The 144,179-nt window shown below is 42.5% G+C and overlaps 2 protein-coding genes across 3 annotated transcripts; both read right to left on the bottom strand.

The window, feature by feature from the left end:
* Nucleotides 1-11,181: 11,181 nt before the first annotated feature.
* LOC144679020 (biogenesis of lysosome-related organelles complex 1 subunit 4-like) lies at nucleotides 11,182-27,745 on the bottom strand. 2 transcript variants are annotated; one of them, XM_078539245.1, is made up of 5 exons: nucleotides 27,428-27,745; nucleotides 18,898-18,969; nucleotides 16,905-17,006; nucleotides 15,541-15,681; nucleotides 11,182-12,722 (listed from the first exon to the last, which is right to left on the bottom strand). In XM_078539245.1, the coding sequence occupies exons 1-5, from the start codon at nucleotides 27,665-27,667 to the stop codon at nucleotides 12,621-12,623; spliced, it is 657 nt and encodes a 218-aa protein (XP_078395371.1). In that variant the 5' UTR covers nucleotides 27,668-27,745; the 3' UTR covers nucleotides 11,182-12,620. The 2 variants fall into 2 exon arrangements, with proteins under 2 accessions (XP_078395371.1, XP_078395372.1); XM_078539246.1 differs by having other exon boundaries at nucleotides 15,541-15,675.
* A 10,928-nt stretch (nucleotides 27,746-38,673) lies between these two features.
* LOC144679018 (partitioning defective 6 homolog gamma-like) lies at nucleotides 38,674-131,129 on the bottom strand. The gene is made up of 3 exons (XM_078539239.1): nucleotides 130,828-131,129; nucleotides 116,767-116,989; nucleotides 38,674-43,330 (listed from the first exon to the last, which is right to left on the bottom strand). Exons 1-3 carry the CDS (start codon nucleotides 130,897-130,899, stop codon nucleotides 42,477-42,479), a joined length of 1,149 nt encoding a protein of 382 aa, XP_078395365.1. The 5' UTR covers nucleotides 130,900-131,129; the 3' UTR covers nucleotides 38,674-42,476.
* Nucleotides 131,130-144,179: the final 13,050 nt, after the last annotated feature.

Genomic DNA, 144,179 nt, shown 5'->3' with positions numbered 1-144,179 from the left:
GATCCATGGATTTTGGGGCTGAGAATTAAGGATAGCTTTAAGGGTAGTAACTAAATCCTGAAAAGGGGTTTGAGTTGGACTGAGTAAGTTTTGGGGCAGAAACATGGGGTTTTGCCTGTGGTTCTACTTTTCTTAAATGTGTTTGTGGTTTAGAGTGTTGTGCGGCATCATTGCACAGTTTAGAGCTCTTGTATTAGGGGCAGTGGAGGTGTTCAGTCAATAAGTAAGTTTGTGGTTGAGCCTAAACCCCTGTGTCCCTGTGAGTTTATCCTTTATAAAATCTGAAAGTCAAGAACCAATAGTAAGGGTAAATGAGCACTGATCGAACCTCTTACATACCTGTCAACCACGGCAGGACTTTAAGGTTAAGCACAAATTGTGGACGGGGCTAAGAGCAAGAAACCTTCAATGGAGCAGAGGATATCCGAGTATGAAGAAGGTAAATTGAACTTTTCTGCATCGTGGGTGCAGGAGTTGATGAATGCTGCCTGCCTGGGGGAGAGGGTAGCGGAGTGGGTGGGCAGTAGTTCACACAAGAAATCAAAAGAAAAAGCAGTTTGGCTGCTCTATGCAGAGACAAAACCAAATTCTAGCAGCGAAACTTAAGCAAGTGCAGGAGGAAAAGGAGGAGTGGGAGAACAGGGCAAACAATAGGGAGGCCGTGGTGGATCAACTGGCAGCAGAATTAAGAAGAGAAAGGCAGGAGAGGCAGGCGCAGGAGGAGGCTTCAAGGAGTACGGTGGAATATTTGCAATGCCAGGTTATGGAAAGTAAGAGGGAATGCCAGGCTTAACAGGAACAAAGTGCCAGGGATCTGGAGAGACCTGGCAAGGCTGAGGGGCTGCTGAACGATGTTAAGACAGCTTACAAGGTAGTGCAGAGTCAGGCACATGAAGAGGCTGGGATTTTGATTATATTGGAACTTGGTTAGGGCAGCCCGTTCGTGCAGGTTGAACAGACCCAGCAGCTAGTGGGGGAGGCACTGGACGCGTTTGCTGACAGGTTATGGCCTGTGTGCCTGAAGGCTACAGGAGGCAACCAGGGTCGGTTACAACTAGCAGGGGCTGCTAGAAACCATTGGCTGAGGACCCTGGTATCCCACGGATTAAAACGATGGCATAGTCATGCTTTGACCCTGAGGACCTGATGAGTACAGAGGCAGGGGTATTGATGAAGCTGATCCTAGCATTTAAAGCTGACCGGGGGGAAGACCTCAAGCAGAAGGGTAAAGTGCATGCGATGAAAGGAAGCCAAGGGGACAGAAGGGAATGGAAGCAGGAAGGGGCTAATATGGACAAAGCATGTTTTAATTGTGGGAAGACGGGACACTGGATCAAAGAGTATCGGTTTCTGAAAGGGGTAAACCAGGAAGACGGTGTTCCCCAGGGTCAAAGCCACAGGGAGCGGAGGCAGGGCCTCAGTGAAGGAAGCAGAGAGGGAGAAGGCAGACGACCCAGTAAAAAATCTTGGAACTGCATTACAGCAGGTCATAGGCATGGGACAGGGGAAACCAGACACCGCTATCTGCAGTGAGATGCCCAGCGCCCCCACCCCCTCTCAATGACTAAGCTGTGCCCAGCCTGGGCATCTGTGCCCATTCAGATACGATAAGTGGGGGAGGACCTGTGTAGAAATGAGGTGCAAGATATTAGGGGGGATACTGGAGCGTCCAGCACAGTCATGCTGGAGTTGGCGGAAATGGCGGAGGATGATCCTTTGAACGCAGAGGCTGGTAGGGTGATAGTGAGGACAAGGGGGACCCTATCATGGTTCTGGGAGGGAGAGGAAGATGCGAGGGCAGATGCGCGGGAGGTGGGCCGGACATGGTTGAGGGCCCTGTCAACAACCATGGGTGAAGAAGGAAGGCATGTCAGTGGAACTGTTTTGGAAAGTGGCATCATCAGAACCGATGCGACGGAGGCAAAGGAACTGAGAGAATGGGATGGAGTCCTTACAGGAAGCGGGGTGTGAGGAGCTGTAGTCGAGGTAGCTGTAGGAGTCGGTAGGCTTGTAATGGATATTGGTGGACAGTCTATTACCAGAAATTGAGACTGAGAGGTCAAGGAAGGGAAGGGAAATGTCAGAGATGGACCACATGAAAATGATGGAGGGGTGGAAATTGGAAGCAAAATTAATAAATTTTTCCAGATCCAGACGAGAGCATGAAGCAGCACCGAAGCAGTCGTCAATGTACCGGAGAAAGAGTTGTGGGAGGGGGCCGGAGTAGGACTGGAACAAGGAATGTTCCACATACCCCATAAAGAGACAGGCATAACTGGGGCCCATGTGGGTACCCATAGCCACACCTTTTATTTGGAGGAAGTGAGAGGAGTTTAAGGAGAAATTGTTCAGTGAGAGAACAAGTTCAGCTAGACGGAAGCGAGTAGTGGTGGATGGGGATTGTTTGGGCCTCTGTTCAAGGAAGAAGCAGAGAGCCCTCAGACTATCCCGGTGGGGGATGGAAGTGTAGAGGGATTGGACGTCCATGGTGAAGAGGAGGCGGTTGGGGCCAGGGAACTAGAAATTGTTGATATGATGTAGGGCGTGAGAGGAATCGCGGATGTAGTTGGGAAGAGACTGGACAAGGGGAGAGAGAATGGAGTCAAGATAGCAAGAAATGAGTTCCATGGGGCAGGAACAGGCTGACATGACCGGTCTGCCGGGACAGTCCTGTTTGTGGATTTTGGGTAGGAGGTAGAAACGGGCCGTCCGAGGTTGGGGGACTATGAGGTTGGAAGCTGTGGAGGAAGATCTCCAGAGGAGATGAGGTCAGTGACAGTCCTGGCTTGATGTTTAGTGGTGGGGTCATGGTCCAGGGGGAGGTAGGAGGAAGTGTCTGTGAGTTGACGCTCAGCCTCTGCGAGGTAGAGGTCAGTGCGCCAGACAACAACAGCACCACTATTATCCTTTAGATAATATCACCACTGTCATTACCCCTTTGTCCTTTTGTCTATGACATCTTTGGCAGTCTCTTCTTGGCCTCCACTTATCACTGGCCCCCTATCGAGCTCTCCTGTCCAACCCCCTTCTACCAGCTTATATTTAATCTCATTTCTATATGTCTTAGTTCTGATGAAGGGTCATACGGACTCGAAACGTCTCTGCAGATGCTGTCAGACCTGCTGAGTTTTTCCAGGTATTTTTGCCTTTGCTGATAGAGTTAGGACCCCTTGCCACAAAGTGGAAATGTGTCCTGATGAAATGGGAACAGGCAGGCGCAGGGGTCCTGGGGGATATCTTCATGCCCACCATGTCATTGTAGATGCAGTGCGACTGCCGAAACAGACAAAATGGCCGTTTATTAACCAGTGCAAGCTCTAGGATCCCGGGGGCGGGGTAGGAAAGTAAAACAAACCAGAGTTTCGTGGATAGCACATTTTTAGACGTGGTCACCCCACAACTTACAGAAGTGCACACAGAGAGGGAATGGGTGACCATCAGTCAGAAGAAAGGTGTCAGGCAGGTAATCAGGAAATCCCCAGGGTGCATCTCGCTCAAGAACCGTTTTTCTGTGTTGGAAAACGGTGAGAGTGATGGTTCCTCTGGGGAGTACAGTCTCGTCCATGGCACTGTGAGTAGCTCAGCTGCACAGAGCGGGGAGGAAAAAGAGGGGAAGAGCAATACTGGTAGGAGACTCGATAGTAAGGGAAACAGACAGGCGTTTCTGCGGCCATAGACGGGTCTTCAGGATGGTATGTTGCCTCCCTTGTGCCAGGGTCAAGGATGTCACTGAATGGCTGCAGGGCATTCTAAAGGGGGAGGGAAAACAGACAGAGATCCTGGTACATATTGGTACCAATGACATAGGTAGAAAGAGGGATGAGGTCCCGCAAGCAGAATTTAGGGAGCTGGAAAACAGATTAAAAAACAGGACCTCAAAGGTAATAATCTCTGGATTACTTCCGGTGCTATGCGCTAGTGAGTATATAAATAGGAGGTTAGTCCGGATGAATGCATGGCCAGAGAGATGGTGCAGGAGGGAGAGCTTTAGATTTCTGGGACATTGAGACCGTTTCTGGGGGCGCTGGGACCTGTACAAGGGTTGCACCTGAACTGGAATGGGACCAACATCCTTGCGGGGAGGTTTGCTAGTGCTGTTGGGGAGGGTTTAAACTAACTTGGTAGGGGAATGGGATCCTGGGAGGAGGTTCAGCAGGGGGAGATGCACAACCAAAATTAGAAGAGAGAGCAAGTAAGTCTGGAAGGCATAGAAATTATAGGCCAGTTAAGGCACAAGGGAGCTTGGCAAGGTTGGATGGTATTTATTTTAATGCAAGGAGTCTGACGAATAAGGCAGATGAGTTGAGGGCACAAAGTAACACATGGAAGTATGATGTTATTGCTGTCACAGAGACATGGTTGGGAGAGGGGCAGGATTGGCAGCTCAATATTCCAGGATATAGGGTCTTCAGGTGAGACAGGGAAGGAGGTAAATGAGGAGGAGGGGTATCGCAATGTTGATCAAGGAATCAATTACAGCAGTAAGGAGGGATGGCATCCTAGAAGGCTCCTCAAATGAAGCCATATGGGTAGGACTTAAGAACAAAAAAGGAGCAATCACATTGCTGGGAGTGTACTATAGGCTCCCAAACAATCAGAGAGAAATAGAAGAGCAGATACGTCAGCAAATTTCAGAGAAGTGTAAAAATAATAGGGTAGTAATAGTGGGGGAATTTCAACTTTCCCAACATTAACTGGGTTAGTCATAGTGTGATAGGTTTAGAGGGAATGCAATTTTAAAAATGCATCCAGGAGAGCTTTTTAAGCCAGTATGTAGAAGGTCCTACAAGAGAGGGGGTGGTCCTGGACTTAATTTTAGGGAATGAAGCCCGGGCAAGTGGTAGAGGTATCAGTGGGGGAACATTTTGCAGATAGTGATCATAACTCCGTTAGATTCAAGGTTGTTATGGAAAAGGACAAGGATGGGCCAGGAATCAGAGTTCTAAATTGGGGGAAGGCCGATTTTAATAAGATCAAATATGATTTGGCCAGAGTAGACTGGGAGCAGCTACTTTTAGGTAAATCTGCGTCAGAGCAATGGGACTCATTCAAGAAGGAAATAGGGAGAGCACAAGGCCAACATATTCCAGTAAAGATAAAGGGTGGGACCAACAAATCCAGGGAACCCTGGATGTTGAGGGATATACAGGATTGGATAGAGAAAAAGGGAGGCTTATGGCAGATACCGAGGGCTCAAAACAGCAGAAGGCCTAGAGGGGTAGAGAATGTGTAGGGGGGGAACTTAAAAAGGAAATTAGGAGAGCAAAAAGGGGGCATGAAAAATCATTGGCAGGTAAAATCCAAAGTTATTTTACAAGTACATTAAGAACAAGAGGATAACTAGGGAAAGAGTAGGGCCCATTAAAGACCATAGTGGTAATTTGTGTGTGGAGCTGGAAGACGTAGGTAGGGTTCTAAATGAATACTTTGTGTTGGTGTTCACAAGTGAGAGGGACGATGTGGGTATGGAAATCAGGCAGAAGGACTGTGATATAATTAAAGAAATTAGCATAGAAAGAGAGGAGGTTCTAAGTGGTTTGGCAGGCTTAAAAGCAGATAAATCTCCAGGCCCGGATGAAATGTATCCCAGGCTGTTGAGTGAGAAAAGGGAGGAGATAGCAGGGGCGCTGACAATAATTTTCCATACCTCTCTGGCCACAGGAGAGGTGCCAGAGAACTGGAGGGCAGCCAATGTGGTACCGTTATTCAAGAAGGGAGGAAGGGATAAACCAGGGAACTACAGGCCAGTCAGTCTAACCTCAGTGGTGGGGAAACTATTGGAAGCAATTCTGAGGGACAGAATTAACCTACACTTGGAGAGGCAGGGATTAATCAAGGACAGTCAGCATGCTTTTGTTAAGGGGAGGTCATGTCTGACCAATTTGATTGAATTTTTCGAAGACCAGGTGTGTAGGTGAGGGTAATGCATTTGAAGTAGTCTACTTGGACTTCAGTAAGGCTTGGGTCCCACAAGAGAGACTGATAACGAAGGTAAGAGCCCATGGGATTCAAGGCAATTTGGCAAATTGGATCCAGAATTGGCTGAGTGGCAGGAAGCAGAGGGTAATGGTCAAGGGGTGTTTTTGTGACTGGATCCACAGGGATCGGTGTCGGGTCCCTTGCTGTTTATGGTATATATAAACGATTTAGACTTGAATGTAGGAGGGTTGATCAGCAAGTTCGCGGATGACACAAAAATCGGTGGGGTGGTAAATAGTGAGGAGGATGGTCATACATTACAGGATATAGACGGGCTGGTCAGATGGGCTGATCAGTGGCAAATGGAATTGAATCCGGATAAGTGTGAGGTGATGCACTTGGGAAGAACAAACAAGGCATGGGGATACACGATGAATGGTAGGACCCTGGGAAGTACCAAAGATCAGAGGGACCTTGGTGTGCATGTCCATCGGTCCCTTAAGGTAGTGGGACAGGTAGATAAGGTGGTTAAGAAGGCATATGGGATACTTGTCTTTATTAGTCGAGGCATAGAATATAAGAGTAAGGAGGTTATGCTGGAACTGTATAAAACGCTGGTTAGGCCATATCTAGAGTATTGTGTGCAGTTCTGGAATCCGCATTATAGGAAGGATGTGATTTCACTAGAGAGAGTGCAGAGGAGATATACCAGGATGTTGCCTGGGCTGGAGAGTTTTAGTTGAGGAGAGATTGGATAGACTGGGGTTATTTTCCCTGGGGCAGAGGAGATTGAGGGGGGACATGACTGAGGTGTATAAAATTATGAGGGGCATAGATAGGGTAGACAGGAAGGAACTTTTCCCCTTGGTGGAGGGATCAATAACCAGGGGACATGGATTTAAGGTAAGGAGCAGGAGATTTAGAGGGGATGTAAGGAAGAATTTTTTCACCCAGAGGGTGGTGGGAATCTGAACTCACTGTCTGAAAGGGTGAAAGGAGGCAAATATCCTCATAACATTTAAGAAGCATTTGGAAGTGCACTTGCGGTGCCATGGCATACAAGGCTATGGGCCTAGTGCTGGAAAATGGGATTAGAATAATTAGGTACTTGTTTGACCGGTGCAGACTCGATGGGCCAAAGGGCCTTTTCTGTGCTGTAGACCTCTGTGACTCTAAACCAGGGCTCAAGAAATGATCATGAGCCCGGCGAACGTGAGTCATTTCTTCATGGCCTGGGGTGATGACAAGGACACAGACAGCAGGGCGGTAAGGAGGAGCAGCCAGACACCCCGACCCAGGGTGTCACGGATGTCTCCTCACACACCAACCCCAAGCCGCAAGAGACCTTACCCTGGAAGTCAGGGAAGGAGAATGTGGTAACGTGGACAACACCGTTTGTTTGCATAAGGTTGATATACAAGATAAACTTTGGGGCTATGGAAAATGGTGAGGGGAAGGTATAAGAGATTAAGTTGATATGCCCACGGTATAGTTAAAATGCTATGTGAATGGCAAAAGAAACCTAGTGTGTATGTGCGTGGATTCTGTTTCTGTCTGTGTGTTTGTTTTAATAGTGAATTTGTGTGTCTGTGCTCCAGTGTTCAGTGCTTGTCAATGAGTAGATATTGGAGGTATTATACCAATTGTGTTGTACGCTTGGGCTAAGTGAGAGTGGGTCTTTGTGATTTCTCTGTGTGTTTGCAAGTCAGTGTCTGAGTCACTTAAAAGTTGCTTAACTCCTTGTGGTCTGTTTTTGTATGTGGTTTTCAAACAGCTGGTTATTTAATGTGTTTCAAAAGCTGTAATATTGTGAGAGAATGTGTGTGTGACAAAGATTTTGTGTGGATGAGTATGTTTTAAAATTTCTCCTGAAACTGTGATATCTATTTTAAAAGGGAGGACGCCTCAGAGCAGTGCTATTTTCCTTTTTTTCTCTCTTTTCTGTAGAAACAAATCGGATCCAAGGGCACAAAATGGAATGCATCCTGTGGCTGAATGTGGTAACGATCCTGGTTGGAGCCAGACAGACGGAGCAAGGAGACACCGAGATATCCTTCACCTACGGGTGTATGGGGGGCTGGACCCATCGTAATACATGGGGGAAAACCATAGGATGGGATAAACATATATTCCACGAGGGAAAGTGGCCAGGTTGGTTGGGGTCAAATTTGACCAAATACTCCAATTCTATCGGCTAACAGCTCGGTGAGACATCACTGTCCTGCCCAAAGATTAAATATTACAGCTGGCAAGGTACGGGTGGAAGAGGGAAGGCCAGTGTGCCTGGAGAGTCAGGGAAACATCTCAGTGGGGTGGTGGTGGCTACGAAAGACAGATAGGAGTAAGGCTGATGTATCCAGGGTCTAGGAAACTACTCACTCAGACAAGTTACCGGGAAAAGTGGGGTACGAAATCGTGCTGGGGCAAATGGTGGGAGAAGGAGCAAGGGATATATACATATGGGGGGTATCTTAACACAAATGTCAGTAATGGGCCAGTCACAACAGCCGGTATAACGGGTGGAGAATATTGGGGTCATTAGGAATGGGGTACATGTGCAGCATCAAAAGACCCCTCAATATGTGTTCAAATGGGGGAGCTCTATGTCTGGCATGGACTTAAAAGGGTGTCAGGAAAGGGTGGGGGGTGGGGGGGGCACATGTGGTGTTATGCCCATATCACCTGAATGAATTTGATCGACCAGTGTGTGGGTTTGAATCAGAAAGTACACAATCCATCAAATGCACTATGGAGGTGATGGCCCAGGACCATGTTCCACCCCGAGTGGCGTATGAGGGCAACGGGACATACTCCATTACCACCAGGGCGAGTCAGTCTAGGATATGCAATAATATGTGGTAAAAACAAAAAGCTAAAAAGCTACTGCGGATGCTGGAAATCCAAAACAAAAACAAAAACAGAATTACCTGGAAAAACTCAGCAGGTCTGGCAGCATCGTTGGAGAAGAAAAGAGTTGACGTTTCGAGTCCACATGACCCTTCAACAGAACTGAATATGTGGTGCCTTATTCAGGACCCGGCTTTCTGTTTCAAACCCCAGCTGGAAATCGAGATTTCACAAGTAAGGATAATCCCTATCTGGGATCATGTTGCGATGAATCTTCCAGTAGACAGGGCCTTCCCAAACCTCCAAGATTACGTAGCTCATTTTGGATATGATTTTCCACCATTGCCCGAGCACCTCGTAAAATTAAAGGGGGTGGAATTGCCTCAAAAACACTATTACACTCTCGAACAGAGAAACAGAGACACAGGGAATGAAATCAGAGAAATAGCATCCCCACCTTGGATCTTGGTGGGATCTTGGTCTCAACATTGAAAAACGCTCTTGGGTCAGAATTGTTTCACATGTGTTAGCCATTGTACAGTTAATCATGATGTATATATCAGCTTTGTCTTGTAAGCTGAGGCGTAGAACTAAAAGGCAAAACCTGGGGAAGTGGTTAAGAAGGGACTCTAGGGTATAGGCAGTGGTCTGCTGAGGCTTGCAATTCCCAGAATGCAGGATAAGATTTGTCATTAGAAGTAATATCTTCAGTGTTTGAGATATTAAAGGGGGACTTTACTAAATATAAAAATCCCAAAGATCTCGCTTAATGGACATAAACACTGCAAAACAAAACTGGCCAAACCTCAACACAGAGGCAGGCTGTACCGCGAGGGGTTAATTTTCAAACATGTCAATACCGAAACCAAATCGATACTGTGTAAAGACACTGGGACATTATCATCTCAAAGACACAAAGCAGGTGCCATCAGACAATCCAATTGAAGAAACTGGGATAAAAACAAAAAGCTAAAAGCTACTGCGGATGCTGGAAATCCAAAACAAAAACAGAATTACCTGGAAAAACTCAGCAGGTCTGGCAGCATCGGTGGAGAAGAAATCAGTTAACGTTTCGAGTCTTCACGACCCTTCGGCAGAACTGAGTATAGTTAGGAGAAAGGTGAAATATAAGCTGGTCTAAGGTGGGGGGGGCGGGGGGAGAGAGAAGCTGAGGGTGTGGTGATTGTGGAGATAAGCAAGCAGTGATAGGAGCAGATAATCAAAAGATGTCACAGACAAAAGGATCAAAGAGGTGTTGAAGGTGGTGATATTGTCCGAGAAAAGAGCTAATTAAGAATGGAAGACAGGATACTCAAGGTACAGCTCTAGTGGGGGTGGGGTGGAAAGACTAACAAAGTTTTAGTTTTAGATTTAAAAATAATGGAAATAGGTGGGAAAAGAAGAATCTATATAAATTATTGAAAAAAAAGGGAGGGGGGAGAAACGGGGTGGGGATGGGGGGAGGGGAAGTTTAAGATCTAAAGTTGTTGAATTCAATATTCAGCCCGGAAGGCTGTAAAGTGCCTAGTCGAAAGATGAGGTGCTGTTCCTCCAGTTTGCGTTGGGCTTCACTGGAACAATGCAGCAAGCCAAGGACAGACATGTGGGCAAGAGAACAGGGCGGAGTGTTTCAGGCACTGGTAAAATGACAACTGCTGGACAGGAGTAGGATAGGAGGCAGAGGGGAATTGCAGTGGAGCATTCAGTCTGCCCTGAATGTGAAATCAAGTGAAGGTCTTAGAGAGGGTGCAGAAAAGATTTACAAGAGTGAAGTCCCTCTCCCTGGAACCAGTTACATAAATAGATTGGAGGAGTTAAGAGTTGTTCTTAGCGCAGAGAAAATTAAGAGGAAATTTGGCAGAGGTTTTCAAAATCACAAGGGACTGGCTAGACAGAATAGATAGAGAGGGAATGGTCGAAAACTAGAGGAAACTGATCTGAGGTGAATGGCAAAAGAGCCAATAGAGACATAAGGGAATAGTTTTATGCTGCAAATGGTTATGCTCTGGAATGCACTGCCTGCAAAGGTGTTAAGATTCAATCATGGCTTTCAAAAGGGAATTAAATAAATACATTTATAGAGCTATGGGGATAGGATGGAGGAGATAGTCTAGCTGGATTGCTCTTGCCGCAAGCCTACATGGATTTGATGGTCCAAATAGCCACCTTCTGTGTTGTCGTCCTGATTAGCCTACCTTCTGCACTAGGTGGAACAGCATTTGAAGTGACCAGCTTTTTAAAAAGGTCAACAGCACTGAAATCAAATCTAGAAGCAAGACACATTATCGAACAATGAATATCTGCCATAATAGAAGGGAGGCCTCTGCTGCATAATGGAAATTAGTGAATTGAGTGAGCTCCCGATCTTCTTTTAACAGGTATTTTAAAACTGAGTTTTAAAAGCAATTAAATCCCGTATTCTGGTTGTAATCATTGCTACAACACCATTTAATATCATATTGTTAGTTAATAATTTATGGTCAAAATAGCTAACTGGATTTCTATTACACCCCTCCACTTCACCTCTTGAACTCTTCCACCACTTGCCCCTACTCCACCAAACTTAAAACTCAGCTCTTTGACTTAACTTTTGTCATGCCTCCTAATACCTCATGTGGGTTATCACCTGAAAGCAGTTTGGTATATCTTTCCAGATAAATGTTTTCCTATATAAATGCAAATTGTTGCTGTTTTGTCTATGTTTGTATGATTCTATTGTCACTGGCTTTAAGTAGCTTTGGATGCGTAACAATGCAAAGGTGATACTAAATCAGGCTATTGAGCATGTCGCAGTCCTCAGGTGCGAGATCTCTTCCTGGAGCCCATGTTAGAGCTGCTCAAAGTTTCTAAGGCATGTACTACAAATCCAGCCTAAGACACGACTGCAAACAAAGAATATGTTCACAATACAGCTATTGTGTCTGGATAAATCAATTTCACTTTATATTGATGCTGCAGTTAAGTGTATAGGCAACCTAAATCCAGAGTCACTGTCCAAATTATGAAGCTTCTCTCCTGGAGGACAGGAAGGCTCATCCCACTTCAGAGTCTGTTTGGGCATCATTAAAAAACCCAATTTTAGCCAAATCTGCTTTGCACCAATGCAAAATTTATTATATATATGCACCTCAATATTGCCAGTGAAATATAGTCTGTCTTGTTTTCAATTCTCTTAAAATAAGATGATATTCTGCACCATTTTAACAATTAAAACAAATACACAGCATGCATTGTTAGGAGTTACAATACTGAACAGCAATTTAATATTTTCCAACCCGAAAAACCTTTTATAAAATCTGGTGTCTAAAGTAGTTATTTGTATCAAAAAAAAAAAAAATCGGATATTTTGTTTAATATAATTAATTAGGGATTTTTCTGCCCACTATATAAATTCTGCAGAATTTTTTTAAAAATTGGAAGCACATTGTGTTTTAAGGCAAAGGAAGTATTCAAAAAGAGTGCAAAAAACATGACTTGGGTATTAGAAGAGATACCACATATCACTATCAAAAAAACCCAAAGTTAGTCTCAAACAGAACTTGGGTTATCAAATCAGCACAAAAGCCCATCTTTGGCAACCATAAATCTGTAGATAAACATTAATACTGGTCTAACCTGATCTGGCAGCAGTATTTACTTTGTACATATATTTAAGCAGCAGCTTCATAACCGAAGTAATTTTTTGAAGATTTAAATGGAAGACAAGAGTGTTGGCCTTTTCCTCAAGGATTTGAATGTCAGCCTGTTTCATGAGGATTTGAACCTTGGTTCATTATTAACTGCAAGTTACTGATGCATCCAGTGGATTTAGGGAATTAGATTCCTTCTTTTGTGCTGCTATTCTTTCAGTGTCATCATTCACCTGGCTGAGAGTTCTGCACTGGGAAGTAATCTTCTGTCCGGAAGAGAGTTGGAGGCTCAAATATTTGCTGTTGTCTCTTTGGAAAGGATGATTTCTACAATGAGAAAAGCAGATCGATTAGGATCAGGGCTCCTACCATCTCAGTATATCATAACTTTGATCATTATTTTTTAACCCTTGATTTCAGCATCATTGGTCCTCCTATAAGCAAATGATATATTCTCTATAAGCTGAAGTGAATATTCCTCTAAGTAAATGACAGAGACGTTCAGAGATTACAAAGAATCCGTACTCGGTACACCGGCCATCACGATTCATGTCTGTTTGATACTAATCAAATGTACAATCCATTAGACCAAGATTCATTCTCCAAACAAATAAGTGAGCTTAAATATAGCAAGTAAATGTATAGTATCCAGTACTTCATCAGGGTACAGTAGTGTAATGGTTATGTTATAATCTGGGGTTGAGAGTTCAAATCCCATCATGGCAGTTTGTGAATGAGTTCAGTTTAAAATAAAATAAATCTTGAATAGCAAACAGATATCAGTCATACTGACTGTTAAGTTATTGGATTGTCAAAAAAACAAGCTGGTTTCCAAATGTCCTTTAGGGAAGGAAACCTTCTGTTTTTACCCAGCCTGGCCTATATGTGACTCCAATCCCACAGCAATGTGGTTGATGCGTAAGTGCCCCCTAGCAAGACATCCAATTACATTTAACCAGTACAAAGGAGTATGTTAAGAATAAATTTGCAGGGGCCAGACCTAGGCATTAGATTTGGACACAAACACACCCAGCCCAGTCCTACTTATTTGAGACTCCTCCATCACCATCCCTGGGTATTTCCTGTCCCAGTGACATCATGACTAGTGGTACTACCAGTGAACGGATTAACAGATCTAACAAATCAAAACTAGGCATCCCAGGAGATGCTGTGGGCTATCAGCAGCAGCTTAATTATATTTCCATCACAATCTGTAACCTCATTGCCCAGCATATCCCTCATTCTGCCATTACTATCAATCTGCATGGCCAAACCTGGTTCAGTGGGAAGATGGAAAGTGAGGTGCCAACCTGGTGAAGCTACAATACAGGATACTAACCACGTGGAAGCAGCATGCTACAAACAGAGCTAAGCAATCTCACAATCAACAGATCGAAGCGCTGCAGACCACATCCAGTCATGAATTGCAGTGGACAATTAAACTACAGTAAGTCCTCGGCGCCACTTTTAAGGAGGCTGTCTGTACTGTATTCAAAGCAACACTTCTTGAAAAAAACCCAGAGGCATCCAAAGTTGGAATTGTTTGCTTTCAAGCAAAAAAGTTGGATTTAAATTTGATTTAACTTTTGGAGTTTGAGTGCCTGCTGTGGGTGAGTCTTTTAAATTACTTTTAAACATGAGCCAGAAACACCCAGTAAGTGCTGGTCGAGTACCTGCAGCTGCAGCAGCGAAATTAGACATTTTTAAAACATCTGGAGGCTGGTGAGTGTTATCTAATTTGAAATTATACAGGATTTCTTTTATAATTAATGCGTTATTTTATTTTGCAAGTTATTTCAGCTAGGAATGCACAGTGCTGCACATATATGGTACAGTATTTCAACTTGTACATTGGACATTTCTTGCCTGGAAAACCAAAGGAACCTAACGCCAGCTTTAACACTGATTCCCATGGGAATCCGTGATTCACAAATTTGTTTCACTTAAAGTCGCGATTTCCAGGAACACAACCACAGCTTAAAACAAGAGCTTACTGTAATGGAAGTTGGAGGCTCCATGACCATCCCTATCATCAATGTTGGTCGAGTCCAGCACGTGAGTGCAAAAGACAAACATAAAGTGTTTGCAACCATTTTCAGCCAGGTGTGCTGAATTAACAATCCATTTTGGCCTCCTCCTTGAGGTCTCCACCATAGAGGTGTCAGCTGTGGCTCAGTTCATAGAACCCTCGCCTTTGAATCAGAGGATTGTGGGTTCATGTCCCACTCCCGGAAACCAAGAACTGTGACTGTACTCGAAAGAGTTGCAATCTGTGACTGTTGATAACTCGAAAGAATTTTTTTGAGGTCTCCACCATCACAGATGCTGGTCTTCAACCAATTCGATTCACTCCACATGATATCAAGGAACAATTGAGCATACTAGATACAGTAAAGACCATGGGCCCTGGCAACATCCTGGCTATAGTGCTGAAGACATATGCTCCAGAACCAGCCATACCTCAAGCTGTTCAAATATAGCCAGAACACTGGCATCTTCCTGACAAAGTAGAAATTTGTCTAGTATGTCTTGTCACATCAGCCATGTAACTGCAGGGAGCTAGTCCACAGACATTGATTTATGGTATAAAGACAGAAAGGTCATTGTACTGAAACATTAACTCTGTTCCTCTCTCCACAGATGCTGCTAGGCCTACTGAATGTTGTAGCATTTTCTGTCTTTTAGATTTCCAGCTCTCATTGATTTATGGCGATTCATACAGAAGACCCAAATATCAAAGCTCCTTTGCAGGCCTATACAACATGTAGTGCAATCAAACTTATTCCATTCATTCTCTCCCTTCCTTTCCCCTTTGTTTGTTCAGTTCCAAATAACTTGCTCGTCTTCCTATTGATATCTGACTATAATGATCTACACTCAAATTGTTAACATTTTCTGCTTTTAAAGACTTCTAGTGTTTGCTGCCCATTTCATTTTTGTTCTCAGTTGGTTTGGTATCAGTTTTTTTGCTCAGAATTTCATATTCTTAAGCATGGAGGTTAACTATATAGGGACACTTGCAGCTGCCAATGAGATTTCCACAAATATGTGTAGCAGCTGCTACAATGTCCAATGAACAGAAAAAGTTAATAGTTAAACTCAATATGCTATGAATTTTAAAGTAGCAAACAGCAAGAATACTCACATTAAGGAATGCTGGTGTACCGATTGAGTGCAAGATTTTTCTAAATGCGCTGGGAAAGGTTCCAAGTTCGGCTTCAGCTTTTGTCACTTGGTCATCCAGCACACATACATTCTGTCCAATCATCTTGGCAAAGGCCTGTAACTTACAGTAGCATGCAATTAGTTAAACATCCAACTGGCTGCATTTTATAGTATAGACAGCTTCCCTTGAAAGCACATCGAAACTGAATTTTTTTGAGAGGTAATCTTGCTTGTATCTAGCAGTTCTCTTTTAATGTGACATTGTGCAAAGCTTTGTACAAGTATTAAACATCTCAAATGTTTTTCCTTTCTCAAATCATCAATGCTTTGGCTGGGGTGCACAGACACATTTCTGCTACCACATCCAAGGAACCATTATTTGTGACCCTGAGAGCGAATGCTATTTCACTGTGGAAGTATGATAGGTGTAGGCTTGAGTGGGCCGCACTAACATGTACAAAGGCTCATTAGGGGTCGACAAGTAGTTATCAGGAGCAGATGGTTCAGCTGATTTTCTCATTCCTAATCTCAGGTTTAAGAGATATATTGCGTACCTTTACTGTCAAATCCAGTTATCAGTATAGAGTCTGAACCAGAGACCTTCCTGATCTGTACTCATTGAGTGAACTGATTGAGCCACTGGGCGGCATGCTCTTCTCTGCTTTCAGTGTAACTGCATCTTCCCTTTCATGCAAAATTGGATTAACCTCCACATTATTAAACAACGAGCCACAAAACTTCAAAGACATACAGAAACAAACATTTATTTGTTGTTCTTCTCAGATTAGATAACATTAAGGGGAAGTTTAGCGATGGCCAAAATTAAACAAGTTTTGATAGATTTAAATAGGGAGAAACTCTCCTGTTGGTGGCAGAGTCTATAACCAGAGGGGACAACTTGAAGAAAATTGGCAGAAGAACCTTACGGGATGAGGAACATTTTAATTTTATGAACACAGTAAGCTGTTATGATCTGGAATGCATTGCTTGGGAGAAAGCAGATTCAATTTAATTTTCCAAATGGAATTAGATATTATACCAGAAAAGGAAAAATTTGCAGGCCTATGGAGAAAAGGCAAGAGAGTGGAAATAATTGGATAGCTCTTTCAATGCCTGCATGATTCTATGAGTTGATAGCATTCAAAAAACAAAGTTTACATAGATGGTTTCCATTGTAAATTTGGACATTGGAACTTATAATGAAAAATAGCTGACAGGAAGACCACATAGAAGCAAGATTTTTATATGCTATAAATAACTACAAAATGGAAGCTTTCTATGTGGCTTTTTCCACTGTTATCACAAGATAAATGACTAACAAAAGTAAAAATACAAATAGCCCACCTCCAATTTATCAATCTTTTTGTACAATTGCTTCATTTCATCTGCTTTTGCATGGATTTCAGGGATATTTTCATTCATTATCTGAGATGAATCATTTCGAATCTACATCAGAAAATAGCATATTAATCTGTATATTGTACTGAAAAACTTGCATTTCAAAAGGGTTATTGAATTGTGAATGTTTCACACCTATTCAAAAAAGGACGTAACGATAAACCCAGAAACTATAGGTCAGTCAATTTAACTTGAGTGGTGGAAAAGCTTTTAGACATGATAATCCAGGATAAAATTAAGGCACTTAGACATGAGTGGATTAATTAGGGAAAGCTATTAATTTGTTAAAGGCAGATCATGTTTAACTAACTCAAATGAGATTTTTTTAAAAATGAGATTACAGAGATGGTTTGTGAGGGTAAGGTGGTTGATGTGGTGAATATAGATCTCCAAAAGGCACTTGATAAAGTGCCACATAATAGATTTGCCAGCAAAGTTGAAGTCCACGGATTAAAAGGGAAAGTGGCAGCATGGGTACGAAGTTGGCTGAGTGACAGGAAGTAGTGATAGCGAATGGTTTTTTGGACTGGAGAAAAGCATATAGTGGGGCTCCCCAAGGTATTAAGGGGCACTGCTTTTCTTGATCTACATTAATGACCTTGGGTGTGCAGGGCACAATTTCAAAGTTTGAAGATGATGCAAAACTTAGAAGCATTGTGAACTGTGAGGAGGATAATGATAGACTTCAAGACAACTGGTGGAATGGGCGGACATATGGCAGATGAAATCTAATGCAGAAAATTGTAATGCTTCACATTTTGGTAGGAAGAGCAAGGAAAGGTAACAAAGTAAAAGACCGAATTCTAAAGGGATGGTGGGGGGGGGGGGGGCGGGGGGGCAGGAGCAGAGAGACCTGGGGGTATGCGTGCACAAATTGTTGAAACTAGCAGAACAGGTTGAGAAAGTGGTTAAAAAGGGGATCCTGGCCTTTATTGAGGCCTAGCGTACAATAATATAAAGTAATGATGAACCTTTATGAAACTCTTCTTTGAGCTCAACTTGGAGGATTGTGTTCAATTCTGGGCAGCGCACTTTTAGGAAAGATGTGAAGGCTTTGGAGAAAACACAGAAAAGGCATTCAAGAATGGCTCTAGGGATATGGGGCTGCAGTTACATGGATAGATTGAAGAAGCTGTGGCTGTTCCCCTTAGAGAAGTTCGGTGGAAATTTGTTAGAGGTGTTCAAAATCATGTCAGAGTAGATAGAGAGAAACTGTTCCCATTGGCAGAATGGTCAAGAACCAGAGGACACTGATTTAAGGTGATTGGCAAAAGAACCAGTGGCAACATGAGAAAGAAAAACCTGTTTCTTTTCACATAGCAAGTGCGTCAGATCTAGAATGCACTGTCTGAGTGTGGTGGAGGCAAATATGGTTAGACTTTTCGAAAGGGAATTGGATAAACACGAACAGAAAATATTTCCAGGGCTATGGGGAAGGGAGACGAGTGGGACTAACCTGGTTGCTGAGAGCCGGTACAGACATGATGGGTCAAATGGCCTCCTCCTATGCTGTAACCATTCAATGATTCTAAGCTAGGGTGCACTTATGATTTAGCAACTTGGTACATTATTATGCAGCAGGGACCTATGAAAGTTAACTCCTGCTTTTGGACTTAAATACCAATTAAACTGCTTTAAGTCTTGGCAATGTCTGCCTTGAATCCATCTATCTCAATTGTGAGCTTAAATCAGTTTATATTTGGACAACTAGGTCAATGCTGCTAGGCTGTGAGGAATTCCCTCTTGAAGAATACAAACAGTCCGACTCAATCAACTTTAAAATCACACTGACTTCTCATGGAACAGCACCAACAAAGGCCACAGGGAAACATAGGAAATACTTCCACCCTCTTGACATGGTGCGCTCAACAGAGGTAAGCTCCTTACTAAAGGAGAATATAGAGAAGGCAAGAGTAAAAATGCTAAAACAACTACATACCATGTCCAACATCCCACAGAATTCATCCACTCTAGTAAGCATTTCTTCTAGACTTCGCTCCAAGTGTTGAATCTGTGACACAAACACAAATTGGTCAAGGCGGAGCTTTAAGGTCACTGAAAGGGTAGCAGCAAGCACCGCCCCCCCACTCCGCCAGGGATTGGGGCACCTGAGATGGGAGGGGAGGTTGTGGGGGCACCTGAGTAAGTGGAGGTTTCATTTATAGAATGCTTTTCACACCCAAGCAGAAGAAATAGGAGTAGGCCATTTGGCCCCTTGAGCCTGCTCCATCAGTCAATAAGGTCATGGCTGATTCCGAATGCAACCTCAACTCCACTTTCCTTCATAACCCCCGTAACACTTGACTCCCTTGTCAATCAAAAATCTGTCTAACCCAACCTTGAATATATTCAATGATCCAGCTTCTACTACTCGTCAGGGAAGAGAATTCCAAACAGCAACCACCCTCTGAGAAGAAATTCCACCTCATCTCCACCTTGAATGGGAGGCCCCTTATTTTGAAACTGTTCCCCCTAGTTCTAGATTCTTCCAAGAGAGAAAACAGCTGCTCAGCACCTGTTCAAGCCCCCTCGAAGTACTTTGAAGCATGGTTATTGTTGTAATTTAGGAAATGTGGGAGCCAACTTGTACTCAGCAAACCTATACAAACAGCATGTGATTATGAGTAGATAATTTGCTTTTTGTGATGTTGATTTAGGGATAAACATTATCCAGGACATCAGGGAGAACTCCCCTACTCTCTTTTGAAACAGTGTCATAGGATCTTGTACATCCACCTGTGCAGACAGATGGAGTCTTGCTTTAACATCTCATCCAAAAGATGAAGAATCCTGCTTCAGACACCATAAAATAGACTTCGTAATCTGAGTATATCAGCAGCTTCAAGGACTTGAAGCTGGGAGATGGGGTAGCGAGAATGTTGTTCATGTTAGCCCTGTAAAAGTCCTTGAAGTTAGAGGTTCAGGCAGTCTGGAGGCCTTATAATCCCCTTCCACATCTCATTCGCCATTCTGTTAGGGGAGTGGTAGGCTTTGGTTTTTGTTGGCTTGGTAGGTTGGACTGGCATTTGGGTATCATCTCTTCCCTTTCTTCCATTGCTTGATGTTAAACCACACCTGATTGGTCTGCCTGGTTTGGCAGTGCATGGCTGCTGTTATAGATTGTTTCAGTCCAGAGAAGGTTCACTAGGCTGATCCCGGGTATGGAAGGATTTTATGAGGAGAGGTTGAGTAGGTTGGGCCTGTACTCATTGGAGTTTAGAAGAATGAGAGGTGACCTTATTGAAACATATAAGATTCTTAGGGGGCTTGACAGGGTAGATGCTGAGAGGTTGTTTCTCCTTGTGGGAGAGTCTAGAGTCAGAGAGTATAATCTCAGAGTAAGGGGTCACCCATTTAAGACCGAGACGAGGAGGAATTTCTTCTCTCAGTGGGTGGTGAATCTGTGGAATTCTTTACTGCAGAGGGCTGTAGCGGCTGGGTCGTTAAGTATATTCAAGGCTGTGATAGACAGATTTTTAATCAGCAAGGGAATCGAGGGATATGGGGAAAAAGGCAGGAAAGTGGAGTTGAGGATCAGATCAGCCATGATTTCACTGAATGGCAGAACAGACTCGATGGGTCGAATGGCTTAATTTTTGCTCCTACGTCTTATGGTCTTATGGAGTGGAAAATGGTATTCATCTGCTTAGCGGTGCCTTTTCTTATTTTTCCGTTTGGGCCAGTGGGAAGCTCTCTGAGGCGGAGGAAGGCGATCCTGTGGCAAGATGATTGAGGAGCATCATGGTCACCTCCGTTTTGTTGTTGATGGTGCGAGGCTGCTACAAGGTTCCAGCATCCCTTGTGGTTCTGGCACTCTGGCTGCAAGTTGCCATGTGTACACAGTAGTTGGTATGTCTGCTGACTGTACCATCATCATCGTTGAAGGTAGAGGCTCCTCAGAATGTTCATCTTCTGGTACCACTTCTATTGGAGGTGCTATGGTAATCTCGTGTGGGGTAGGTTGGTCTGACTATTTGGGACTTTCCAGGACCTGGATGATGACGGAGAAATCTGCTCCGCAAAAAGAAAAGAGATTGCAGGTGAAATCAGAGTCTGAATACTCTTTGGGTTTGAGGACTCAGTCATGTGCTGTTTTGGCTGGCTAACAACAGTGGTGGTCTTGACATCTTTTACTACCTGGAGATCTAGGGCTACGCAGACATTCCTGTTCAGAAGAGAGAATGGATGATTCCGCACAATGTACATCAGCTCTAAGATCTGTTTGTTGCCATACCTCAGTGGTTCAAGGATCATGCTGATGACTGGGAGTCGGACTCCCCCTGCTCCATACAGCGGAGTGTCCATCGTTTCAATCCAAAGGCCTTAGAGCCATGACTCGTCTGACAGGACTGTTACGCTGGCACCTGAATCTAATGTAAAATTTGTTAGATGACCATTTACCAGGATGTCAGCATTCCAAAACGAAGAGCTGCATTCTCTGATCTCACTCAAGATGCATGGTTGCCTCCCTTCAGGGTTTTCAGTCTCAGCCTCTTGGATTATCTTTGGGATGGCTGTGTTTTGAATTGCAGAGTTTACCAAAGTGTCGCTGGTGGTTGCAGTGGAAGCTTTGGGCTGCACTCGCAGGGCACTGATCTTTCCTGTGAGGGCGCTTTGCACTGCAGCGCTGGCAAGGTCGCTCTGTTGGGCAGCTCAGGAATTACTTTCGTTGACTTGGATGGACCTGCGTTGCTGCAACCCGACATGGTGGACTGAGGGTTGGTTTCTGTCCCACGTAGCGTTCTCTCCCCATGTCTGAACTACATGAACATCCTGTCTTATTAGCTGAATTGCCTTGTCTAGGGTAAGGTCATCTATAGCTTGTAGGTCAGGAGTGAATCGTCTGCAACACCCACCACGGTTCTGTCTAGGATGAGCTCAGACTTTAAATCGCCATATTCACATCCTTCTGCCAGACAGCAGAGGTTATTTATGAAGGAATCAACAGGTTCCCTGGGCATTTGGATTCTTATTAAATTTGGCTCTCTCCAATATTTTATTGGATCTCAGGTTGAAAGTGAGCCTGAATTGATAATGGAAAACAATGAGATGGCAGATGAATTGAACAGGTATTTTGCATCAGTTTTCACTATAGAGAATACAAGTAACATCCCAGAAGCAGCTATAAATCAGGAAATGGAAGGGAGGGAGAAACTCAGGAAAATTACAGTCGCCAGAAAAGTGGTACTGAGTAAATTGATGCATTGGTTTTAATTTTCCAAAACTCCCTAGATTCAGGGAAGGTTCCATTAAGTTGGCAGATAGCACATATAACTCCATTATTCAAAAAGGGAGGGAGACAAAGTGGGAAACAACAGGCCAGTTAGCTTAACATCTTCACTTCTAACATTTTCCTTATGTTAAGTTATAGCAGGGCACTTGGATAAGCTCAGGGTCATCAGGCAGAGTCAACACGGTTTTGTGAAAGGGAAATTGTGTTTAACCAGTGTATTGGATTTCTTTGAGGAAGTAACATGTGTTGTAGATAATGGGGAACCATTGAATGTACTGTACTTAGATTTCCAGAAGGCATTTGGTAAAGTGTCACATTTAAGGTTACTGCGGAAAATAAAAGCTCATGGTATGGGGGGGGTAACATATTGGCATGGATAGAAAATTGGCTGGCTAACAGGAAGCAGAGAGTAGGCATAAATGGGTCTTTTTCACGTTGGTAAGATATAACGAGTAGTATGCCACAGGAATTAGTGCTGGGACCGCAACTGTTTACAATTTATATAAATGACTTCAATGAAGGGATGGATGAGATGATTGCCAAATTTGCTGATGACATAAAGGTAGGAAAATAAGTTGTGAGGAGGATATAAAGAGGCTACAAAGATGTAGATTGGTTAAATGAGTGGGAAAAGATCTGGCAGATGGAGTTTGTGGGAAAATGTGAAATTACCCATTTTGGCAGGAAGAATAAAAGAGAAGCATATTATCTAAATGGTGAGAGATTGCAGAGGGATCTGGGTGTCCTAATGCATGAATCACAAAAGGATAGTTTGCAGGGGCAGCAAGTAATTAGGAAAGCTAATAGAATGTTATCATTTATTGCAAGGGGAATTAAATACTGAAGTAGGGAGGTTATGCTTCAGTTGTACAGGGCGCCATTGAGACCACTTTTGGAGTACTATGTACAGTATTGTCACCTTATTTAAAGAAGGGTGCAAATGCGTTGGGAACAGTTCAGAGAAGGTTTACCAGACAAATACCTGGAATGGGTGGGTTGTCTTATGAAGAAAGGTTGGACAGGCTAGGCTTGTATCAGCTGGTGTTCAGAAGAGTAAGAGGCAACTTGATTGAAACATATGAGATCAAGAGGGGTCTTGACAGGGTGGATGTGGAGAGGATGTTTCCTCTTGTGGGAGAATCTAGAACTAGGAGTCACTATTTAAAAATATGGGGTCACCCATTTAAAACAGATGAGGCAAAATTTTTTCAGAGGGGCGTGAGTCTTTGGGACTCTGTTCCTGAAAAGAAGGTGGTGGAAGCAGAGTCTTTGACTATTTTATGGAAGAGGTGGATAGATTCTTGGTAAGCAAGGGGGTGATAAGTTATCAGGCGTAGGTGGGATGCATATTTCAGGTTACTATCAGATCAGCCATGATCTTATTAAATGGCATAGCAGGCTCGAGGGGCTGAATGGCCTACTCCTGCTCCTTGTTCGTAAGTTTGTCCTTATGTTCGAAGGATTTTAAAACATCCTCAAATTTGGCAGATGACTCATTGATAGCTTGTCGTACAATGTCGTCATCTGCAATTGGCCCAATCGAGTAAAGAAGTGTATTGACTTCTTAGTTTTTTTAAATTTAGGCCTGTAGCAATGCTGTATGTTAAAATCTTTTCCTCCAAAAACTCCAATTCCGTGACTGGTCTGGGTGAATCCCAGTGCAGCTCAAAGTGTGGGGTTATGATCCATTTTGAAGATTTTTAAAAGTGTGGGCACAGCTTTAAGAGATTACAGACTTCTAAGATGGCGTCACTGTTCACTGATGACCAATGGGTCTTCCTTTGCTGGTCAAATTTAGATGGACTTTCCAAAATGACTGCAACATACTTTTGCCTGAAGAAGACTCCCCAATCTGCAAGGGTCGGCCAGCTTTCGACTTAATTTAATCAGCGGTATAGCGTTGCGAGTTGGGATGCGTAGAAAAGAACTGCAGGCTTGATGATTAGGAAATCGGCTGGTCGTGAGGCAACCAAAATAGACAAAGTTAATTAATTTAATTTTCTTCTCTTTACCAAACTTGGAAGGCACGTGTTGAGATTCTGAGTCAGGGTGTCGAGATTGGCAACGGATTTCTTTCAAACAGCACTTCTGACTGACTGAATGAAAAGGGGATTCTCAGGACTGGCTGGCATGGAATTTTTTTAAAATCTCACCGTTACAGGCTGTGAGCTCCGCTTGCTGAAGCTGGACTTCCAAGGGAGTTTCCTTTTTCCTTCTGGTGAATTTTCTTCATATCTGTAGCTTCAGTTGGGAGTTTGTTTCAGTTCAGAATCCTTTGAAGGTGGCCTTTTTCTTAGGTTTTCTACATTCTTGTGAGGATAAGGGTTGTTGATCCGGATGGTGCCACCATGAAGAATCCTGCTTTGGACACCATGAAGTAGACTTTGCAGTCTCGAGTATATTAATTGCAAGTCTTTATTTACAGCTCAACTATATACATAAAAATAGATGGTACTGACGTGAGCTGACTCCATCCTAGGCCTTTACCCATCTCTGTCCATCTCTAGACTGACCATGGCTCTGGGTCATGTGCCTTCTTACATCACTGTGGACAGTACTGCACTCAGACCTACATTAACCCTGTACGTATCAGACCCTACTACTGCAGATGGCACCTCCAACAATACAATGCTCCCTCAGTACTGCACTGGAATGTCAACCTTGACTTTTGTGCTCAAGGCCTCAAGTGGGACTTGAACCCAGAACCTTGTGACAGAGGCAAGCAGTTACCAACTGAGCCACAGGAAACCCACAAAAGTATACACTATGTATGCAACCGTGCAATCGAAAATATAGGAAAAACTTCTAGGGTGACTAGAAAGGCCAAGAGGGAGTACAAGAGAAAAATTACTAAAAAGGGCAGTAAAGAGGCTTTCTATAAACAAATTATGATAAAGTAGGCGTAGGGCCACTAAATGAAGGAAATAAGCCTGTAATGGAAAAAGATAAGATGGAAAAGATGCTAGATAATTATTTTGCTGCAGTTTTCACAGAGGAAGTGGATATTGAGATTTTCGATGATCTACCAGATGAGAGCCTAAATGTTAATGGAGGTAATTAATCAAAGAGAAGTGACAACCAAATAAGTTAAGATATACAAATCTTGAATCTGATACAGGGTGGAATTCTCTACCATAAACCACTGGTAAAGCAGAGTCAATTATTTTAAAAGGAAATTAGATAATTGCTTGAAAAAGTAGAATATTTACAGAATGGGGAGTGGAAGAAAAGGATTGGCTGATGGAGAAAAACATTTAGTGGCCTGAATGACCTGTGTTGTAACAATGTTTTTATGAAAACAGTTTTATCCCAGTTCCTTCTGCATCATTCAGCAGTACAAATATACATTGCGAACAATTATTCTGTCACACACCCCTAAACTGAAATCCAAACATTTCAAGGGGGGTTGCCACACAGCAGGGCAAACTCATTAGAGCATTAGAACAACTATTTCCATGGTGAGAGCAGCTTGAAATATAGAAATTGCTGGGTTTTTTTTCTTCAGTTCAGTGAACTGTATCTGGATCAACTATCATGACAGACAGGATAGACAGGCTGACAGCTGTCAACATGTGTGGATTCCAAAATGGATTCAGGCTGAAGGCGAACAGGAACAGGACTGGGGGAAAAAATTACAGTCCAGGCCCACATAATTAAAATACAACAGTGAACAATAAATAGGACTGAACTGACAAGATCTGTAGGCCACATATTGGACACCTCTCCCATTCATCACAGTCACAGTGATTTTCAAACGTTGTGCTGGGGGCCCTGTAAACTTTGACACAACTCATGTTTATTTGTGCCTTTAATGCAATAAAACTTCCTAAGGTGCTTCACAGAAGGGTTACAGAGCAAATCTTGACATGGAGCTATATAAGGCTATATTAGGGCAGATGGCGAACAACTTGGTCAAAGTTGTAGCTTTTAAGAGTGTCTTAAAAGAGGAAAGTGAGGTACAGAGGCAGAGAGCTTTATGGAGGTAATTCGAGCACTTAAGGCCTAGGCAGCTGAAGGCAGGGCCACCAATGGTGCAGCAATTAAAAGTCGGGATGATCAAGAGGCCAGGATTAGATGAGTGCAGATCTTGGTTGGCTATGGGGCTGGCAAAATAGGGAGGGGCAAGGCCATGGCGGGATCACAAGGATGAGAATTTTTAAAATCGAGGTGTTGCTTAACCAAGGGCCAACCACCAGTAGTAATGCAATGAGATTTGCACTCTGACAACATTTTATAATGAGATTTTAATTTCTATATATCAGCCTGGCACACTTCTAGAATTCTCAATACCAGAAAATAATGGATTCAAATTCCATACAGGACTTCAGTGCAGCACTGAGGGAGTGCTGCATTGTCACAGCTGTTATCTTTAGAATGGAGGTCCCATTTGCAGGAACATGCAGAAGATCTTATGGTACTATTGAAAGAATAGCAGGCACTGGAAGGGAGGTCCCATTTGCAGGAACATGCAGAAGATCTTATGGTACTATTGAAAGAATAGCAGGCAGTTCTCAGTATACTGACCAACATTCCTCGCTCAGCCAACATCACCAAAGTAACTTTTAGTATATTCAGCAAAACAGCTGTGAGCAAGTCTTAAACAACAGTGTATATACAATATAGCCAAATGCCCAAGGTACTACATGGGATCATATTCAGACCAAGTCAAATGAGTCAATAGGGCAGTTGACAGAAAATTGTGCAAAAGAGACTTTTAAGGAACATCTTAAAAGGAAGAAAGGTTTAGGGGGAAAATTCTAGATGTTTAGGCCTAAACAATTCAAGGTATGGTTGCCAATGGCGGGCAAAGGACTGGAGTAAGTTAGAGAGGTCACCAAGTAATTTAAATAGAAGGGTGAGTTTTAAACCTGAGGAGTTGTTGGACCAGGTGCTTAATGGACATCAATAAACACAGGAGTGATGGGGAAACACGACTCGAGTTTGGAAACAGGCAGCAAGCTAAAAAAAATAAGCTCAAAATATCAACTTCTCTTCACATCAACTTCAATGACTTATATTGGAATCAGTGTTTTACGTTCCGATTTAAAAGCCTCTTCTCTTGAGCCGATTCTCTCCGCTTTGTACCGACACCGAGCATCTGAGGGGCGATACAAGCCACAGTTTCAACTTTCCTGCAGCTTTGTGGAAATGAATTCCGGCGCCGCCCAGTCAGCCCCGCCGCTCCGGGGATGAGCCCCAGGCCCAGCCTCTCACCTCCCCAGGCCCAGCCTCTCACCTCCCCTCCAGCACCAGCTGTTAAATAGCCCGAGTAACAGCTCGCCGTGCGCCACAGCAGCGCCTCCTGCTCGCTCTCCGCACCAGCCTCGCCCACAGCTTCCCCCACCGGGCAGCCTGGCCCGTCCTCCTCCTCTGTTTCTTCATCCTCCTCCTCTTGCCTGGTGACCAGGCCGCTCGGGCTCCCGCGAGAACCGGAACCCACAGCTTCTCTCGGAGCTCGGTGTCGCTCTTCCTCCATCACCCGGACTCAGCGGAACGCGCCCGCTCTCACGCAGAAGCAAGACAGCCCCATCCTGGCCCCGCCCCTCCATGCGGTCTCCGCCCCTCCATCCGGTCTCCGCTCGCTAACTTGGCCCCGCCCTTCCACTCTGGTTCAGTCCCCACCGCCTAGACATGGCCACGCCCCCCCGCGCCGGTCCCCGCCCCGCTCCCTTTACACGAGGCATGGCCCCGCCCCTTTTCGCCTGGGCCTGACTCCGCCCCTTCCCACACGGGAAAAGTTCCACTAGGTAACCAAGGAGAGAATTTTATACAAAGTTGCTGTTTGTATATTTGGACGAGCTCTCAGGTACGTAGCAATCTGTTTACGTACAAAAGCAAAATACTGCAGCTGCTGTAAATCTGAACTAAAAGCAGAAAATGCTGGAGATCCTCAGAAGCTCAAAAAGCATTGATGGAATAAAACAGAATTAATGAACCGAATCTTCTAAGGAGTGGCAGTCGCTGTTTAAATAGCTTTTCAGTACGTTGGTGAATGAGAGTGAGTGCAGTGAGGTGGACAGGGTGGAAGCTGGGCACAGTGGGTAGTGTGGCACATGGCAGGGCGGGTAAGCTAGCAGGCGGTAGAGTGGGCAGGGTGGCGTGGTCAGGTCAGTGGGGAGGCGGAGGGCTGAGGGAATCAGAGGGGCAGGGGAGTTGGAGGGGGGATGTTGGAGTGTCGGAGGAGGGTGGATGAGTCAGAGGGTCTGGGGGGGATGGAGGATCAGTTGCATAGTTCCCAGGAGTTATACTTGTTTTGTTTTTCAGACTAGCACTTCCTGGTTAAGTGAGCCGGATCTCTACACAGTCTCTAACTCAAAATAGGTGGGGAAGTAAGTTGCAATGAAGAAATAAGAAATTTACAAATGGATATGGACAGGTTAGGTGATTGGGCCAAAATTTGGCAGTTGGAGTTTAACATGGATAAGTGTGAGCTTATCCATTTTGGTTGGAAGAATAAAAAGATGACTTATTATTTAAATGTTAAGAAACTTCAGAATGCTTCAGTGCAGAGGGATCTGGGTGTCTTGGTGCATGAATCACTGAAAGCTAGCATGCAGGTACAGCAGGTAATAAGGAAGGCAAATGGAATTTTGGCATTTATTGCTAAAGGAATAGAGTAGAAAAATAGGGAAGTGTTGTTGTAACTGTAAAGGCATTGGTGAGATCGCACCTGGAATACTGTGCACAGTTTTGGTCCCCTTACTCGAGGAAGGATGTAGTTGCATTGGAGGCGGTTCAGAGGAGGTTCACTAGATTGATTCCAGAGATGCGGGGCTTGTCTTATGAGGAGAGATTGAGCAGTTTAGGCCTATACGCGCTAGAGTTTAGAAGGATGAGAGGAGACCTAATTGAGGTGTATAAGATGCTAAAGGGGATAGACAAAGTAGACGTGGAGCGGATGTTTCCCCTTGTGGGGCATCCTAGGACGATAGGCCATAGTTTTAGGCTAAAGAGTGGTAGATTTAAATCAGAGATGAGGAGGAATTACTTTTCTCAAAGTGTCGTGAATCTGTGGAATTCACTACCTCAGAGTGCAATGGATGCTGAATAAATTTGAGGAAGAGATAGATTTTTAATTAGCAATGGGTTGAAAGGTTATGGGGAGAGGGTGGGAAATTGGAGTTGAGGCCAAAATGAGATCAGCCATGATCGTGTTGAATGGCGGGGCAGGCTCGAGGGGCTGAATTGCCTACTCCTGCTCCTATGTTATGTTCTCAGAGTTGGAGACTCTTTTGGAGGGTCCTGACGAGCAGTGGCTGACACATGCAATTCAAATAAGAATCTTCACTTTCATATTTAAGGTCAAACATGGCCTCTTTAGATGTTAATCGAACTGCTGTGCACTTTCTGTTTTTATTTCTGATTGACCATATTTATGCACATCAAAAGATTCAGTTTTCAACACCGTGTCTGCATTAGGCACAATTGGGTTTAATGCTGCTTCACAGAACTAAGCTTTCTGTGTCTGTCCTTTTAAAGGATTTGTGAAACTTTCCATGTTCCAGTCCTACTTGGGCACCCTCTCTCAACTCTTTCTGGTACATTGATGACCGTAACGTGGTGTATCCTGCTCTCACCTTGGATTAGAAAACTTCAACAACTTTGTTTCCAAATTCCACCCTTCTCTCAGTTTCACATGACCCATCTCCAACTCTTCCCTGCCCTTGACTTCTCTGTCTCCACTTCTGATGATAGGCTGTCAACTTATATTCATTATAAGGTCCACTGACTCCCACAGCTACCTCAACTATACTTCCTGACAAATTATACCCTGTAAGGACTCCATTCCTGTAAGTTCCTCCATCTTCGCCACATCAATTCCGATGATACAACCTACCACAATCGCGTTTCTGAGAAATCTTTTTTCCTCTTTCGAGGATTCCCACCTAACCGTGGTTGACAGAGCCCTCGACCACGTCTGTCACATTTCCTGCACTTCTGCTCTCACCCCTTTTCCTCTCCCCCAGCACCACAATTGGGTTCCCCTTGTCCTCACCTTCCACTCTACAAGCCTCCATATTCAATGGATCATTTTCCACCATTTTCACCGCCTCCAGAGTGATGCAACCACCAAATACATCTTCCCCTCCCTTCCCCTTTCAGAATTCCAAAGGGATTGTTCCCTCCATGATACCCTGGTCCACTCAACTACCCCCAACACCCCACCCCCTTCCCACAGCACCTTTCCATGCAAATGCAGGAGATGTAACACCTGTCCTTTACTTCCTCTGTCCTCACCATCCAAGGCCCCAAACACCTTCCCCAACTATTTGCTCAACTCAGCTCTATACATATATCTAATAAATATATATAGAATTGGTTAAGATTCTGTCTGCTGGATAAACAGTGTGATTATATCATCTTTTTCAAAATGAAAGTTAGTTTTCAATGGAATTTTCCCAAATAGTCACTTTTTCATACCTTAAATTGATCAGATGGTTTATTTAACGGAGCAGGATTGCTCCTCTCACACATATTGCTGGTTTCCTGGTGACACTGGCTCATCTGCTGCCAAACTGACCTTTTCTGCAGTTTGGGCCCATGTTCACAAGGAACTTGGTTGAAATTTCTCAAACACTTATCTTCTGTCAAACAATGCACTGCCTGATTTGGGGCTGAATAGGGAAAGATCTGCAAGATGATGTAGCTAGCTGATGTGAATCCAACTGGAGCTGCTATAATTTTATTAATGTTGCAAGAAAATTGGCCAACAGACTGTTACTAAAAATGTACATGTGCGGATATTGGATCAGGGCAGTATTAGCCTCAATTGCAATGCTTCTAATGGTGCTTAGGTAGTTCTCTCAGCCTTGCCTCACAAATAGAATGAACATTTGTTTAAAGTACTGGAGGAGCTCTGGCTACTTAGCAGAAAAAAAGAGGCAGGATAGGAAATAGTCAATGTGACCCTCGATGACTTGAATTAGGGAGTTATTTACTATTAAATTAAGCTCTTTTGATACTTATCCATTGTTTATTGTTGCATTTACATAACATTCAGCCAATAAGTCATAAGTTGTCTCTGTGTAGCAGTCACTTGAATACTCTACAGGTGAATCAGATCTCTGCATAGAGAGCCAGTGAAAGCTGATGGCAGAGTTTAAGATGCCTAGCCAGTGATCCAAGAAAACTGGCATTAATCTACAGCAGCACTGGGTTTATAACACTTATTAGGCTGTAGGTTGTTTAAGTGCAGTCTCACACAACTATTGGCTACTGAGGGGCTGAAGCAACTTTTTTGAGGAAGCTGGAACAGTAGATGGGCAAATAGGATATAGAACACTTGAAAAATATTGTACCTGGATCATCACTGATTTAGTTGGTGCAGTCAATTTAGGACATGCTTCTATGCATGTAGTGCATTCACAGTTTACATAAAAATACACTCTGCTCTTGTACAATAAGCTCTATAACTCTTGACTGGATGGGGAAAATCCTATGGTTACTAAAGATAAGCTGGACTACTTGTCCAAATCTTACTTGCGCACTGGATTGGGACCTATTGGCAAGTGTATGTAAGTTGCTGTCCAGTTTGTGTGCAGAGACAAACATTTACTTGACTTTTAACCTGAAATCCAAAATGTGCGCGCATTTTGATCGGTGTGAGTGCATTCACCACAATCTCTGACAAATTCCCTTTCAGGCTATTATTAAAGTCAAATTGATTTTTTTTATAACATGTGGTGCAGGCTACATGTTTACAAATTCAAAGTTTAAGCTCCCGATTTGTTCTTTCTTGCTCCCAATCCAGCAATTCAAATTTTTCCACATAAGGACTCCTTTATGCAACATATTAGTGACAAACCCATACAAAATTTTGATGGATTCAGTACTGTTGTGTAATGTCTATTTTAAATCCTTAAATCACTGTCATTACCCCCACCCCCCTCACCTCGTCTCATGATTTACGTCTCTGTAATTTAATTATGTCCTTCACGTGGTTTGGTTTTTGAGTGAACATTTGTGTTGTCCTCAGGAAATTATATGTTTCACTGTAGTTTTAGACATTGATTTTGTGTTTTGGACATTCAGCATAATTGCTCAAATAGTAAAACTTTCATACTTGATAACCTGAATTCCAGATTTTCAATTTTCTTACTCTATATTTAGCCACGTTTGGATAGTATGTTTCTCCATCTGCCCTTGAATATTTGAGATTGACAATCTAAGACATCAGTTTCACATCCTGCATCAGCTCTTTTCAATGCTTAAATGTTAATATAATGCTCAGAGGTGAGATCCATTTCCCAATGCACAAGTTCTGCAAATTCACATTGAAATGGCACATAATCTCTCATCCTTATTCCAGATTGAATAAGATCCTTCAGAGACTATAACCTTATGGCTGGAATTCTCCTCTTCTGAATGGAATGCCTGTCCCAACCCCAACCCATTTTCCGGCAATGCTCCTCTTTGGTGATGCATAGTGGGATTCTTGCAATTACAAAGAGCATAATCTTGACAGTGCTGCTGAAGAACTGAGTACCTTAAAGAGACAAGAGCACCCCAACAATCAGACTGCCTATTTTACTGAAAGGTTTGTATGAAAGCAGGACTTTTTATCAAGCAAGTGTTGGGGCCCAGTCTGCAGGAAGAAAAAGCCGTTGTAGTTATGTTACAGAGCTCCATTGTGTAGAACACATGGTGGGATCTTCTGGTTCTGCCAGCAGTGGGAATCGTGATGGGCAGAGGCACTTAATTTGTTTGGAGGTAAAAATTCTGTTTCCCAACCGCAGGATAACCTGTTTGAATTTTGTTCTCCTGACTTTCAAGGCGGGTCAAACTTCCTGATGAACAATGTTAGGTACTCCATTTGCAAGTATTAGCATCTCATGTATGCCCATTTAAAGGCCACCTTGCCAGAATTAAGTTCACCCTCCAAATTAAGGTCCCCGCCATAAAGAATTTAGAAGGTTAATTTTTACAACTGTATATAAGGGGCGTTCATGTGGCAAGCTTCACCTCTTTCACAACTTTGAGGTTAGTAGATGTTGCTTTCGCCTTCTTGGGGACCTTATTTCATTCATAGCGAGTGCCAATAGCAACAGCTACGCCAAGGCTGGACATGGGAGACAGGCTAAGTGGAGAGTATGTCTAGAGAAGGGGTGGGGGAATGGGGGTGGTGGTGCAGAGTGTCTGGGAAACAGGAGGAGTGGGGAGGGGGGCATGGTGGAGGGAAGAGAGAGTGTCCTAGAGTGTGGGGTCAGTGGTGGGGTTCTAAGGGGTGAACTCAGGGTACTGGTTATAGGAGGGAACAGTCACAGTCAGAGGGGGGAGTGGGATGTGGTAGGGTGGCAGGTCCAGAGTGAGAGTTTGGTAGGTGAAGGTCTCATGGAGGGAGGTCACAGAGGGGGACTGGACATGTGGTGCAGATAGCGGGAGGGGGCAGGGGATGGAGATAATAATGGGTGTCGGCTCAGAGAGGGAAGGCATCTGTAGGTTAATCGTAATTAGTCTCAGGGTAACGGGGTGGGGGGGGCGGGAGCTTGAGAGGTTCGAGGATGACAGAAATAGGAGGAATGGTGATATTGGGTGGGTCAAGGGTGATGGGGTGGAAGTTGTTGGGTGATGGGGGAGGGTAGAAAGTGATGGAGTGAGGTCTGGAATGTGACGCACACCATTTTTCAAATCTGACCTTGACCATGCAGGTAGTCAGATCCCTCAAAGCTGGAGGAGGGTCCTTTTGGGTGGGTGGGGTCCAAAGTCCAGCACAAGTGGCCAACTAAAGAGACGCCCTGATAATTATGAAGCAACTGGATGTCAACCATACGCGGTTGTGTTCTCCTCTCTATGGCGAAGCCCACATGGTTTGTTTCAGACTCATGTGTCTCATAACATTGAGATCCCAGCCAGGTATGGAGTTGCTGTTCATTCTGTGTCATTTGTTGCTGTCAAAGGCAGGGAAGAAAGGAGGCAGGAAGGTGGATGCCTCCCAGGGGGCACGGCTGGTAGATGGCAGCCAGCTCACAACTCCAAACCTCCATCCTCCTGGGTGAATGGTCATAGCTGTCAAGGGCAGGTTAGTCTTTCTATGCTGCCAAGGCATTGGTCTCTCTATCGAATCTTGAGAGTATTGGAGGCAAGCAAAACAATCACAGGGAGATTTCTTGCACATGGCTCTCATCCAGATGAGGAGGGTGGCTCATCGTAAGTTGGCACGGTGCCAGGAGGAGCAAGGGCCTGAGCAGCAAGAGGCAGCAGGCCCTCAAGAAGGTCAAGATGTTGGCGAACAGAGTCCACTGCAACGACGAACATTGGCCCAACCACGGGTGTATCGCAGGTAGTGTTCTTATCTAGATATGTAGAAGACAATGCTGGAGGCGCCTTCATATGTCCTGGGATGTGGTTGCTCACATCTGTCAGCTTCTCCAGTACAAGCTGCAGACACAAGGACTCTGGAGGAATAATGAGGAGCTCCTGGCCTGCAGTAAGTGAATGACTTTCCAGGTGCTGTTTAAATATGGTGGCAGGACCATTGGTCCCCATGAGGTAATGGCACGGCGGGCGACTTCCTGCCCACGCCACCACGAGATCCTCAATGCTCCTTGCGGATGCGTAAGTAATGAATTGAACCGAAGATCACGAGTGTTCACTCGTCCCGCCACCGAGCAGGAATCATGCCAACTTTCCTGCCCGCCACTGGACTTCGAATCCAGAACGGAAGATTCCACCCATAGATGATAATTTCCAACATTTCCTTTTCTTTAACTGTAGAAAATGGTGACTAGTCACAATATATTGCCCGGGCAAGTAATTTCTTCACTATTATTAGCAAATAATGCTGGATTCTGCTATTCAAGATCTGATTCTTCTGACTTTACTGGCACAAAGGGACAATATTGATAAGCCTTCAGCATGGTCAGTTTTGCCAGTCAAATTTGATTACTGTTGGTGCACAGTTACAAAAGGAATTATATTACCAGATTCATCAAGACTGGAATTTGAAGCAACAAAAAAGATAGAAACATAAGAGCATTAGGAAAAGGAGGCTATACAGCCCCTCAAGTCTGCCATATCATTCAAATTAATCATGATTGATCTGCACCTCAACTACATTTACCCACTTTTGCACCACATCCCTTGATACCTCCAACAAAACATATTCCCTTTGTCCTGAAAATTCCAATTGTCCTAGTATCCATAACATTTTGGAAGAATGTTCCAGATTTCTATTATCCTTTGTGTGAAAAGTGCTTCCTGATTTCACTCCTGAAAAGCCTTTAATTTTATTATGCCCCGTTGTTCTCAAATCACACATCCCTACTCTGTATCTCCCCTATCAAATCCCTTCAACATTTTGAATGTCCCGATCAGATCACCTCGCAATCTTCTATACGAGGGAATAGCCAAGTTTATGTTATCTAGCCTCAATTTAACTCTCGAAGCCCCGGTATCATCCTATTGAATCTCTATTGCACCTTCTTTCTGGATATTTTATCCTTCCTGAAGTGCAGTCCTTAAAACAACTCAGAATTCCAGGTAGGATCAGATCAAGGCATCGTAAAACTGAGGCATAACTTCATCTCCATTACATTCCAGCTCCCATTAGCCTTTTTTTCCCATTTGCCATATTTTCTTACTAAGTTAATTTATGTTTGCAACTTCCTGCTCCCCTCTACACTACTTACTGCCCCTGCTATAGAACTCCCTTTCCTTCTTCCAAATAATTAATATAGTGACAATTACAAATTTGAGTCAAAATGTTTGGAATAGAAAGCAGTAAGCTTTAAGTGAATGAAAAAGTTGACAAAGCACCAGACCAACAGTGGAAAATATTTAAATGTAGATGATTTCCCCTGACCCCATCCCTTCTTCTAATTTCACCTCTTGTGATGTATTCACAATACCCTCTCACTTTCCCCTCTCTGATGCTGAATGATTTGTCCTTAGTAAAGGATTCACCTTTATCCCCTCAATGAATTTTGAGCTCAGCACGACAAGCTCTTCTTCTGTCGCCTATGCCTCTCTGTGCTGAATTCTTTAGCCAGGAATCCTACCCCCAACCTCCGGTCAGCAGACCCTTTCACCAGTTTCCAATATTCTCCCTCCTTCCTCTTATCTGATCTTGATCTTTTCATCGAGAACTGTTGCTGTGACATCGGTCATCTCAATTTTTCTGCTCCCCTCATTCACTTTAATTCGCATTTATTCAGTCTGCAAGCATAACCTTGAGCTTCCAGTGGCTTGCCATTTTAAATTACTACCTTGCTCTCATGCGGACATCTCTGTCCTCGACCTGCTGCACTATTCCAGTGAAGCTCAATGCAAGCTCAAGGAACAGCTCCACATCTTTTGATTGGGCACTTTACAGCCTTCTAGACTCAACACTGAGTTCAGCAATTTCAGAACGTAAACTTTGTCACCCCATTTTGTATGCTTTTATTTGCATGTACCAGTCTTAATCTTCTTTTTCATGCTTTTGCTTTTGGACATAGCTGTTCATTACTCTGCCATTCAACCCACTCTGGTCAAATCTTTTGTTTCTTTACTACAAGCATTACCACTCCCTTTGCCTTTTGTACCATCAAATCTTTTCTCAGTTAATCTCTCCTGCCCTCCACCCTGTCACAGACCTTCTGTTCTTCCTACCTTGGTCCACTTGTTCAATATCTATTATCTATTTTCCTTCAGTTCTAAAGGGTCCTTGACCAGGAATGTTAACTCTTTCTCTTTCTACACACACTGCCAGACCTGCTGAGTATTTCCAGAATTTTCTGTTTTTATTAAGTATAAATGGATATTGACAGATTAACAACATTTTCACCAGGAATAAAGGAGCAAAAAAAAAACTCTAAGGAGAAAATAGTAATACAAAATAAACATGGAGAAATACCCAAGCAGAGGAGAACATTGGGAACTTGATGGGTCAAGCAACTATGAAAAAAAACAGCAAAGAGTGATAACAAACACTTTTATAAGTATATCAAAAAACAGCAAAGGACAGCGGTAGTCACTTAGATGATAAAGAATTAGAGTTCTGGAGATACTTTAAAAGTATTTAGGCTCTATACTTACAATTATTATAAACAGTAGAATATCAAAAGAGGAAACAGTTGCAGAATGGGCTCATATCGGAGATATCTTTTAATACAGATAAATATAGTATTATGTACTTGGAGAGAAGCAAATCCAAGCAAGTACATATCCTTCAAGACTGAGTACTCAAGAAGCAAAGTAACAGAAGGACTTGGGTGTGATGGTGCATAAATCATTGAAAGTTCTTGACCAGTGGTGCTAGGCAATCACAAAAATAAATTCTAGTGCGGCAGGCACATAAATCTCCTTGAACATTGCTGATGTAGATTCTTGGAACCGGGTACAAAGAGTGCAGGATTTTATTTTTTAAAAGTAGGGAAAAAAAACGCTCTCATAAAAAGGTTGCCTCAAAGCTACTGAAAACTTCATTGGAAATTACGCAACTCTGTTTAAATTTGGTAATAAAAGGCACAGACTAACATATTATTGAAAACTCAAAATTTTTTGGTATGGAATGTAATGGCACTTTACCAAACAATTAATCAACCAAACATTGCACCTTCATTGATAGACTAATTTGAACCCATAACAAAGGGACAGATGCTGCAAACTCTTCCCAGAGACACAAGGAAAATGCAAATAGAGTTAAATATGAATGAAATATTAATCCAAAAATCACAATATAATTTTTTTTCCAGTACAGGACAAAGCATAACGTTGGTTTGCACATTCTGTATTTAGTGGGTAAAACAGGTGCACGGACAGCCACTGCAGATACAAAACAGACCTAAAATAAGAGTACACCCTACATACAAAATTGGTAATGTATACATTATAAATAGTATTCCATAAAGTACCATCCAGCCTAATTTAGAGGCTCAGATGCCAACTACAAATTGCTCAAGGTTTGCTTTTGCTAATTCAAATATTACCATGAGATTTTGATTTAGTGATGTTCCCCACCAAGGAATGAGCCGATTGGTGAGTAGCTAAGACTTTCTAGATAATAGTCTAGAATGTAAAGGTGTGGCAAGGAATCTTAGGCCTGTGGAATGCATATCCTGTGCCACATGGGAAATCCCATTTACTTCTCATGGCCTGGATGACAACATGTGCAGCAAGTGTCACCAGTTCAGAGCAGCTTGTGCTCCAGGTTTCAGAACTGTGTGGACCCACAAGGCTGAGAGCTACTTGGATATCACATTTCTGGAGGTGATCACCCTGCAGCTTAAAAACGTGCAGGTAGAGAACGAATGGGTGATTGCCAGAAAGACAAGGTGGACTGGGCAGGGATCTCATGAGTGCATCTCACTCTCCAACCGATATTCAGTTTTGAACACTGGTGAGAGTGATGGGTGATGGTTCCTCTGGGAAGTGCAGGCAGAGCCAAGGGCATAACGCCACAGGTGGTTTAGCTGCACTAGGGCAAGAAAAAAAAGTGGAAGAACAATAGTGGTAGGAAATTTGATAGGGGTGGTGTTGGGGGGGGGGGGGAAGAGAGAGAGATAAATATTCACTTTTACAGCTGAAGGCATGACTCTAGGATGGTATGTTGCATCCCTGGTGCCAGGGTCAAGGCTGTCACTGAGTGGCTGCAGGACATCAAGTGGGGAGGGTGAACAGCCATAGGTCATGGTCCAATTTCCAAGGACATATGCAGAAGAGGGCAGAGGTCTGAAGGAAGAGTTTAGGGAGCTGGAAAAGAAATTGAAAAATTGAGGCTCAAAAAAGTTGTATTCTCCAAATTGCTGAGAAGAGACATTTTTTGGCAAAGCTTTTCATCTTGCACCCTGAAATTAGTAAGCATGTTTGGAATGTCGAGTCAACAAAAGTTAGAAAATAGACAAGGAGGGAGACTGGCAATGTTAAATGGTATATACTTCAATGCAAAAAATCCAGGGAACAAAGCAGATGATCTGAGAACACAGATTGATATGTAGGAGTATGATGTTATAGCTATTACTGAGGCATAGTTGAAAGGGAGGCAGGAATGGTAGCTCAACATTTCTGGTCACAAAGTTTTCAAGATAGGTGAGGGGGGGGGAAATTAAAAAAAGCAGGGAGGGAAGTTGCAATATTGATTCAGGAAATAATTATAGCTGTGACGAGGATTACGGTAGAAGGATCATCAAATGAGGGTATTGGGTTGAACTGAACAAAAAATAAGGGGCAATCACACTATGGGAGGGAGATGGAACCACAAATATGTAGGCAAATCTCTGAAATGCAAAACCAATAGGGCAGTAATAGTGGAAGATTTCAATTACCCTATTAACTGGAATAGAATTAGTGTGACACAGAGCAGAACATTTAAAATGCATGCGGGAGAACCTTTGTTGGATAGTATGTAGCAAGTACAACAACAGAGGGGAAGATTCTAGAGTCAGTCTGAGGGAATGAAGACAGGTAGATGGAAAGGGTATCAGTTGGGAAGCAGAGTGGATCATAATTCAGTTAGATTTAGCATAGTTGAAAGACTACGGAAGACCAGGGATGAAAGTTCTGAATTGGGTTAGCTAAAGTAGACTAGAAACAACTACATGAAGGCAAATCAGTGCCAGATCAGTGGGAGGCATTCAAAGAGGAGATAGTGAGGGTTGAGAGCAAGTGTATTCTCAAAGGAGGAAGGTGGGACTAACAAATCCAGATCCCCCTTACATAAAGGAGCTTGGAGAGGATAAAGAAAAAAGGAAAGCTTGTGTCAGATACCGAGAGCTCATTACTGCAGAAAACCTAGAGGAGTATAAGAAGTGTAGAGGCAAAATTAAAAAGGAAATTAGGAAAGCAAAGAGAGAGCATAAAAAAATATTGGCAAGTAAAATCCCAAGTTTTTAATAGGAGCAAGAGGACGACAAAAGAAAGAATAGGGTCTATTAGGGACCATTAGGTGTCCCTATCTTTAGAAGGGGATGATATTGGTATGGTTCTTAATGAATATTTTGCATCTGTTTTAGCAAGAGAGGGACGATACAGGCATTGCAATCATGAATGAGGAGTGTGAAATATTAGATGAAATTAACATAATGAGAGAAGAAGTATTAAGGAGTTTAACAGGTTTAACAGATTTGAAAACAGATACATCCCCAGGCCAAGTGAAATGTATTGTAGGCAGTTAATAGAAGCAAGAGAAGAAATAGCGGAGGTACAGACCATCATTTTCCAATCCTTTCCTGAAAGGTCACTTGACTTGAAACATCAACTCTCTTTCTCTCCATAGATGCTGTGTCATGAAGACATTAATGTCTATAATATTATTGGAAATTGTTTTTTAAAAATAGAGTTTAGTGGTGTTTTTGTCTGTGTCTGTGTGTGTCTTAATTGGATTAAAACCAGCTAGCTGGCTGCTTTGATGTATAGAAAGAAGTAGGTTTGAAATGGTAATTAGATAAACATGAGGAAGTTTAGAAACAGGTGTCAAGGGGGAAATTTGCATTTTTAAATAAAGCTTTCAAAAGAACGGGTGAAATCTTGCACCTAGCTAAAAGACGCCAAGGATGTGTTTATTTTTTTCAGCTTAATAAAATTGGTGGAACCAAAGGATGTTATCGTTAGAAGAGGTAAAGTTAAAAACCTAGTAATACAATGAAAAATTTACATTCAAAGAGAAAGATATGTATAAAGAAGAAAGGAGATTGTGTGTAAGGGAGAAGCATCTTAAGATCCATCAAATGTGAGAAGCCTCCAGCCTGTTAAGCCTCAAGGACCCCGAGCTGAAACAAACTAATTTTGAATGCGACTGTCCAGGCAGGGTGTGCTCTGCCAGAGGTTTTTAAATCTATGAGTTTTACTGTTGCCTTAACAGGGGTGTAACTGAGAGTCAGATTAATTTGGTGATTTTTGTAGTTATTATAGTAGTAATTCTGTAGACATATGCGTGAGCTTATAATTTTTCTTATATTAACAAATGTTTAATTTAGTTTTATATAAAAAAAACCTGTTGAAACTCAGTGGTCTTATTACTACTGAATTCAAAGCCTGCATCTGGAAACATACAAATTGCAAAAGATTCTGACAGTTGTTTCAAATTTCCCGCTGAGATTTGAACAATTCAGCCTTTACCATCGGATCTGACATAATATCTCTCGGACTGGAGAATTTTAGTTATGGGAAAAAATGGATAGGCTCAGGTTGTTTTCTTTGGAACAGAGGAGGCTGAAAGAAGACCAAATTGATTTTTATAAAATGAGGAGGAGCCTAGACAGAGTTGATAGGAAGGCCCTATTCTCCCTTGGCTGAGGGGGTTTCATATCCAGGGGGCCTAGATTTATGCTAAGTAGGAGGTTTAGAGGGAATTCAAAGGGAAATGATTTCACCAAGAGGGTGGTGGGGATCTTAAACTCACCGCTTAAAGGGTGGTAGAGACAGAAAGCCGCATAACATTTAAAAAGTACTTGGATATGCAGTTGAATTGCCATAACCTTGCTGTAACTTACAAGGGTATGGACCAAGAACTGGACAGCGGGATTAGGCTGGATGCTACTTGTCGGCCAGCGTGGACACAATGGGCTGAATGGCCTCCCTCCATGCCATAAATTTCTATGATTCTGATTGCATTACCACCACTATGTACATCACTCTTAGGTTACCAATGCAACCTACCAAATGCCTCAGTCTCTAATTCACTGATAAGGCAATATTATTTTCAGCTCCAAAGGGTTTTTGTAAAGACATATTGTACAGAGTGAAAAATCCCAAACACATTCAACATTAAAACATACAAACATAAAACACTAGAGGTGTATATTGGATTGGGCATTGTTATGCTGGAAAATTCTAAACTACAGCAACTAATTCCAATTGTTAGCCTTTAGCATTACATTATCTAATAAAAATAATTTTAAACATAATCTAGAATTCATTGGTTATGCATAGATAAACAGCTGCAATGCCTAGGACCAGGCTTATGTTTGGAGAATCTAAGATAATTAAATTGGTCTTCCATAATTATTGCAACAAATACATCCAGCAAGTGGTTCTATACAATGCAATCATTTTTGCTCACAGGATATCTTCATGATTTTGCTTAAAAATAATTTGGTATTGTGCTTTTTGACATAGATTATTAAAGACTTTACTCTCATTTAAAATTATTTTATGGGTTTAATGTCCACATCTGTTTACTACTATATTTGAGTAATAATATTAGCCTTAATATTAAAGGCAATTGAAAGAACATCCTGTAAGATACTGAATTCCAGTAAACAAGGGAAATGTTCCCAAAAATATCTTTGAAATTAAAAAAGTAAAAATGAACACATCTAAGTTCATTGTTCTCTTTTGGCACCTAACATCAATCCAAACCAAACATTTCAAAGTGTAATCACTGTTCCATCCTCTTCAATGCCTCCTCTACTGAGAGCTAGGCTATGCCTTGCCTCAGCTTTGATTGCGCTTAATGTTTTAAGTATATTTCCATTATTTTTTCTAATGGATCCATTGAATGTCAGCTCCTTTTGCAGTCTCTGACTCAGATTACCAGCATTCATTCGTGAACTGGTGAAGGATGAAGATGGCAGTTTAACTGGAATACTCTGTGGTTCACTACAACCCTCAATAATAATGTCAGCTTCCTCATCACTGTCATCTTCAGGATTATAGTTCTGCACCACATGGGCCGAGGGTAGGCTATGATGGCTGGCTGTACTGTCATTGGAATGGCCAGAGCTACCAGACATACGGCTGCTGCGGTTGACATTGTTCCTCTGGTTCACGGGCTTCACTGTAATGATAAGATTGTGACTGTTGGCAATCATCATGTCTGTAGCTTGATCAAGTGTCTTACCCATCACTTCAATCCCATTCACCTCCAGGACCTCATCATTAACAGCAAGGAGGCCTGTACTTTCAGCTAAGCCTCCAGGCACGAGCCGCGAAATGAAGATACCTGGAACTTTTTCTAGTCCATGAGCAGTCACCCTCACACTTGTGCCATCTCGAATGTAGAATCCCAAGGGTTTTTCACATCCATGCTTGTATAATCGGACTCTCCGGTGAGTTTCAGGCAGAATATCCACATCAATGATGGAAGAGACAGGTCTGAAGTCTTGAGGAATACTAATGCTGAGGTGAATTCGTTTTCGGAGGGTATCATTACGGAGACCGCCCAAAGGTTTTTTCTTTCGTGTCAGTGAATCTGTGCCAAAGAGATTGTAGTCTACCTCTTCTGTAAAAGTTGGAAAAAAAAAATACTAAGAAATGTTTAGAAATCGAACATAATATACAGAAAAAAGACTGAAACATGTCCTTAACATTTAATTAGATTTTGGATAAGAATGTATTTTCAATGCAAAAGATGGTTTAAAACTTATTTAAATAAAATTTGAATATAAAAAGTCTACACCCTAAAGTCATAATATATTTTCATTTTTTTAAAATAGCAATTAGAATTCACAATACTACAAATTAGATAAGAAAAACATTATATCAACAAACTTATCTGCTTATCCATTCCAAACTAATTTTATGTTTCAGAAATAATACTACATAGTCCTATCTCATAATGCCAACTTTTAAGCAGTGAAAATTCTTTAGGTTTATCACTTAAGATTTATTGGAGAAAAGAAATGCCCTTACTAGGAATTCTACATTCAATCAATCCCCTTTTGTGATCTCATTACTATGAACCAGCCTGGGAGCAGATTAGGGTCACATTGTGCTACTGACAAAGTATGTGCCATACTCACCCAGTAGCACACTACCCTTTGGTCAGGTGGATTGTTCAGCTTTGGCCACAGCTGATTTAATGTTTCAAGCCTTGGGAGCCATCAGAAATGAAGCCAACTAAAATTGATGCATCTGAATACAATAGGTTTTTGTGTCCCCATCACCTGTTAGTACAGGTACTTGATCCAAAATTCTGCCGCTCTCTTAGGACACTAGCAGCACCCTGTAAGATCCCTAATTGTGTACACAAATATACAAAGGATTAGAAGTTGATTTAATCTCACATGATTGAAGTTTTTGTTTCCTTTTTATTTATATATGGCTTGTGGATTTGTATTGTAGTTAGAAACAATGAAAAGGTTAAGTTGTTTATTCCCATGATACCCATCAACTTCCTTTGAGGTGTAGGATGTGTGATTTGTGCCTGTTGACTTATTTTTGTTGCCACATTGCGAAACAAGATAACCAAGACAGTCTTGAAATAAGTACTGGGACAATTGGACAGAATGTTAAACATGTTGACATCCGGATAAAAGCAAAATATTGCAGATGCTGGAAATCTGAAATAAAAACACAAAATACTGGAAAAACTTAGCAGGTCTGACAGCATCTGTGGAGAGAGAAACAGAGTTAACATTTCGAGTCCGTATGACCCTTCTTCAGAGCTAAAGAGAAGTAGAAATGTGATGAAATTTTATCACATTTCTACTTCTCTTTAGCTCTGAAGTTTAGGGGGGGTGGAGCAGGTGAAGCTGGAAAGGAGGTCAGAGATAGCTGGGGGCTAAGGAGAGATTGATAAAGATGTCATAGTCAAAAAGACAAGGAGTGTTAATGGTAGTGGTAAGGGCTAAAGGAGGTGCTGATAGTGGCATAAAGGTAAGAAAGCAGAACGTGTCAATAACAGAACAAGGGTCAGCACTCTGTGAAAGAACAACATGGAACAAGTAACAGATGGCCCTTTTGGGGATGGGGTGGGGGGAGGGGACGGCGGTTGGGGAAAATGAATAGAAAAGGGGATTTAAAAAAGAGGATAAAACAATGAATAAATGAATAAAAATGGAAGTGGATAAAAAAATAAAAATATTTTTTTAAAAAGGGCATTAAAAAAGGGGTGAAGATAGAGGAGAGTTCATGCTCTGAAGTTGTTGAACTCAATGTTATGTCCGGAAGGCTGTAAAGTGCCGAACTGGAAGATGAGGTGCTGCTCCTCCAGTTTGCATTGGACTGTGTTGGAACATTGCAGCAGGCCAAGGACGGACATTTGGGCATGAGAGCAGAATGGTGTGTTGAAATGGCAAGCGACAGGAAGGTCTGGGTCATACTTGCGACAGAGCGAAGGTGATCCGCAAAGCAGTCGCTCAGTCTGCGTTTGGTCTCCCCAATTTAGAGGAGACCTCGTTGGGAGAAATAGACCAAATTGAAGGAGGTGCAAGTGAAGCATTGCTTCACCTGAAAGGAGTGTTTGGGCCCTTGGACAGTGAGGAGGGAGGAGGTAAAGGGGCAGGTATTGCACCTAAGGCAACTGCGTGGGAAGGGAATGAGGTGTTGGGAGTGATGGAGGAGTGGACCAGGATGCCCAGGAGGCAACGGTCTCTACGAAATGCTGACAAGGGGGTGAGAGGAAGATGTGTTTGGTGGTGGCATCGTGCTGAAGTTGGTTGAAATGGCGGAGGGTGATCTTTTGAATGCGGAGGCTGATGGGGTGAAAAGTAAGGACAAGGGGTCACTATCATGGTTCTGGGAGGGAGAGGAAGGTATGAGGGCAGAGGCGCGGGAGATGGGTTGGACACGGTTGAGGGCCCTGTCAACCACAGTGGTTCGGAAACCCCGGTAAAGGATGAAGGAAGACATGTCAGAAGCATCGTTTTGGAAAGTAGCATCATCAGAATAGATGTAACGGAGGCAAAGGAACTGAGAGAATGGGATGGAGTCCTTACAGGAAGCAGGGTGAGAGGAGCCATAGTCGAGGTAGCTTTTGGAGTCGGTGGGCTTGTAATGAATATTGGTGGGCTTGTAATGAATATTGGTGGACAGTCCATCACCAGAAATGGAGACAGAGAGATCAAGGAAGGGAAATGAAGTGTTCATGTGATTGTGGTGGAGGGGTGGAAATTGGAAGCAAAATTGATACATTTTTCCAGGTCCAGCCGAGAGCATGAAGCGGCACCGAAACAGTCGTTGATGTACTGAGAAAGAGAGTTTGTGGAAGGGGGCCTGAGTAGGACTGGAACAAGGAAATGTTCCACATACCCCATAAAGAGACAAGCATAACTGGGACCCATCTGGGTACCCATAGCCACACCTTTTCTTTGGAGGAAGTGAGACAAGCTTAAGGAGAAATTTTTCAGTGAGAGAACAAGTTCAGCCAGACGGAGGAGAGTGGTGGTGGACGGGCATTGTTCGGGCCTCTGTCCAAGGAAGAAGCGGACAGCCCTCGGACCATCCTGGTAAGGGATGGAGTTGTAGAGGGATTGGACGTCCATGGTGAAGAGGCGGTGGTTAGGGCCAGGAAACTGGAAATTATTGATATGACATAGGGCATGAGAGGAATTGTGGATTAGGTGGGAAGAGACTGGACAAGGGGAAAGAGAATGGAGTCAAGATAGGAAGAAATGGGTTCTGTGGGGCAGGAACAGGCTGATATGATCGGTCTACCAGGGCAGTCCTGTTTGTAGATTTTGGGAAAGAGGTAGAAATGGGTTGTCTGGGGTTGGGAACCTATAAGGTTGGAAGCTGTGAAGGGAAGATCTCCAGAGATGAGGTCAGTGACAGTCCTGGAAACAATGGCTTGATGTTCAATGGCAGGGTCATGGTCCAGGGAGAGGTAGGAAGAAGTGTCTGAGAGTTGGCACTCAGCCTCTGCAAGGTAGAGGTCAGTTTGCCAGACAACAACAGCACCACCCTTGTCGGCAGGTTTGATAAAGTCAGTTTGATAACAAACATCATTCCTTAGCTCCCAGCTATCGCGGGCTTTCTTTTCAGCTTCACCTGCTACACTCCCCTTAAACAGTATAAATTTCATCACATTTCTACTTCTCTTTAGCTCTGAAGAAGGATCACAAAAACTCAAAACGTTAACTCTGTTTCTCGCTCCACAGATGCTGTCAGACCTGCTGAGCTTTTCTAGCATTTTCTGTTTTTATTTAACATATCTGTTGTTTTCAAAGAACTCTCATTTCTAGGGTCTTTTTTACAACAACACTTTTCATGCCCTAATGATTCAGAGTGTTGGGAATGAAAAGATCGTTGGAGGTTTAATTTCTACCTAGGAACAAAGAGGGCAATTGTGTTTATTTCTCTGTATACCTACTGCTAAAAACTCTGCGTTGTGTCTGGACCAGGCCAAACACAATAAATGGAATATGTTGCAACCATAATTGGTTTGTCAGATTCAAATGTTCTTACACACCATAGTTAGTTAATTTCCAGCATCTGCAGTATTTTGCTTTTATTATAGTTAGTTAGTTGGCTGGAAGACCATATAAAATGACCAATCTGGTTGAGCAGCAGAACTTAATGTTTAAAAAAACAATCATATATATGTTCTTCAAAATGGACAATGCTTTTAACAGCTATTTTTCCAGGAGTTGGGAGTGGGATGTTGCGGGGGGGTCTGGAATCTGTTTTTAAGAATCCAAAAATTTTGAATTATTACCCTCCATCTATATTACGCAATTAGAACAATAGAAAAGTTACAGCACAGGAGGAGGCCATTCGGCCCATCTTGTCCATGCCAGCCTGAGGACATCCAGGTGCCCTTTCTAATCCCACCTTCCTGCAACCGGCCCATAGCCCTGCAGCTTACAGCACTTAAGGTGCAGATCCAGGTACTTTTTAAAAGAGTTTAGAGTTTCTGCCTCTTCCACCAACTTGAGCAGCAAACTGCAGATACCCACTACCCTTTGCGTAAAGAAGTTCCTCCTCATGTCCCCCCTACACCTTCTGCCACTTATCTTGAATCTATGTCCCCTGGTTCTAGAATTCTCCACCAAGGGAAACAATTTTATCCTGTCCACTCTATCTATTCCCCTCATAATTTTATACACCTCAATCAAGTTACCTTCTCTGCTCCAAGGAAAATAACCCCAACCTATCCAATCTCTCCTCGTAGCTACACTTTTCTAACCCTGGCAACATTCTTGTAAACCTCCTCTGCACTCTCTCCAGAGCTATTACGTCCTTCCTGTAATGTGGTGACCAGGACTGCACACAATGCTCCAGTTGTGGCCTCACCAGTGTTTTATACAATTCCAACATTATATCCTTACTTTTATATTCTATACCCCTGCCAATGAAGGAGACCATTCCATATGCCTTCTTTACAACCTTGTCTACTTGAACTGCTGCCTTCAGGGACCTGTGTACTTGTACGCCAAGATCTCTCACTTCATCTACCCCTCTTAGTATATTCCCATTTATTGTGTAATCCCTGTATCTGTTTGACTCCCATAAATGTAAGACCTCACACTTCTCTATGTTAAAATCCATCTGCCACTTTACCGCCCACTCCACCAACCCATCTATATCATTTTGGAGATTATGGCTATCCTCTACACTATCTACTACTCGGCCAATCCTTGTGTCATCTGCAAATTTCCCAATCGTGCCCCCACGTTCACGTCCAAATCGTTGATATATAACACAAACAGCAAGGGTCCCAACACCGAGCCCTGTGGAACACCACTTGAGACAACTTTCCATTTGCAAGGGCATCCATCGACCATTATCCTGTTTCCTGTTACAAAGCCAACCTTTTATCCAGTTTGCCACATTACCCTGAATCCCATGGGCTTTTACTTTCCTGACCAATCTGCCATGTGGGACCTTGTCAAATGCCTTGCTAAAATCCATGTGCACAACATCCACTGCACCACCTTCATCAACCCTTCTTGTCACTTCCTCAAAGAATTCAATCAAATTTGTGAGGCAAGATCTTCCTTTAACAAATCCATGCTGACCATCCCTGACTAGTCCATGCCTATGATCTATGTAGAATGATTAAGAATTAATTATTAAGCAGAAATAAAATTACTTCAACAGGTAAGATTAAACAAAGTGGAGACTACTTGCAAGCATTCACATAATTCAATTTCACTTTGCCGTCTACAATTCTGCCTGTTCACTCTATCCTGTAGGGATTGTGGACAATTAATTGACAGACTTGACAGTTCAACAATACAGTAGCTTTCACCTATGAGTGACCACTAACAAACAAAACCAGGGATTGACACCTGTAGAGGCAGAGACAGGAGAAATTATCATGGGGAAAGAGGAAACAGCAGAGACAATTAACAAATAAATATTTTGTGTCTGTCTTCACAGTAAAAGACGCAACTTATATACCAGAAATAGAAGGGCCAATAAGAAAATTATAGGTTAAGGAGACATCAACAGTGAAAAAGTATTAAGAGAAATTTAAGGGACTAAAATCCCAGGACCTGATTCTAGGGTTCTGAAAGAGATAGCTGCAGGATAGTGGATGCGCTGGTTAGGATTTTGCAAAATTTCATATGAACGTATAAAATAAGAGAAGTGGGCCATTCGGGCCCTTCAGCCTGCTACTCCATTCAATCAGATCATGGCTCATCTGTTTGTGTTTTGAGTTCTACATTCCCATCTAACCCCAATAACGTTTAACTCCCTTGCCTCCACTGCCTTCTAAGGCAGAGAGATCCAAAGTCGCACAACCCTCAGAAAAAATTTCTCATTGCTGTCCTATAAGTGGTCCCTAGTTCTGGATTCATCCAGAAGAGGAAATGTCCTTTCCACATCCACCTTGTCAAGACCATTCAGGATCTTATTTACTTCAATCAAGTCATCCCTCGCTCTATTCTAAACTCCAGTGGAAACAAGCCCAGCCTGTCCAACCTATCCTCATAAGACAACCCCCTCATTCCAGGTATCAATTTAGTAAACCTCTTCTGAGCTGCCTCCAGCACATTTACATCCATCCTTAAATAAGGAGACCAAAACTACACACAGCATTTGATATGCAATCTCACCAATGCCCTGTATAACTGAAGCATTACATCTTTATTTTTATGTTCAATTCCTCTCAAAATAAAGGATAGCATTCCATTAGCCTTCTTGATTACATGCTGTACCTGCATACTAACTTTTTGTGACTCATGCATGAGAACACCTAGATTCCTCTGCACCTCGGAATTCTGCAGTCGTTCTCAGTTTAAGTAATACTCTGCTTTTAATACTCCTGCCAAAGTGAACAACTTCACATTTTTCCAAATTATATTCCACCTGCCAGATTTTTGCCCACTCAGTCAAATTATCTACATCCAACTGCAAACTCCTTCTTCACAACATACTTATCTATCTGTCTTGTGTCGTCTGCAAATTTAGCTACCATACCTTCACTTCCCTCATCTAAGTCATTGATGTAAATTGTACAAAGTTGAGGCCCCAGCACAGCCCCCTGCAGGACTCCACTTGTCACATTCCTCCAATCAGACAAAGACCTGTTTACGCATACTCTGTTTTCTGCCAGCCAGCCAATCCTCTATCTAGTCTAATATGTTATCCCCTATACCATGAGCTTTTATTTTCCATAATAACCTTTGATGTGGCACCTTATCAAATGCTTTCTGGAAATCCAAGCACAGTACATTTACAGGCTCCCTTTATCCACAGCACAGGTTACTCCTTCATATAACCTCTTTAATGATCAACTCTTAACACCTTCCCAATGACAAATGTCAAACTAACTGGCCTATAGTTTACTGTTTTCTGCCTCCCTTCTTGAAGAGCGGTTATATTTGCTATTTTCCAGTCTGATGGAGCCTTCCCAGAATCTAGGGAATTTTGGAAAATTAATACCAATGCACCTATCATCTCATTAGCCCCCTCTTTTAAGACTTTAGGATGAAGTCCATCGGGACCCGGAGACTTGTCAGCCCACAGCTCCATCAGTTTGCTCAATACCGCTTCTCTAGTGATTATAATTTCACCAAGTTCCTCTCTCCCCTCCACCTCCTGATTTACAGCCATTACTGCACTGTTTTCTATATCCTCTGTAGTGAAGACAGAAGCGAAATATTTGTTCATTTCATCCGCCATTTCGTTGTTATCTATTATTAACTCCCCATTCTCACTCTCTAAAGGACCAACACGCACTTTACCTCCTCCTTTCCTGTTTAAATATCTGCAGAAACTCTTGCTATCTGTTTTTACATTTCTAGCTAACTTCCTCTATACTCAATTTATTTCTCCTGATCACCTTTTTAGTCATTCTCTGCCATTCTTTATATTCTGACCAATCATCTGACCTGCCACTCATCTTTGCGCAGTTATATGCTTTTTCCTTAAGTCTGATGCTTTCCCTAACTTCTTGCGTTAACCACAGATGGTGGGCCCTCCCTTTAGAATTTTTTTACAGTAGGAATATACTTATTTTGAGTAGTCTGAAAAATCCCCTTAAATGTCTGCCACTGCTTCTCCATTGAATTATCCCATAGCCTAGTATCCCAGTTAACTTCAGCGAGCTCACTTTCATGCCCACATAGTTGCCTTTATTTAAGTTTAAAATACTAGTCTTAGAACCACTCTTCTCCCTTTCAAACTGGATGTAAAATTCCATCATATTGTGGTCACTTGTACCGAGAAGTACTTTTACCCTGAAGTCATTAATTAATCCTGTCACATTACACAATACCAAGTCTATTATAACCTGTTCTCTGGTGGTTCCAGAACATGCTGCTATAAGAAACTCTCTCAAAAACATTCTATGAACTCCTTATCCAGGCTACTACTACCAATCTGATTTTTTCAGTTTATATGTAGAAAGTCACCCATGATTATTGCTGTCCCTTTGTCACAAGCACCCAATATTTATTTTGTATACTTTGTCCTACATGGTGGTTACTGCTAGGGACCTGTAGACAGCTCCCACTAGTGACTTATTTCCCCTACTATTCCTCATCTCCACCCAAACCGATTCTACATCCTGATCTCCTGAACCAAGGTCATCTCTAACTATTGCACAAATGCCATCCTTGATTAACAGTGTTACCCCTCCACCTTTACCTAGCTTCCTATTCTTCTTGAAGGTCATATACCCCTCAATATTCAGGACCCAATCCTTGTCATCCTGCGGTCACGTCTCCATAATAGCCTAGACTCAAGAGCAGTCCCAACAACACCGCTATTCAAAAAAGGAGGGAGAGAGAAAACAGGGAGCTACAGGCTAATTCGCCTGACATCAGTTGTCAGGAAAGTGTCGGAATCTGTTAAGGTTAATAAGCTTGGAAAATTATTGCATGATCAGGCAAAGTCAACATGGTTTAACAAAAGAGAAATTGTTTTTCTCAAATTTATTAGATTTTTTTTGAGAATGTAACCAGTAGGATAGATAAAACAGAACCGGTAAATGTTGTGCACTTGTATTTCCAAACAGCATTTGATAAGATGTCACACAAAGGTTAATACACAACTTAAGGGCTCATGAGGTGGGGTAATATATTAGCATGGATTGAGGATTAGTTAACGAAGAGGAGACACAGTAGGGGCATTTTCAAGATGGCAGATATGTAACCTGTGGTGTGCCACAAGGATCAGTGCTGAGGCCTCAGCTATTTCCAATATATATTAATGACTTAGATGAAGAGACAGAGAGTAATATGTCTAAGATTGCTGATGATACAAAGCTAGATGGGCAGACAAGCTGTGGGAACACAATGAGGTTGCAAAAAGATATAAACGGGTTAAGTGAGTGGGAAAAAAGGTGACAGATGGAGTATAATATGTGGAAGTGTGAGGGCATTCACTTTGATTGTAAGAATAGAAAAGCAATTTTTTTTAGAAGGTATGAAACTTGTACATAAACTTTTGATGTTCAGAGAGATGTGAGTGTACTCACACAAGGGACAGAAAGTTAAGATGCAGGTACAACAAGCAATTAAGGAAGGCAAATGGCATGTTGGCCTTTACTGCAAGGAAATTTGAGTATAACAATCAAGAAATATTGCTATTATTAAAAAGCTTTGGTGAGACCTGGAATATTGTGCACAGTTTTGGTCTCCATATTTAAGAAAGGACATACTTGCATTGAAGGCAAAACAATGAAGGTTCATTAAATTTGTCCCAGGGATGAAGAGCTGAGTAAAATGGGTCTTTATTCTCTGGGGTTTGGAAGGAGAGGTGATCTCATTAAAACATACAAGATTCTGAAGAGGCTTGACAGGGTAGACACAGTGGCTGTTTTCCCCTGGCTGGGAAATCTAGAATACGGGGGGGCATAGTCCCAAAATAAGGGGCTGTTCACTTAGGGCTTAGATGAGGAGAAATTTCTTCACTCAAAAGGTTGTTAATCTTTGGAATTCTCTACCCCAGAGGATTTTTGATGCTTCATCGTTGAATTTATTTAAGGCTGAGAAAGACAGTTGTGGTGTCACAGGGAATCAAGGGATATGGGGAAAGAGCAGGAAAATGGATTGAAGCCGAAGATCAGTCACGTTCATATTCAAGGACGGAGCAGGCTCCTAGTTTTATGGTCTTTTGTTTATTCAAGCAGATTTATCCAAGGAAAACTTAAAACTTTTATCCAAATTCTTCTATGGGATCTATCTTAAGAAGCAAGCTGATAAGTGACAAATAACATTCATGCCGTACAAGTCTCAGTCGACGATAATCTCCAATAACAGGGTCTAACCACCTCCCTCGACATTCAATGGCACTAAAAAGAAAGAACTAGCATTCATTTAATGTTTTTCACAACCTCAAGTTCCCTCATGGGAATGGTAGCATGGTGGAAATGTTAATGAACTAGTAATCCAGAGGCGTCTAGAGATATGAGCTCAAATACTACAATGGCAGTTAGGGGAATTTGAATTCAATTAATTATTAAATTTATACTAACAAGCCATAATGGAGACCATAAAATTAGCAGATTGTCGTAAAAACCCATCCGGTTCACTAATATCCTTTAGGGAAGGAAATCTGTTGTCCTTACATGGTCTGGCCAATCACAGTATTTTTACAGTACAGGAGGCGGCTATTCGTTCCATCAAGTCTGCAATGCCTCTCTGAAAGAGCATTCCACCTGTTCCCACTCCCGAATTATCCCTGTAACCTTGCACATTATCTCTATTCAGGTAGTAATCCAATTCCCTTTTGAATACCTCAATCAAACCTGCCTCCACCACCCTCTCAGGAAGTTTGTTCCAGACTCCAACCACCCCCTGGGTGAAAAAAATTTTCCTCATATCGCATTTACTCCTTTTGCCAATTATTTTGAATCTGTGCTCTCTAGTTCTTGAAGTTCCCTTCAGTGGGAACAGTTTCTCACTATTTACCCTGTCCATACCCCTCAGGATCTTGAATACCTCTATCAAGTCTCCTCTCAGCCTTCATTTCTCCAAGGAAAACAGTCCCAACTTCTCAAACCTATCCTCACAGCGACAGTTCTTCATCCCTGGAATCATTCTTGTGAATCTCTTCTGTACTCTCTCCAATGTCTTCGCATCCATCCTCAAGTATGGCACCCAGAACTGAATGCAGTACTCCAGATCACCTAACTAGTTTCTTATACAAGTTCAACATGGCCTCCTTACTCTTGTACTCAATGCCCCTATTAAAAAGTCTAATATACTATATGCTTTATTAACTGCTCTCTCAACATGCCTTGCCATCTTCAATGACCCATGTACATATACACCAAGCTCTCTCTGTTCTTGCACCTCCTTTCAAGGCTCTCCCTTTATTTTATGTGTCACCATATCTTTCCTGTCAAAATGAATCACCTCACACTTCTCTGCATTGAACTTCATCTGCCCAACCCACTAACATGTCTATGTCCTTTTGAAGTTCAAGACTAATGCCACCACAGTTGACAACATTTCCAATCTTCATATCTGCAAACTTTGAAATCATGCCCTACACGCCACAGTCTAGGTCATAAACATATATCAGGAAGAGCAAGGGTCCCAAAACTGATCCGAGGAACTCCACTACAAAGCTTTCTCCAATCTGAAAAACACCCATTTATCACTACTCTCGGGCTCCTGTCACTCAGCTAATTTCTTACCCAAGTGCCTACATTCCCTTTTATTCCATGACCTAGAATTTTGCTCAAGTCTGTTGTGTGGCACTGTATCAAATGCCTTTTGAAAATCCATATACACTACATCAACAGCGTTTCCTTTACCAACCTTTTCTGTTACCTCCTCAAAAAACTCCAGCAAGTTAAGCATGATTTTCCCTTGATGAACCCATGCTGGCTTTCCTTAATTATCCTGCACATCTAAGTGATTATTAATTCTATCCAGCACTATAGTTTCCAGTAGTTTCCCTACCACTGAGGTCAAACTGACTGGTCTGTAGTTGCCAGCTTTATCCTCGCACCCCATTTTGAACGAGGGTGTAACATTCACAAACAACAAAAACAAAAATACCTGGAAAAACTCAGCAGGTCTGACAGCATCTGCGGAGAGGAATACAGTTAACGTTTCGAGTCCGTATGGCTCTTCATCAGAGCTGAGGGAATATAGAAATGAGGTGAAATATAAGCTGGTTGAGGGACAGGTAGAGCTGGGTAGAGGGCCAGTGATAGGTGGAGGCAAAGGAGAGATTGCCAAAGATGTCATAGACAAAGGGACAAAGGGGTGTTAACGGTGGTGATATTAGCTAAGAAATGTGCTAATGGTGTCATTAAGGGTAGAAAGCAAGACGGGCAAGTAACAGATAGCCCTAGTGGGGATGGCGTGGCGGGGGGGAGGGATCGGAATAGGCTAAAAGGTGGAGATGAAACAATGGATGGAAATACATTTAAAAATAATAAAACACTTCCCTTCCCTTCCTTGACCCCTCTGTCGCAATTTCTGGTGATAGACTGACCACCAATATTCATTACAAGCCTACCGACTCCCACAGCTACCTCAACTACAGCTCCTCACACCCCACTTCCTGTAAGGACTCCATCCCATTCTCTCAGTTCCTTCACCTCCGTCGCATCTGTTGTGTTTTTGAAAGTGGCATCATCAGTTCCTCTGACATGTCTTGCTTCTTCCGTAACCAAGGTTTTCTACCCACTGTGGTTGACAGGGCCCTCAACCGTGTCCTGCTTATCTCCCACGCATCCGCCCTCACACCTTCTTCTCCTTCCCAGAACCATGATAGGGTCCCCCTTGTCCTCACTTAACACCCCCACCAGCCTCCGCATTCAAAGGATCATCCTCCGCCATTTCTGCCAACTCCAGCATGGTGCCACCACCAAACACATCTTCCCTTCACCACCCCCGGCGGCATTCCGCAGGGATCGTTCCCTCCGGGACACCCTGGGTCCACTCCTCCATCACCCCCTACACCTCAACCCCCTCCCATGGCACCTTCCCATGCAACCATAGAAGGTGCAACACCTGCCCCTTTACTTCCCCCCTCCTCACTCTCCAAGGGCCCAAACACTCCTTTCAAGTGAAGCAGTACTTCACTCGCATTTCCCTCAATTTAGTCTACTGCATTCGCTGCTCCCAATGCGGTCTGCTCTACATTGGAGAGACCAAACGCAGACTGGGTGACCGCTTTGTGGAACACCTTCGGTCTGTCCACAAGCATGACCCAGACCTCCCTGTCGCTTGCCATTTCAACACACCACCCTGCTCTCATGCCCACATGTCTGTCCTTGGCCTGCTGCAATGTTCCAGTGAAGCTCAACGCAAACTGGAGGAGCAGCACCTCATCTTCCGACTAGGCACTTTGCAGCCTTCTGGACTTAACATTGAGTTCAACAACTTCAGATCATGAACTCTCTCCTCCATCCCCACCCCCTTTCCAATCCCCCTTTTTCCAATAATTTATATTTTTAAAATATATTTTTCTTTTCCCACCTATTTCCATTATTTTTAAATGTATTTCCATCCATTGTTTCATCTCCACCTTTTAGCCTATTTCGATCCCTTCCCTCCACCCCACCCCCACTAGGGCTATCTGTTGCTTGCTCGTCCTACTTTCTACCCTTAATGTCACCATTAGCACATTTCTTAGCTAATATCACCACCGTTAACACCCCTTTGTCCCTTTGTCTATGACATCTTTGGCAATCTCTCCTTTGCCTCCACCTATCACTGGCGCTCTACCCAGCTCTACCTGTCCCTCAACCAGCTTATACTTCATCTCATTTCTATATTCCCTCAGTTCTGATGAAGAGTCATACGGTCTCAAAACGTTAACTGTATTCCTCTCCGCAGATGCTGTCAGGCCTGCAGAGTTTTTCCAGGTATTTGTGTTTTTGTTTCAGATTTCCAGCATCCGCAGTATTTTGCTTTTATCTTAATGTTACACTCACAGTTATCCAGTCCTCTGGCACCTCCCCTGTGTCCAAGGAAGACTGGAAGATATCACTAGTGCCTCTGCAATTCCCACTCACACTTCCCTCAGTACCCTTGGATGCATCGCATCCAGTCCTGGTACCTTATCTATTTTAAATAAAGATAGCCTTTCCAACACCTCCTTCCCCTTGATTGTAAGTTCTTCTAGTGTACCAGTTGCCTCGTCTCTAACCTGGGCCTGGGTAGCAAGTTCTTCCTGCGTAAAGGCAGATGCAAAGTACTCGTTCAACACCTCCACTATTTCTCCAGCCTCAACATGCAAGTCCCCTTTTTCGTTCCTAACCAGCCCTATTCTTTCTTTGACCACCTTTTATTATTTACATACTTATAGAAGACCTTGGTATTCCCTTTTATGTTAGCTGCCAGTCTCTTTTCATGCTCTTTCCTTGCTTTTCTGATTAGTTTCTTCACTTCCCCTATGGTCCTTTACATTCAGCCTGAAACTCCATTGTATTTTCTACCTGACATCTGTTGTACGCGCACTTCTTCCTTTTCATCTTTACCACCATCTCCCTCGTCATCCAGGGTACTCTGGATTTATTTGTCCTATCTTTCCCCTTCAAGGGCAAATACCTTGACATTGCCTGCAATAATTTTTCTTTGAAGGTGGCCCATTGTTCAGCCACTGTCTTTTCTGCCAACATTTGATCCCAACTCACTCGACTCAGATGCATTCTCATCCCATCGAAGTTGACTTTCCCACAATTAATTATCTCTGCTCTGGATTGTTCCTTGTCCTTTTCCATGGCTAACCTTATGGTACAATGGTCACTATCCCCTAAAGGCTCCCTCACTGATATCTGATCCACTTGGACCAACCCATTTCCCAGAACTAGGTCCAAATGTGCATGCCCTCTTGTTGGACTGGAAACTTACTGTAGAAAATTATTTTGAACACATTCCAGGGACTCTTGCCCTGCTTGTCCTTTTCTACTATTCCGATCCCAATCTATACTTGGATAATTGAAGTCCCCCATTATGATTACGCTAGAACTCTTGCACCTCTCTGTAATTTCTTTGCAAATTTGTTTCTCCACATCCCTTCCACTAGCTGGTGGTCTATATACTACACCAATCAATGTTATTGCACCTTTCCCATTCCTTACCCCCAGCCAGAGAGATTCTGTCCTTGACCCCTCTGGAACATCCTCTCTCTCCAATACTGTAATGCCATTTTTAACCAATATCGCTACTCCCACTCCCTATTCTTCTTTTCCTGTTTCTCCTAAACATCTCGTACCCAGGAATATTTAACATCCAGTTCTTTGAGCAAGGTCTCTGTTATAGCAATATCATAATCCCATTTGTCAGCCTGTGCCTGCAGTTCACCAGTCTTATTAATCACACTCCATGCATTCACTTTAGCCCTGATTTAGGCTTTTTTACTTTCCTACTTACTCTGACCCCATCTAAAGACTTACTGTTGCCTACTCTAATTCTATCAAATTCTCCAAGTATTCTATCTATCTTATTGCAACTCTCTAATATATCCTCATTATCAGTTGATACTTCATTATTTCCTGCTCCCAGTTTTTCTCCTCTGCACCCTGAATATCCCCCAGGTTCCCACTCCCCTACAAATCCAGTTTAAACTCTCCCCAACAGCACTAGCAACTTCCCTGCAAGAAGACTAGTCCCAGTTCTGTTAAGGTGTAACCCGTCCTTTTTGTACATGTCCCACCTGCCCCAGAGCTGATCCCAATGCTCCAGAAATCTAAAGCCCTCCCTCCTACTCCATTTCTCCAGCAATGAGTTGAACTGCTCAATCTTCCTATTCTTATGTTCACTAGCATGTGGCACTGGGAGTAACCCTGAGATTACTGCTCTTGAGGTCCAGCTTTTTAATTCCCTTCCTAACTCCCTAAAAGCTGCTTTCAGGACCTCATCCCTTTTCCTACCTATGTCATTGGTCCCAATGTGGACCATGACCTCTGGCTGTTCACCTTCCCCCAAAAGAATGTCCTGCAGCTACTCTGTGACATCCTTGACCCTGGCACCGGGGAGGCAACATACCATCCTGGAGACACATCTCCAGCTGCAGAAAGGCCTGGCTGCTCCCTGAACTATGGAATCCCCTACGACTATTGCACTCCCACTCCTGTCCTGTGCAGCTGAGCCATCTGTGGTGCCATAGACCTGGTTCTTGTTACAATCCTCTGAGGAACCACCTCGCTCACCAGTATCCAAAATGGAAAAGAGGTTAGAGAGCACGACAGCCTCAGGGGATTCCTGCACTACTTGCCTGTTTCTCTTCGATGCTCATTCCCTCTCTGCCTGTGTATTACTTAGCTGCGATGTGACCACCTCTCTAAACAGGCTATCCACATAATCCTCAGCCTGGTGGGTGCACCAGTGACTCCAGCCGCCACTCAAGCTCCGTAACTCGGTGCTCAAGTTTCTGCAGCTTGTGATATTTCCTGTAGATGTAGCCACTGAGGGCATTTTGTGCCTGCAGAACTTTCCACATCCTGCAAGATGCACATTCCACATGGCCAAGATGCACTGACATACCTATACTTTATATAAAGCGTTTACGACAGTGTTTACAATTTATATTAATTATCTTAATTCCTATGTATAGTACAATTTACTGTGTTTATCTACTTTTACATGTCTATGTGCTTTGGGTGAGCGACTTCAATGTCCATCACCAACAGTGGCTTGGCACCACCACTACTGACTAAGCTAGCCAAGTCCTGAAGGATATATCTGGCAGTCTGGGTGTGTGGCAGGAAGTGAGAACATCAACAAGAGGTAGGGCTTGTTTTCACCGATCTGTTAAAGATGCATATCTGTCCATGACAGCATTGGTAGGAGTGACCACAGCACAGTCCTTACGGAGGCAAAAGTTCCACCTTCACACTGAAGGGACAGATTCAGGATGAGTGTAGCAGCTCAAAGCTGGGCATCTATGAGCCACTGTGGGCCATCAGCAGCAGCAGAATTATATTCAACTGCAATCAGTAACTTCATGACTTGACGTATCCCTCATTCCATTACCATCAAGCCAGGAGACCAACTATAGTTCAATGAGGAGTGTAGGAGAACATGCCAGGAGTAGCACCAGGCATACTTAAAAAATGAGATGCCAACCTGGTGAAGATACAACACAGGACTACATGTATACTGAACAGGGGATGCAGCATGCTGTAGACAAAGCTAAATAATCCAACAACCAATGGATGAAAGCACTACAGTCCTGTCTCCAATTGTGAAAAGGTGACCCTGGCACCGGGGAGGCAACATACCATCCTGGAGACACATCTCCAGCTGCAGAAAGGCCTGGCTGCTCCCTGAACTATGGAATCCCCTACGACTATAGCACTCCCACTCCAGTCCTGTGCGGCTGAGCCATCTGTGGTGCCATAGACCTGGTTCCTGTTACAATCCTCTGAGGAACCAGCTCGCTCACCAGTATCCAAAATGGAAAAGAGGTTAGAGAGCACGATAGCCTCAGGGATTCCTGCACTACTTGCCTGTTTCTCTTAGATGTTCATTCCCTCTCTGCCTGTGTATTACTTAGCTGCGATGTGACCACCTCTCTAAATGGGCTATCCACGTAATCCTCAGCCTGGTGGGTGCACTTGTGACTCCAGCCGCCACTCAAGCTCAAGTTGGAGAATTAAACAAATAACCGGAGGTGGCAGCGATACAAATATCCCCATTCTCAATGGTGACAGAGGCCAATACGTCAGTGCAAAAGGCTGAAGCATTTACAAGCTGAACCATTTTCAGCCATAAGTACTGAATGGACTATCCACCTTGGCCTTGTCCTGAGGTCCCCTGCATCACAGATACCAGTTTTTAGTCAATGCAATTCACTCTATATGATTTCACAAAACTACTGATGGTACTGGATATAGCAAAGGCTGTGTGTGTCCTGACATCTTGGATATAGAACTGAAGACATGGTCCAGAATTAGCTGTGCTGCTAGTGGCAGTATTTGACTGAATGTGGCATCAAGGCACGAAGGCAGCATTTAACCAAGTATGGCACCAAGGAGCCTTAGCAAAATTTAAGTCAATGGAAATCAGGAGAAAAACTTCCCACTGTTTGGAGTAATACCTAGCGACACAGGAATATGGTTGTGGTTGTTGGAAGTCAATCATTTCAGCTCCAGAAAATTGCTGCATGAGTTCTTAGGACCAACCATCAACGAACTCCCCTCGATCATAACGTCAGAAGTGGGGATGTTCGCTGATGATTGCACAGTGATGATTCCTCAGATACTGAAGCAGTCCATGCCCACATGCAGCAAGACCCTGGACAACATTCAGATTTGGGCTGAAAAGTGGCAAGTAACATTCATTCAACACAAGTGCCGGGCAGTGACCATCTCCAACAAGACAGGGAAAAAAAAAGTTTAACTAAAGCAACTGTGATAGACCAAAAGTGGAGAACTTGGCGCCACAATTTTCCTTAGGGATGTTGATAATGAACTGACCAATATTTCTGTAAATCAAAGTCCATTACCATCCTCTATTCTCATTTGCCCCCCACACACAGAAGTATTAAAATATTCAAGACAACTTTAACCACTGCAATTCTTTTCCCTTTTGCCACCAGTAACAAGAGATTGGTCTGCCTGTAAGACAAGCAACTGATTTATATTTTTGACAGAAGGTCATCAACCTGAAACATTCAGTGTTTCTCTCTTCACAGATGCTGCCAGACCTGAGTTTCCAGCATTTTCTGTTTTTATTTTTTTTCTACCTGTCATGAGTTGCCAAATATTATAAAACTGTAGTTCTGACCTATTCAAAGGCACTGCAAATCTGAAAATTCCTACTGTGGTGGGAAGATTACTCATGAAGCAAAGATCAAACAAACTACCGGCTTCACTCCAACTTCTGTACAACTGGGGATATGAAGATTGGAAAATAGAATGGCTAGCAATTCGTAGCTACCCTACAACCAAGTTATACACTGGTTCTACCTGTTGACAGAATTAAGTGATTTTTTGGGAACAATGCTATCTTTTCAATGTACCTAAAGTAATAAATTTAAAAATAAAGTTTTGATTAACTGTGAAACAAAGCCTACCTTGGAACATTTTACATAATCAAATGGCCACTGTGTACAACATCACATAGTTTAAACAAATTACTCCACATTTCTCTTCAAATTAATTTCAACTCCAAAAAACGCCATTTATAAGACAGTATTACAACTGTCAGTATAAAATTAGAACACTGATGTTATACCTTAAAGAACATTACACGAAAAATTACTGCATTACAGGGATACTTTTGATTGAGGGCTGCAGATCTAAATAGTAACTGCTTCAGAGCATAAGGACACACTGATAGATAACCACATGTGCAAAAAAAAACACAAGAAATAGGCCAGATGGTAATGCTCCCCAAACTTTTGTCTGCTGTGACCCCCATCATGAAGACACGCTCTATGTCAAATAATGATTTTTAATCCACTGGCTGGAAACCTGAACTTGAGCTTTTAAAACACAGACTAAAAGTCACTTGAGATCACAGGCCAAGTTGGCTGCCCCAATTTGCTTTACTATATTTTCCAATTGATTGGAATAGAGACAGTCTGTTTGCAAAGCCCATGAAAATCAATGACTTCTGGGGAGTGTGAAGGATTCACATCTCTTGTCTTATTAACAAGGCATCTATGGCAATCACCTAAGGTATTTAACTGCTGGAGATGGACCATTAAGACTAATCACTTGGACAATGGGACCCTGGAAGATAGCTTTCCAGGCATGAGCTAAGCAAGTTACTCTTGAAATATATGGGCAATGATCTTATTTGGATTCCCCTGGCAGTTGGCTGAGGAAGGTCACATGACAAGTCAAACTTTTGTATGTTTTAAGGACATTTTCTCCCTCTCTACCCCTCCCCAGTTCAAAGTTTCTGCCACTCCCCATTCCCCTTGATATTGTTTTCTTCCTGTAAGAGACCAATGTTTACTTTAGCTACTTGTTTTATGCTTGTAAAATCAGTCTCTAAATTCCTGGCTATTTATTTATTCTATTTTTTCTCTCATCAACTTTTGGTTGCCTTTGCTGGTTTCTAAAACTCTCCCAATCCTCAGGCTGAGCACCATCCTTGACAAATCAGACATACTGCTATTCTTCGCAATGTTGTATGCCTCCTCTTTTAATCTAATACTATCCTTACCTTCCCTAGTAAGCCACGGATGGATCTTTTTCGGTGAGTTGTTTTTTAATGGAACATATTTTTGAGGAACGTTTAAATAATTCAAAATGTTCAACAATGTTTATTTGCCAGCATACGTTTTAATCTAATTTACCCAATCAACCTTTGCCACCTCTCCTCTCAAACCTATGTAATTAGTTTTGTTTAAGTTTCAGATTCGTGCTTTGGACTTGAGTATATCACTCTCAAACTTAATGAGGGGAGGGTGGGATATTTTATGGAGCCCACAAGAGCGGCAACCATGATGTGTGGGTGACTTTGTTAAATAGGGGGTGAAATTTTGATTTCCCAACAGTAGGGTGAGATACAGAGATAAGTCAGCAGAGTTTACGGTATGGTAGGCATTACGCAGGTCTCCGGTGGGTTGTTACTTATAATACATTTGCATGTCATGTATACTTATTAGCATGAAACAGTTTTTAATAAAGTCCTACCCTCGGGATAAAGTCAGCAGTGCATAAGAATCTAGTGGCACCTGGTACACGATTATTGAAAGGTGGCATGCGTCAGTTGACTTTGCGCAGTTTTGGTTTTTCTTGTTTAACTCCACAACACCAAGGGAGGGGAGCAGGAGAATAATAGCTTGCCTGGAGGCCTGGGTTGAGCAAGGATGAGTCAGTAGTCAAGGTTGGGGGTGGGGTTGTGCAGTGGGGTGAGGGGCATGGAGGGGTGTAAGTGGGTAAATGGGATCCAAAGGAGGTCAGAAGAGGGTGGGGTCGGGGGCATGGAGGAGTAAAATGGGAAGGACCAGGCATCCTGGGTGTGGCGCAGTTGTTGAGGGGAAGGGGGGAGATGAGGTTTCCAAAGGCAAATAAAAATGAAATAACTTAAATTTTTCATTAATAACATGTCCTTGCTCATGTGACAGAGTGAGGGGACATGCTTCATTACATTTTTATTTTTTAAATTATTTTTTCGGATATCTTCATCTCCCTGAGGCAGCACTTTGCCTCAGAGAGATTATGTAGCAAGCACTCACACCCACGCGCGAAGGTCACACTTGCCCGGCTCGCACGGCTCCCCCCACCCGTACAGGCGGCACTGAGTGCTGCCGCTCGCGTTTCACGCTGGACGGGCCTTAATTGGCCTGCCAGCATGAAATTGCCTTCCGGGCCCCATCGTGGACAGTGGTCGGCTTTGCGGGCACACGAGGGGTGTGCCCCTGCCGAGCCCGCAGGCCAAGGGCAAAATTCTGCCCAATGACTTCGAAAGCATAACTCATTAGGACTAATAACCCAATGGAAATAAGATATTGTACAAATTCACCATGACAATTAAAACTTTTTTTTGTAAGCCCACATTTAGGGTTGGGGGTGGTGGAAAAAAGTGAGGTATTGTTAGCTGCTCCCTTCAGAGAACAAAACTTGACCAAGAATTTATAAAGTGGAATTGCTTGCTGAGTGCATGGATTGTTAGCAGCTTGCATGCTGACGATGCATATTCAAAATAGTATTTGCATTAAACCTCTGACCAAAGAGCAGCAGTGCAACTGAATCTTAATGCAGGCAGAGAAAAAAAGTAAGACTTACATTGATATGTTGCTTTTCACGACCACTGGACATCTCAAAGCACTTTACAGACAACGGAGTACATTTTTTGAAGTGTAGTTACTGTTGTAAAGCAGAAAATGCGACAGCTAATTTGCACTCAGCAAACTCAGCAATATAATAATGACCAGATAATCTGTTTTTTGTGACGTTGATTGAGGACTAAATATTGGCCAGGACACTGGGAATAACTCAAAACAAAAACAAAAATACCTGGAAAAACTCAGCAGGTCTGGCAGCATCTGTGGAGAGGAGCACAGTTAACGTTTCGAGTCCGCATGATTCTTCAACAGAACAAACTCAAAACGTTAACTGTGCTCCTCTCCACAGATGCTGCCAGACCCGCTGAGTTTTTCCAGGTATTTTTGTTTTTGTTTTGGATTTCCAGCATCCGTAGTTTTTTGCTTTTATCACTGGGAATAACTCCCCTGCTCTTCTTCAGGACAGTACCATGGGTTCTTGTATATCCACCTGAGCAGGCAGATGGGGTCTTGGTATAACACCTCATCCAAAAGACTCCCTCAGTTCTGCACTGGAGTGTTAACTGTGATTTTTGTGCTCAAGCCCTGGAGTGAGACTTGAGCCCAGTGATTCACAGGCAATTGTGCTACCAACTAAGCCACAGACAGAAGGAATTTATGAAAGGAGAGCGAAATAAAGCACCACCCAAATTTATTTTGCCAAGATTATTTGGTGATGCTTAAGACATTTGTTAAAACAGAAACTAAGCAGCAGGGTTGTTCCAAAACTTTCATGAATGCATTAAGATGGGCATTGTCAGACATGGGTCACCAGCTGAATTTACTTCTCTACACGTAGTCAGTTGCATCACCCAAAGCTCATGTAAACAAACTGGTTTTGCAAAGCAAGGGAGATCTCTCTTCCTTGTTATATAAACAGCTTTAATGCAAATGCATTAGAATCAGTCACAGAAAGAAGTGGATCAGAAGATCAATGGAAACAAAGAAAATCCATTACAAAACATGCTCAAAATCTGTATGACAAATTTGGTGTTGAAATATCTTGCACTACTCTGGCACATATTCTCTCTCCGACAACAATTATATTGCAATAAAACAATACACGTATTCAGGACCATCTTTCCCCTACTCATCAAAAAAATCTATGCACCAGCATGACTGAAATGCAAAGTATTTTTAAAAGCAAGGAAATTTATTTCTGTTCCCTGCACAGGCAACATGAAGCTTCTTTGCAGGATAAATAGGGCAATCGACATCATAAAAGAAATTCAACATTGATGTCCTTGCCTCTCCTTCCAAAAGTATCCAAACGTATACCAGCAAAAAACAAGAATAAAACTGAAACCCACACGACATTTGCATACAAAGGAAATCACCTACAAAAGCCAACAAAAAAAAATATATGATCTATTTGACCATGACAGAAATTTTTTAAACATAACCTCTGTCTTTTTTGCCCGTTCTTGGGATGATATTGCCCATCCCCAATTGCCTTTATTGTGGTAGTGAGTCATATTCTTAAACCGCGGCATGTCCATGTAGTGTTGGAACACTAAGTGATGAGAGAGTTCCAGGATTTTGACCAAGCAACAGTGAAGAAACGGCAATAAAGTTCTAATTCAGGATGCCGTGTGGTTTGGAGGGGAACTTGCAGGTTCTGGTGTTTCCCTGCATCTGCTGCCCTTGTCCTTTTGGGTGGTAGAGGTCATGGGTTTGAAGGAGCCTGGTTGCTGCAGTACATCTTATAGATGGTACATACTGCTGCCACTGTGCTCCAGTGGTGAGGGAGTGAATATGCAAGGTGATGGATGGGATGCTGAACAAGCTGCTTTCTTCCTGGATGTTGTCAAGTTTCTTGAGTGCTTTTGGAGCTGCACTCATCCAGGCAAGTGGACAGTATTCCTGACTTGTGCCTTATAGATGGTGGACAGGCTTTGGGGAGTCATGTGGTGAGTTACTCGCCTCTGAATTCCCAGCCTCTAACTTTCTCTTGTAGCCACAGTATTTATATGGCTGATCCAGCTCGGTTTCCGGTCAATTGGTAACCCCAGGATGTTGATAGTGGAGCATTCAGCGATGGTAATGCCATTGAATATCAAAGGAGTTGGTTAGGTTGTCTCATGTTGGAGATAGTCATTGCCTGGCACTTGTGAGGCACAATTGTTACTTGCCACTTATCAGCCAAGCCTGAATGTTGTATAGATTTTGCTGCATATGGACACTGGCTGCTTCAGTATCTAAGGAGTCGCAAATGGTGAACATAGTACAATCATCAGCAAATGTCCCTAGTGCAACCATCAGCAAACATCCCTGCTTCTGACCTTATCATGGAGGGAAACTCATTGGTGAAGCAGTTGATGATGGTTGGGCTGAGGACTATACCTCAAGGAACTCCTGAAGAGATATCCTAGGACTGAAACGATTGACCAACAACCACAACCATCTTCCTCTATGCTAGATATATGACTCCAACCAGCATAGAGTTTTCCCCCTGATTCCCATTGACTCCAGGTTTGCTAGGGCTCCACGATGCCACTCTCGGTCAAATGCTGCCTTGATGTCAAGGGCAGTCAATCTCACTTCACTTCCTGAATTCAGTTCTTTCATCCATGCTTGGACCAAGGTTACAATGAGGCCAGTTACTGAGTGCGCTTGTGGAACTGACTGAGCAGTAGGCAGATTATTGCTGAGTAAGTGTTGCTTGATAGCACTGTCAATGATTCCTTCCATCACTTTGCTGATGTTCAAATGTAGAATGATGGGATGGTAATCAGCCAGGTTAAATCTGTCCTGCCTTTTAGGGTCAGATATGCCTTGGTGAGGGGCGTGACTAATTCTGGAGCACAAGTCTTCAGTACTATTCCCAGGATGTTGTCACAGCCCATAGCCTTTGCAGTATCTAGTAGCTTCAGCCATTTCCTGATATCACAAGTGAATTGAATTGGCTGAAAAGTGGCATCTGTGACGCTGGGAACCTCAGGAGGAGGCCGAGATGGATCACCCACTCTGGCTAAAGATGGTAACAAATGCTTCAGCCTTGTATTTTGCACTGACGTGCTGGGCTACGTCAGCATTGAGGATTGGGAGCCGCCGCCTCCTGGAAATGTTTAATTGTCCACTATCATTCATGACTAGATATGGCAGGGCTGCAGATCTGATCTGTAGGTTGTTGGATTACTCATCTGTCTATCTTCGCATGTTTGGGATGCAAGTAGTCCGTGTTGTAGCTTGATCAGGTTGACACATTTTTTAGGAATGCCTGGTGTTGCTCCTGGCATGCCCTCCTGCACTCTTCAGTGAACCAAGGTCGAACTCCAGCCTGACAATAATGGTGAAGTGGGGGTGGTGGTGGGCTGTACAGATTCTGGGAGAATACAATTCTGCTGCTGCTGATGACTCACACTGTCTCATGGATGCCCAGTTTTGAGTTTCTAGATCTGTTCAAAATCTATCCCATTTAGCACGGTGATAGTGCCATACAACATGCAGGAGAGTATCCTCAATGTGAAGACGAGACTTCATCTCCATAACAACTGCGAGGTGGCCACTCCTGCCATGGACAGATGCATCTCCAACAGGTTGATTGGTGAGGATGAGGTCAAGTAGGTCTTTCTCTCTTGTTCATTCCCTCACCATTTGCTGCATATCCAGCCTAGTAGCTATGTCCTTTAGGAATTGGCCAGCTTGGTCAGTAGTGGTGCTACCGAGCCACTCTTAGTGATGGACATTGAAGTCCCCCACCCTGAGTATTTGTGCCCTTGTCACCCTCAGTGCTTCGACGGTTCAGCATGGAGGAGTATGGATTCATCAGTTGGGGGTGGGGATGTGGGGGGAGAACAGCAGTAGGCGGCAATCAGCAGGAGCTGCCTTGAGTTGAGGACCCCCAGAGCAACTCCCTCCTGACTGTATACAACTATGCCACCATCTCTGGTGGGACAGGACATACCTAGGATGGCTATGGCTGCGGTGGAGTCTGGGACACAGTACGGTATGATTCAATGAGTACGACTATGTCAGGCTGTTGCTTGACCAGTCTGTGGGACAGCACTCCAAATTTTTGCACATGCTCCCAGATGTTAGTAAGGAGCACTTTGCAGGGTTGACCAGACTGGGTTTGACATTTCCAGTGCCTAGGTCAATGCCAGGTGGTCCGGTTTAATTCCTTTCAGACTAATAGCGGCTTGCGAGGCTATTTCGGAGGACATTTAAGAGTCCAACCATATGGATCTGGAGTCACATGTAGGCCAGACCAGGAGGATTTCCTTCCATAAAGGACATCAGTGAACCAAATGGGTTTTTACAACAATAGTTTCAGGGTTACTTTTTTTTTAAATTCCAGATTTATTAATTGAATTTAAATTCCACTAGCTGCCATTTTCAGCCAGTACCCTCAGAACCTTAGACTGGGCCTCTGGATTACTAGTCCAGTGACATTACCACTATGCCACTACCTCCCATTATTCTCCTTAGAGAGAAGGTTGAGAAAGAGAGAGCGCGAGCGAGAGAGATGGAAGGAGAGGGAGAGAGTGCACAAGAATGCAAGTGAGCAAGAGTGACTGAGTGTGTGTGTGTGCGTTTCAGACAGAATGTGAGCGAGCAAGTGCCAGAGCACGAGTGCACCAGAGAATGAGAGACAGCACGAAAGAGAGAATGCGTGTGAGAGAGGGAGGCATGTGTGTCTGGCTCACTCCTAGTCATAGGGTGCTCACTCACTCACCCTCAACCACTGTGTGAGGGTGTGTTGGGTCAGGGTGGGCGAGTGAGTGAGCACTGAGACTGGGAGTAAGCCAAATGCACACCCTCTCTCACTCTAATGGTCAGCTTTATCGATTACTAATTTAAAAAAATTACCAATTTATTACTTTGATTTTTTTTTGGCTCAGCAAGTTGTTTCTTTCCTTCATAGCTCAACCTTTTTTATTTGAAATTCGTGTTTAGTGTTATGCCTATCCTTATTTTTCAGAAATTTGCTCATCAGCCCCTTAAGTGAGAAAAGAATTGAAATGTGGCTCCTCATGCAAAAGCTTGGACAGGCCTGAGCAGAAGTAGAAGGCAGAAAATAGGCAAAACTAACACTCAAGCCTTAACCAGCAGCCTAAAAACAGCAAACCAATAGCTTACATGAATGGACGAGCCCTTAAAATAACACTGCTGAAAGTTCCTTGCTGCCTGTTGCAACAAGTTGCAATGTGAGTTTATCAAGTAGCAAATACTGGGGCAGACCAATTTCACAAAAGGCTTCGACAAATAGGACAGGACTCTTACTTAAATATGACCTGAGGGATTTAGAAGTCAATCAGTTTAGAATGAAGCGATCCAATGTGGCACTCAGCACATTCCTGGCACAGTATTTTTGTAAAAACAGAATACTGCAGATGTTGGAAATCTGAAACAAAAACAAAAATTGCTGGGGAAACTCAGCAGGTCTGACAGCATCTGTGGAGAGGAAGACAGAGTTAACGTTTCGAGTCCGAATGACCCTGTTCATTCCTCTCCTGTAAAACGCGTGGTGTTGTTATCGAATTTCTGGAGCTAGGCCATGGACAATGACCAGCATTTCAGGCAATTTCATATGACAAACACCCCTCTTTCTCCCTTCCCTTCCAAAAGCTACAGAAATTTGCATAAACAAGCGTTATTTGCAACACCTTGTGCGGGTCCAAGGAACTGTTTGATCACAATGGTATAGAATGCTCAATTGTCCTCCATAGTCTCCCCTTTTTTTATTAATTAATACCCCAAATTACTATGGCAAACATCTGAATAACATCTGGCTAAATTATTGACTCAAATGTTAAATTTAACATTACAAAACCATAAATTAACATTCAGTTCAGGCAATGCAGGTTAAAAGAGTGCTACAGGCAGTTAATGAAAAAAAAAGGCCAAATTAACAAGACTGTTGGAAAGAGGGATTGTTTAAGAGTTGGAATGCAGTACTGGGATACTCTGGCCTAGCTTTGTCACTATGCTTGGAGGAGTAGATCACAGATGTCAGCTACATTCAGGACCTGGGCTGACATCAAAAAATGTTTCAAGTAGTCTATGATTTGTATGAATCTTCATTCAAAAGAAATGGGAACCAAATTATGGTAAGAATTTTGAATGAGAGGACTGGTGTCCTAATCTAGAAACAGAAAGTGTTAAGAAATGAAATAAGGAAAGGTTTAAAGCTTGGTGTTATGTGGAAAAAGCCATGTAAATGCTATTTCAATATAAACTAAGGTCTTTGGGGGTAATTTTAACCACATAAAAAGGTGGGTTGGGATGTTAAAATTTTGGAAATCTCAAACCTGACCTCAATCTGCCCACTTTCAGTTTTAATGGAAGCAAGGTAATGCCTGATGCATTTCCAGGAAGCAGATTGGATATTTAAATAAAGCTGCACACCTCACATTTAACCTGCCTTCCAGGTTTAATTCTGGCTGGGTTTTACAGACTTTAAGGAAACACAGCAGAAGGGAGCTGCTTCATGAAAAAATTTAAGTGCCTTCATAGCACTGATCGCGGGTGAGGAGCAGCAGAAATGCTTACTTTATTTCTTTCAATCTTCAACCAAGTACACAAGTTAGCTGGATGTTATAAAAACAAAAAACTGCGGATGCTGGAAATCAAAAACAGAAATACCTGGAAAAACTCAGCAGGTCTGGCAGCATCGGCGGAGAAGAACAAAGTTGATGTTTCGAGTCCTCATGACCCTTCAACAGAACTAAGTAAAAAACTCTTCTAGTCTGTGCCAAAATATTATTCCGCTAGTCCCATTGACCTGCACCTAGTCCATAACCCTCCAGACCCCTCCCATCCATGTATCTATCTAATTTATTCTTAAAACTTGAGCCCGCATTTACCACATCTTTTGGCAATCTCCACCTATCACTGGCCCTCTATCCAGCTCTACTTGTCCCACCCCCCCTTAAACCAGCTTATATTTCACCTCTCTTCTATTTTCCTTAGTTCTGTTGAAGAGTCATACGGACTCAAAACGTTAACTGTATTCCTCTCCACAGATGCTGTCAGACCTGCTGAGTTTTTCCAGGTATTTTCATTTTTGTTTTTGTTTGTGATGTGACAGGTAGGTTCAGAATGTCTGATAGGATGGTGGAAACAGATTCAATAGTAGCTTTCGAAACATATTAGAGAAATACTTGAAGGAGATATAATCGCATGGATATGGGTAAAGAGCTGGGGAGTAGGACAAACTGGACTGCTCTTCAGAAGAGCTGGCTCAAACTAGGGCAAATGGCTTCCTTCTTAGCTCTTTTATTCTATGATTCTATTCTATTGAAGACTGCAAGGGATCCAGGTGTGAATGCTCTAATGGTTACAACACTGTTTCTTCTGAAAGCAGGGGCCCATTTAGTACAGCTTACTTATAAAAAGCTAGGTTTTCAGCAATGAGATAGATGAAAACAAAGTACCAAGCCAGGATGAACATTTATCATGACATGCACACAAGCTTGTCAAAGATGCCTCCAAGTCTTGACAGAATTGGTGCTCAGCACCAGCAACAAGAGTCACATTAAGCAAAACAAAAAAAGACACATGCACAACTAATTGTTATACAGAAAAAGGACTCATGTTACAGCTGGTACATAGAATTTTTGTAACAGTGGAAGCCTTGGACACAAAAAGGTTTAGAACCCCTGACCTGGAATACCTTGCAGGCCCCAGGAAGGGTGATGTTTTATTTTTCCACAGATTTACCTGCTGAGTATTTTCTGGTTTGTCTTTGGTTAATGAGTGGGCTCAAAATGAATGTTATCAGAATCCAAGGGGTGGCAGTATGTCATATCTATGGATATTGAAGTGTGATCCTACTACAATATTAGATGCTCAACAGTGAAGTAAACATTTGAGGGCTATGTTATATAGCTTAGTACTTTGTTTAAACATATAGTTGAAAATTAAAACTTGCATTTATATAATTGCTTTTACACAGTAAAATGTCCCAACCATCACCTATCTTTACGTCTGCCTCAGCCCATCTGCTGCTAAAACCCCAATACATGCCTTGTTATCCTCCAGACTCGACTATTCCTTCTTTTCTTGGCTGGCCTTCAATCTTACACCCTCTAACTTGAGCTCATTCAAACCTCTGCTGTTATGATCCCCTTTGCAGATCAACAAATAAAAAGAACCAAATGTATCGAACAACCTCAATGAGAAAACCAACAGACAAGAGTTCTCTTTTTATAACTTTTACTTTAACAATTCAACCAAAACCCAACAATTAAACATGAATTAACAGAAAAATCATGGTCAGTATAAACTTTAATTTACAGATTAAATAGCAGATACAACAAAGATAGTTCATACGGATTTACTGGACAGTCCACAGTTCAGCCACAAAGTCCTTCAAAGCTCTGATCTTCCTCGGGTAAAATTTCAGATCCTTTTCTTCAAGGATTTAGCCACCGATTCTCATCTGACAACCTGAGTTCCACGGGAATGGGCTTCACCAAAATGGTGTAAACCTCCTCAGCTCTGTTCACATCAGTCTTAATGGTGTGGATCCACCAGTACTACACTTATCCAAGCCTCAGTGGAAACCCTGTGCAGTATTTGGCTATTTCTGGTCAATTGCTTTAACTAACAGAGACAGCTGCAGCCACCTATTTTCCTATCGCCAGCTCCTGGATTCAGTCTTTGTTTTCTTCAGCCTTCCTGCGCTGTACACTGGGTGATCTGAGCTTGGATGGCTGTGTGTCGATTGGTGAAGCCGGAACCAAGTTACAGAGCTTTTCTTTAGAGTTTATTGACCTGTTCAGTCTTGCAGCTCTCCTCCCAGGTATCTCCTATTTATATGTGCTCGAAAACAATTAATACCCATTGTGTTTCTCTTAACTTTAACAATGTAATTGGCATGACATTATAACCAGATAAAATGCACATGGGATACAGGGTAATTTGATAAGGTGGATTCAAAATTGGCTTAGTTGTAGGAGACAGAGGGTGATGACAGAAGGATGCTTTAGTGACTGGAAGCCAGTGTCCAGTGGCGTACCACAGGGATCTGTGGTCGGTCCCCTGTTATTCGTCATTTATATAAACGACATAGATGACTATGTTGGGGGTAGGATTAGTAAGTTTGTGGATGACACAAAAATTGGCTGGGTGGTTAATAGTGAGGTTGAGTGTCTTGGGCTACAGGAAGATATAGACAGGATGGTCAAATGGGCAGATGGAATTTAACCCTGAAAAGTGTGAGGTGATACACTTTGGAAGGAGTAATTTGACAAGGAAGTATTCAATGAACTGCATGGCACTAGGAAGTTCTGAGGAACAAAGGAACCATGGCGTGTGTGTCCGTAGATCTCTGAAGGCGGAGGGGCATGTTAGTGGGGTGATGAAAAAGGCAAATGGGACACTTGCTTTTATCAATTGAGGCATAGATTACAAAAGTAGGGAGGTCATGTTGGAGTTGTATAGAACCTTGGTGAGGCCACAGCTGGAGTACTGTGTGCAGTTCTGGTCGCCACATTATAGGAAGGATGTGATTGCACTGAAGGGGGTGCAGAGGAGATTCACCAGGATGTTGCCTGGGATGAAACATTTAAGTTATGAAGAGAGGTTGGATAGATTTGGGTTGTTTTCGTTGGAGCAGAGAAGACTGAGGGGCGACCTGATCGAGGTGTACAAGATTATGAGGGGCATGGACAGGGTGGATAGGGAGCAGCTGTTCCCCATAGTTGAAGGGTCAGTCACAAGGGGGCATAAGTTCAAGGTGAGGGGCAGGAGATTTAGGAGGGATGTGAGGAAAAACTTTTTTACCCAGAGGGTGGTGACGGTCTGGAATGCACTGCCTGGGAGGGTGGTGGAGGCGGGTTGCCTCACATCCTTTAAGAAGTACCTGGATGAGCACTTGGCACGTCATAACATTCAAGGCTATGGGCCAAGTGCTGGTAAATGGGATTAGGTAGGTAGGTCAGGTGTTTCTCACGTGTCAGTGCAGACTTGATGAGCCGAAGGGCCTCTTCTACACTGTGAGATTCTGTGAAAAGACACTGTTAATCAGTTTCAAATTTCCCAGAACCCTGAAGTTTCAATTTCCCTTTCAGTTAGGGTTTTTAATGAATTGACTTTTTAATGAATGTTGTGGGTTGTTTTATTTAGAATGTTGTTGATTGTCTCAGCTACTGTGGTGAAATTTTGATCATAAGTTGTCAAGATATGAACAGAATTTTCAGAGCAGGTTGTTGAATGTGAATTGACCTGAAGCCTCCTCTAAGTTGAAGCTCTTAATAAAAATATTTCTTTTCTTAGATTTGTAGTTATAGAGCCTCAAGAAAAAGCTGAGTAATTATAATAATGTTGAGTTCACACAGCATGTGTTCACACAGCAGTAGAATTAATTCTACTGAGTGCCTCTTCACTTGTTATTTTTATTTTGTTTAATGTGAAACTTGTTGCTGATGCTGAGCACCAATTGTTTCAAGATGTGGAGGCATCATTGACAAACATACTCGCATAAAACAGTAAATATACATGCAGGCATGGTACTTTGCTGAAAATCCAGATTTGCACAAGTAGGTTATACTAAATGGGATCCAAAACTTGCAGGAGCAGCAGTGGTATACCCATAGCATTCACATCCGATGCCCTCAACAGTCTCCTATGACCGGCGACCTTCCACTCTCCAATAGAATAGAATTTGTCCTATCAGAACTCAATAATCGGATCCTTTTAAATTCCTGATAATACAACTCTCCTGGGAGTAGCATGGTAAAAGATTTGTGAATGAATGAAGGCAGAGCACAGTGTGGACAGCCAGTGGGCAGTTTCACGAATGTGTCAGCCAGGGCTGCCATGGTCTTTGAAAGTCATGCTGGGCATGGGGTGAAACAGTCAATGTAAGCAGGTGGCAAATGGTTACTACATATGCGACCCAAATGAGGCCAAGAATCGGACACCCAACCAATGCCATTCTCTGTTTTTCGGTAAAAAACAAGGCCTGCTGGGCACAAACCTGCTCAATTTGGTAATACTGTGCCCAATATTCAGAGTTAGGGGGTATTTTTCCTAGAAGCTATTATATGGCACCTTGATGCCCCTAGTCCAATGCATCAAGGGGAATTGACAACCATAACTCATAATCCCTCCATGCATGTAAGTTAGCATTTCATACAAAGGAAAGTGTAAAATGTGAAAAACAGCTGTTTGGTACGAGCTGTTTGGAGTTGCATTCATCCAGGCAAGTGGAGAGTATTCCATCACACTCTTGACTTGTACCTTGTAGATGGTGGACAGGCTTTGGGGGAGTCAGGAGGTGAGTTGCTAGCCACCGGATTCCTGGCCTCTGACCTGTTCTTGTAGCCAACAGTATTTATATGGCTAGTCCAGTTCAGTTTCTGGTCAATGGTAACTCCCAGGATGTTGATAGTGGTGAATCCAGCAATGGGAATGCCATTGAACATCAAAGGGCGATGGCTAGATTCCTTCTTGTTGGAGATAGTCATTGCCTGACACTTGTGTGGCATGAATGTTACTTGCTACTTGTCAGCTCAAGCCTGAATATTGTCCAGGTCTTAGTGCCTTTAAATATGGACTGCTTCAGTTTCTGAGGAGTCGCGAATGGTGCAAGAGCACTGTGCAGTCATCAGTGAACATCCCCACTTCTGACCTTATGATGGAAAGGAGGTCATTAATGAAGAAGCTGAAGATAGTTGGGCATAGGACACGACCCCGAGGAACTCCTGCAGTGTTGTCCTGAAATTGAGATGATTTGTGCTAGGTATGACTCCAACCAGAGGAGCGTTTTCCCCCCGATTCCCATTGACTCCAGTTTTGCCAGGGCTCCTTGATGCCACACTGTCAAATGCAGCCTTGATGTCACTCTCAACTCTGGAGTTCAGCTCTTTTGTCTACATTTGAACCAAGGCTGTTAATGAGGTCACAAGCTGAGTGAAGGGTATTTGACATTTTGGAAAGCTGAAAAAGGTGGTGGCATTGTTCCATTAATTAAAGATGACAGCACAGTATTGAGAGGATGACCTTAGCTCAAAAGAGCAAGATAGAATCAGTTTGGGTAGAGACAAGAAATAGGAAAGATAAGAGGTTCCTTGTGGGGTAGTTTGTAGGCCCCCTAACAATAGTTACGCTATAGGACAGAGTATACAGGAAGAAATAAGTGGGGCAAGAAAGAAAGGTCCTGGGATAATCATGGGTGACTTTAACCTACATGAAGGCTGGGCAAATCAGATTGACAAAGACAGCCTGGAAAACGAGTTCATAATGTGTATTTGGGACAATTTCTGAGAGCAGTACGTTCTGGAGCCAAACAGAGTTTGGATCTAGACTATTCTAGACCTGGTAATGTGCAATGAGACAGTATTTAACAATAACCTCACAGTAACGGAGCCTCTAGGTGACAGCACTCATGGCATGATAGAATTTCATGTTCAGTTTGAAGGGGAGAAATGTGGGCCAAAGACTCATGTTTTAAACCTGAATAAAGGTATGAAGGCAGAGTTGGCTAAAGTGAACTGGGAAAAGGTTGAAAGGCAGGGCAGTAGAGATGCAGTGGCAGACTTTTAAGGAGATTTTACTAACTGGCAACAAACATTTATCCGATGAGAAAGAAAGACTCCGAGAGGAATGCATCATCTGTGGCTAAATAAGGCAGTTATGGGTAGTATCAAATTGAAAGAAACAATGTACAATTCTGTGCCAATTAGTGCTGTGTCAGAAGATTGGACAGGTTTTAAGAGCCAGCAAAGGCTAGAAAAAAGGAGGGAGAACTTAAGAGTATGAGGGAAAGGTAGCTAAAAATATAAAATCTTTCTACAAGTATTTAAAAAGGAAAAGAGTAACTAAAGTGACTTTTCGCCCTCTAGAGAGAGAATTTGGGGAATTAATAATAGAAAACAAGGAAATGGTTGAATAGTTATTTCACTGTAGAAGACTTAGAAAACTTCCCAATAGTACTTGAAATTCAAGAGTTGAAAGGGAAGGAGAAGCTTAAAACAATCAGCATCACAAGGAAAAAGGTACTGCGAAAACTATTAGACCTAAAGGCTAATAAGTCCTCAGGACTTGATGGCCTGTATCCCAAGGTCTTAAAAGAAATGGCTGCAGACATAGTGCAAATATTGGAAAATAGCAAATATGACACCTTTATTCAAGGAAGACACAAGGCAGGAAGCTATAGGCCAGTTGGCCTAAAATCTGTCATAGAGAAATTGCTAGAACCCATCAATGAGGCTATAGCAGGATACTAAGAAAATCATAATGGAATCAGGCAGAGATGATATGGTTTTGTGAAAGGGAAATCGTGTTTTATTAATTTATCTGAGTTCTTTGAGGAAATAACAAGCAAGGTGGATAAAGGGGAACCTACAGATATGGTGTACTTGGATTTCCAAAAGGCATTTGATGATGATGTGTCACATCAAAGGTTACTACACAAAATAAGAGCTCATGGTATAGGGGGATAAAGAATTGGTTAGCTAACAGGAAGCAGAGAGTAGGCGTAAACGGGTCATTTTAAGGTTGGCAAGCTGTGACTATGGAATGCCACAGTACTGGGGCCTCAACTATTTACAATCTACATCAATGACTTGGATGACAGGACCGTATGTATGATAGTTAAATTTGCTGATGACACCAAGATCAGTAGGAAAATAAGTATATAAAGGGGTACAGATAGGTTAAATAAATGGGCAAAATATTTGACAGATAGACAATAATGTGCGAAAATGTGAACTTGTCTACTTTGGCAGGAAGAATAGAAAAGCAGAATACTACTTAAATGGAGAGAGATTGCAGAACGCAGTGGTACAAAGGGACCTGGGTGTCCCCGTACATGAATCACAAATAAGTTTGCATGCGGGTACAGCAAGTGATTACGAAGACAAATGAGTTGTTGGCATTTATTGCAAGGAGAATAGAACATAAAAGTAGTGAAATTTTACTGCAGTTGTACAGGCCCTTGGTGAGACATCTGGAGTACCATGTACAGTTTTGGTCTTTTTATTTGAAAAAGGATACAATTGTGTCAGAAGCAGTTCAGAAAAGGTTCACTCGACTTATTCCTGAGATGAAGGGTTTATCTTATGCAGAAAGGTTAAAGCAATTGGGCCTATACCCAATGGAGTTTAGAAGAATGAGTGAGAGGTGAGCTAGGTGGAACATAAGAACCTGAGGGGACTTGATAGGGTGGGATACCAGGAGGATGTTTCCTCCTGTGGGGAGACAAGAACTAGGGGACACAGTTTAAAAACAGGAGGTCTCCCTTTTAAGACAGAGATGAGATTTTTTTTTCTCTGAGGATCATTCGTCTGTGGAATTCTCTTCCCTAGAAAGCAGTGGAGGCTGGGTCATTGAATTTATTCACAGCTGAGTTAGATAGATTTTTTGATAGACAAGGGAGTCAACAGTTATAGGGGTGCAGACAGGAAGGTGCAGCTAAGACTACAACCAGTTCAGCCATGATCTAATGGCCTACTCCTGCTCCCAAGTCCTATGTTCCTATTAGAAAGCATTAAGCCTATAATATATATTTACACAGTAGAAAATCAACTCAATTAAAAGAGAAATTCAATGTGGTCAGTAAAGTACAAGTCATTTCAGTAAAATTAAAAGAGCCCTGCCGTATAGCTGGAACAGAAAAGACGACTTACATTCATGTAGCAGTTTATCATAACTCTCCAATGCACTGCCTCCCAAACCATTTTCCAATATGACCTCATTCAAACACTTAAATATTAAAATGATCCCAGACACCAGCAAACCAGCAACAAAGCAGCAGTATTCAGTATACTATCATTATCATTCACGTATTATAGATCAACCTTCATATCAACATCATATAAATATGAAACTCAGTGTTTAAAGTACTTTGTAAAAATGTTATATATACTCATGTAGGTTTCAGTCAAATCCTCCATATTCCCCAGCAGAAGACTCAGCAGTAAAGCCCCTCTTCCCACCCGAATGCTGTAATCAGCGTCCACCGACACCCCCCCACCCCCACACAATCAGCCCTTCTCCTCAACACACAGTAAACAGCCCCTCTTCCATTACCTACCCCCACACTCTTCTTAGACCGTCCAACAGGATGGAGAATTACTTGCTTCCACTCTGATTCAATGGGTTCTGAAATGGCTGATGCATGATCAGCAGACTCTGCCACATGTGGGGCAGGTGGTTCTTGAAGGGTTGGGTAGATGAGGTGGTTGGAAGTTTGTGCATTTTCTGCGATGCCTCGACTTTGGCTCTACATGTTCCCAATGGAGTCCCTCAATGTGCTCAGTGCCTTCCTGAATGAACCTTCTCCATTTTGGTTGATCATAAGCCAGGGACTTCCATGAGCCAGAGGGGATGTTTGATCTCTTACGGGGTGCTTTAAAAACATCTTAAAGCATTTCTGTTGTCCTCCTGGAAATCTCATGCCATGTCTGTGTTTAGAGTAAAAAGTTGCTTTTGGAGTTCGTGTTAGGCTACAAACGACATATGCCGCCCAGCAGAGATGGTTCTGACTGATTAACACCTTGATGCTGGACATATTGGCTTGGGAGAGTACGCTGCTGTTAGACGGCTTTCCTTAGCCACTGGGTTTGGAGGATCTTGTGAAAGTATTGCACGTGGTACTGCTCCAATGCTTGGAGATGTCTGCTGTCGGTTGGCCAAGTTGCTGAAGCATATAGAAGCACAGGTATCATTGCTGTCCGGTGAACCATGACTTCAGTCTCGTGTTTGACATCTTGGTACTCAAGCTGTTCCTCGGACCGCTGAAGGCTGAGTTGTCACATTGGAAGCGATCATGAATTTTGTTGTGTGTGTGTTTTGTTGAAAGGAAGCTGCCAAGATACAGAAAATGGCCCACATTTTTCAAGGTCTTGATGTTGATCTTAATCCATGGGGTTGGAGAGTGGCGGGGGTGGGGTTGCAGTGTTGTGTTGTGGGAGCTGATTGGAAGAGGGCCTTAGTTTTCTGCCTGTTTAGTGAAAAGTCCATTTATCTTATGCTTCAGAGGAGAGGATTGACAATGACCCGGAGCTCAGTTTGAGTGAGTGCACACAGAAGCATCATTTGCTTACTCAAGAATACAAGAACACAAGATAGCAGGACACATTGGGCCTGGTGCGCCATTCAATATGATCATGGCTGATCTCAGACTTGAACACCACTTTCCCACCCGCTCTCCATATCGCTCTATTCCGAGACACCAAAGATCTGTCTCGTCCAGCCTATATATAGTCAACAATGGAGCTTCCACAACTCTCTAGGGCAGCGAATTCCAAGATTCACAACCCTCAGTGAAGAAATTTCTCAATCTCAGTCCTAAATGTTCAACCTCTTATCCTGCCTGAGACTGAGATGAGGGAAATCTTTTGCTCTGAGGGTCATTAGTATGTAGAATTCTCTTCCTCAAAGAGCAGGGGAGGCTGGGTCATTGAATTTATTCAAGGCAGAGTTTTGATAGGCAAGGGAGTCTAGGGTTATGAGGAGCAGACAGGAAAGTGGAGTTGTGAGACCACAATCAGATCAGCCATGATCTTATTGAATGGTGGAGCAGGCTTGAAGGGTTGAATGGCCTACTCCTGCTCCTTTGTCTTATGTTCCTATGGGACTGTACCCCCATGTTCTAGATTCCCCAACCAGCAGACAAATGTCTCAGTGCCTACCCTACCAAGACACTTCAGAATCTTATATATTTCAATAAGATCACCTCTTATTCTTCTGAACTCCAATTTACTCTGCCTCATCATAGGACAATCTTCTCATACCAGGGACTAACCGAGTGAACCTTCGCTGTACCACCTCCAATGCAAATATATCCTTCCTTAAATATGGAGACCAAAACTGCATACAGTATTCCAGGTGTGGTCTCACTATTTCCCTGTACAATTGTAGCAAGGCTTCTTTATTCCTGTTTCCTAACACCTAAGAATAAGGGCCACATTCCATTTCTGCTTGCTGTACCTACATGCTAACTTTGAGTTCCTTGTACAAGCACATCACATCAACATTTGCAAGTTTCATGCAACATTGCAAGTTTAAAAAATATTCTGCTTTTCTATTCTGTTAATCTCACACTTCCCCACATTATGCTCCATCTTGTTACCCACTCACTTAACTTGTCTATCTCTTTGCAGTTTTTGTATCCTCTTCACAACTTGCATTCCCACCTAGATTTGTATCGTCAGCAAAATTAGATACATTATTCTGAAAATAGACATTTTGTCAAAGCTTTTCATCTTGCACTCATCAGGACAATTGCAAAAATACCTATGTCAGGGGAAGCAACCACATTATACTGTATGAGAGAAGAGAATGCACATCTGGGATTCTTACAGTCCCATGTGCTATAAAAATGGCCTTATCAGCAACCTCATAAATAGGGCCCAAGCCATTGCTGACCATACATGCTTGATGCTGAAATAGGGCACATCAAAGACATCCTATGGGATAATGGCTACCCTGATCAGATCACTTTGCACTATATATCGTGCAAACTCATGAACGGGCCCCAAGGCCATCGTTTTCGGCCCTGAAAAGTGCCCAGTCTATCTCAGATTATCCTGGAAGGGCAAGGTATCTCAAAAATTTGAGCAACAGGTGAAGCTAACTGTTTCACGCTGCTACTATGCAGTAGCAACATGAGTGGTATTCACCACTAACAGTGCCATCAAGCCAAAAAGATGTTCTGTCTGTCACACAAATGATATATGAATGTGGTATATGAATTTCAATGCCGGTGTGATGCTAGGTATGTAGGCCGTACGTCTCAAAGACTGGCAGATCATATCAAAAAGCATGTCCCTTCTGCTGTTCACAATGGGCAAGGTACAAACTGTACCCAACCAGCTCGCGCTTGCAAAACTCAAAACAGTATCCAACATTAGATGTGATTCCACGATTGTACATTTGCTAAATAGTCCTCAGTGTGCTAAAAATTACACTGACAATCAATTTAAGATTGTCAGTTGGGCTTGCAGCGTGGCACGTGTGTGTGTACTGGAAGCAACATACATTAATATACAGGACCCTGTTCTTTGCAGACAGAAAAAACATGTACATATATTGCATTTGTTTCAGCTAAACAAAATAAATGGTAGCCATTTGTTGGTTCATTCCTCAGGACAATGCCTTGACCAGAGTCAAGCGGTTTGGTTTAATTTTCAAACAATGGTTGGCAGTTAACTGTCAGTCACCATTAACTGGTGCATTCTCCATGGCAACACCTATACCAGAGTCCACTTGCCAACCATTCAGCACTCTCTTCTCATACAGTATGAAGTTTTTACTTCCCTTGACATTGGTATTCTTGCAATTGTCCTGATGAATGAGAGACGAAAAGCTTTGACAAAATGTACGTTCTCAGCAATACTCAAGTTCTGCACTACCAAACATCTATTTATATTACTCTGTTCTTTCCTCCAAGTCATTATTTAAATTGTAAACAGTCAAGGCCCCAGCACTGATCTATATGGCACTTTACTAGTTACAGTCTGCCAACTTGAAAATGCCCCATTTACCCCTACTCTCTGCTTCCTGTCTGTTAACCAATCTTCTATCCATGTTAATATATCATCTGCAGGTCCATGAGCCCTTAGCTTGCCTATTAAGCTTTGAGTGGCACCTTATTGAATGCCTTTTGGAAATCCAGGTATACTATATCTACTGGTTCCACTTCATCTATCCTACTAGTTACATCCTCAAAAATCTGAAACTTGTTAAACATTATTTCCTTTTCTCAAGCATACTGAAGTTCAATGGCTAACTAAGTTGGAGTGAATTTGGTTTTGGATCGAAGGTGACATAGGTTTAACATTTTCCTTAGGTGTTTTGTAGATTATCGCCATGCCTATGGGTAATTTGCTAGGAGGTGAGGTGCTGTATTGCAGCGAATAAAATGGAGAAGGTTGGTGTGATGACACAACAGTGTTTGTCCCAGTCTTCACTGAGATATGGTATGCAGCGATTCTGTTGGTGAGGATCACATGCTCTTTGTGGAGCAAGTGGAGGATGGTGACGAATTTCTGAGGGCAGCTAAATTTGAGGATACTCCACAAGTCTTCACGGTTGACATAGTCAAATGCTTTTGTGAGGTTGAAAAAGGCCATGTACAGCAATTGGTACTGTTCCTTGCAATTTTCTTGAATTTTTTACACCGTGAAAGTCATGTCTATGATGCCTCTTGATAGAAGAAAACTGCACTGCAGCTCTGGAATGAACTCTTCAGTTACCAGAGGAAGCGATTGAGGAGATTCCTTATAATGATCTTTGTAACATACAGCAGGGGGACTCCTCTGTAGTTACCGCAATCAGATTTGTCTCTCTTCTTGAATATAGTCAAAATCATATAGCGTTCCTGAGCTCCCTCAGTTTGCACTCTTCTTTCCAGATGAGGGTTATAAGATTATGCAAGTGCCAGGAGTGTATATCTGCTGTGTTTCAGAATTTCAGCTGGGGTTCCATCTGCTCCAAAGGCCTTGTTTTTCAGCTGTCGAATGGCTTTTTCAACTTCGCTCTGGATCAGGGTAGCTCCGTGACTGAGCTGGAAGGAGTGCTCTAGATCAGGAGCAAAAACACAGTAAAGTTTGAAGCTGCCACTCACCCTCCCAACTCAGCCACATGACCTCCCAGTTTTTCCACACTCAGTGACTGAGTTACACTTACTGACTTTTGCCTGCGCCAAGTCAGCGCGCAGACATCTGGGCCTGCGCAGCACTCGCTGCTAGAAGTGCTTCCCAAAGTTAAAGAGCTCTCCGGCTTATCCCCCACCTTTTTGCTATTTGGCGGCGTCGATCCAGTGGGTCCAGGGATGTCCTGCCAGGGTCTCCACTCCAGAGTCACCATTGCTTCATCAGAAGAGGGGGAGCTTAAGGCACCAAATGCTGTTTGTGACCCCATCAGGGGTCGCAACCCACAGCTAGGGAACCAGTGTTCTAATGTCTCAAAATACTTCACAATGAATTACTTTGGAATGCATGGTCTTATCTAAGTAAATGTTGCAACTAATGATTTTAAACACCACTCCATTTAGAAATATAAGATACAAAATTCAAGTCGCAAAATATGCGGTATGGATGGCAATGAGGCTTAATTTTTTGTGGGGTTATGGGGTGGAAGTATGAGAAAAGATGAGGGATAATTACTGTACTTGTTCCTGTAGATGATGCAGAGTTTGTACTTCAGCAGCAGTAATGTCCTTTTAGCTCAGTATGTAGCACTTCTGCCTGTAGGTAATAATGTTGTGCGTTTGAGCTCATAGTTTAGGCTAATATACTAATGCAATGCAGATCAAGGTTAAACCAAGCCTTGGCTTCCAGCTCTGGCGGTTCATGGGGATTATATTAAAGACCCCATAACAGTAAGTGCTTTGACCACTTAGACCTTAACTGAAACTACCCAAAGACAGATCAGCACCACAAGTTGAAACTGGACTTAATAGAAAGCTACACATTTCTCAGGTCTGAAAGGATCTTGCTGTGTATTTCTAAGTGCCATAGCAAAATGGAGAAATGGTCAAGTCATTTGGATAATGGGAGAAGGTTACTGAGTGAGCTCTGATGAGAACTCTGATTGCTGTAAATAGGATATTGGTGCCTGCAGAATAGTTACAACATCTGCATTTCAATGTACAATTAATCATCAGATGCATTTGCATATATTATGATATAAGGCACGCACACTTGTAATATTTACATAGCAGAAAAAAAGCTGTTTGAAATTTGTTGGTGGTTTAAATAAATATTTTCTACCTTTCAAATAATATTTTCAATTCAAATCCAAACATGCCAGAATATTTCGTGTCAAGTGTATTTTTCCTGCCTCTCTATTCAAAAAAATTGAGCAGTTGCAGTCCTTACAGTTCAAATCCACACATGTCAGCATACTTCATGTCACCACTTGTTTTGCCATTGAAACAGATCGTACCAGTTACAACCCTTTTGGCAATTTTTTATTTTTCATACAGTTAAGACATTGGCAAACACACAACACTTGACAGCAGGACCATGGAATCTATTACCATAATAGGATAAATTTCACATAAGTAGGAAGTCACGACAAATAGAATCATTATTTGAAATGGCTCTGGTGAAATATGAAAGCAATACTGCATCTTGTTTCACATCAAAATGACACACTTTGCTTCAGACACTCCTGATACACAAAATATTTCAGGCTTGGGGTGATTTTCTCTGGATACTTTAGCTAGTAAAGAGCATCCCAGTGGCCTGGATGATGTCTTAAGCTCAATTGCTGATTTAGCGTATGACACCATCTTGATAAAGAACTTCTAACTTGCTGTAGGAATGGCCACCTAGAGAATTATTAAAGGGCTGATTGCCACTTAAATTGCTAGCACTCATTAATGGACCTCTACAGCATTTTGGTGGATAGCACTTGACCTAACGCTATCTGATAGAAGCCAGGTGATTGGGAGTAAACAAGTTGCCACAGAGCATTTTGAGCCCTACAAAATAGTACACCAAAATTGTGCACTTGCTGCTTGAGGTTTGAAGAGAGACTTTCAGGGACATTTTGTCAAGATTATCAACATTTATTGCAGAAATTTTCAGAGCACTTGCCCTGAAAGGATTAAGTGCTGTGCTACTCTACCTAACTGGACTCTTTTATAGGAGTCACCAGGAGAAAGGGAGTGCATGATCTTGCTAGGAAATGCCCTTGGGCTGCAGGAGAAATAGGAGGACAACGACAATGACGAGACCAGGCAGAATCGTACTGGATACTTGCAGGAGAGGGGCAGGAGTGCAATAAGCCTCCTTTCCCCCTCTGTGGGTACAGGACACTCCTGCTTCACTATAATTCCTCCAGCAGGACCTCCAGTACCAAACCAAGAACTATGCGCCCTCTTACTCGGGTCCAAGAACAATGCTGAAATGTGCTGCTATGTCAGCCTACGCACTGCACACCTTCACTGGAAGTGGGTGAGTGGAATCCAAATGCACATGGTAGGGTGGTGGGGAGGTAGTGGAGTCCTAATTCTGTGGGCCATCCTCTTGTCTCTTTATCAAAAGAGTATTCTTCACATATAATCACAAATCATAGGCACTTGGCAGCCTATTTTTCTTAGTTGGGACAACAACAGAACCTAATCCTGTTCTCACATACACTTTCAAAAGGGATCATGGAGAGCGATCAGGAACAGAATCCCTGGTTGACATTGACTCAGTGTCCCTAGGTCAGGGAGGGGCAAACTGCAGAGCATAACCAATGGTCCAGCTGAGCTCAGCTGACAGTTTAATTCCTCTGTTTATGCTAAGAACTTTCCTGGTTTGTATGTCTCAGTTTCATACTAGATGGTGCACTTACCAATATTAGAGGAAATGTGGACTGCAGTGAAAGATATGAAAAAAAAATCACTTCGCCAAAACAACCAGTTGTTTCCAGTTAGGTTGCGACACGGGCACTCAGCTGAGCCAAGAAGTCCATAAGTGGGCAACACAATTGAAACATTTTGACTGTAGATCCAGAATCACCAATACACAATATTTTATCAGCTAAATTTTACAAGTCACTAAGATCCATTTGGAACAAAAAAGGTTCTGAAGAAGAGTCATACGGACTCGAAACGTTAACTGTATTCCTCTCCGCAGATGCTGTCAGACCTGCTGAGTTTTTCCAGCTATTTTTGTTTTTGTTTCAGATTTCCAGCATCCGCAGTATTTTGCTTTTATCTTAAGATCCATTTGGAAGTCATTAAAAAATGGTACATTAATGATATTTAGGCAAAGTGTTCAATTAGAACACCATTTTTAAACAATGAAAAGTTGCAATATATTTATTCCTGAAGGAAATTACACAAGACATTAAATGCTATTTACATGAGTTAACTACTGTTTATTTTTTGCCTACATATCAGACATTTATTTAACCTAACTAGGCAAGGTTTATTGACAGGTTGTTAATGGCTTTGGAGTTTTAAACAATTCCTTTTAGCGGTATGGCGGTATTGAGATGCCATTGCATGATTAGGCTCAGTGACAGTGAAATCATGGCTAAAACATTGAAGCCCACATTTCAGCTTCAAGTTCAAGCAAAATAATTAACATGCTGAGGCTATAACAGGCACCATCAACAACTGTAAAACAGAGAACAACTTGCTCCTCCTAACAGCAGAGTTATTTTAAAAATGCCATGTACATACCATTTGCAGCATTTCCGAGTGAAAATTAAGGCAATTGTGGCATATTCCTTACAGTTGTACATAGCGGGGATCTAAAATTCAGAGAAACTGAAACAGGGCTTGAAAAAACTCAATAAGTCTTTCAAAGGTTTTGAAATTAAATCACACGTATCTCACATTTTGTTGAGAAAATGTAAGTACTACCCTTTATCTTAAAAAAAAGTAACAAAAAATGATAAAAGCAAAAGCAGTGCTCTGAAGAGGAGTTATATGGACTCAAAACGTTAACTCTGTTTTTTTCTCCACAGCTGCTGTTAGACCTGCTGAGTTTTTCTAGCATTTTCTGTTTTTGTTAATTCAAAAAATGAGTTGGGCATGAAATCGTGATCACAGACTTGCAACTTACTTAAGAAATAGGTTAAAATTATGATCCAATTTACCCAGCTCTAAAAGATGCTACTTGCTAATCCTATTACAGACACAGTAAAAGCCACTTGCCCATGTATATTTTTGTTTGAAAATGTACAATGATCCCATGTTGCAGCATGATTTGATCCTCGGACAATATACCTTTAGCAGAGTGGTTTTAGATTTTTCTCCTGGCAAATTCAAGAATTGCCAGTAAAATTGGAAAATAAACTACAACCATTCACCAACTAATTCTGAAGTGCAGTACAAGCGTAGTATTTCCCCTGCCTCCTGCCTACCACCACCCCGAAAAGGCTGCATTTATTGACACTGCAACACTAGGGAGAGGACTTCCCACACATGCACAGATGCAGTCAGTGACATCATAGTGACTTCCTAGGTAGTTGCCCACACCAAAAATGGCCTCCAGCTTCAATCTTCCCAGGCCAGCACATAGATGGAAGGACTGAAAGGGCATTTCTTGATGTGTCCTCTTTTGTAGGTGGACGCAACCTATGGCTCTTCCCCACCTTGCTTTCCCACCCCATTCACCTATTACACCCCAAATGCAATTCTAAAGCGTGTTTAAGAAAATTTATATTCCCTCAACTTTATCATTAAATTCAGCCAGTTTTCAGGCTCTACAAAATGATATAAAACATCGCACACTGCAGATGCAAATCCCGGGCCTGAAAATAAAAGACCAAGCAGCCTAATTTTCAATTCATCATATGGACATTGATCTGGCAAAGTGGATTGTCCACCTATGGTAAAAACATGCCCAATTTTATTCCTATTGTTTTCAATGGGATGAAAATCAGATGGGTTCTACAACGGATGACTGATCCATTCTGTCGAAACTTCCCAGGTAGTGAAAAGTAGCTAGCTTTTCTAACTCATCATTATAGAAAGTTTTGGTGCTTCAAAAATGAGTTAGGGTGCAAGGGAAACAGTTTGTAAGACCATTGGTGGCTACTAAAATTACTATTGCTTCCTGTGTGACCTTTTGCACTAAATTAGGAATCTTGCAGCTGAAGCAACAGAGCTCGTAATTGTCCAGTGATATGAATATGATCATATGGTGACCTCAGCTCCCGGTGTTACTGCCAGGTGACTGAGAGTATGAACTTTTGCACAGTCTTAAACCCCTTTTCCTGCCTCCTCTAATAACAAGTGCAAGGAGTTCATGGACTTTATCACCAAATTGGAGTCTATCCTTCCCATCCCTACCCCAAATGAAGCTTTCCCCAAGGCTTCAGCTTGTCTAAGCCCCAAACTCTCATTTTTCTCAAGTATCTCTCCAAATTTCCCTCATGCACTCAGATCATTTTGTCCGTTAGTCCAATCTCCTGCTCCCTTCCCCCTATTCCCACAAAAATGCTGACCACCTAACTTTCCTTCCTGGCTCCTATGTTAGCTGATAGTGGTCTCTCCTCAGGTACTGTACCCCTCCCCTTCCAAACAGCTATCATCACCTCAGTTCTGGTATCACGCTTATCAATCTTTTATGCGCCTTATTCAATGCCTCTACAATATGGTAACCATGTATTTCTCATCTACATGCTGCCTCTTGGCGACTTCATCTGAAAACAACACCCAGCTTTATCTCACCACATCTCTCGACCCCTCCAATGTCTTACAGCTCATTAGACATCCAGTACTGGGTGAGCAAAAATTTCCTCCAGTAGTAGGATGACCAAAGCTACTTGGTCAGTACACACCACTAATGCTGTTGCCCGGCCAAAGTTCTCTCTCTCACCCTGGCCACAGTCTGAAGCTGAACCACACAATTCATGACTTTGGTTTCCTATTTAACAGATGAGCGGTGGACCCCACATCCTTTCCATCACCAAGATCGCCAACATCCACACCTACAATATTGCCATTTTCCACCACAACAGCAAATAAATTGAGCCTGCAAGCCACATAAATGCCTTTATCTACAGACTTCATTGTGCTCTCCTGTCAGCATCCATAAACATGATCTCATCTAAAATCCTTTACATATTGTTACTCACACAGAGTTCTGCTCATCCATCACCCAGTGTTCGCTGACCTCTGTCAGATTTTAAAATCATCACTGCTTTCATCTCTCTCCATGGCTCTGCCCCTTCCTATCTATACAAGTTATATTCATATAGTGCCTTCAATGCAGTAAAGCAACCCAAGGCAATTCACAAGTGCATTATCAAAAAAAAAAGATATCCATACAAACCCCATACGCACATATTAAGGCAGATGACCAAAAGCTTGATTAAAGAGATAGGTTTTAAGGAGCATCTTAAAGGAAGAACAAGAGGTAGAGAGGCACAGAAGGTTAGGGAGGGAATTCTAGAGCTAAGGCCTAGGCAGCTGAAGCCATGGCCATCAATGGTGCAGAGATTAAAATCAGCAGTACTCAAGTAGCCAGAATTGGAGGAGCATAACTATCTAAGACAGTGGGACAGGTGGAACTAGATAGAGGGCCAGTAGAGATTGCCACAGATGTCATAGACAAAAGGTCAAAGGGGTGTTAATGGTGGTGATATTAGCTAAAGGATGTGCTAATGGTGACGTTAAGGGTAGAAAGCAGGATGAGCAAGTGACAGATGGCCCTAGTGGGGGTGGGGTGGGGGGGAAGGGATCGAAATAGGCTAAAAGGTGGAGATAAAACAATGGATGGAAATAAATTTCAAAAATAATAATCGAAATAGGTGGGAAAAGAAAACTATATATAAATAAATATATATATAATAATTATTAGAAAAAATGGGATCAAAAAGGGGGTGAGGATGGAGGAGAGAGTTCATGATCTGAAGTTGTTGAACTCAATGTTAAGTCTGGAAGACTGTAAAGTGCCTAATCGGAAGATGAGGTGCTGTTCCTCCAGTTTGCGTTGAGCTTCATTGGAACATTGCAGCAGGCCAAGGATGGACATGTGAACATGAGAGCAGGGTGGTGTGTTGAAATGGCAAGCGACAGGAAGGTCTGGGTCATGCTTGCGGACAGACCGAAAGTATTCCGCAAAGCGGTCACCCAGTCTGTCTTTGGTCTCTCCAGTATAGAGGAGACCGCATTGGGAGCAGTGAATGCAGTAGACTAAATTGAGACAAGTGCAAATTAAGTGCTGCTTTATTTGAAAGGAGTGTTTACCTTTGGACGGTGAGATGGGGGGAAGTAAAGGGGCAGGAACTCTGTGGCCAGTAATCCACCCCCTGACTCCCCAAAGCCTGTCCTCCTCCATCTACAAAGCACCAGTCAGGAATGTGATGGAATACTCTCCTCTCCACTTGTCTGCGTGAGTTCACCACTACCAAGACAAAGAAGTCTACTTGATCAGCACCCCATCCACCACCTTAAACATTCAGTCTCTCCACAGTAGCAGCAGTATGCACCATCTGCAAGGTGAACTGCAGTAACTTGCTAAGACTGTGACAGCACCTTCCCACGACATCTACCACCGAGAAGAACAAGGGCAGCAGTCACATGGAAACACCACCACCAGCAAGTTTCCAAGTCACACATCATTCTGACTTTGAACCATATCATTACTTTATTGTTGCTGGGTCAAAATCCTGGAACTCCCTTCCTAACAACACTGTGGGTGTACCTACCCCAGACGGACAGCAGTGATTCAAGGCAGCAGCTCACCACCACCTTCTCAAGGGAAATTTGAGATGGGCAACAAATGTTGGCCTGGCCAGTGACACTCACATGCCATGAAAAAAGTAGGCTGGGGTAGTTGAAGTTGCTTATATTAATTTTGGCAAGTTCCCTGCCTCGATTGAATATTAATATCCTTGGGGCATTTGGCACACTGACCTCTTCCACCACTATAAATACAGGCACATAGTAATTATTTAACATAGAATCATAGAAACTATACAGTGCAGGAGGCCATTTGGCCAATGGAATCTGCACTGGCTCTCTGAAAGGGTATTCTACCTCGTTCTGCCTTATCCCTATAACCTTGCACATTCTCTCTTTTCAGAATGCAATCCAATTCCCTTTCGAATTTCAATCAAACCTGCCTCCACCATCCTCTCAGGAATGTCGTTCAGACTCCAACCACCCTCTGGGCGAAAAAGATTTTCCTCATCACTTTTCCTCCTTTTGCCGATTATTTTGAATCTGTGCCCTCTAGTTCTTGATGTTCTCTTGAGTTGGAACAGTTTCTCACTATTTACCCTGTCCATATCCCTCAGGATCTTGAATACCTACCTCTATCAAGTCTCTTCTCAGCCTTCTTTTCTCCAAGGAAAATGGTCCAACCTCTCCAATCTATCCTCATAACTACAGTTTTTTATCCCTGGAATCATTCTCGTGAATCTCCTCTGTACTCTCGCCAATGCCTTCACATCCTTCCTCAAATATGGCATTACTCCAGATGAGGCTTAACTATTGTCTTATACAAATTCAACATGACCTCGTTACTCTTGTACTCAATGTCCCTACTAATAAGATACCATATGATTTATTAACAGCTCTCTCCCATCTTCAATGACTTATGCACATATACACTGAGATCCCTCTGTTCCTGCACCTTCTTTAGAGTTTCTCTCTTTATTATATGCTGTCCCAACATATTCTTCCTGCCAAAATGAATAACCTCACAGATCTGCATTGAACTTCATCTAGCGCTTGTCTGCCCAATCCACCAACATGTCTATGTCCTTTTGAAGTTCAGGATTATCCTCATCATAGTTGACAATTGTCATGAAGCTATTAATGTATATAATATTTTGGAAAATACTTTTCTTTTAAAATAGAGGTGCATCTTAATTGGATTAAAGCCAGCTAGTCTGGGTGCTTTGATGTGTACTAGTTTTGATATGTAAGCGAGATAGAGTGCATTTGCATTTTTTGAATAAGAGCATTCAAGAAGTGCGGTGAAAACTGACACGTATCGAGCAGATACCAAGCAATATATCTATATTACTAATAAAATTGGTACTATGAAAGGGGTTTTATTGTTAGAAGAGGTTGGTGATACAATGAGAATTTACATTCAATAGGCTGTGCTAGGTATAACTTCAGCAGTTGTGTGTGTAGAACGGAGGCAATGTGAGATCAAAAGCAGCTGTAAACCTCCAACTGTCTCCACAGGAACCAAAGTGGAAAGGACCTCATTTTGAATTCGTACGGTGAAAATGCTTTGCCTGGTGTCTGGTTAAGTCTATGGGTTGCTATTGCCTTAATGGAGATTAGTTTGGGGAATTTGTTAAAAGTTATGATCATAGCAATTTGTAGCCATGTGTATATATTTAATTTGTGTAAATTAATAAAATGTTTCATTTAGCTTAATATAAAATCTCTTGAGAACTGGTGGTGTGGTTCCTGAATTTAGGAGTTGCATCTCAAACCTAACACTTAAAATTATAGGTTATGACAGTTGTTTATGTTTCCCTCAGGGATTTTTAAAAAATAACTCAGCTTTACCAACTGCTCAGTCATAACACCACATTCCCAATCTTCGTATCATCTGCAAATTTTGAAATCATGCCCTGAACACCACAGTCTAGGTCGTTAATATAATTCAGGAAGAGCAAGGGTCCCAACACTGACACTGACCCCTGGGAAACTCCACTAAAAACCTTCTTACAATCTGAAAACATCCATTTATCACTACTCTGTTTCCTGTCACTCAGCCAATTTCTTATACTAGTGCCTACGTTCCCTTTAATTTCATGAGCTACAATTTTGCTCACAAGCCTGGTGTGTGCCACTGTATCAAATGCCTTTTGAAAATCCATATACCTATCAACAGCATTGCCCTTATCAACCTCCTCTGTTAACTCCTCAAAAAACTCCTCCGACAAGTGCTGAGAGCTCATGGACTTCGTTATTGCTAAGTTTGAGTGCTTTTCTCCCTCCCCCTTGTCCACTGGACCAAACTTCCTCCTAAGATTCCAACCTGTTCTAGCCTTGAATTTACATATTCCTTCAGTTTCTTATTTGTCTGCCCTCTCTGAACTCAGCCTATCCATGGGACACACCTCCTGCTTCCTCTACCCTCATTCCACTGAACTGTTGACCACCAAACCTCCCTTCCTGGCTCCAATGTTGATAATTGTTAACTGTTCTCTGTCCTCAGGCACTTCCACCTCTCCTTCAAATCTGCCATCATCACCTCTCTCAAACAAAAAGTAACCCTTAGCTTACTTAGTTAAACATGATTTTCCCTTAATGAAACCAAGCTTGCTTTCCTTAATTATCCTGCATTTGTCTCAGTGACAATTGATTTTGTCCCAAACTATAGTTTCCAGAAGTTTTCCTACCACTGAAGTCAAACTGACTGGTCTGTATTTGCCAGCTTTATCCTTTTTGAACAAAGATGTAACATTCACAATTCTCCAGTGCTCTGGCACCAGTCCTGTGCGTAAGGAAGACTGGAAGATTATCACTAGTGCCTTGGCAATTTCCACTCTCACTTCCCTTAGTATCCTTGAATGCATCTCATCTAGTCCTGGTATCTTGTCCACTTTAAGATAGCCTAACAACTCCTCCTTCTCAACTGTAAATTCTTCGAGTGTACCAGTTACCTCCCCTCTCACCTCGGCCTGGGTGGCAGCATCTTACTTTGTAAAGACAGATGCAAAGTACTTGTTTAATACCTCTGCCATTTCTCTGCCTCCACGTGCAAGTCCCCTCTTTAATCCATAATTGGCCCTACTCTTTTACCACCTTTTTATTATTCATATGCTTATAGGAGACCTTGGGGTTCCATTTTATGTTTGCTGCCAGTCTCTTTTCATGCTCTCTCCTTGCTTTTCTGATTTGTTTTTTCACTTCCCCTCTGGTCCTTCTATATTCAGCCTGATTCTCCATTCTATTTTCTACCTGATATCTGTCATACGCATACTTCTTCCCTTTCATCTTCACCTCTAACTCTCTCGACATCCAGGGCGCTCCGGATTTATTTGTTCTACCTTTCCCCTTCAAGGGAATGTACCTTGACATTGCCTGCAATATTTTTTCTTTGAAGGTGGCCCATTGTTCATCCACTGTCCTTTCTGCCAACATTTGATTCCAATTCACTCAACTCAGATGCACTCATATCCCATTGAAGTTGACTTTCCCCCAATTAATTATCCCTGCTCTAGATTGTTCCTTGTCCTTCTCCATGGCCAACCTAAACATTATCATACAATGGTCACTGTCCCTTAAATGCTCTCCCACTGATATTTGATCCAGTTGGGCCAATTCATTCCCCAGAACCAGGTCCAACAGTGCCTGACCTCTCGTCGGACCAGAAACATACTGCTGCCAAAAATTATCCTGAACATATTCTAGGAACTCTCATCCCTTCGCACTATTCCTATCCCAGTCTATATTTGGATAATTGAAGTCCACATTATAGGTACTCTATGATTCTTGCACCTCTGTAATTTCTTTGCAAATGTGTTTCTCTATATCCCTTCCACTAGTTGGTGGTGTACGTACTACATCAATCAATGCTATTGCACCTTTTTTATCCCTTACCTTTAGCCAGAGAGATTCCATCCTTGACCCTTCTGCAACATCTCTCTCTAGTACTGTAATGCTATCTTTAATCAAAACTGCCACTCTCACAACCACTCCCACCCAACCTTTTCTTCCTTTCTTGTCTCTCCTAAACACCTTGTCCCCAGGAATATTTAACACCTAGCCCTGCCCTTCTTTGAGCCAGGTCTCTGTTCTAGCAACATAATTCTATTTGTCAACCTGTGCCTGTAGTCCACCAATCTTATTAACTCTCTGTGCATTCACATACATACACGTTAACCCTGATTTAGGAGTTTTTAACCTTTCCCCCCCACCTTATTTTGACCCGATCTAATCTAATTCTATCAAACTCTCCATGTGTTCTATTTACTTTGCTACTACTTTCTGAGATATCCTCATCAGTTAATGCTTCTCTACTTCCCACTCAGTTTTTATCCTCTTCATTCTGAATTTCCCCTCAGATTCCCATCCCCCGCTAATCTATTTTAAGCCCTCCCCAACACACTAACAAACCTCTCCGCAAGGACATTAGTCCCAGTCCTGTTAAGATGTAACCGGTCTTTCTTGTACAGGTCCCATCTGCCCCAGAACAGGTCCCAATGCTTCAAAAATCTAAAGCCCTCCCTCATACTCCATTTCTCCAACCATGAGTTGAACTGCTCAATCTTCCTATTCTGAGACTACTGCTCCTGAGCTCCTGCTTTTTAATTCCCTTCCTAACTCCTTAAAATATGCTTTCAGGACCTCATCCCTTTTCCTACCTATGTCACTGGTCTCAATGTGGACCACGACCTCTGGCTGTTCACCCTCCCCCAAATGAATGTGCTGCAACTGCTCTGTGACACCCTCCCCTGGCACCAGGGAGGCAACATGCCATCCTAGAGTCACGTCTACAGTTGCAGAAAACACCTGTCTGCACGCCTAACTATGGAATTCCCTACCACTATAGTAGTTCTACTCTTCTTCCTCCCCTCCTGCGCAGCTGAGCCACCCATGGTGCCACGAACTTGGCTCTTGCTACAGTCCTCAGAGGAACCACCTCGCTCACCAGAATCCAAAATAAAGAAGCGCTTGGAGAGTGAGATAGCCTTAGGGGATTCCCGCACTACCTGTCTGTTTCTCTTAGATACTCTGCCGGTCATCCATTCCCTCTCTGCCTATGTACTTCTCAGCATGCTGTGACCACCTCTCTAAACATGCTATCCACATAATCCTCAGCCTTGCGGATGCAGCACAGTGACTCCAGCCACCATTCGAGTTCTGTAACATGAAGCTCAAGTTTCTGCAGCCGTTGACAGTTCCTGCAGATGTAGTCATCGAGGGCACTTTGTGCCTGCACAACTTCCCACAACCCACAGAATGCACATTCCGCATGGCCAAGCTGCACAAACATACCTTAAACTTTATATAAATTGTTCACTACAGTGCGGTAGAATATTGTAACTCACCTGTCACTCACTAATCATCTCTTCTGTGCCAAGTCCGGAGAGGCTTATACTTACCAACCAATCAATTTACGGGACTCCTCTGATGTCACTTTCAGAATTTATCTGTAAACTCCTGGCTCCCTCTCTCTCTCCACTGCTTTATGGGCTTCTATAACATTCAGTCAGGTTCATCCCTTGTAGCAAAGTAAGATCCAGCTACTGGAGGCTGAGGAAAGGTAGGAAATGAAAGAATCACCTCCTTCCCTTACCATCAAACTTCCTCACTCACCAAACTCCAACTTAAGCATCCTAATTCATCCAAAGCAGCACTCCAATGCAGACAAGCAGCACTGAAGGTGGCCTGTTTTTATGCTCCCTGATTCATGCTTCTGAAAACCAAGTTTAAGTCAGTTATCTAATCAACTAGCTGCAGTTCCAGGTTGCCTTGCTTTCATTGACAAAAATCAGAGTTATCAGTTTTCAAGGGGCCCGCATTGCTCCTGACTACGCTCTTTCACCTAATATAACTAGCAAAATTGTACTGATTTTGATATCCCTTGCAAGTTTTGTTCATACGCCTATTTTGTAGCTCTTATTATTTGTTTTCCCATTCTTTGCTGTTTTTTCTATCTTTTCCATTTGCCAGGATCTGTGTTTTGGTTTAGTTTTGAATGCTTTATCTTTTAGTTTATTCTTGCCTTTTACCTTGGCTGCCCACGATTTTTTTTTGGCAAGTAGAACTCTTAGCTCTTTGGGGTTTAAGCACTTCTCACTGATCGCCTGTCCTTTTACCAATTAACAGAGTTCCCCAGTTTAATGTAGACACTATCTGACCCATCCCACTGAAATCAGCCTTACTTAAATCTATAATCCTAGTAGCTGTTTCATGTTTCTCCCTTTCGAACGCTGCAATGAACTATTAGTTAAATGTTTGCACACCATTCAGCTATTAACTAAATCTGGCTCATTACTCATTAATAAATCTAATATAGCATACTCCCTTGTAGGTTCTAGGACATATTGCTGCAGAGAACCATCCCAAACGGAAGATATTCACTATCTTTCTGACATGAGCTAATTGCTTATCCCAATCTGTATGACAATTTCTGACTGTTAGTCTACTCTCTTTCCTATGTTTGTTTTGGAATTATTACCTATCCTACCCATTCCACTCAAGCCCTCCAACCTCAGTCCCTAATACTTTCAAGTTTAAAGTCCTTGTGGCTGCCTGTCCTATTTACCCAATGCTATGCTGTACAACATCAGCATGGATTTCAACAAGGACTCCTACAGACAATTTGAGCAAACATCAGTATTTCAAACTTCATCAATTTCAAGGTCAAAAATGACATTGAAGCACTAATTTGTGAATTTGCTCTCCCAAGCTATAAACCAACAAGCAATTTATAAAATACAGACCAGGTAACATAACAGTATTCAACAGAAGTGTATTTACAACTATTTACAAACTTTGCTATCCTTGACAGTTTCAAAACATGTGAAGAGAGCACTAAGCACACACCTCCACCATGTGTTAACTCAACGTTATTTCAATTACGCAGTTCTTCCTTGAGCTCCTTGGTTGATGCTCTGCAATTACAAAGCTGAAAAGAATCTAAGAGCTCCCATCTCATTGAGGAGGCTTCAGCCAATCCACATCCAACCTGCTCTAAAAACTGTCACAACTGTCAAAACGTGAGCAAATTCCACCACCGCAGCTGAAACAATACACAACATTCTAAAACAATCAATCAACAACTTTCTAATAGAACAACCTATAACATTCTAAAAGAAAAAGTCAATTCACCCTATTTCCCAATTTTTATTGGATCCCTAAAAAAATTCCAGGGTTGAATCTGTATCTTCGCCAAAAGCTAATCAGCTCTTCTTTGGGCCATTCCCTATCTGTGCAGCAAGTTTTGATGAAATCTGTCCATTAGTTTGAGAGATATGCTGTTTATCGACAAACAGACTAACAAACGGGGGCAAAAATATCAACGCTTCTCTGAGACAGCTTAACCAAAAGTTGAATCTTGAAAATGGTTGCTAGTTTTGTACACAGTGGGCGACTTGACGGGTGATTGTGTTTTATTTGTCCATATTGATGCATATCTACAAACATATTATTAATCGTTTACTGAGTCACCTTTAAAAAAAGACAAGTTATACACACCAAACTGTACTGGGACAATGAAGATCATGAACATAAAACTAAATACGACAGATAGTTTTAAATACTCAGGTTACTCATTCGGAATGTGCAATTTTAGCAGGAAAGTCTTGGGTTATGCTACTTCAAAAAAAAAGATACAACTTCAAAATAATCAAAGCTGCATATAGAACAAGGGTTCCCAAGCTTGCGCTGCGGCCCCCTCTCCTCCAAGACAGCAGTGGCGACTGTGGAGGGGAGACTATCCCAGTCTGGAGAGTCAGGCGGGGACAACCCTGGCTCGCTGGATCAATGCCGCCAAGCACGGGTGGATAGTGAGCCCAAAGCACCCTTTAACATCAGAAACCAATTTTAGCGGTGAGTTCGAGTGGGCCCAGGCAGAGACTGGCAAGTTTAACTCAGTCACTGACTGAGTTCCAGAAAAAATGGGAGGTCAGACGGCTGTGTTAATAACAAAATAAAAACAGAATTACCTGGAAAAACTCAGCAAGTCTGGCAGCATCGGCGGAGAAGAAATCAGTCAACGTTTCGAGCCCTCATGGCCCTTCAGCAGAACTGAAGCATAGTTTCAACAAGGGAGAAATATAAATTGGTTTAAGGTGGGTGGGGGGGAAGAGACACATTGAGGGTGTGGTGTGAGCAGATAATCAAAAGATGTCAGAGACAAAAGGGTCAAAGAGGTGTTGAAGGTGGTGGTCTTTGTCTGAGAAAAGTGCTAATTAAGAATGCAAGACAGGATATTCAAAGTACAGCTCTAGTGGGGGTGGGGTGGAAAGACTAAAGGTTTTAGTTTTAGATTTAAAAATAATGGAAATAGGTGGGGAAAGAAGAATCTATATAAATTATTGAAAAAAAAGGCGGGTGGGGGGGGAAAAGAAACGGGGTGGGGATGGGGGGAGGGGGGTTTAAGATCTAAAGTTGTTGAATTCAATATTCAGCCCAGAAGGCTGTAAAGTGCCTAGTCGGAAGATGAGGTGCTGTTCCTCCAGTTTGCGTTGGGCTTCACTGGAACAATGCAGCAAGCCAAGGACAGACATGTGGGCAAGAGAACAGGGTGGAGTGTTAAAATGGCAAGCGACAGGGAGGTTTGGGTCTTTCTTGCGGACAGACCACAGGTGTTCCGCAAAACGGTCGCCCAGTTTGCGTTTGGTCTCTCCAATGTAGAGGCGACCGTTTTGCGGAACACCTGCGGTCTGTCCGCAAGAAAGACCCAAACCTCCCTGTCGCTTGCCATTTTAACACTCCACCCTGTTCTCTTGCCCACATGTCTGTCCTTGGCTTGCTGCATTGTTCCAGTGAAGCCCAACGCAAACTGGAGGAACAGCACCTCATCTTCCGACTAGGCACTTTACAGCCTTCTGGGCTGAATATTGAATTCAACAACTTTAGATCTTAAACCCCCCTCCCCCCATCCCCACCCCGTTTCTTTTCCCCCCCCACCCGCCTTTTTTTTCAATAATTTATATAGATTCTTCTTTCCCCACCTATTTCCATTATTTTTAAATCTAAAACTAAAACCTTTAGTCTTTCCACCCCACCCCCACTAGAGCTGTACTTTGAATATCCTGTCTTGCATTCTTAATTAGCACTTTTCTCAGACAAAGACCACCACCTTCAACACCTCTTTGACCCTTTTGTCTCTGACATCTTTTGATTATCTGCTCACACCACACCCTCAATGTGTCTCTTCCCCCCCACCCACCTTACACCAATTTATATTTCTCCCTTGTTGAAACTATGCTTCAGTTCTGCTGAAGGGCCATGAGGGCTCGAAACGTTGACTGATTTCTTCTCCGCCGATGCTGCCAGACTTGCTGAGTTTTTCCAGGTAATTCTGTTTTTATTTTGTTTTGGATTTCCAGCATCCGCAGTAGCTTTTAGCTTTTTGTTTTTATCTTATGGCTGTGTTAATAAGGTGAGTAGAAGTTCTAAATTGGGGGAAGACAAATGTCACACAGCTGAGAGGTGAACTGGCAAAAGTGGACTGAATGCAGCTACTAGAGGGGAAAACAGCGTCAAATCAGTGGGAGGTATTCAAAAGCGAGATTCTACGGGCAGTGTAGACACATCCCCACAAAGAAAAAGGGTGGTGTGGCAAATCTAGTTTATATGTTTATCCAGAAACATATACAGTGTAAGATAAAGGAGAAAAAGAAAGCTTATGACAGTCACAAAAAGCTTAATAATGAAGAAAGCCAAGAGGAGTATAGAAAGTACAGGGGTGAAGTAAAAAAGGAAACTAGGAAAGCAAAGAGAGGATACCAAAAAATATTGGTAGGTAAAATCAAAGAAAACCCAAAGATATTTTACAATACATTAGGAGCAAGAGAACAACTAAAGAAAAGGTAGGGCCCATCAGAGATGTACATGGTAACTTGTGTGTTGATGCTGAAGGTGTGGGCAGGGTTCTCAATGAGTACTTTGTCTCTGTCTTCACTAAGGAGAGGGATGATGCAGACATTCTAGTTAAGGAGGAGGAGTGTGAAATATTCGATACAATAAGCATGAGAGCAGAAGTACTGGAGGGACTGGCATCCTTGAAGGTGGATAAATCACCAGGGCCGGATGGATTGTATCCCAGGTTATTAAAGGAAGCCAGGGAGGAAATAGTGGATGCTCGGACGATCATTTTCCAATCCTCATTAAATACAGGCAAGGTACCAGAGGATTGAAGGTCTGCGAATGCTATACCAATATTTTAAAAAGATGTGAGAGATAAGCCAGAAACTTATAGGCCTGTCAGTCTGACTTCTGTGGTGGGCAAATTATTGGAATCAATTCTGAGAGAAAGGATAACCTGTCGCTTAGAAAGGCATGGATTGATCAGGGATAGTCAGCATGGTTTTGTTAAGGGAAGATCGTGTCTTACTAACTTAATAGGATTTTTTGAAGAATTAACGAGGAGGATTGATGATGGCAGTGCAGTGGATGTTGTCTACATGGATTTTAGTAAGGCATTTGATAAGGTCCCATATGGCAGACAGGTCAGAAAAGTAGGTCTCATGGGATACAGCAGAATGTGGCGAGTTGGATTCTAAATTGGCTCAGCGACAGGAAACAAAGGGTAATGGTCGATGGATGTTTTTATGAATGGAAAGCGGTTTCCAGCAGTGTCCCACAGAGCTCAATGTTAGGGCCCTTGCTCTGGTGGGATGAAGTTTCATTACCATTTTGTAAAAATTTAATAAATTTTATGAGTTTATCAACATGTTCCACCTCGTGTGACATTGTCACATGAGGGGGACATGTTAATAATTTTAAAATGTCTCTATTTTTTGACTTTACTTACCTTTCACTAAACTCCCCGAGACAGGACTTTGCCTCAGGGAGCAGTGTGCTCTTTCACACGCATACGCGAAAGAGCGCACTTTGACAGTTGGGGGATTCCCTCCCCCCAGGAACAGGAAGCGCATAGCGCTTCCTGTCGGGCAGGCCGCTGGGCAGGCCTTAATTGGCCCGCCCAGTTAAAATGGCAGCAGGCCCCGTTTCGGCAGCAGAGTTCGGCTGCCCGCCCACCGCCGGTGGGGCCTGCCCGCCAGCCAAGGGCTAAATTCTGCCCACTGTCTAAATTGGTGTTTGAGGCTGAAACGCTCAACACATTTAAAAGGTACCTGGATCTGCACCTGAAGTGCTGCAACCTGCAAGGCTACGGACCAGGTGCTCGAAAGTGGGATTAAAAATGAGTGGCTAGTTTCTATTTTTTCTTTATTTTTTGGCTGGCACAGACATGACGGGCTTAATGGCCTCTTTCTGCACCGTAACTTTTCTATGGTAAGAGTCTAACCTCGGTGGTGGGCAAGTTACTAGAAAGAATTCTGAGGGACAGAATATATCTGCACTTGGAGAGACACGGATTAATCAGGGACAGTCAGCATGGATTTGTTAAGGGAAGGCCGTGTTTGACAAATTTGATCAAATTTTTTGAGGAGGTAACTAGGAGTGTTGATGAGGGTAATGCATTTGATGTGGTCTACATGGACTTTAACAAGGCTTTTGATAAGGTCCTTCATTGCAGACTGGTCAAGAAAGTAAGAGCCCATGGGATCCAAGGCAAAGTGGCACATTGGATCTAAAATTGGCTGAGAGGCAGGAAGCAGAGGGTGATGGTCGAGGGATGTTTCTGTGTCTGGAGGTCTGTTTCCAGTGGGGTTCTGCAGGACTCTTTGCTGGGGCCCTTGCTGTTTGTGGTGCACATAAATGATTTGGACATAAACATAGGGGGTGTGATCAAGAAGTTCGTGAATTACATGAAAATTGGTAGGGTAGTAAATAGTGAGAAGGGCAGCTGTAAACTGCAGGAGGATATCGATGGACTGGTCAGGTGGGCAGAGCAGTGGCAAATGGAATTCAACTCGGAAAAGTGTGAGGTAATGCACTTGGGGTGGGCTAACAAGGCAAGGGTCTACACGATGAATGGTAGGACCCTGGGAAGTACTGAAGATCAGAGGGACCTTGGCGTGCATATCCATAGATCCCTGAAGGTAGCAGGGCAGGTAGATAAGGTGGTTAAGAAGGCATGCGGGATACTTGCCTTCATCAGCCGAGGCATAGAATACAACAGCAGGGAGGTTATGCTGGAACAGTATAAAATGCTGGTTAGGCCACAACTGGAGCAGTGCGTGCAGTTCTGGTCACCACATTATAGGAAGGATGTGATTGCACTGGAGAGGGTGCAGAGGAGATTACCAGGATGCTGCCTGGGCTGAGCTATGCGGAAAGATTGAATAGGCTGGGGTTGTTTTCCTTGGGGCAACAAAGGTTGAGAGGGGACCTGATAGAGGTGTATAAGATTATGAGGGGTATAGATAGGGTGGAATGGAAGGTACCTTTTCCATTAGTAGAGGGGTCCATGACCAGGGGGCATAGATTTAAGGTAACAGATAGAAGGCTAAGAGGGGAGTTGAGGAGAAATTTTTTCACCCAGAGAGTGGTGGGAGTCTAGAACTCACTGCCTGAAAGGGTGGTTGAGTCACAATCTCTCATAACGTTTAAGAAGTATTTAGATATTCATTTGCATTGCCATAGCCTCCAGGGGTACGGGCCAAGCGCTGGAAAATGGGATTAGCATAGTCAGGTCTTTGTTGACTGGCACGGGCACGATGGGCCAAATGGCAACCTCCTGTGCTCTAGATGTCTCTGAGTCTAGGCAAGTTCAAACTTTACTGTGTTGCTGCCCGTTGTACAGATTCCTTACCCCAGGCGCCAGCAGCTAGATCAAAAGGTGGTGGGGGGGTGGAATCAGTAGCCTGTTTGTAAAAGCACAGCTCTGCTGGACTGAACACACTACCACTATCTCAAGTTAAGGGTATCACAAAGCTGCATTCTACAGCTAGCTGATGAGTGGAAAGAAATAAGATAGAAGGAACAGCTGAAAGATAGCTTCAGTGAAGATGTAAATAATGCAACTTACATTCAGAAATCTGGGAAAATGTGGCAAAAGATTGCAGAGCCTATAGATCTACAATGAAGCATGTTATGATGTACCTTGAGTCTAGCAAGGTGCTCAAAGAAAATTATTGTTACAGAGAAGTAGCCACCAAGGCTTGGCAAACAGCAAGTGATCAATAAACATGACTGTCAACATGTGTCATGAACTAGTCTACTGAGTTACTCCCACAATAAATTTAATTCCATATACTGATTTTCCTGTTTGCTGTGCAATTACAAATAAGTAACATTTTAGAAAAATTGCCAACATCTTAAAAGTGCAATTAAAGAAAACAATATCTAAATACATTTTGACCTCCTAAGCAGAGGTTATCAAATCAACCGAGGACAGCTAAGTTTCCAAATTCTCTTCTGGGACAAACCCTCTCGAAAACATTTTTACTTTCAGGTTTGCTGTCCTTTGAAGGATCTAATCCTGTAAACATTACTCCACCCAAAGTGATTTTCCCATGTGGGCAAAACTATTTATATTTCAGCCAAACCAAAGGATACCAAAACCTACCATTATGGAGCATTTATACACAAGCTTCGTAAATGCAGGAACTGTTTGGCCAACATTCAAAATGAGAGTTTTTAAATTCAATGCTCTTAAGCACCTCCATAATTAAAATGTGTCTTGAGAGGAAGCATCCAGACAATTAACCCATTAGCTCATTAACTAAGATTACTGAAGCAAATATACTCCAGAGCAGTGACAAATTATATCGCTGGATGTAATTATACTGCTAAGAATTGGACAATTAAAAAAATGGTAGCGGAAAGGAAAATCAAAAGTTGACTTTCTGCTCTCTGTTATCCAATGCTCAGGAAAACAAAAAAGTTTTGTGAATTTTGAAAAAGTATACCAAATATAGGGATTATTAGTTAGAAATAAAAGTTAAAATTGGGGAGAATAGAAAATGGGGAAGGCAGCACACCAAAGTGAAGCATTTAATAAAACATGTTTGAACTACTTTAATTGCAGAAAGTTGAACTTAAAGAAGCTATTCTCGTCATTTATGTAGTTTTATTACTGAAATATTAAGGTTTAGGTCATGGTGTACAATACGAGTTCCTTTTGTAAATAAAATGGCCAGCCCAGGTAGTGTCAAAATTCTGTGAAGTTACCATTAGGCTAAAGGATTAACTTTTATACAAAGAAGTTACTTACAAACGTATAAATCTTTTCCCATTAAAATTCAACAGTGGTTTACTGAGACAAATCAAACACAAACAAAAAGCACATTTGGTGCAATGCAACAATTTGCTGTTCAGTGTATGCAAGCTGCTTCACAGCCAGGGGTAGGAAAGCTTACAATAATTATGCAATCTAATTAAGCAACCTTAAAAGATGAGTCAACCTAAATACTATGGCTGACCAAATCAGAGACAAGCTGAGATGCTGAATGTTCTCTTCATGGTGATGGTAAAAACTGTAAGTGATCATTATTGTTGGTTAGAGACTTTTCTTTCTGGATTCCTAGGACACCTTAACCTGTATTCTTTAGAGAATTTAAGATCTACATGAATCAAAATCATCTGCAACGTCTTCCATTTTTTTGAAACAGAAATTAAGAATTTAATGTGTGGAGTATCAGTGATTGGAAATAGATAACGTTTTCATTTTACCCAGTAATAAGGCATGTTGCTAATTTCATATGTCCAACCCATCCAGTAGTGACTAGTAAACTCAAGCAAAAGAGAAAAGTTCAGAATGGGATTTGGAAATGTGTTTAGTTATTGACCAGGAGAGATTTTCTAAAAAAAATTCTTGCAACTCTCAGAATATTAATCAAAATTCTACAATATTTATCTATACTTACAATCCCACTATATAAGTTTGGTTAACAACTTACCATAAGTGACAATTATGACCTCCAGACTCAGAAATCATTGCATTCCCTGCAACATTTGACCATTTTAATTTAAATTTATCCATATAATCTACAATTTCACTTAAAAAGCAGCATCGGAAGGCCAATAATAACAAAGATATTGTGCTAAGCTGAAAAGGAAACTAAAACCATATCATGTTCCAGGTTTACCGTTCAATGTTATTGCCTGATCTTTATCCACATTAAATACAATTATTACATCTGAATCCGTCTAGTTAATTGGTTCAAATGCCATGGGATGCCATAAATCAGGCTTGTCCAACATGTAGCCCCTAGTAAGTGGAGTGGAGCGTTCTGAAAGCAACTGCTCCCACAAACACAGGCCATTCCTCTCCCTCATTTGCTGCTGATAGAAGAGGCTGGATGTGGTGGTGCAGGTGGGAGCAGAGAGGGTGAAGAGAATCGCTGCACAGTGGAGTGGGGGAGGGCACAAGAGAGCATCTGGGAGAGAGAGCTTGGGGGAGACCATGGGCAGAAAGCGAGAGAACGAGAGAGGGCCCGTGCAAGAGTGAGTGATTGTGAGATTGAGCAAGTGTGAGAGTGAGTGATTTTGGAGGGGACATAAAGAGAGAGACAGACAGAGAGGAGGAAGACACAAATAACCTCCCAAAAATACTAGGGAACCAAAGTCTAGTGAAAAGGAGGAATTGAAGGAAATTGGTATTACTGAAAAAAAGGGCTGGAGAAATTAATGGGACTGAAAACCGTTAAATCCCCAGAGCCTGATAATCCACATCCCAGGATACTAAAAGAAGTGGCCATGGAAATAGCGGACGCGTTCGGTTGTCATCTTCCAAGCTTTTGTAGTTTCTGCAACAGTCCCAGCAGATTGGAACGTGGCAAATGTAACCCCACTATTTAAAAAAGGGAGGGAAAAAATGAAATTACAGACCGGTTAGCCTAACATCAGTGGTAGGGAAAATGCTAGAGTCTATTATAAAGGATGTGATAACAAGACACTTAGAAAATATCCACGGGATTAGACAAAGTCAACTTGGATTTATGGAAGGGAAATAAAGTTTGACAAACCTACTGGAGTTCTTTGAGGATGCAACTAGCAGAACACATAAGGGAGAACCAGTGGATGTGATGTATTTGGATTTTCAAAAAGCTTTTGATAAAGTCCCACATAAAAAGTTAGTATGCAAAATTAAAGCACATGGGATTGGGGGTAATATATTGACATGGATTGAGAATTGGTTCGCAGATAGGAAACAGAGTAGAAATAAATGCGTCTTTTTCAGAATGACAGGCAGTGACTAGTGGGGTACCGTAAGGATCAGTGCTTGGGCCCCAGCTTTTCACATTATATATCAATGATTTAGATGAAGGAACCAAATGTAACATTTCCAAGTCTGCGGACGACACAAAACTAGGTGGGAATGTGAGTGGTGAGGAGGATGTCAAGGGGCTCCAAGGTTATTTAGGCAAGTTGAGTGAGTGGGCAAATACATGGCAGATGCAGTATAACGTGGATAAGTGTGATGTTATCCACTTCGGTAGGGAAAACAGAATGGCAGATTATTTAAATGGTGATAGATTGGAAAATGTTGATATACAAAGGGACCTGGTTGTCCTTGTACACCAATCACTGAAAGCAAGCATGCAGATACAGCAAGCAGTTAAGGCAGCAAATGGTATGTTGACTTTCATTGTGAGGGGACTTGAGTACAGGAGCAAGGATGTCTTACTGCAGCTATACAGGGCCTTGGTGAGATCACACCTGAAGTAGTGTGTGCAGTTTTGGTCTCCTTACTTAAGAAAGGATATACTTGCCATACAGGGAATGCAGCGAAGGTTCACCAGACTGATTCCTGGGATGGCAGGATTGTCAGAGGAGAGATTGGGCTGACTAGGCCTGTATTCACTGGAGTTTAGAAGGAGAGGGGATCTCAATTCAGGCAGGACTGGAGGGATTGAATGCAGGGATGATGTCTCCTCGGGCTTGGGTGGTGGGGAGTCTAGAACAAGGGGTCACAATCGCAGGATGCAGGGTAGGCCATTTAGAAGAAACTTCTTCGCTGAGAGGGTGGTGAATCTGTGGAATTCTCTACCACAGAGGGCTGTGGAGGCCAAGTCACTGAATATATTTAAGTAGGAAATAGATTTCTAGACTCTAAAGGCATCGACGGGTATGGGGAGAGAGCAGGAGTATGGCGTTGAGATAGGGCATCAGCCATGATCAAATTGAATGCTGCAGCAGGCTCGAAGGACCGAATGACCTACTCCTGCTCCATTTTTCTATATTTCTAGAGAGAGAGAGAAAAGGAAGGGCAATGTGTGTGTGTCTGGCTTACTCGCAGTCTCAGGGTTCCCACTCACCCTCATGTGCACACACCAACACAATCACAGCCTAGATAAAAGCAAAATGCTGCGGATGCTGGAAATCTGAAACAAAAACAAAAAATGCTGGAAAAACTCAGCAGGTCTGACAGCATCTGTGGAGAGAAAGACAGAGTTAACATTTCGAGTCCGTATGACTCTTCTTCAGAGCTCTGGAGAGTCATACGGACTCGAAATTTTAACTCTGTCTTTATCTCCACAGATGCTGTCAGACCTGCCGAGTTTTTCCAGCATTTTTTGTTTTGTTGTTGACACAATCAGAGCCACTCATAGTGGGTGAGGATGTGCGAGTGTGCATCAAGAGATTGGGAATGAGCCAGACTGACTCCAGCCCCCTCACATTCCAATGTTGATCCTTACTAATCACTCTTCTGATTTTCAATTTATTGCTTTGACATTGCTTTATTTTTGCTCAGCAAGTTGTTTCTTTTCTTCATGCCTCAGCTTTATTTTGAAATTGCTGTTTAATGGTGTGTGAAACCTTATCTTTCTGAAATTTCCTCATCAGTTCCTTGAATGAGGAGAAAATGGGAATGTGGCCCCCCCAAGTGAAAAGGTTGTCCAAGCCTGTCATAAATCCATCTTACACTAATCACCAGAGCACATCATAGTTCATCAGCAAGATTACTAGAAAAACGGTGAAAAGGAGAACACCTCAAATAAATCACTGAAATGTCATTAGTAAATGCTTCCTTGACATTTTTTGATTTCCCAGCACCCACTGCTTCATACTGCAGTGAAAATGCAATATTTTGCTGATTTCCAATTAATTTCATAAACATTAACCTAATTTTAAAGTCTGGGTGGCTTTCAACGGCTGAATCTAGTAAGAAATGTGGAATATTCCTCTCAAAAGCTATGAAAACTGTTCTAACATCTGCACTCCAGATGAACACTGATAATATCCCATAAAATGCTCAACACTTTCTAATTACAGCTGGGTTAATTAGCCTATCATTTTCAGGACCGCATCACTATTTTTGAACAGCAGAATCATGTTTGATATTCGCTAGGCAAGTACAGTTCTTGCATTCTGGGTCCAAATAAGTATAAGTGATGTTATTGCACAAATGCTTAAAAAACACATATCCCCAAACTCTATTATTTAACAAGGGTGCTAGCCAATTTCAACATTCATACAACAATATTTTTCACGGCAATTTCCAAGTTATAGTTTCAGAAAGCTTACGGCAGCTAGGAAACGTTGAGTATTTCATCATGTTGGAATAAGAAAAATTGCTCAAGTTTAGCTGTTGCTGTTTCACATCCCACCTTTTCAAGGACAATTAGGGATGGGCAACAAATTCTGGCCTTGCCAGCAACATTCACATCCCATGAAAGAATCAAATAAAAAGTTGAATATAGAAATCAAAGTCTTCAATTTTAGGACAATTGGAAACAAGTACATTGATAACACTTATCAAGTGACTCTGCTATAAAGTCAGAATCAGTTTTGATGTATAGGTACAAGAAAAGGTAAGTAGCACATAAGGAAAGTATTTAAAAGCACTTTTGTGACATAAATTACATCAGGTGACCACTCAACAACAATGCTTTGGCACAGTATATAATAGAGCTCTGCAAGCAATAAGGCTCAGTTTGCTTCAAGATATTTACAAATTAAGGCAATATATTATCGGCACTCTCTGCAGACCAGCATAGCTGAGTGAGAAGCAGAATTTCTTCTGTAGATTGCACACTGCTAGAAACACACCAAGTGGTGAAGGGGGAGGATCCTTGCGGCAGCAGAGACTGTCAGGCACTAGCGAAAGATCTGCTGCATCTAACAAGTGTGTTACTCTATGCAGTTGCTTTACCTATTTGCCCAGATCAATGAAGAAACAGAACTTGTCATTCGCCTCACTGACATTTGCCTAGAGTTTTCATGAACTTCTTCCTATAGATTTCCTCTAATTGGGCGTTTTTTCCACTGCAGCACGGTCAGGGGATCTGTGGGTCAGGAAGCAGAGCAATGAACAGCAAGGCTCTTTCGCCAGTCAGACTGGAGAATCTTCACAGAGACACAGAATACAAATCAGGAAGTATAAAGCAGGAACTATAAAATAGATTCAAATGATGTACAGAAAGCAAAATGAAGACTGGTAAATACAGATGGGATTGAGCGAGAGAGATAAAAGTCGCAGACAGAAAGAGAAAAAAAAGATTTGTTCTAACCTCCAAAGTGAATTGGAGATTTATTTCTTTGAGGATGAGGCACTACACTTCTAAAATTATTTTTCTGGGCAAGAGAGGTGGTTCAGCAGTAATTACCGCTGTTCACATTTACACCCAAATACACCAGCCCTAAATTTTGCACTCAATTTTTATGCAGACGTAGTGGCAAGTTCTCACCGTTTCAGCCATTGCAGTCATTAGATGACGGACCTCATGGCGAGAACTGCAATAGCATACCCTGTGGTTTAACGGAGTATCTGACAGCAACTTGTGAACTTCTGCAACTTGTGCAGACATCTGAAATTGATGTCTGATTTACTCCTGTAACAACAATAATGTTGATTCTGCAAAATCCAGGTCAGTATCTATGGGCAGCTGTTTAAGGGGTGCCCAGATAATAGCCATATAATGTGTAGTGACCTGTCACCAACCTTGGGGATTTCCTACAACTGGATGGTAGTGACACAAGTACAATTAACAAGAGACCAAGCAAGCCATAATATCATGATAGGCTTACAGGGTTAAAAACAAAAAACTACTGCGGATGCTGGAAATCCAAAACAAAAACAGAATTACATGGAAAAACTCAGCAGGTCTGGCAGCAGCGGCGGAGAAGAAAAGTGTTGACGTTTTGAGTCCTCATGACCCTTCAACAGAACTGAGTAAAATTAGGAGAGGGGTGAAATATAAGCTGGTTTAAGGTGGTGGTGGTGGGGGGGGGGGGGAAGGTGGGGAGGGGGGGGAGGGCGGTGTGTTTGTAGGGGCAAGCAAGCAGTGATAGGAGCAGATAATCAAAAGATGTCACAGACAAAGGAACAAAGAGGTGTTAAAGGTGGTGATATTATCTAAGAGAATGTGCTAATTAAGAATGGATGGCAGGACACTCAAGGTACAGCTCTGTGGGGGTGGGGTGGAAAGACTGACAGGGCATTACAGGTATAGATTTAAAAATAATGGAAATAGGTGGGAAAAGAAAAATCTATATAAATTATTGGAAAAAACAAAAGGGAGGGGGAAGAAACGGAAAGGGGGTGGGGATGGAGGAGGGAGTTCAAGATCTAAAGTTGTTGAATTCAATGCTGCTAGACCTGCTGAGTTTTTCCAGGTAATTCTGTTTTTGTTTAGGCTTACAGGGTGCCTTACGAGTATAACAGAACAAATAACTATTGATGGTATTGAAAGAACCTTACAGGGTCTGTAATAATAAAACAAAATTTTGTACATTTTTAAAATACTAAGTAATGCTTTCAACTCTGAATTATGAGGAGTGGGATACAAACCCTACCAGGAACGTCGGATCTGTCCAAGTGGTAATTATCTTGGTTTAACAATCAATATTTTCTGTAAGCTGTGCGGCCACATGGAACCTGAAGATCCCTAGGTAGGCAGCGCAAAAGTCAGCTCCTTTAAGTTAACACGCAGTCATGCAAAAAAGTTTAAAGGGGCTGTATTCCTCAATAAATTACTTGTGCATTCCTTAAAAAAAATTAGAGGAACCTCTGCTATCAATCATTTTGCCTGAAATCAGGCTAACCATTTAAGTTTGCTGGATCCAGATGCAAAATTGACCCCACAATTGAGTATTTCCTATGGAGTACTAAGACCAGATAGGCTAGAATCACATTTGCTTCTTGAGCTCAGATTACCTACATTAATGGATATTAGTGGAAAACAGAAAATACATACAGAAGCATTTGTTTCCAAGAAAAAAAGTCTCAAACTTATCCTTGATCACTAAACAGGGTGATAGAATTTGCAGACTGTTTTGCCATCAAACATTATTGATGGACAAACTCAAGTCTGGAAAATGCTTTGGATTACCTCAATGTGCATCTTTCATTTTGAATTTGTCAGCCATACAGCTTAAATAATTTGCTATCGTATTGTCTTTTCTGTTTAGATGATGTGATAGAACTTATTGTAAATCGTGCCATATTAGTCAGTCCCATTTTTTTGGCCCCAAAAATCATATACTAAATGTGTAAATCAAACCCCCTTTTTAGCCACCCTTTATGGACATGCTATACTCACATTAGTCATCAGCCTCAATTCTTCACCACAACTGCATGTTTTATTTTCTGATACCTTATAACCGGGCATAGGGATCAAGCAGGCAATACAGGCTGTGTTGTGAAGATGGTAGGAAGTTAAGACATGCCCATCCACTCTTTGTGCGGATGCTAGTGACATTTCAAAATGGTGACTACCCACACCCATGCCAGTGGTTCATTTTTATACTCGGCATATAAATTGACTCCCATTTTTGGGAGGGATGTTTGAATATTTCAACGGTCAACTTATACACAGGCATCTACAGGTATCTTAAAGACTATGGAGCTGACATAGACTAAAGATGAGGATCTTGCAAGAGTAGTTGTGAAGCTGAAAACCAAATGGGAGATAACTATTATGACAAGATTGAATGAAGGGCAATGTCAAAGTAGATATACTTTATATCCATTATGGTCACAGTCTCCTGGATACTGCCTGAATAATCTGAGGCAGAGTCATCAACTCGAACAATTTGTAAAGAAATTCTTTCAATACTGTGAAATAGAAAAGATGCAGCATCCACACACCCTTTTTGTGAGGCATTAAAATTTCCCTTTCCTGATCTGGATGTGTCTGTAGAGCTGGGACTGGTTCCATGGAATGTCTGCGACGGAAACCGCATGATCCAAGCCCTGGTCTCGGGCAACAGCCCCTCTAGTGATTCATGTTTCAGCAGAACATACAAAATCTCAAGACTGGGAAAGGCTTTAGGTCCATCTACCTTCCATGAAAAGATCTCAAGGCCATTAAGTTTACAATTGCTTGTACAGTAGAAAAGGAAGTGATATACTTCTTTCCAAGACACTTGCACAATTTGACAGTGAACAGATCCAAGCTACTTCCTGCACAACCTCCCCAAACAAGCTATTTCAGAAACCGACCCATCTTTGCAGTAAAATATTTATTTCTTACACCCCATTTTGAAACCATCCATTTTTAGCATTGTGACAACACCTAGTTTACAGTTCATATTAATATTTGAGAGGTAATGTTTAGTTCTGGGAAGATTAAAGTTCAACTGTAGAAAATAGCATAAGTGCAACTAAAGCAGTTTAGAGTCTATTACACTTAAAAGTTTGGGGCCATGTTGACTTAAGGGATTAATGGTTAGAAAGGCAAGATCCTCAAAGAGCAGGTGGGGCTTACTTAGCTGGAGATGTAATGCTTTTATTGCTTGCAAAGAAGTGCAGGCCAGAGAAATGTTTTGTTTTAAGAGTTAGAGCCAAATTAATTTAAAAACAGCCAGTGAACCCTGAAAGGCTATGCCAACATGGAGATGGGCAGAACTGAAGAGGTTCTCTGGTTTCAATTTATCTGTATTTGCTGGGAGACGAGGGTTGGTTTCAGTTTAGACCTCATGTGATTTGCAACTCACAACAAAGCCCTGGGAGCTGTTAGCAGGCTCCAGGCAGTTAGGGCTGAGAAAAGTCTTGGGAGGTTTGTGGGTCCATGCCAGGCAGTTAAGGCTGAGAAATGCCCGAGAGTCATTTTATAGCTCAGTGCAGCTGCGAGACTGATGTTTGGAGAAACTCAAGGGTAGTGCCAGCTTAGTGAAGCTCTCAGTCTGTGAAAGATTGCTCACCTCCTGATGGTTCAATCAGTGAGGCAGTTCAAGTTGGAACTGCTTTTGAGGAAATTCAAAGGCTAAATCTTCGAAAGTGAAGAATTAAAACCCCTTGTGAGGGAGACAGAGTTTTAACAAGAATTTGTGACTCTCAGTGGTCACTGACATCTGGGTGGGCTGTTGAGAAATCTGTGGAATCTGTCTTAGTCGCATCTGTCACTTAATGCGCAGTGTGGTGTGTTCAACCACAGTTGCCTGTTAATTTCTATTTATCTCATGTTAATTCTGACTGTTAAGAGTATAAGATATATATTGTAGATTGTTTTACTTTTTTGACTTTGTACAGTAAAATTGATTTTGTTTGCTTAAAACCGTGGAATCTTGTGGCTTTATTCTCAGTGAGTAACTGGAATTTCAAAATTTTTCTACTTTAAACACAAAGTTACTAGTCCCTAAATGGATCATAACAGCATGTACTCCTATGCCTTCATTTTGTATACCAAATTTAATAGACTCAACTGATCTTGTATGACCTTGAGCTTTATTAACTTGAATACCTCCATCAAGCCACCTCAGTTTTTTTCTTCAACATTACTCTCTGTTCTGAGAGCAGACTCATTATGTTTCATTCTCTTAATCATTTCCTTTTCTAGTTCAACTACATCTTTCCTGTGCAAAATATTCCAGAACTGCATACAAAAATTGCAGACGTAACCTAATCAATGCTGTATGCAATGGCAGCAAAAGGTCCATCAATCTATGCGCTACTCTTTTAATAACATCCATTTTCCCTTTTGGCTCCCAGAGTTCATTCTTTGTTTGTCTTGTCACTATTTCCTTATGAATTCTATAATCCCCTGCTTACTGCACACTCTTAAGCACATAACATTATACTTAGCTATGTTAAGCTGTATTTGCCAATTGGTTGCCCACCTCCACAAATCAATCTGATCCAGTGGGAATCTACTCAAAATTATTCAAATGAGGCCATGCTGCTAAATTTGGTAGGGGCTCCCTGTCCTCTGTGATTGGGCTTCCCCCAACCTCCCCATTAATAAGGGGTACATGGCTATAATCAGATTCATTTTAGCTCAATCAACATAATTTACCTCCACATAGTAATAACTAATTCACATCAGTGGGTCATGTTACATGACCAATTGGCATACCTGCAACAGATGCTGTATATTTGCCATGTCCAGACAATTTACAGGACACCATATTTATTTGCTGAATGGAACTTCCAACTCTTTTTTAAAACTATAATAACACCCAGAGCAAGATATTCTCATTCATTTTTTGTGTGCAGTCAGATCTAAATATTCAAAGAAGCTCACTTTTTCAGTCATACATGCATCAGGACTCAGACCCAACAAAAAGTGACAGACAAACGCTCAAGACTTTTCAGGTGGTGGTACCTACATAGTGGCAGCTCATCAGGCCAAAATAGTTATCAACTTTCCATGACTGTAATTCCCATTAAAACTGAAAGTAGCAGTAACTTAAACCTCCCTAAATAGCAAAAATAAGCACAGAACGCCCAATTTCTACCATTTGAGTTAGTCCGTTTTCCTTACCTCATGATGGAAACTGAAACCGTAATATGCAGCCCCCAATTACTAGATCAATGATATTGATTATAACATGTATTTTGAATAAGGTGGTGAAAATGTTATATTTTCTAATTAACTGCATAATCATACCAAACAAGTTTTAGTTATTAAAAAGCGTGTGACCTATAGGAGACCAGAGGCAATAGTAGAAGAAATTGGAGAGCTTAAATACTGGGAATAAAAAGTCTAAAGGCCAAACCACATCATGCAGTATTCAACAATTTATTTTCAGGTGATATTCTTCCAGTATCCTACCTTTCCGTTGTACAAAAATCCTTAGCAATGGGTTTGCCATGGAAATGGCCTTGCAGAAGTTGTCATCATTGTTGATTGGCAGCAGGTCACCATGGACATCAGCGTATCCAATTAATATATCCATGTTTGAAATGTTATGCGTATGAAGGATTAGACTGTAGAATTCATCAAACTTTCCAGGTTTATACCGGCTTAAGGAAAATCTTCGGAATTCTGCCCCAAACTGATTAAAAACAAAAATGATATTAGTACTGCACTGGAGATAAGTTAACACTACACACAGAAACAATAGATTAGTACAATACACTGGTGATATCTTTAGTTTTTAAACATAGAGCAGCAGTCCACTCTTCTGCAACAGAAAAATATCAACACTACAATCTCAAACTCCAGTCTGTTGCTGCTTCAAAAGCAATCTAAAGACAAGTTTCCTTCTTTTCCTCCTCCACTCCTCATCAAAAATCTGGAAACAGCACACCTGTTAAGATCTCTTGGGAAAGGAGGGCATGACTGCCACCTGAAGATAGGTTGGGGGAAAGAGAAAGTAAGTTAAAAAGGCATGATGTGACAAGTATCACAGGTGCATTTTAAGCATTTTGCAAAGTGAGCATTGCAAGTGTTACAGACAGGAAGGGGTTTAATTTTAAAAGCCTGATTTCTCTTCTCACCACCCATCTGTAACAGAAAGGTATTTTGATTTCCCTCTTTATATGTGGTGGTGTATTTCCCAAACCCCCTTGGTTTTGGTTTATTTATTAATAATGCTACAGCAAACTCAAGATAGGATAAACTTACAGGGCTTGTTTATTTTACACACACTCAAAACAGGGGAGAGGATTCACAACATCCTCCCCTTTTGCATTCATACAGTAAAGGAGGGATACAGAAAAGAAAGCTGTACGGGGCAAAGACTATAGAGAAAATAAGAATTATTGTTTCACGAGTCCAGAGTCCAGAATCAAAGTTCCAATGGTATATTCTTTTACAAAGTTAGTGGGCTGAAGACTGGTGCTGGAGTAGAGATGACCTCCACGGTGCAATAGGCACAGGGAGGGAAATTAGTCTAGTGGGCAATGGTACAGAAGTTCCAGTAGAATTAGCGTAGATGGAGCCAGGCATTCAAGCTTGGACAAAGCTTTGGTTCTGAGCTGCTGCTTGCTAGATGGAAGATGGCAGACAGAGCTTTGCAGCTCCACAAGGGAATAATACAGGTTTCATCAGCTTTGGGGGTGAGTCATGTGACTCCCACATCTCCACTTTGGCATGACAAAAGACGCATGTTCCTTAGTCTGGATTCTTGAGGTTGTTAATGTTTCAACCAATTTAGAGAGGTTTCAGGGTACTTTGTCCCATCATTGGCCAGGCCTGGCTTAAAAAATGCAAATGGCCTTTATACAATTCACTTGGAAGTTGGTCTTCTGCAACTTACCAGGTCGTTGGCACTTTAAAGATAACAAGGTGGCAGCTTCTCTGAATGCCACTAAGTTCATTTTGTTCGAGTCATAGCCAGCCATGGTTTCAGTCATTTTAAAGTTTTTGTCCAGCTTTTTAAATTTTATAAATTAGCCATGATGATATATATATTTTATAAAAATGTAGGGTCTTAGCCCCCTGACCACAGGTCAATGGTTCTAACAACAAACAAGACCAAAGTTTAACAGATTTATATTTATCACCTGAACACAAATTAGAATTCTGTTTTGGTTCACGGTGTTATAAATCAGAAATAAACTATATTTCACCCAGATCATTTTGCCTTTTTACTGAATTATTTACCCACTAATTTTTTAAAATTAATATGTGTTGAAAGTCTATCTGCCTTATCCCAGAAGCCACCAGAGTAAAAACTGATGAGTTCAGATGAACAATCTGATTTCAAAAGGGGAGTTTAACAATGTGTTACTGTGAGGGACTAAGACCTCATCCTGTATTTTTTTTTATATAAAATATATAGATATGCTCACTGCTATTTCAAAAAAAAAATTAAAACTGGATGAAGATCTTTAAAATGGCTGAATCTATGTCCGTCTGTGACCCCCAACCAATCTTCAGGTGGTAGTCATGGCCTCCTTTTCAAGAGATCCTGACAGGTGTGCTGCTTCCAGATTTTTGATGAGGAGTGAAGGTGAAAAAGAAGGAAACCTGTCTCTAGATTGCTTTTGCAGCAGCCTATTGGAATTTGAGATTGCGGTGCTGATATGTTTCTATTACAGAAGAGTGAGCTAATGTTATTTTCATGTAACTGGCCGCTGTTCTATGTTTAAAAAAAAGTAGATATCACCAGTGTGTTGTATTAATTTATTGTTTCTGTGTGTAGTGTATTGGGCAAACTCACACATTGTTATCTCTGGGAGGTCACTAATGACCCACTGTGGGCTGCATAGGCCAAATTCAAACAGAGATATACAAAGGCCATCTGCATTTCATAACTCAGGCTGGCCAATAGGAGTTTGCTCATCTGCTAAGATGAAGAGCCCCGCAACCTTCAATTCTTGATGGTTGAGACATTTAACAATCTCGGGGATCCAGACCAGAGATACACATTCTTTGTCAAAGAGTGTGGCGAGGTGGGAGTCATGTGATATGGGTCTCTGGCTTGTGGAAACAGTAATACTGCCTTGCTGAACCGCAAAGCTCAGTCTGCTGTTTACTATCTAACTGGCAACCTCACAGAAAAGGAGCTCTGCCCAGGTTGAACACCTGGCCTCATCTACCCTGCTTCTGCTGGAAATTCTGTACCATCACCTACAAGACTGGTTAATCTCTACATGCCTATCTCATCGTGTGAAGTCAACACCAATGGAAAAGTAAATTAGACAGTATTGATTCTCAACCCACCAACCTGTGAAAGAATACCTCATTTCACTTTGATTCAAGACTCTGGAACCCACATGAAACAATATTTATTTTTTCTGTGGTCTCTGCACTGCAAGTCTTTCTTTTCTCTATCCCTCTCATTACTGTCTGAGCGTGGAGGCAACATTGCGCCAATCCTTTCGCGTTTTGAGTGTGTGAAAATAAACTGACCCTTCGGGCGGAATTTCCCCCCCATTGGCCGGGGGGGGGGGGGGGGGGGGGGGGGGGGGGTGGGAGAGTTGATGGGTGTGCACGTGTGCTTCCGATTGGCGCCCCCGATTGGAGGCGCGGTACCATTTTACGTGGGCAGGTCAATTAAGGCCCACCCAGCATGACGTCCACACGGAAGTGCTATGCGCTCCCTGTGCGGGCGGGAGGGGGGAATGCCTAAAATCAAGAGTGCACTCTTTCGCGCATGCGCATGAAAGAACACACTCATCTCCCTGAGCCTAGTGCTGCCTCAGGGAGATCGCCTCTACTTTCAAAAATATTAATAGAAAAAAAAATTTCCCTTACATGTCCCCTCATGTGACAATGTCTATGAGTTGGGGCATGTTCATAATTTCCAAAAAAATTTTATTAAAATTTAAAAAACCCTACACGAAACCTCATCCCATCTGTGGATGAGGTTTCATGTTTTTTCTACTTCCCGCTGGGGTTCCTGGCCTGCCCGCCAACCTTAAAGTTGGACGGGCAGGTCCACTAATTACTTTAATTGCTCTGTCAATGGCCTCAATTGGCTATTGACAGGTTGGCGGGCACGCAGCTGATTTTGCTGTGCCTCCGCCTTCCTGAAAATTTAAATGGGGCGCGATGGCATCGGGAGTTCCGCCCGACATTACCGTGTGTCATTTAACAGGTCGGCGAGCAAGCCCCGCCCCCGCTCGCCGGTGATAAAATCCAGCCCTTTGAGTTCATCTTATCTCGAGTTTCCAACTGGATTGAATCAAAACTGAGTTGGGGAATATGCCATTACGTATAAAGAGGGAAACAAATCAAAACACCTTTCTGTTTATGGATGGGTGGTGAGAGGAGAAATTAGAGCTGTTTAAATTAACCCTCCTCCTGTCCATAAGTCACTTTGTGTTATCAAGATTGACAGGAGACAGAACCATCATCCTACATATTCTCCATTAAACTATTATCGGGGTTACTTGTCATAACTAAGCCATTCTGATTCAAATACAGCAAAGAATAAAGATTTTCGTTTCAGCTGGTAGGATCTTTTACATCCACTGGAACTGGCAGGTGTCTGATCTGAAAGATAGAATCTATACTGAGTTCAGTGCTATGCCCAAGTTCCAATGTTCTAATTAATATGCACAACTTATAAAATATCATAAAATAAATTCTTATTTCCACATATAGAATGGAAACTATGTAAACTTGTCACAATGAAATTAACCAGAAGTGGGAACAGTTTATTTTTAACTAGTAGCAAGACTTTTACATTTCAACAAGTTTACGTAGGCAGTTTCCATTATAAATGTGGACATCATAGACTACATAAATGCTCATTTCCCCTTCAATAAACAATACTGTCAACAAACTTGCTGTGCTAAAACGATCATTTACCTAATTCTATACAGCAACCCACAAGTTCACTTCTACTCCAAAGAATTTTAATTTAACAATTTTACTATATAGTAAGTAGTACTTAAAACATGGAGAAAAACTTGTTGATGCTGGTTTCATAAAGATGCTATTAAAACATTTAATTGCAGATACACTATAAATAGTGGAAATAAAATACTGTATTTGAAACAATTGTAACATTAAAAATGAGCCAACTTTGCAATTAACTAAAAATGTGCAATCCTCATTCAGTAAGTCAACCTTGAATAACTCCTTCCAACACGTTACAAAAAAGGATCTGAAATTTCTATTTTAACAGTAGAGAACAGAAAGAACTGGAAAAAAGCATCCACAATATTACCTGTTTGCAATTAGCAGTAACAGGCTGGGACAAACAGATTTTATTTCCAAATTTATAAACTAGAACTAGGTTTACAGGAGCTCTTTCATTTTAAGAAACAAGGTTCGCACAGATTTTCAGAATAGGTAAGCAAACAGCAGTAGTGATTGTCACAGCAGTAGTGATTGTCACAGCAGTGCAAGCTCACCAAGAAAAGCACTACAGTAACCATTTTATTTTGGTACCTCAAATTCAGATATGAAACTGGTTAGGCTTAGTGAAAAGTACAAATTCTTAAAAATCTGGAGAAATGATGATTCAAAGAGTTTATTTCAATTTTATAATTTCATTGTTTAAGGACTCAAATTGGAGCCACTTTTGATGATTCAGCTCTCTTTTTATCATGCCAGATTTAGTAAGTAGGTTCGAAGAGAGTACAATAAAAGATTGACTGAACTTAAATCTAGATTAAATATTATTTTAATATTAGTTTGGACTTTTACTTTTAGGATTATTTTCGTAGACAATGACACTGGAGGAATTAGTAGTTCAGCCCAATAGTACCCATGCAAGAAAAATAAACTTTCAGAGCATAGCTGTATTTTAAGTTTGTAACACAGTTTTAGGACCACACTGAGGTTGTCTCGACCTTCGATTTGATTATATCTGAATGGTCATCCAGAAATTTCCTACAATTTTTTCAATTTAAGGCATTCTATAAGGATATGAAATAACATATCTTTCTCACTGGTGGGAATCTGGAACTCACTGCCTGAAAGGGTGGTGGAGGCAGATACCCTCATAACATTTAAGAAGTATTTAGATGTGCACTTGCGATGCCCTGGCATACAAGGCAATGGGCCTAGTGCTGGAAAATGGGATTAGAATAATTAGGTACTTGTTTGACCGGCGCAGACTCAATGGGCCGAAGGGCATTTTTCTGTGCTGTAGACCTCTATGACTCTATGAGTGGCTAAACTCCAGGAGCTGATGCTATCCCAGCTGAGATCTACAGGGCCGGAGGTCAATATCTGGTCAAAAAGTTCACTGAACTCTTTCAGTCTATGCAGGAGCAAGAAACCATCCTGTAATAATACCAAGATCCTCATTTGTCCTGTTGTACAAGTGGAAAAGAACTTGCCAATCTTTCAACAGAGGAATTTCACTCCTCTCCATCACCAGCAAAGTCTTCGCCAGAATCTTTCTGAACCGCTTAATGCAACATCTCTAGCAGGATCTGTTGCAAGAGAGTCAGTGCATTTTCAGAAAAAGTTGAGGAACTACTGATACGGTGTTCGCAGTAGCCCGACAGTTCCACGACAGCATGCTCAACCGATGTTTGGGATACTGGTGAGTATTCTAACGCATTCCCGGTCACCGATGGGAGTTAAGCAAGGCTTTGTGCTAGCATGCTACAACTTCGGCCATACAATCAGCATGTAAAAGACTGAAGTAATGTACCAGTCTGTTTCAGGCAAGCCCTCTCAAACCCAAGGTTTCAGTCCATCACATGAACCTGTCACAGATAAGTTCACTTATCTCCGCAACACACTCTCTCAAGCTGTCTATATCAATGACAAAACACACATTAGAACTGTCAAAGCAAGTGTAGCCTTGGGAACAAAGAGGAGTAAGTCTGCCTCCCAAATTGAAAGTCTATTGAAAAATAGTCCTGTCCACTCTGCTTTATTCATGTGAGACCTGGGTTGTGTTCCGGTGTTATGCCAAGAAACTCAACCACTTTCACGTGAGCTACCTTCAAAAGCTTCTGAAGATCAGATGGCAGGACAAACTAGCAGACACTAAGGTGCTTTACTGAGCTGGTATGTCAAGCATCCACACCAAATTAATACAGTCACTACTGAATTGGGCTGGTCATGTAGCTAGAATGCCTGACACTCACTCACCAAAGCAAATCTTCCATGAAGAGCTTGAGTCTAGGGTGCACTCTCATGACAGTCAAAGGGAACACTTATAAGGACACTCCAAAGACTTTGCTTAGGAGTTTTAATATCGACTCCAAGTCTGGGAGAAGCTCGCCCACGATTGTTGCACCTAGCGCAACCAAATAAAAAAAGTGCATCCTCCTTCAAAAGCAAGTGCATATCAGAGGCCAAGAGAAAATGCAAGGATGGAAATCCCGAGCCAGCAGCTCATCCAAAACACAGGTCCTGAAGTGGCAGAACCTTCCAAGTGTAGGTCAGACTTATCAGTCATCTATATGCCCATTAGAACCCTACCAAACACCTCAGATGATGGACATGGTCATCTTTGCCTCGAAAGGCAAGCAACCACCACTAATAAAGTTCATCCAAGAGAAGAACTCTGAGTACAGGCATTGGCTAATACTCTCCAGAATGCAGCAATCACAATTGCAGCAAGACAGTAATAAAACAGCTGCAAACTGGGTACAGAGCTGAATATTTGAAATGGGAATCTACAGCATTATCCTTAGCAGTAATTATAACTACAGCTTTTCTTTCCTCAGTGGTTGTCTGATGTGTTAAGAGGCTCATTTTCCTCCATGGCTCAAGATTAATTAAAAAAAAACACATTACTTGATGATGAATACTCTGATGTAAAGTCACCATTTTGCTCAGATCTTTCAAAAAGGTTCAAACTGAAGACACTGGGAGAGCAGATTATTAAAATAAAAATATTTTTAAATGGCTGGGGAGAGATAAGAAAGGACATTTAACTGTTAAAGCAATGGGCATTGGTTGCCAATGATCTATTGCTACAGTAAAATCTGAAAGGTAGAATATGCTCGAGGGGCTGCTCCCATGTGTTGAGAACCACCTTACAACATTGAGACAGTCAAGTCAGGCTACATGTCTTGTCAAGAAATGCAGTTTCCTAAAAATTAATGCGATCACTCGAGACTAGACTAAGTGCTAATCTGAAGCCACAAACTCCCCCTGGAATCCTGACTAGTTTTCAGGCTAGTTCTAACATGTGGCTCCACTGCTTCCAACAAAGCCACTCCAAGACTCAAAAATGACACTGTAGTGATGTCATGAAGCAGCTACCAGGAAACAAGGAAACAAAAGGGACTTATAAAAAGAAATATAAAACTCAGATAATCTTTTAACTATTTGCATCCCCCAGGAGATACAACATTTCAACCTTTCAAACAGCAAATCATATAAGCATTAAAAATAAATCAGTCAACCTTACAGAACTGAAACCAATATTCAATACCAAGCAACTAGTTCTGAATACAATATTGCAAGGCTATATACTCCATGACAGCAAAGGTGGGTTTTAAGGTATGGAATGAAGCATTAAATAAAAACAAAATGTAGAAAATTTACAGCACCCAGAAGCATTTAACAATTAATGATGATCGTACACAAAATGAGCTCCCATGCCATCACCCCAAAGTGCAGAGGTTAGGTGGCATTCTTTTTCTTGTATCACCAGCAATATAAAATGGGACCAGAACAGAATGGGCCAGCCACTCCTTTGTGAGCAGAGACAGACTGAACACATTTTTGGTGGTGGCAGCCTTCCGCTTCGTCATATAGTGCTCAACTCTGTGTTAAGCATCGCCTGGTGTGGTTCAGGACCCCCAATCTAGCATGGCAGTCTCAGCTGCATTTTCTGCAGAGGGAGACAGTGGACTGAGAATATGCACGACTCACTGGCCTGTTTTCTCTGGGCCCTCTTCTCGGCCAGCCGAGCTTTTTTTTTTTTACTCGCCTCTTCCAATGCCCTTCCAAAGAGTCAGCCTCTGGAGGTCATGGCTGTCAGTTGTTAGTGTCACTGTCCCCCATTTTCATATCTCGCTTGCAGGTACCCTTGTAGCAGAGGTCTGAGACCCAGGAGGATATGGCTCAATGGCCAGTTCACTGTATAGGAAGGTATTTGGGTTGAACACATAAGTCAGCAATAACGTTTGCTTGATCTATATGGACCATCGCTAGCCAAAGGTTGTTTTGGGGTGTCACTGGTGATGTGGGGAATCCACCTTGCAGTTTAGATAGGGCAAATTCCACAATGTCACAACTCAATCTAGCCCTTAGGCTGATTCCTGAAATTTATTTGAACATTTTTGTAACTCAGAATCGTGAACCAACTTGTGCTTTCCACAGATGAGATCAGCAGACTGCAAAGAGAAGTAAAATGCAAAACATAATACATAAAGTACTTTTCGGTATTAGTATTTGGTGCTATTTTCCTATCCATCAATTTTAATAGGAAAGCAATTTAACACATTTACAATATCTTGCATCGATATAGCGCTTTTCACGTAGTAAAACATCCTAAGGCACTTCACAAGAGTGTTTTCAAACAAAATTTGACATGAGGCCTTCTAATGAGATGTTAGGATAGTTGATCAAAAAGCTTGGTAAAGAGGTAGGTTTTAAGAAACATCTTAAAGGAGGAGGGATAGAGAGGCAGAGCAGTTTAAGGAAGGAATTCTAGAAATTAGGGTCTAGACAACTGAAGACAGGCTGCCACTGGTAGAGTGGTTAAAATCGGGGATGTGCTAAAGTTCAGAATTGGAGGGGCACAGATCTAAAGGTTGTAGGGCTGAAGGAGGTTACAGAGATAGGAAGTGCTGAGGTCATAGAAGGACTTGAAAACAAAGTTGAGAGTGTTAAAACTGAGGCTTTGCCAGAAGCAGAGGGGAAATGGATGAACAGAACGTGGTGTGATTTAGGATAGGAGCAGCAAATCTTTGGATTTGCTCAAGTTTACAGAGGGTACAAGGTTGGAGGCCAGCCAAGAGAGCATTACTAACATTTGAATTAGGAGTAGGCCATTCAGCCCCCCGAGCCTTTCCGCCATTCAATACAATAAGATCATGGCTGATCCGATTGTGGTCTCAACTCCACATTTCACCTATGATAGATTCTTGACTGACAAGGGAGTCAAAGGTTATCCACCGCTACCTTAAAAATATTCATTGACACTGTCTCCACCACTCTCTGGGGAAGAGCTGCAAAGATTCACAATCCTCAGAGAAAAAGCTTCTCATCGCAGTCTTAAATCAGAGACCCCTTATTGTTAAACTACTCCCCCCCCCCATTCTAGTGTCTCAAACGGGAAACATCCTTTCAACGTCCACCCTGTCAAGTCCCCTCAGGATCTTATACGTTTCAATAAGATCACCTCTCAATAGTCTGAACTTCAATGGATAAGGCCCAACCTTCCCTCATAAGATAACCCCAACATTCCAGGTATTAGTTGAGTGAACCTTCTCAGATTGGTTCTAAGACATTTACATTCTTTCTTAAATAAGTAGACCAAAATTGTACAGTACTCTAGATGTGGTCTCACCGACTGTAGCATAACATCTCTACTTTTATATTCCATTTCCCTTACAATAAGCAACAACATTCCATTTGCCTTCCTAATCACTTGCTGTACCTGCATACTAACTTCTCCTGATTCATGTGCCAAGACACCCAGATCCCTCTGTACCACCAAGTTCTGCAATCTCTCTCCATTCAAATAATATGCTGCTTTTCTATTCTTCCTGCCAAAGTAGACAAATTCACATTTTCATACATCATACTCCATCTGCCAAATTTTTGCCCACTCACTTAACCTATGTACCTTTGCAGTCTATCCTTTTCACAACTCACTTTCCTACCTACCTTTCTGCCAACAGCAAATTTAACAAGTCATTGATATAAATTGTAAATAGTTGAGCCCCCAGAATTGATTCACTCGTCACAGCCTGCCAACCCAAAACAGACCCATTTATCCCTATTCCCTGCTTCTCGATCACGAACCAATCCTCTATCCATGCTAATGTGTTATCCCCTACACCATGAGCTCCTATTTTGCGTAATAACCTTTGTTGTGGCACCTTATCAAGTGCCTTCTGGAAATCTAAGTACAGCACATCCACAGGTTTCCCTTTATCCACGTTGCTTATTATTTCCTCAAACACAATTTTCCTTTCACAAAACCATATTGACTCTGCTTGATTGCAATGAGATTTTCAGAGTACCCTGCTAGAACCTCCTTAATAATAGATTCCAGCAATTTCCCTATGACAGATATTATACTAACTGGCCTGTAGTTTCTTGCTTTGTCTTTCTTTCTTGAAAGAGGAGTCACATTCTCTATTTGCTAATCTGATGGGACCTTTCCAGAAAATAGGGAATTTTGGAAAATTACAACCAATGCATCTACTATATCAGTAGCTATTTCTTTTAACACCAGAGAATGAAGACCCGGGGACTTGTCAGTTTTTAGTTCTGATAATTTTCTCAGTACCCTTTTCCTGATAATTGTTTTAAGTTCCTCTCTTCCATTCACCTCTTGATTGATAGTTATTTCTGGAATGTTATTTGTATCCTCTACAATAAAGATTGACACAAAATAGCTGGTCAATTCATCCACCATTTCCTTATTTTCCACTATTAATTCCCCATTCTCATTCTCTAGAGGACCAACGCTCACTTTACTCTTTTTTTTAAAAATACCTCTAGAACCACTTACTATCTGTTTTTATATTTCTAGCTAGCCTTCTTTCATACTCTAATTTCTCCCTCCTTATTAATCTTTGAGTCATTCTTTGTTGTTCTTTATATTCTGTTCAACCTTCTGACTTGCCACTCATCTTTGTGGAATTATTGGTTTTTTTCTTTCAATTTGATACTATTTTTAACTTGTTTTGTTAGACATGGATGGCATGTCCTTTCCCAACAGTCTTTTTTTCCCCACTAGAATGTATCATTTCTGAGTATTCTTAAATATCTCCTTAAATGTCTGCCACTGCATCCCTACTGATCTATCCCTTAACCTAACTTCAAGTTAACTTTAGCTAGCTCTGTCTTCATGCCCTCATAATTGCCCTTTTTAAGTTTAAGACACTAGTCTTAGATCCACTCCTCTCACTCAAATTGAACGTGAAATTCAATCATATTACCATCACTGCTACCTAGGGGCACCTTCACTGTGAGGTCGAGGTGTCAGCTGTGGCTCAGTTCATAGCACCCTCGCCTTTGAATCAGAGGGTTGTGGGTTCATGTCCCACTCCCGGAAACCAAGAACTGTGATTGTACTCGAAAGAGTTGCAATCTGTGACTGTTGATAACTCGAAAGAGTTTCACTATGAGGTCATTAATTAATCCTGTCTCATTGCAAATTACCAGATCTAGTATAGCCTGCTCTCTGGTTGGTGCAATAACGTGCTGCTCTATAAAACTGTTCCAAAAACACTCTGAACTTATCACCCAGGCTACTTTTGCCAATCTATGTGTAGATTAAAATCACCCACGATTATCACTGCACTTTTCTCACAAGCCCCCATTATTTCTTCCTGCATACCCCATTAGATAAGTAATGGGGACCAAAGGCCATTAAACTGGTTTTCCAAATAATTAATTCTAGGAAATTTCAGCTCATCCAGTACTGGATGTCAGACAAGCAGCATATGGTAGTGGAAAGGTTGATAGAAATGGTAATGAGGAAGAGTTTGTGTCATTGGCACAAATGTAAAATCTGTCGTTGTGGCTTTGGGTCAGCATGTAGATGGTAAATAGGGGGCAGCCAAAAATAGATCCTTGGGAGTTCCAGAGGCAACAGTCTGGGGGAAAAGGGGGAAGCCACTTCTGAGGATTCTCTGGCTACAAAAGGATGGATAGGAATGGAACCAAGCTAGGGGATTCGCACTCAGCCAGATGAGGGGAGGCACTGAAGGATGGTGTCATTGACGATGTCAAAGACTGCAAGCAGGACAAGAAGAATGAGGGATAGTTTTCTATGGTCGTAGTTATATGGATGCCATCTGTACCTTTGGTGAGGGCCATTTTGTGCTATGACAGGGGCAGAGGCCTGATTGGACGGGTTCAAACAGAGTGAAGAGAAAGATGGGAGGTGACACCACGCTAAAGCACTTTGGTAAGGAAAGGTTGGAGATGGAGCAGTAGTTTGCAAGCAGTTACGATATTTAGAGGTCTCTGACAGCAAAACAGTAACTTAATCTTAGGAGTGCTTCATCGCATGTCTTTCTGGTGCTAATATTAAGTGAGAGCTTCTCAAATAAGTATTTAAACGTGCACATTCTAACAAGGTGGAACAAGTTAGAGCACAAGGCAGCTTGAACTGTTAGAGATGGCTTAATGGTGGTACCTTAGCTCTGGTTTGCAAAGCAACTACTAAAAAAAGATGGCCAAGAAGACTTCAGCTGTGGAAACTAGGGAAGTGGCCACAGCATGTGAAGTTGAATAATTCCGCACAGAAATATGAAGATTATACAAAAACAAATACCTAGGACCAAATTATATTGCTATAAATTAATACTGGAGTACAGGCAGCATTATAGACTTAATTTGGAGTATGAGTAGATTACATTATTAGTAAATCACAAGATTAAATTACTAAAAACTTCATTTATTCCTTCTCGGGGTCAATTAACAGCATTGGTCAGAGTTGGCTAACATGCAAACACGCACTAGAAGCCTGAAATACTTAAGAGTGGTTTCACATCAAGAACAGCCTGCAACTTACAGCAACACCACATTAAAAATACACCTTAGAAATGTTGCACAAGATGGCACATCCGATGTGGCAAAAATGATCTGGGAATTGTAGCCGCTGTCTGCTTCCGAGCTCGAACTGCTCTGAAAAAAAAATGCCTGCACCTAATTCCTCTCTCTCTCTGGATCTGACCCTGGGCAAGAGATTCCACCACCCACCCCCCGCCCCCCCGCCACCACCCCACCAATCCCAATCCCAAAAACATGTCAGATAATGACGAGCTTCCTCATGTACAGGAGAGAAAGGCAGCAACTCTATAGCAGTTGGGTTAAGAAATTTTGCTCAGTGGCTTCATCTTGCCGGCTGATTTTTTACGGGGAGGGGAAGACGGGCAACTGAGTGAGATGAGGAGGGACATAACCATGTTCCAGATGTTTGCCTTGAACTTTTCACGCGAGAGAGAGAAAAACACTGATTCACACCCAAGTTTGCTGGGAGCTTTAATTCCGCCGGTGAAGAAAACCAAACAAAAAGATTGAGGAAAAAGTTTTCAAAAATTTTCTTTCTGAGGCAAGCCCTCTGTCTCCTCCCTCTGCCTGTGTATCATTTTAGAAGCTGGCGGTTTACATCTACGTTTTGCGCTCTAGGTTTAAATAGACACGGTGGGGTAGGGGGTGGTAAGGCAGCAAACAGGGTTTTAGAGCGCGGTCGTGCAATAAGCGTGAAACAAGTAGCGCCCATTTAAAGCCCAGGGTCAGAGCCGCTGGCTCCGCGCTCACTCTCCCGTCACCATTCTCGCCACCCCACCCTGAGATCTGCTTTTATTTAATATTTTGCAACTCGCTCACCTTACTCTTCACTTCTACGGCCACCCTGTCCAAGCACCTCAGCGTGCTGGACTTGCTGTAACTTCTGTTCATTTTCTCCGCTTGTGTTTTTTTTTTAGCCCCCCTCAACAAGGTGCCCGCTGCAAGGGGACTCGCACCGCCCAATCCCGGCACAGGCTTTTCCCTCGCTCCGTCGTTCCAAACGAAATTCAAAAGCGTTCTGAGAAGGTCGGACCGTTAACGTTATCTTCCTGCGATTGTTGTCGAGCGAAGGCAGCCCCGCGAGCAAGTACCTTCACGCGCGCGCGCATGCGTTCTCTCTCGCTCTGCATCATCACGTAAAGCCGTTGAGCGCCTTCCCCACTGACTGTTCAAGCCGAGTCTTCTTCCGAAACTGTAGGTGGCGCTGCATTACGGAGGACCACTGTCACCCAATTTTTTTTGTTTACATTTTCGTACCTGGTTGGGAACCAATTGTTATGTGGATGTACATGAAGTTTGCCGCATTTGCTACTTCGTTGTAGTCAGGTGCGGAGCAACCATGTATCAGTCAACCAGCCCCATGGAGAGCTGTAAGAAACACACTCCATTAAGCCCCAGCATTTTGAGCAGAGAAGTGTGATTATTTCAAATTCTGGGAACCAGAAGACATAACAAGGTGGCAGCAGATATCTCTGGGGTGACAGACCATCCCAGATTTTATGGGACTGTCCAGTATTTGAGGTGGTTGTCCTGGGTTATCTGCTGCCGGACGGCCTTTGTCCTCTATTCTAGGTCTTCAAGTATGCACCTACATATGCAAAGTGTGCATTTCTCCTGCTCCCACAGGCTTGCACACCACCCCACCCACCCCAGGCTCAGCAGCACTACCCTACCCTACCCCCGCAATCTAGACAGCCCACCCTCTCTTCCCCTTTACTCTGCTCACACAATCTGGACAGCATCCCTGCTCCTCAGGCTTCTGTACCAAAGTGTCCCTTTTTAGCCAAGAGCTGGTGAGACCCTGGTTATCTCTGACTAAGATCCAAATGTTTTAAACAGATTTAATTTTTAATTAAATTGAGAAAAATCAACCTGAATTAGTGCCAAAGAGAGCAAGGGGATCGTGCAAAAATAAAACGGCCACTGCCTCAGCAGTGAATGCACAGTTCCAGCTCATAATGAATTGGGAAGCTGATGATGTCATAGAGGATTTTGAAAAATTTAAACAAAAGCGCAGACTGACACTCGGTAGCTTCCTAAAAGACATTGGTGACGAGGAGAGGGTCAGCCTTTTGTGGGCAGGAGAGAAAGGGTTAAATACATTTAATAGCTGGGACATGAGTGAGGATGACAATTAAAACCCACACAATATCTTTGAAAATTCAGCACATGCCTCCAGCCAAAGTCAAACCATTAGATCCGCCAATATGAATTTCAAACCCTGAAGCAGGAACCAGTTGAGCTTGTTGACAATTTCTTAACAAGATTGGAAAATGCAACCAGAAAATGTAAATGCAAGGAAACGATGAAAGGCTAATACCTCAGCTCACTTAGGGCTCTGCACACCCAAAGTACAAAAAGATTTGTTTGGAAAGCACAAGCTCACAATATTTCAGGCTGTAGACATTGCCAGAGCCATGAGATGAAGAGGCTGACTACCCAAACAGCGAGCCTTCAGTTAAGTCAAGAGAAAGACAGCAGGATTGGGGCAGTGAAACAGCAACAAAAGAATGCACACCAGACAGAGAGAAAGCTGTGCAGAAGTTATGGATGACCATGAGTTCACAGACAGAAGGAAGGGAATGCACGTGGATCAAACTGCAGAGCTTGTGGAAAGCCTAATCAATGGGAGAAGTTATGCAGAAGAAAGAAAGAAGATGATAAAGGAGTTATCAGAAGCAGATCTACAGGGCGAATGAGAAGGAAAAGAAACCAAACATCCATACCTCAGAAGATGACAATGAGATTGAGAACACAAAAGACGTAGGAACCATATAACTGGGACAGTTCCCACAGAAACGAAAGTCCACAACCATAAATATGAAGCTGAAGACTGCTACCAGAGCACTCAGTAACATCATACTGCTCAGACTATACCAGACAATTTTTTCTGAAAATTTGAAAGAAATTGGTTACCAAGGAAAGATTTTCTGAAACTGAGCAACATCATGCCAATGGCGTACAGGAGAACTGAGATTTGACAGCTAGGAAAAACCCAAATCAGAGGGACACACAAAGGAAAGTATGTTAACGTATGTTCTGTGTCACTGAAATAGATGATCCTGCTATCCTAGGGTTGAACAGTTGTGAAATGCTGCAGCTTATCTCAGTAAACCAAAGAAGGTGACAATGAGATTGAAGGTAATACACTCATTGAAAAGCACCCTCCGAGCAGAAGCAAGGAAGATATGGTATAAATATATCCAGAGTGTTTTGATGAGTTTGTTGGATGCTTTGAAAATTTTGAGTATCATATCACTGTTGATCCAGTGAAGAAACTAGTGATCCATTCCCCATGTAAAGTACCAATAGAACTAAAAGGAAAGCTTGAAAGAGAACTCCAAGAGGTGAAAGAAAAAAATATGATCGCCAGGGTCAGAGTCTAAAGACTGGGTAAATTCCATCATGGTGAGTGAGAAGCCAAATGGATGGCTAAAAATTTGCCTGGATCCCAAAGATCTTAATCAAGCAATAATGAGGAATCACTACCCCACTCCAACATTGGAAGAGATCACGCCAGTACTGGCAGGGGCAAAGGTTTTCAACAAGCTTGATGCCCAAAATGATTACAGGAACATGAAGCTTGACCAGGAATCTTCGTGTTGATAATATTTAGTACAAATTCCTGCATCTTCCTTTTGGCCTTAATGTAGGCCAGGATGTGTTACAGCAGAAAAAAAGATGATACATTTAGAGGATGTAAAGGAACAGTTGGCACAGGTGATGATATCCAGATTTATGGTGTAAATGCAAAAGATCATGACGATCATCTAGCCATGGAGAAAACCAGGAAAGCTGAGATCAAGCTAAATGCTGACAAATGCATTTTGAATGTGAGAGAATGCCAGTTCTTTGGAAGAGTCAAGCCAAGTTCTGAAAAAGTCACAGCTATCTCTGAGACAGAAGCTCCAAGTGATAAAGAAAAGTTGAGATGTTTCCTTGGTTGATCCAGTGCATGAGTTTTTTCATACCACACTATCAGAACACAGCAAACCTATGACAGCTGATGAGCGAAGACATTGAATACCAGTGGTGAGAGTTACATGAGACGAGTTTTAACAAACTCAGAAGTAGTATGCAAGGAGACAAGTCTGTATACTACAACATATACTCTTCAAGTAGATGCTTCAACAAAAGAACTGGGAGCAGCCCGTGTACAAGAGGGGAAACCAATAGCATTCCCATCCAAATTGCTAACATCAGCTGAGACCAGATATGCCAACTTAGAAAGAGAGCTTGTGGCAGTTGTGTACATATGTGAGAAATTCCATGCAGCTCCACAGGAGAAAGTTCATCATGGAGGGTGATTATCACCTACTAGAACATATCTGCAAGAAAAATCTGTGTAGAGCACTAGCAAGACTGCAGAGATTACTCTTGAGGCTTCAAAGTTGTGATTTTGTTCTGAAATACAAGCCAGGGAGAGAAATGGTGCTAGCAGATGCCCTATCTTGGTTGTCAGCACAGGAAAAATATGAGATAAAAGATCTAGGTGTAAAGATCCAATATCTAGTGAATGTAACACCACCAAAACTGAGTCAAATTAGAAATTAGACCAATAAAGACGAAGAGTTACATATGGTCTTTCAGCAAGTGATCCAGGGATGACCTGATAAGATACAGCAAACACAGTCAGAAATATGGCAGTACTGGTCTACCAGAGATGACATCTCATTAGAAGATGGTGTTCTGCTAGTGGGATAGAGACTAATCATACCAAAAACAATGCAATGTTCTCGGCAGAATTTATGAGTTTCCTTTCACTGTCCATGATCAATATGTTTGTGGAAGAGGGGTATGTTTCCTTACCCTCAGGGTGATAATTCCAATTAAATAATTTCCAACAGCAAGCTTTTTGTGAGTTAAATATAAAGAAACTTGCCCCAGAATTTAAAGCATGATGTCTCAGTCGCTCGTCTCACACACACTTTCACACACACAAAAATTAGAAACAGATTATGGTAAAACAATACAATGCAACTTAAAATTATCTCATTCTCTTTTGTGGCAAGCCTGTAGTTTCTTAGATGGAGATAATGCTTTAAAGTTGAAGTGGAAGTCTGGTATAACAAAGGATTCTCAGTAATCTGCAAAGTTTCTTGTAGTTGAACTTCCAGGAGGTTAGTTCTCAGGTGAACTCAAGGTTGGAACAGGTTAGGGGGAATCCTACTCCCACTTTCAAGGTATTGCTGTTTATTACCTTGGCTGCTTGGACCCCAATCCTGTCACAGATAGAATACATGTGCTCTCTTACTGCCCGTAATCGGTAAGATCTGTATGGAAAGAGGTGTGTCTTTTCCTACTCTTGGCGGGCATATTCCAATTAAACAACTCAGCAGCAAGATTTCTTTGAGTTTTTAAAAAATATGAAAAAGATTATTCATTCTCACACATTTACCCTGAATTGACGCAGCACTCGGTCTCATGCACACACACCCACACACACCGAAAGATTGGATACAGATAAAGATTGTGCAATCTTACAGATTATACTTAATTCAATCTCTGATTTACAATTTCTAGACTCCCACGTGGTGGGCGTGTGGTTTCTTGAATGGATTCAATGATTTAAAGTTGAAGTGAGGGTGTTGTAAAGTGAAACGTTCACAGCAGATTGCAGGTTTTCTTGTAGTTAAATATCTAGTAGGTTGGTTCTCAGGTGAACTTTGAAACTGGAACAGGTTAATTACTTTGGCTGCTTGATGACTTGCAGCTAGTTTCAGAGTCTGGTTCTCAGACTGGCTGACATCAGATGTTTCTTAAAAGGCAAAGCATTTCTCCACAGCTGTTGTCTCATCAGTGTTCTTTTGCAATCTGCCCTGGTCTCTCTAATCTTTAGATAAAACTCATTATCTCAAGCGTGTTTTCATCACATGACCAATGCCAACAATCGTCCAACCAGGTTTGGAAGTCCAATGCCATTACTGTGCAATAGGAGAGTGATGGTAGTCTTTCATATTTAACTTGTGGATAACTGGTCTTGTCAGCTTTGTTTTGTTGAACTGCAAACCTGGAGACATAGAGTCTAGTGGTCCATTGACTCTTTGTTTTTAGTAAGCTTTGAGCAATGGCAGGTAGGAATTCCACAGATAACATTTGTCTAGGTATGTCCATTCCAGGGGAAGGCTCCCACCCATGGTTCTTCAATCTGGAACTTCCCGGAAGCTTGATAGTCTGCATTGAATAAGCAAAGGTCTCTTGACCCCTTGGTAATTATCTCAACAATTCATCAGTGTCAATTTTAAACAAATAACATACAGCTCCAGAAGCTTACATACAAGCTAAGTCCATGTGTAAAGTTGATATGACATGCCTTTACTGGACATGACAGCAGAAAGAACTTCTCCAGAAAATCCATGGGAATGGAGAAGTGTAAGCTAAGAGCCTTGTGTACTGGATAGGCATCTACAAAGACATCAAAAGAACGGTGTCTTCTACATGCAATGTATGCCAGAAATCTAGAAATACACAGCAGAAAGAGGAGACAATAGTTACTGAAGTACTACCCTGACAATGGCATACTGTGGGAGCTGATTTATTCATACACAATCAAGAATGGTATTTCATTGTTGCAGACAACTGCTCAAAGTTCCCTGTTATATGAAAGGTGATTGATTTGAGAGCTACAACAATTATTTCTGTTCACTGAGCAAGGGATTCCTGAAAGAGTAATATCAGACAATGGAACCCAATTCACTTCCAGTCAATTTAAAGAATTTGCTGAACAGTATGAGTTAGCCATCATCACTTCATCACCACATTACTCAACAAGGCTCCCTCCATCAATTGCCACCTTGATCTTGATGCAATGGAGAGGCTTGTGCGCACCGAAGATCCCTTAAGAGATGCCATTGGGAGCTACTTGTTCCTGCTAGGGCCACCCATGGCAGCAAGGTTGGGGAAAGGTACCAGACAAAATGCCGTTGAAAAAGTCCTCAATGGCAGAACAGGTGAAGGAAAACTGTGTGCCCCACTAGTTGCGAAGGCAGAAGAAGGCTGCAGCAGAAAGATCATCATGATTTGACACTTCACTGAAATCTGATCACCAACCCATCAAGATTGTGTGGACAATGATGGTGCCTCAAGGTTCCAACATTAAAAGAAGTCACACTCAGGCTTCTACCATTTGCCAAGTCCTGAGGCGATGGAGAACTGGTGATGGGTACAGGGCTCTGAACCTGGGAGTTCCTAGTCAAGAATCTGCTCACAGTGACAGACGCATGAAGGTTGTTAGACATCTGTGTTGGGACGGAGGTATCTTTGGGCAGTACATCTGTGATCTGTGAGCAGTCTTCTTCAGGATACCCTCTGCTCACCCCATCTGGGGGAGGGAGGGGGGCACTAGAAAGGTGTCCTAAAAATAGGCTATCCCAGTTTCTCCTGGCTTGGGCTCCACAGTCTGCGGGATCACCATCTTTGTGGTCAAAGAAAGAAAACTTTAAATTTTGCAACTTGGCATTTTAGAACATGCATGGATAACCTACAAGTGAACATCCGAAAAGAAGAACTGTAATAATATCACATGAACCATCAAGACTCCAAATTGACTCTTCAGTGAGACCCGCCCTCATGGGGAGGGGTAGCTGAAGGAACAAACAGGGGGATACACCTTCTTCCAGAAAGGAAGGACTGACAGCGACCGTCGTGTCCACGTAATTGGTTTTACCATCTAGTATAAGATTTTGGATGCAGTGCCAGAACTCCCCAATTGTATAAATGCAAGGATCATGACACTTCACCTACAGCTCAGCTGTAGTCAATACGCCACTGTCATCAGCACTTTCCCTTGACCCGTGACTCCAGTGAAGATGTTAATGAAAAGTTCTATTCAGAGCTTGGTAAGTTCCTCACTACAATTCCAAAAGAGGAAAAGATCATCCTTCTGGGGTCTTTTGTGCCAGGGTTGGCCATGACTTTGATGTCTGGAGAGGACCCATTGGAAAAACAGGGTGTGAAAAGCCAATGCCAATGGTGCCTTCCTGCTGACAAAGCATGCTCAGCATGACCTCATTATAATAAGGAGGACAAATGTAAAACCACATTGAGGCATCCGAGATCAAAGCATTGGCACCTCCTGGATAATGTCATTGTTTGAGTTGAACATCTAAGTAATGTCAGTATCACTTGATCCATGAGGGGAACTGATGCCTGCTGGTCAGATAGATCATCAAATTGTTTGATTGGTAATAACATCCACTGACATCCACAGACCAGTGTTCGAGCATCATCTTCACCAGGACTGGTTCAATGAAAATGATGTTGAAACATCACTTGTGCCTTGTAGGTGGTGGACAGGCTTTTGGGGAGTCAGGAGGTGAGTTACTCACCGCAGGATTCCTAGTGTCTGATCTGCTCTTGTAGCCAGAGTATTTGTATGGCCAGCCCAGTTCAGTTTCTGGTCATTGGCAACCCCTACATGTTGATAGTGGGGGATTCAGCAATGGTTATGCCATTGAATGTCACTGAATGGACGATGGTTAGATTCTCTCTTGTTAGAGATGGTCATTGCCTGGCTGTTGTATGGCACGAATGTTGCCACCTGGTTATTGTCCAGGCCTTGCTGCTTTCGGACATGGACTGCTTCAGTTGTTCCAGCATTAAGCCCTGATGCATTCTACTCAGTATTTCCCTCCATCCTGACTTAACTCCTCTGAGCACTCATTGCTTTCTCCCTTTCAGCAAGTACTTTATCCATTCCCAGTGTTTACTCTAAGTCCCCAAGGCTTTGAGATTGACTAATATTCTTTCATGAGAATCCTTTTCTCTTGGAACTCAGTTTAAAAAGGTATTTGCTTCATGAAGAAACATCGTCTTCCTTTGTGTCAGGCTGAAACATATAATTCACATGTCAGAGCAAATGATTCATAGTCACTGGAGACCTGAACTGGGAAGAGTTCCAAACCCCAATCCTAAATCCTTCTTTCATCTTGATGAGCACAATAAAGTTGCACTTACATACTGGCAACCAATGAAATACTGTGAAGGTGTCGGCTTCTCTGTTGAGTGTCTGGAATACATAATTTCACTCCAAATTAAATGTCAGAAGTTCTGAGTCTGGATTGGTTTTTATCATCTCCCTGCCAGAATATCAGCAGAGCTTCTTGATCTTTCTCAGACTGTGCTATAGAAGCTTTAATGTCCATCAACACCAGAAGAACAGGTAGACAGTGCCTCAGTTTAATGACTCATCTGATAAACTGTGCTTCCAGAAATGCAGCACTCTGACAGTAATGTAATGAAGTATCAATCTAGACTATTAGTCAAATACTGAAGTATGGTTGCCTCACAGGTTTAATACAACGTGATAAAGAACACTCCCTCTAATTCCTCTTTAAGATTGCTGCATGGCCACACAACCACACATCTTAAAGGGATGGCTTCTCGTGCGCAGCCTGTTTGTCCTCCGCGCAGTTTAGAGAGAGCATTGATCATTATGTCATGCCACTAAAATAAACACTTCTAAAATAATTAAATAAATGTTTACACCTTCACTTTGGTTCAACAGTCTTTCAGTTCTACATTTTCTACCTTTCCATGATTTTGAATTTATTGTTCCTATCTAAATTTAGATTTACATTAAAAATGAATATTCTTTATTTTATTTTTCAATGCTTACCATCTTAGTAATTTGAATTACCAAATCTGTTTTCCTTTTTTAATGTGATTCCCATCATCAATTTTACTGACAGAATCATACCAGATTTGCACTAAGTGCGGTAGCGGATGGGTAAAACAATGTTTTGCCCGCCGGCTGCAGTGGTGGCTTTTCACGCCATATCATCCCAAACCCACCACATTAATTATGCATTCCCAGGATACACACTGTTTCATTGGTGGGAAGGCTCCGATTCGCTTGTCACGGCGTCACCTCGCTCCTTCATCACGCCAGGCACCACATTTAAAGTCCAGCCGCGCTCAGAGCTTCCAGCCCAGGATGGCAGCAAAGAAAACATGGTCCCGAAAGGCAAGAAGACTGCAGCCCTCGAGCGCCTTTTGGACGCCCTGGAAGCCCACCATGATGTCCTGTACCCCCACTCTGGCCACAGGAGGGCAGTTACATCATTACCACTCTGGCTTGGTAGGCAATGGCAGCAGTGATCAGTGCCAAAATAGCAGAGAAGAGATTGACTATCCAATGCAGATAGAGGATGAATGATCTCATCTGTGCAGTCAGGGTATGGCAATCACCTCTAAGCTCACACACTCAAGCCCTTCTCACGCATTCTCTGGCATCTCACTCACTGCCAGCTCAAGGGACATCACTACCCATTCTCACACACATACCTCACATGTCCATCTGGCCTCATCTCCTCTGGAGACTGCCTCGTGAGCCCTCACCATCTGGTGGCCACTTGCACAGATCAACATGTGCCCACACACACCCTGGGATACCCTCCTTCCCCAGTACAGCTCTCGTCCTGCAGTCTCTTCCCTTGCCTGAGGCCACTACTCCCCCTTCCCCAAGTAAGACCTTGCCTTGCAGCCGTTGAAAAGCCACCCACATATGGCTGATCTGGTAGATAGGGATCTACCCGTGAGACCCCTAAAAGTGATGTGGTGCCTCCTGTGAAGCCTGGCACTAATGACTGTGAGTGCTGCCCGAAGCAAGATAGGCAAACAAACCTTGAAGTCCCGAGCAAAATGCAGCCGGCCAAGTGCACGCCTTATATATGCTGTTGTGAAACACATCGGCATGCTTTCCTGCTGATGTGTGCGGACGATACAGTGTTGGGGGAGGGGGATGAGTCCGGTGGGCTGGCCTTATAATGATATGCTGATGTATTACAATGAGGTTCCCGATGCCCGATGGCGGGGAACCCACCTGCCATCGGCAGGCCGAGTGAACAATCGCAAAATGGTTTCATGATGTCATGAAACCAATTTTTGGCCTTCTTGCCATATTGTCCACTCACGCCACCGAACATGCCCGACACCGGTGGGAACAGAAAATCCTGGCCTACAACTGGGATATTGCTCCAGCCACTCAAGAGAAAATTAAATACAGGGGGAGAAAACTTACAGCATAGGCCATTACTTGCTTGACCTGTGCAACATTCTCCACTGATATTTAGCAGTGCTGTACAAATGAATTTCTCACCCTCAGTAATGCAGATCACATGAAAAGGGAGATGGTAGCATAGTGGTAATGTTACTGCACTAGTGATTGAGAGGCCCAAGCTAAAGCTCTGGGGACATGAGTTCAAATCCCACCACAACAGCTGGTGGAGTTTAACTTCAGTTAATAAATCTGGGATATAAAGCTAGCCGTAGTAATGGCAACCATGAAACTATCATTGAATGTTGGAAAAATCCATGTGGTTCACTAATGTCCCTCACTGAAGGAAATCTGTTGTCCTTACCTGGTCTGGCCTACATGTGACTCCAGACCCACAGGGATCTAAACTGCCCTCTGCAATAGCCCAGCAAGCCACTCAATTCAAGGGCAATTAGGGATAGAAAACAAATGCTGGCCCTGCCAGCAATGTCCACATCCCATGAAAGAATAAAGAAAACTATCTCATTAGTTACAGAAGCAGTACAGGGGTGAAATTGGTTTTGGGCAGTTGCACAATATATGCAATAGTGAATCAGAACCCTGTTTTACAATACATGTGATTTTCCTTTCCATTGAACTCCTGAAGCCAAGTTCAGGCACTCAGTGTTTATAGCAAACACAGCCCAGAGGCAGAGTAAAACTCTCTCTATTCTGGTGGCCTTGTCACTGATATTTCCTCTAAGCTGCACAGGGGTGCAGCTGCACAGCAACCTGGAATGTACACAATGCAATAAACAGATGCCCACAACCAACCTTCCCTTTAAGATACACATCATTGGTTATCACTGGACTCAATATTCACCCTCTCTACCAGCAACGCACTGTGGCTGCAGTATGTACAACAATTACGAAGGCAAATACTTTGATTGGTTTTATTGTAAGGAAGTTGGGGTATAAGAGTTAGGAAGATTTGCCACAGCAATACAAGGCTTTGGTGAGAGAAATCCATTTGTGTAGGAGTGCTATGCAGACTATGTTGATTCCTGATGGCAGATGGTGACATGGGCCACTTCCTGCATGGCTCACGTGAGGTTTCTTCAATGGTATCAATGAGGTATGCCACACAACTCGTGCAAGTATTGACCCAATGTGCTGCCTTCTCCCCCTCGGAACTGACGTAAATCTGTACAGTGCCCTATGTGCACAAATTTTCTCATTTGGCCTCCTTAACTATGGAAGGATATACTTGCCTTAAAGGTGGATCAATGAAGATTCACTAAATTGACTTTTGGGTTGAGAGGGTTGTCTGATGAAGAGATTTTGAGTAGAATAAGCCTATATTCTTTGAAAGAATGAGAAGATGATCTCATTGAAGCATATAAAATTCTTAGAAGGCTAGGCAGAGTAAATGCTGAGAGGCTGTTTGCCTTGTCTGAAGAGTCTAGAACTAGAGAGCATAGCCTCAGGAAGAGGGTCCATTTAGATCTGAGAGAAATTTCTTCAAAGAGTTATGCATCTTTTGAATTTTCTACCCCAGAGGGCTATGGATGTTCAGTCATTGAGTATAGTAAAAACTGAGATGGACAGATCTGTTGACACTAAGAGCAGAATTTTCTGCCTGTCGGGCAGGCCGGTCGGGAGCGGGCGTGGGCAGGCGCAGAGCTGATTGCCGCCTGTGATTGGCTCTGCACCGCCATTTTACGCGGGCGGGCCAATTAAGGCCCACCTAGTGTGATTTGCAGCTCCCAAGGACAGCGGGAGCTGACAACGATGGCCAGCAGAAGGGCTCCCAAGAGCTCTGATGGTGAGGTCAGGCAGGAGGGCAGGTTGGCGGGGTACTGTGCCCCTTGCTTCGCAGATGAGTGCCTTGCTGCCCTCCTTGAGGAGGTGGCAGCATGGCGTGAAATCCTCATGCCGAGGGACGGGAGGAGGAGGTCATACAGTGTGGGTGGCAAATGTGATGGAGGCAGCATCTGGGAAAGGGGGGTCAGCCCTGGCTGATTGGAGTGAGTGTATGGCTGCTCCAGGGTCACTGTTCACATGAGCTCTGCAATGTTTCATTCAGGTCGGGGTGGCAGAGATGCAATGGCAATCCAGGTACAGGGTGGACTAATCAATGCTCTTCTCTCCTTTTCCAGAGGAGACAGCACACAATAACTCTGAGTGGATGCGGACTGGCGGAGGCCAGGCACAGTTGGCGATTCTCACCAGATACGAGCAGGAGGCTCTCGAGCTGGAGAGGCACCATGCGCCTAGGTCAACTGATAGCGGTGAGGCCGGGGTGCCAGAGAGAGGTAAGAGTGCTTTTCACTGAGGTCACAACGTCTGTCCTTGTAACCATTCCACTGTTGACTGTTTTGTAAATTAAGCTTCCAAAATGGGTTGCCCATTGATTATGGAAGGAGGAGCACATCCTGATCTGGGATCAGGCATGCACATTGACAATGTCATGATTTCAACCAATCAAATGTCCTTATTCTTCCTTTCAGTCTCATCGGAGCAGGCCCGGAACGAGGAGGCAGAGGGCCCGCCACTAACACCTGAAGGCCCTGACGAATTACAAGCACCAGCGTCACACCAGGCAGGCACCAGCGCAGATACTAGCACCTTGGTGGGGATTAGATCATCAGCTAGTGTTCCGGAGCACCGTGGTGAGGGCACTTCATACTTGCTTGAGGTGCAGGCGGAGACAGAGGGTGCCCATGGCGCCAGCAGTCGGAGGACTGCTGGGGACCAGGAACATGCTCAGTCGGTGGCTGATGGTGTGCCTCTGCAGTCGTCCCTGAGTCAGCAGATGCTGGAAGTCCAGCAGGGTCTGTGGGAGGATCTGGCGGAGATACATGAGGCTATGCGTGGCATGGTCTCCGTGATGGAGGAGTCCATGTGGAGCATCAGCAATGCATTGATCCTCATGGCTAAGCACAATGTTTCCTCCATGGAGAGAGCAACAACTCTCATGGAGAGACTCCTCCAGGAGACCAATCACGGCTTCCTGGGAATGCGCTTGGACCTGCAAGCCCTCACAGCGGCATTGACCTCAGGTGGTCAGTGTCAGTGTGGGAGATGGATTGGGCATCCAACATCCCAGCTAGGTGCCCACCCATCAAGGGTGAGCTGGGAGGTCCAAAGCGACCTCACACTGGCGCACGAGCTGCCTGTTGTCTCTGTGGGCTCC

This window comes from Cetorhinus maximus, chromosome 3 (assembly GCF_964194155.1).
Source record: "Cetorhinus maximus chromosome 3, sCetMax3.hap1.1, whole genome shotgun sequence".
In the NCBI taxonomy this organism is placed as follows: domain Eukaryota; kingdom Metazoa; phylum Chordata; class Chondrichthyes; order Lamniformes; family Cetorhinidae; genus Cetorhinus; species Cetorhinus maximus.
The sequence above is the reverse complement of the archived record's forward strand: the minus strand, read 5'-3'. Positions and strand labels throughout refer to the sequence as shown.

Coding starts and splice junctions, on each gene's coding strand:
- LOC144679020 (XM_078539245.1), bottom strand. CDS start 27,667: ATGGAGGAAGAGCGACACCGAGCTCCGAGAGAAGCTGTGGGTTCCGGT. Junction 18,970..27,427: donor CAGCTGGTGCTGGAGGGGAG/GTGAGAGGCTGG, acceptor TTTGTGTCACAG/ATTCAACACTTGGAGCGAAG. Junction 12,723..15,540: donor GTACACCAGCATTCCTTAAT/GTGAGTATTCTT, acceptor TTCTCATTGTAG/AAATCATCCTTTCCAAAGAG.
- LOC144679018 (XM_078539239.1), bottom strand. CDS start 130,899: ATGAACAGAAGTTACAGCAAGTCCAGCACGCTGAGGTGCTTGGACAGG. Junction 116,990..130,827: donor CCGTAGAAGTGAAGAGTAAG/GTGAGCGAGTTG, acceptor GTTTTTAATCAG/TTTGGGGCAGAATTCCGAAG. Junction 43,331..116,766: donor GATTTTTGTACAACGGAAAG/GTAGGATACTGG, acceptor CAACTTTTACAG/AAGAGGTAGACTACAATCTC.